Source organism: Lepisosteus platostomus, chromosome 5, assembly GCF_059453375.1.
Source record: "Lepisosteus platostomus isolate fLepPlt1 chromosome 5, fLepPlt1.hap1, whole genome shotgun sequence".
Lineage (NCBI taxonomy): Eukaryota > Metazoa > Chordata > Actinopteri > Semionotiformes > Lepisosteidae > Lepisosteus > Lepisosteus platostomus.
In genome coordinates, this window is record NC_142615.1 from 41,047,753 (window position 1) to 41,190,184 (window position 142,432).

General features: G+C 45.5%; 6 protein-coding genes, 1 long non-coding RNA gene and 2 pseudogenes across 15 annotated transcripts in view; 4 read left to right on the forward strand and 5 right to left on the reverse strand.

Annotated features, from left to right (window-relative positions):
• Positions 1-756, reverse strand: part of LOC148666581 (C-type mannose receptor 2-like) — an 11,686-nt gene extending 10,930 nt beyond the window's left edge. The window contains exon 1 of the mRNA XM_088632557.1: positions 720-756. Coding sequence (XP_088488683.1) covers positions 720-756 — 37 coding nt within the window. The remainder of the gene's footprint in view (positions 1-719) is intronic.
• Positions 757-4,402: 3,646 nt separating this feature from the next.
• On the reverse strand, positions 4,403-6,763 carry LOC148666582 (globoside alpha-1,3-N-acetylgalactosaminyltransferase 1-like; annotated as a pseudogene).
• A 28,791-nt stretch (positions 6,764-35,554) lies between these two features.
• On the forward strand, positions 35,555-47,985 carry LOC148666583 (uncharacterized). Its single transcript, XM_088632594.1, has 3 exons — positions 35,555-43,573; positions 45,125-45,409; positions 47,025-47,985. The coding sequence occupies exons 1-3, from the start codon at positions 43,435-43,437 to the stop codon at positions 47,297-47,299; spliced, it is 699 nt and encodes a 232-aa protein (XP_088488720.1). The 5' UTR covers positions 35,555-43,434; the 3' UTR covers positions 47,300-47,985.
• Positions 47,986-53,064: 5,079 nt separating this feature from the next.
• Positions 53,065-68,044, forward strand: LOC148666584 (E3 ubiquitin/ISG15 ligase TRIM25-like). 2 transcript variants are annotated; one of them, XM_088632601.1, is made up of 4 exons: positions 53,065-53,712; positions 56,827-56,933; positions 57,273-57,432; positions 66,674-68,044. In XM_088632601.1, the coding sequence occupies exons 1-2, from the start codon at positions 53,122-53,124 to the stop codon at positions 56,908-56,910; spliced, it is 675 nt and encodes a 224-aa protein (XP_088488727.1). In that variant the 5' UTR covers positions 53,065-53,121; the 3' UTR covers positions 56,911-56,933; positions 57,273-57,432; positions 66,674-68,044. The 2 variants fall into 2 exon arrangements, with proteins under 2 accessions (XP_088488727.1, XP_088488726.1); XM_088632600.1 differs by having other exon boundaries at positions 56,827-57,432.
• A 1,370-nt stretch (positions 68,045-69,414) lies between these two features.
• On the forward strand, positions 69,415-101,366 carry LOC148666585 (E3 ubiquitin/ISG15 ligase TRIM25-like). Of its 8 annotated transcripts, none has more exons than XR_015936932.1 (8): positions 85,530-86,079; positions 86,893-91,845; positions 92,751-92,839; positions 93,396-93,590; positions 96,118-96,214; positions 96,695-96,855; positions 97,768-98,093; positions 99,557-101,366. XR_015936932.1 is itself a non-coding variant. In XM_088632520.1 (7 exons), exons 1-7 carry the CDS (start codon positions 69,469-69,471, stop codon positions 79,781-79,783), a joined length of 1,221 nt encoding a protein of 406 aa, XP_088488646.1. In that variant the 5' UTR covers positions 69,415-69,468; the 3' UTR covers positions 79,784-81,215. The 8 variants fall into 8 exon arrangements, 4 of the variants coding, with proteins under 4 accessions (XP_088488646.1, XP_088488648.1, XP_088488647.1 ...); XR_015936933.1 differs by lacking the exon at positions 85,530-86,079 and having other exon boundaries at positions 87,436-88,094; positions 91,341-91,845; XR_015936931.1 differs by lacking the exons at positions 85,530-86,079; positions 86,893-91,845; positions 92,751-92,839; ... (3 more) ...; positions 97,768-98,093; positions 99,557-101,366 and adding exons at positions 69,415-70,059; positions 73,205-73,300; positions 73,446-73,679; ... (2 more) ...; positions 74,861-79,546; positions 79,737-81,215.
• Positions 71,755-73,088, reverse strand: LOC148666586 (uncharacterized; annotated as a pseudogene).
• A 3,280-nt stretch (positions 101,367-104,646) lies between the features above and the next one.
• LOC148666587 (uncharacterized) lies at positions 104,647-110,458 on the forward strand. The gene is made up of 3 exons (XR_015937070.1): positions 104,647-105,508; positions 106,949-107,004; positions 107,802-110,458. It is a non-coding gene; the product is annotated as an uncharacterized LOC148666587 (long non-coding RNA).
• Positions 110,459-110,885: 427 nt separating this feature from the next.
• LOC148666588 (uncharacterized) lies at positions 110,886-114,624 on the reverse strand. Its single transcript, XM_088632484.1, has 2 exons — positions 114,139-114,624; positions 110,886-113,479 (listed from the first exon to the last, which is right to left on the reverse strand). Exon 2 carries the CDS (start codon positions 113,228-113,230, stop codon positions 111,704-111,706), a length of 1,527 nt encoding a protein of 508 aa, XP_088488610.1. The 5' UTR covers positions 113,231-113,479; positions 114,139-114,624; the 3' UTR covers positions 110,886-111,703.
• Positions 114,625-116,704: 2,080 nt separating this feature from the next.
• Positions 116,705-119,075, reverse strand: LOC148666589 (uncharacterized). Its single transcript, XM_088632621.1, has 2 exons — positions 118,494-119,075; positions 116,705-117,894 (listed from the first exon to the last, which is right to left on the reverse strand). Exons 1-2 carry the CDS (start codon positions 118,939-118,941, stop codon positions 117,779-117,781), a joined length of 564 nt encoding a protein of 187 aa, XP_088488747.1. The 5' UTR covers positions 118,942-119,075; the 3' UTR covers positions 116,705-117,778.
• Between the last annotated feature and the right edge of the window lie 23,357 nt (positions 119,076-142,432).

A 142,432-nucleotide genomic window follows, 5' to 3' on the forward strand; every position in this document is an offset into this window, starting at 1 on the left:
GCACATCTGATGTTGTTTTGCACATTACCTGTTACCTTTTGTTGTTTTGCACACAGCCTGTTGTTGTTTTTGCACACTGCCTGTTGTCTTTGTCTTTCTTTTATTATACAATTGATTTGTTGTTTTTTTGTACTACGTATCGTCTGAGAGCTCGCTAAATAGCATTTCGTTATACCATATACTTGTATATGAGTGTTGTAACAGAAAGAATAAGGTTCTTGATCCCGAGATGAAGTAAAACAGATGAGTTTATTGCATGCAAGGAACAATAAAGCCGAAGTCTTGTTTCCCGCAAGAAACAACAAAACCGAAGTATTGTTCGCCGTTCTGTTACAAACTTTTGGGTTATATAGTGTTTTCTTCTCCGTTTCTGACGTCACTCGGTCTGATGGTAAAGAGGGGGGTTCATGGTATTTGGCCAGTTTACGATGTTCTGGACAAATGGTCAGTTTAACATTACACCCAGGGGGGTTCCTAGCTTGCATCTGTAACCCTTATCAGTCAACCCCCTTTCCTGCCATAAACCCCAGCTTGTGACTTAGAAGTCTAAACCCCCTACAGAAAAGATTAATTTCAAACCCCCGTCTTCACATCTTTCTTCATGAGTATAGTGACAATGAACTTGAACTTGAACTTGAATACTGTGCAGTAAAGCAACATCATCTTTCCAAACAGAGGTTCGGGATTAGTCCACACAAATGAAAAAAGGACTCACTAACCTGAGACGATCAAGGTGAGGCATATCTTCTTAGCCATCACTGTGGGTCAGCGAATCTGCAATCAGATAAACACTTAAGAGCTCCTTTCAGATTTCTTCGATTTTCATTTAGATGTAGTTTCCAATTAGGTTCCAGCCTTTAGTGGCCCAGATGCGAACTTGGCTTTGCCGGACAAACACAACACATACATAATAAAGACATAATACATGATCAAATTACCAAGACCTGGGATGGAGTGGCGTCCTGTCCAGAGTGTAGCCCGCCTAGTGCCCTTTGCTTGCCAGAATAGGTCCTGTGGCCCTGAATTGGTAAGATCAGATCACTTTTATTAGCCATATTCAATTTCTTGCATTAGGAATTTGTCTTTTCACAGACCCCAGCTTGCTCTCCATGAGACACACAGGCAGGGAGAGAGAAGCTGGGGGTCAGAGCGCAGGGTCAGCCATTTATACGACACCCATGGAGCAGCTGGGGTTCAGGGTCTTGCTCAGGGGCCCAACAGAGTAGGATTCCTCTGCCAGCCGCGGGATTTGAACCGGCAAACCCTTCCAGCCACAGGCACAGAGCCTTAGCCACAGAGACACCGATTTGTTTTTAACTGGATAAGCAGTTACTTAAAGCAAGGTGATGTCATGAAAATAAAGGAGAAGCTGATCGTTTTTCATCTTTCTCATCAGGTTCTCCCTGGGTCAACATCGTTTGACCGGTACAGTTTCACTTAAGGCAGAGCCTGGCTTTGGAGTCGCCACTTACTCCACTAAAGCAACCGACCACTCCCTCTTCAAAACAGGTCGCATCGCGGGCTTACAGTGAAATAAACGCTCTTTTTGGGTCCTGTCGGTTCACTAGGTACTTAAAAAAAAACCTACCCGCTTAAAAGTTCCCAGACTCTCAAACGACCAAAGCTTACATTTCTCGCAGGTTTGGACATTGACAATCTTTAAAATGTCCTGAAATTTCCCTATAATCCTCAAAATCTTCCTCCACACCTCGAAACAGTAACATCGGGATTTCCTTATAAGTCACTCATTACACAGCGTTTCTGAAACTTTGCACTTTTTCTGAAACTTTGCTCCTCAATATTTTTTTCCTCTCTAATTTAGTCACCACTCACTCTTCTTCTCCCCTCTGGATGCAGGGAGTGTCTCCGACCTCCCAGGACGCTGTGTAGACGCGGACTGTTACCAGGCCTGTACAGCCCTTGGATCACCTAGCTGCGGTCCCCATGGAAACCATTTGGGCTTAGCTAGGCCCTATCTAATTGATTCTCTGCAGGGACAATATTCAAATCGGACTCCTCCCCCCACCCCGTGCCAGGTGCCTAGGCAAATCAGTCTCTCTGCTTTACTTTGGGCTCATTTAAATTTTAATCCCTGGCAAATCAGGTTTGGATTTATATCTATTGGGGTGGGGGGGATAAATTTGTTTTCTTACGGCCAAGGTCCAGCAAAACCAATACGACAAAGACAAAACACTGTCAACAAAGAAGGTGGCGCAACAAAGTTTCAGCAGATTATTTCAGAAAATTAGTTTACACTGTTCAGAAGTCAGAGGGTGGCACAGTTCTGGTATAGTGGTTAGCATCCTTTGACTGACTGGCACCCTGTCCATCAAACGTACACTGACAGGCTGAAATAAGTCTTTAGTCTGATGGAACTGAGTCTCCGTAGTCTGAAGGGAATGTCCCACACTGACAGGTCTGAAGGAGCTGAGTATCTTTAGTCTGAAGGGTAGTGTTCTACACTGACAGAATCTCTTGAGTCTTGAACATAGATCAAAGTCAACCCATCTGATTTCTTCGAAATGAACCATGAAACTTCAACCACAAGTGGAAACTACCCTAAATTGAGAAGAAGAGGCACCAACATTATATGCACTATTCTAAATGAGATCCTCCTACTCCTACTGTGCGATAAAATCTTAACACAACATAGTTTCATCTCTGCTGGCAGCTTTTCCCATATATATTCTAATCTATTTACTTCAGTACCACTTCCCATGTGTCTGCAAGTGTCTTGTTTAGCCAGCAAATACTCGTCTTTTTCAAAAACAGCTTCAACCTCAGTGGGTCCCCTTTTGTAATGGCATTTAGTACCAGCATGCAAAAACTCTTAACAACCTAGGTTGAAGGTGCAGGATCGTGGCCATAAACCCTGCTATTTACTTTGCAAATCACGGCAGTGAAGTGGCGTTTCATGTCCTGCTTGTCCCGTGATCACCACAGGGTTAGATCAGCTTGTCCTGAATGTAAAAGACTAAGCCCACCCAAGAAAAGTGCGATTTCTTAAAAATAAGTTATTGGCGATAAAAAAATCTTGGGTTCCCGTGAAATTGTTCCTTTCTTGATCACGTACATCACGTTGTCATTATGCGACGCGTTACTTCTGGTGCGATAGCACAATCCCCGGTTGCCATCTTATAGTACAGATCGGCACTGGAATCAGTCTTCAAGAGAGCTGCAAACGCCTTACACTCACAGGGTGTGGGACTGAGCTTTTTTTTGAGCACCGAAAACTCTGAAAACTACGAGGGAAGCACGGACAAAGTTAACACGGTTGGGGGATGTAGCCAGATTTGGGGGGGGGGGGGCAAATCAGCTGCCCCCGCCACAGTTTTAGGCGTTACCCCCAAACCCCCTATTGTCTTACTGTACATGTACCAACACAAGCACAAGAAAATGTAGAAACGTTTCAACAATTGTGATGTGTCTTCATGTGGGTCCGGCAGTCCCAATTTCTCATACCAGTGATTAAGCCCCAGTAACAAAATAAATCCATGGACAATTTAGAAAAATTGGAAAAAGTCTGAATTAAGCACAAAATCATAAGCTTTGTGAAGTGCCGTAAAGCACCGTGTTGTTGCAAATCCCTTGTCTCTCCACAGGCGAGGGCAAGAGTTCCCACAAAAAGCACGTTGTGATGTAGCCCTTCCTGCTCACGAGATCACTGTGATGACTGATGTAATGCGATGGACGAGTGAACAAGTGCAGGTGGTGCAGCAGACATTTCACTCCAGAAATGTTCCAACACGGCCTGCAGGCAGAGTTAACAAATCAGCTCCACGTATCGGCACAACAGCCTGGAGGTTGACAGCAATATTTCTGTTAGATCAAAAGACACGTATCCGCAAGCCTGCTTGTTTACAGTGTAATAAAGGCCGCTTCACCTCAGCCGAAGTCTTGTTTCCTCACTGAATCTATTTTGTGATGCAAATTGGAGCTTTTACAAGTTACTGTGTACGTTTTACTTTTATTGTGGTTTGAAATGCGCTCATCAATGGCGATTCTCTCTAACCTGTAAAAATAGCCGTGCAGCTCCCCTTTGTTTTAAGAGTGCACGTGCAGCAAAGGGGTCGGAAAACGAAGGGATGGAATGAGATTAAAATGTGTGTGTGCTCCTGTAAAGTTGAACCGGTTGCTGTTGACAGTTGGTAGGGGGGATGTCAGAGGTTGGTTAAGCCACTGTGGTATGCTCCCGTAAACAGATTCAAACCCAAGACGCAAAGCCGCCTCTGGACGAATCGCTTGGACGTGGACGGTTGTCTAAACCCGTCCGAACCGCTAACGTGACAAATCGTCTCCGGGAAAACGCCTCATAACCTGTGAAAGGATGAGCCCATCATGCCTCACTTTCGGTCAGTACTGCTGGCTCAAATGCACATCCGGGAGGATCCACCGCAGCTGTCTAGTTATCCCGGACTTCGGCGAGGTTCTTCCGGACAGTGGAGAAGCGGATGACCCTGACCTCGTTCACACGCTGCTTCTGGTCGTCCCAGATGTACTCGGAAGAAAGCAGCTTGGTGGGCTTGTTGCATATCAGGTACTTGTTCAGGTGGCTCTCCTCTTGCCAGGCCGCCTCAATGTTGTTCCTCTTGTCCACCAGCAGGTTCTCCTGGCAGGTCTTGACCAGCCAGTACACGTCGTCGATGAGCCCCCCGAACACGGCCACCTGGAAGTAGAAGTCGCCTCGGTTGAAGGGGACGTAGGCAGTGGGGGCCGGCCGGCGCTCATAGGGGAACTGGTCCCGGTGACTGTAATAGAACCAGGCGCCCCCACGTGGTTCTGGAAGTGCATGTCCATGTAAATATAATGGGCTCCCCCCGGATCTGCTCCTCGATGGTCTTCCGGATGATCTCCATCCTCCTCAGGGAGATCTCCTGCCAGCGGTCGAACTTGGGCACCTGGATGGCGGTGAGGTTCCTCCCGGGGGCCAGGGACACCTTCGGCACCTCGCCCGGCTGGTCAGTGAAGACGTAGTAGTGCACCCGGAACCCCACCAGGTAGTGCTTCTCCGCCGACTTGAGGAACCCCTTCAGGAAGCGCATGTACCTGGGAAAAGAGGGAGGATGGTTCGGGAACAGAGGGGACGTGGTGGTTAGTCTTTGCTTCCTCACGGTGATGGGGCCCTGGGGTGCTATTTCGCATGATCTCACCCTGGGTTAGAGTGGGTTTCCTCTGGGTGCTCCGGCTTCCTCCAACAGTCCAAAGACGTGGTGGTGGGTAAATTGGTGTCTGGGGAAAATTGGCCCTGCTATGAGTGTGTGTGTGAGCGTCTGTCTATGCGTTTGCCATGAGATGGACTGGCGTCCCATCCAGGTTGTAACCTGCCATATTCCCACTGCTTGCCTGGAAACCCCACTCTTTTTTCTCTACCCCTCGGAAGAGATATTTTCCCTTTCCAGGGCCTTTTCAATAGCGGATCCTAAATTTCAGCCCTGCTAGAGATTTTTCCTGCCGACTCCTTTTTCCAGGCATTTTTGAGAGCTTGCCTATATGAAGTGAAATATATTCAAAAATCAACATCAAGAGTTTAGCCCCCCCCCCCCCAAAGCCAGTTAAATGTGCCAGCCTGAATTTGTGTTTTACTAAAATGGTTTACCCCTCAGCCAGTGGTTAAGGAATCCAGAAGTGAATTGCATCGACCTCTCTTGCCCTTGAGTGAACTTGTCTTGCACATAAAAAGCTCATGAACACGTAACATTTTCGACAATAATAATGCGGTACAACAACAATGCAATACCATAATACAAAACATTCAATGGCACCGCTCAATCAGAACTTCAGTACCATTAATAATAATAATAATAATAATAATAATAATAATAATAATTGCTTACACTTAAATAGCACTTTTCTGGACACTCCCTAACTCTTCACAGGTAATGGGGAATCCCAGTACCACCACCAATGTGCAGCCCCCACCTGGATGATGCAACGGCAGCCATAGTGCGCCAGAAAGCTCACCACACACCAGCTCTCAGTAGGGAGGAGAGCAGAGTGATGAAGCCAATTCACTGATGTGGATTATTAGGAAGCCATGATTGGTAAAGGCCAATGGGAAATTTGGCCAGGACACCGGGGTTACACTGCTACTCTTTTCGAGAAACGCCCTGGGATTGTTAATGACCACAGAGTCAGGACCTCAATTTTACGTCTCATCAGAAGGATGGTGCCTTTTTACTGTATAGTGTCCCCCGTCACTATACTGGGGCATGAGGACCCACATGGACAGCAGTGTGAGCGCCCCCTGCTGACCCCACTAACACCTCTCCCAGCAGCAGCCTCAGCTTTCCCAGGAGTCTCTTCTCCAGGCTCACACCTGCTGAGCTCCAGTGGGGTTGCCAGTTGTGAGCTGCAGAGCGATATGGCTGCTAGCATTAGATTTGAATCAAACAATTAGCTTGTGAAGAGTCTAAAAATGACAGTAGTAATAAGAGGCCAGCCTCTTTTTGTTTTAGTGTTCAACAATAGAACGCTTTTAGTTAGAAAGAAAGTAAATGTTCTCTTAGTCTTGATACAGGGGATCTGGAACAGTGCCTCCTCCCAGAGTGTAGGAGAGCACATTCTAAAAGAAGTCACGGATACAGAAGACATATTTCTGTTAAGTACTCTTTGTGATCAACACGTCTTACTTGCCGACCGCGAAGACAGTGGTTGCTATTGTGAGATTGAGGGGCTTGTTGATGCTGTCGATGATCAAGGGGTCAAAGGTCCCATCCCAGACGATAGGAGCCAGCCAGGGGGTGACGGTCAGCATGTCTCTCATCCTGGGACACGAGCGAGAGGCGATCAGAGATCTGGAGACCCCAGTTCCAGCTTATTGAAAACCCGGAGGTGACGGTGTTATGACACAGATGGGATGGAGACCTCCTGGGAAAAACTAAGGTTGCTGCTGGAAGAAGTGTTAGTGGGGCCAGCAGGGGGTGCTCACCCTGCAGTCCATGTGGGTTCTAATGCCCCAGTAAAGTGATGGGGACACTATACTGAAAACAGGCGCCGTCCTTCGGATGAGACGTAAAACCGAGGTCCTGACTCTGTGGTCATTAACAATCCCAGGGCGTTTCTCGAGAAGAGTAGCGGTGTAACCCCGGTGTCCTGGCCAAATATTCCATTGGCCCTTACCAATCATGGCCTCCTAATAATCCCTCTCTATGAATTGGCTACATTACTCTGCTCTCCTCCCCACTGAGAGCTGCTGTGTGCTGAGCAGACTGGAGAATCATCCAGGTGATGGTGATGGTGGTTGGTGATGGGATTCCCCATTACCTGTAAAGCGCTTTGAGTGGAGTGTCCAGAAAAGCACTACAGTGCCTTGCGAAAGTATTCGGCCCCCTTGAACCTTTCAACCTTTTGCCACATTTCAGGCTTCAAACATAAAGATATAATTTTTTTATTTTATGTGAAGAATCACCAACAAGTGGGACACATTTGTGAAGTGGAACGAAATCTATTGGATTTTTGAAACTTTTTTAACTAATAAAAAAATGAAAAGTGGGGCGTGCAAAATTATTCGGCCCCCTTTCGTTAATACTTTGTAGAGCCACCTTTTGCTGCGATTACAGCTGCAAGTCGCTTGGGGTATGTCTCTATCAGTTTTGCACATCGAGAGACTGAAATTCTTGCCCATTCTTCCTTGCAAAACAGCTCGAGCTCAGTGAGGTTGGATGGAGAGCGTTTGTGAACAGCAGTTTTCAGCTCTTTCCACAGATTCTCGATTGGATTCAGGTCTGGACTTTGACTTGGCCATTCAAACACCTGGATACGCTTATTTGTGAACCATTCCTTTGTAGATTTTGCTGTATGTTTGGGATCATTGTCTTGTTGGAAGATAAATCTCCGTCCCAGTCTCAGGTCTTTTGCAGACTCCAACAGGTTTTCATCCAGAATGGTCCTGTATTTGGCTGCATCCATCTTCCCCTCAATTGTAACCATCTTCCCTGTCCCTGCTGAAGAAAAGCAGGCCCAAACCATGATGCTGCCACCACCATGTTTGACAGTGGGGATGGTGTGTTGAGGGTGATGAGCTGTGTTGCTTTTACGCCAAACATATCGTTTTGCATTGTGGCCAAAAAGTTCGATTTTGATTTCATCTGACCAGAGCACCTTCTTCCACATGTTTGGGGTGTCTCCCAGGTGGCTTGTGGCAAACTTTAGACGAGACTTTTTATGGATATCTTTGAGAAATGGCTTTCTTCTTGCCACTCTTCCATAAAGGCCAGATTTGTGCAGTGTAAGACTGATTGTTGTCCTATGGACAGACTCTCCCACCTCAGCTGTAGTTCTCTGCAGTTCATCCAGAGTGATCATGGGCCTCTTGGCTGCATCTCTGATCAGTCTTCTCCTTGTCTGAGCTGAAAATTTAGAGGGACGGCCAGGTCTTGGTAAATTTGCAGTGGTCTGATACTCCTTCCATTTCAAGATGATCGCTTGCACGGTGCTCCTTGGGATGTTTGAAGCTTGGGAAATCTTTTTGTATCCAAATCCGGCTTTAAACTTCTCCACAACAGTATTACAGACCTGCCTGGTGTGTTCCTTGGTCTTCATGATGCTCTCTGCACTTTCAACAGAACCTTGAGACTATCACAGAGCAGGTGCATTTATACAGAGACTTGATTACACACAGGTGGATTCTATTTATCACCATCAGTCATTTAGGACAACATTGGATCATTCAGAGATCCTCGCTGAACTTCTGGAGTGAGTTTGCTGCACTGAAAGTAAAGGGGCCGAATAATTTTGCACGCCCCACTTTTCATTTTTTTATTAGTTAAAAAAGTTTCAAAAATCCAATAGATTTCGTTCCACTTCACAATTGTGTCCCACTTGTTGGTGATTCTTCACATAAAATAAAAAATTTATATCTTTATGTTTGAAGCCTGAAATGTGGCAAAAGGTTGAAAAGTTCAAGGGGGCCGAATACTTTCGCAAGGCACTGTATATAAGTGTAAGCAATTATTATTATTACTGACCAACAGATGGAGCTGGGCATTGTTAAATCTGTGTGAGCTGGGATTGCATTCATCACACATTTAAGTCGTGCTGTTGTAGTGACAGGCAGGGCATGTTACTTCTCCTTGATCCAGCACAAAACGCTTGTCCAGTCTTGCTCCGTGACACTGTTAGGACATCAGGGAGGTAAATCTGTCTCGCTAACAACACCTCTCATCCGCTTCATGGGACAGTTATTAGGGAGCAGAGCACTGCTCCAGCTACAGCGTTCAGGGGAACGTTTCTGCAGGTCTTTCCTCCCGGCGGCTGTCAGGGTGTATAACGCTGCCCTAGGCTAGGACTGTTAGCCCTTCATCTGCTCATCTATGGACAGCATGTTACACTCATGCACTTTGTGACACTGCATCAATATACATAATTTATACATTTTATACATAATGTTTTCTGGACATTTTGCACATCTTTTATTGCTTTACAGTGTCTATAAACATATTTTGCACACACCAATTTTGTCAACTTTATTTATTTTATTTTGAATTCTACGTACTTATTTAATTATTCTAATGCTGTGGTTATTCTGGTTTTAGCTTAGTCTGATCCTTGCTTTTCTTGGGCTGGGCTGCTGTAACGCCTCAATTTTCTCTTTGGGGGTCAATAATGTCGTGTCTTACTTTGAAAGATCTCCAGCAACAGCAATCGACAGTCATACGGTTGTCAGATATACAGTCCACACAATTATTGGGACATCGATGTCCAAAACATTTCCTCTTTACAAACAGGAAATGTGTATTTGTCGTCTTTAGTGTGAGTGATATAGTAAGTAAACTGCTATATGTATTTTATTTTGGGGATAATTCCATTCGTGCAATAAGATGTCTGGACTACATTCCCCAGAATCCTCCGGGGGATGAAGGAGCTGCTGCTTTTTTTTTAACCTGGTTTTAGTCCCCTTGCCAATTGTCTTCCCAAAACTGGTCAGATGACTAAGGGCAGCACTTCCTTAACCTACAGATTACTGGGAAATGTGGTCCAAACTGGGCTGTGCTCTTACAGTACATCTAGTAGACATTTGGGTCCAGGCCAGTGATTATAAGTACTGGAGCTCTGGCATATCCCCCTTAACTGGTAGCATGGAGAGCCCACACAGACTACATTCCACCCTGGTGATTAAAGATTGGCAAGCTACACAGTAACTAAGGCCCATGATATCAATAACTGATTCACTTAAGACATTACGTGCCCATTAACCAAAGACCACTATGGAACGCTATTCAAATCAGGGGATGGAATGCAACTGATGGAAAGAATACGATACAAAACTTTAGAGCAGACATCACTTGAAATTCATTATTGACTGGAAGCCAGTGCGGGGATGCGAGGACTTGGGTTATTCTGAAGTAAGGTATAAGACAGCTCCAGAGATAACAAACAGAATCATTGTCGTAGAGAGGTACTTCAAGATATGTTCACCTACTTCCCAACTGGATTAAAAAGGGATAAATCTTAAGACAAGCGTTTTACGTAAGACATTGTCAAAATCTGTACTCTTATAGCATTAAGGGAGAGACTATACAACCATTTTGTCCCCAACCGGACCAACGCATAAACTACAGTTAACAGTTCACTTTTCATTTCCATAAGCAAACTATTTTTAAATGTTTCTCCAGGTACTGAAAATGCAAATGTTCTCCAATATCTTCGAAATACAACCATAAAGTTTGTTTTCACAACAGCACAACTTGTTTGCAAGAAACAAATCAATTGCATAATATTGACAACAGCACTTCAGACAGAAACTGCACCATGGGTGTGTTATAAATCAAAATCAAAACATAACACCAATGTTATTTTCAACATCCCTTGGAAAAAAAAGCACATTTCCAGAGTAAAAACTAACTTTACATGCTAAAGAAGCACACAATAAAAGTTTTTTTCAACTGGCTAAGGAGAAGGCTGATATAACAAGTAGAAATATTTATTTCACATATTTGGAAGGCAGAGAAAATCCTTTTAATGAAGACCAGTCTTCATTAAAAAAAAATCACACACAGAATTCTTTAGATTTGTTCAATAATCTCGGTTATTTTTTCATCTAAGGCAGCAAACACACAAGAGAAGACCTGGAAAGATAAAATTATATCCTAGGTGTGCCACAACTTGCAAAACTGACTTTTGAAAAATGTTTTTCCCCCCGTTTTTGTTTTGGATATTTTTATCCGGTGTTTCTGGCTAGATGTCCAAGGGGGTCCCTTCAATTCAAGACCCTTGCCAGGCCTGTTCTGTGTATCCTTTCCAAGTCAAAGTTTGCTGGGCCTGAAATCCCATTTCTGAGGTTTTAAACAGTTCAAACTGAACTTGCTAATGCATTTTCATGTGTGTGTTTTCATTTGGTGCTTCCAAGTCAAATCATTCTAACAAGTTAGTTCACAAGATAACGTGGGGTTGAGCTGATTTATTAAGGATTCTTTTATGATTTAAAGATGACTTGACTTTTACCACAAACTCACTGGAAATGTTTCTCAAATGGATGAAAGACAATACCTACCCCTATGGACTGACATTAATCCCTGGAATGTTGTTCCAGTATTTCCTACTGTATTTGGGAGGGGCACTAAGAAAAATAGAACGGAGAAGAGCTGTTATTATCGAGAAGCCCTTAATAAAAGGAGTTTAAAAGGCTTTCTTTTTAAATTCTCCCAGGCTTTGAAGTACAACCATGTGTGGAGCAGATCAGGTGCTGGGAAGTAAGTTTTTTTATGCAAAAGTATTCAACATAATTCCAAAGATTTGTATCTAAACCTGGGCAGCATGCTGGCACTGCTTCGGAGGGCTGAGGCTTTGAGTTCAGTTCCTGAAGCACTGTTTGCGTGGAGTTTGCATGTTCTCCCTACATTTCGCAGGCTTTCCTCCCACTGCCCAAAGACATAGCAGTAGGCCAACTGGCTTCTGGGAGAAGAGGTCCTGGTGCGAGTGTGTGTGCGCATGTTTGCGTGTGTGTGTGTTAATGTGTGCTCTGCAATAGACTGGCGGCCTTCTAAGGTGGATCCTACCTTGTGCCTGTTGCTTGCTGGGATAGGCTCTGGCTCTTCCATGACTCTCGAATGACCTAGACATATATGTCATGAATCTTAAAAGGTCTTGATAGGAGCATCGCTGAAGTATACTTACCATGCAATACGACTCAGAATCGCTGGAGGTTTAGTGCCTAAATATCTGTGGATGAAACAATATCAGATATTCATTACAAATGTGGGGATGAACCCTTTAACATCTTGTTTTCTAAACCTTATAACTCCTGTTCCTGTATCTCCTGCTATATCACGTGGAGGAAGACCTCATACTGTACGCAGCAGCACGTGGTCTCACACACTCTTGAAGATAATCCAAATCATGCAAAGTGCCTTTCTGTTCAAGTTCCCATTCAACGCTCTGAGGATTTGCCTGTACAAACAGGCTCTTAACTGAACGTGGCAATGTCAGTGCACATCCTTGGATCATGAAGTCATACTGTACTGTACACAGCAGTGTGTTTGGGAAAGATGGGGGTGTCGCAAACTCGCCTTCGAGTTCCCCCGAAGAGTGATGTGATGCAGCCCTTCCTGCTCACTAGTCCCTGTGATGATTAAGGCAATGTGAGGTACGGAGGAATAAGTCCAGGTTGTGCAGCAGACATTACACCACAGAAATGTTCCAACGTGATCTGCATGCAAAGTTAACAAATACGCAGTATTTGTGGGCAAAACCGACTGGAAGTCGAGAGGAGTATTTGTACTGGATCAAAAAGAGACAGATCCACAAGCCTGCTTGTTTACAGTGTCACAGGGCCGCTTCACCTCACCGGACATTTTGTTGCCTCGTTCTGAATCACAGAACATGGCGCTGGGCAGACCTGGAAATGTGATCTATTTTATTATGTGAATTGGAGCTTTTCCAAGTTACTGTGCACATGTTTTTTTTTCAATTTGAAATGCACTCATCCCTCATCCACGCTGAATATTTCTAACCCCAAACTATAAAAACAGCGTTGCCCGCTCCTCTTCAAAGGGATAACTGGGGCCAGGTGGGTCAATAAAACAACCTTTATAAAGCCATCGGGGCTGACTTAGCTCAGCCCTGCTGGATATAAAACTCACTTCAGCTCTCATCATCACCATGACCTTCCCAGCACTATTGACTCTACCCTACAAACACAGACACACTCAGAGGATAACACACATATCTTCACAATGAGCAGCTAACTTCTTCCCAGAACTACATAACACAGGGAAAAAAAGCCAACGTCCCCCGAGAAGGAGCTGAACAACCATTGCCAATTTCCATCCAATGTCACGCCACACAGAATCCCATCATGCTTCACCCTTGTTCAGGCCATTCTGATCATTTGAATTTCTTTATGTACCCAATCACTAGGACTTTGTCTCATGAGGTCTACAGGTCTTTCCTTCCCTATTCTTCAGTCTGTTGCTTGAGTGTGATGCATTTTGGCTTAATCCCATCTCACGTGACCACGTGCAAGAATCTGAATAATTCAGTGTACAGTATGCAAAACAAAACGTTTGAACGCTTTTAGTCTTGATTTTGATTCATCACCCATTTGTTTAGTGAGGCAGCTCATGCAGAATGGATTACTAAAGAATGCCTTTAGGGATTTTTATGCTTACTGTGGCACTACATAATCATTATTAATTGTTCTATTATCCTTATCTTATCACTTTCAGACACATTTTGTGTTAATGTGTCTGAAAGAATGAGGATTGGAAGGCAAAGCACTTCAAGCAACATTCCAGGGAAGCACTTCAGTCAGCCAACTCATAAGAGGCAACTCTAATCTCATTTTTCAAAATTCATTGAGAGAGAAAACACAGACAACTTCTTTAAAATGAAAAGTGAAACACTGAGCAGGGGACAAAAGTGCAAATTGCAATGAAGAGCACTTGGGGACCGAGAACACGAGGCACTTCTTTACACAAAGGGTGGTGGAGGTGTGGAACAAGCTGCCCAGCCGCGTGGTTGAAGCCGATACCCTGGCTTCTCTCCAGACACAGCTGGGTGAGCTCCCTCCAGTCAGGACAGGAGGAATATTTTGCTCAATGAAACGCCACTCAGGATGACCAAGAGGTGGATGGATTGTCTATGCCTTAGGTAAGAAAGAACAACCAGCACACCAATAGTCCCACCCACAGCACTCTCACTGACACTGGAACACACCATCCACATACCATAAACCACCGGGCGTTATCTTTTGAGTAACTCAAGGTTACAAACACCCCCTCAGGGGGGTGGGGATCTGAGCACAAATGGAGAGCTGAAATACAGGAGAAAACAGCCACGCAAAGGCAACATTCTGGCAACACTGTAACTAACACTGTAAATAACTAAGTTATTTGTCTTAGCCTATTATTTGTTATTTGTCAATGCATTGCAAAACTGTAACTTTTGGGTTGCGCAAGCAGGTAAAAAAATATATGATTCAGTGGTGCAGTTGCTAGCATTGCAACCTTAAATCACTGGGGGCTCTGGGTTCACTTTGGGACCTGGGGTGCTGTCTGTGTGGCGTTTGCATGTTCTACCCGTGTCTGCATGGATTACCATGGGCAGCTCCAGCTTCCTCCCCGAGTTCCTGGACTTGCTGGTAGGTCAATTGGAGTAATGTGTGAGTCAATATCGGTGTGTGTGTGTGTGTATGTGTGTGTGTGTGTGTGTGTGTGTGTGTGTGTGTGTGTGTGTGTGTGTGTGTGTGTGTGTGTGTGTGTGTGTGTGTGTGTGTGTGTGTGTTGTAATAGACTGGTGTCCTGTCCAGGGTGAACCCTGCTGGTACAGACTGCAGCTCCCCAACGACCGAGAATTGAAAGAAGCAGCTAGAAAAATGCATGGATGTACTGTCTGTAAGCCCATAAAGACAAAGTGAAAGGTAAAGTGGTGATCTGTTAATACCGCCAAAGCATGAGTATTCTTTGAAATTCTTTTGATAAAATAGACAGTTTTCTCAATCTGGCTGCATCAACCGCAGCCAAGCTGTAAAGCAAACTCTGGGCTGTACGTACCCGAATGTCACTATTACCCCCAGTACAAATCCTGCCAGGGCACACAAATACTTGGAGGTGGTGGTGGCCATTTCTCCTGCACAAAGAAACAGAAAAATGACTAAAGACTATGACTAAAGGAGGGCTGAGACATCGGGTGTGATGTCACTGTGGCTCGGGTGTGATGTCAAGCCAGTGATGGACTGGCGTCACAGCAACCGGGTCTTTACCTGGCACGGCGCTTTACCTGCGGCCAACGGTGGGGGAAAAAAAAGGGGGAGACACACATCCATGGTCCAGGAGCTTTTTGAAGCCACTCCTTTCCGATCATTTGTGACAGAACGAGAAAGGCTCAGGTTTCCACTCAAGGGGTCAACATGGGGCGAGGTCACATCTGGCTCGCACGAAGTAGAATTTCTACCTGAACGCCGATTTGCTGTGGCCTTGTACTGCGGGCCTCCAACAGAGTGAGCTGTATCTTCCAAAGGATTCAGGCCCCCTGTACACCGGCAGCACCGTGAAATGTGATGTCAAGCCAGTGACCTTGCGGTGGACTAGCGTCACAGCAACTGGGTCACCAATGATGTCATTGGCACGGTGCTTTACCTGCGGCAAACGGTGGGGGAAAAAAAAGAGGAAGACACACATCCATGGTCCAGGAGCTTTTTGAAGCCACTGCTTTCCGATCATTTGTGACAGAACGAGAAAGGCTCAGGTTTCGACCCAAGGGGTCAATGTGGGGCGAGGTCACATCTGGCGAAGCAGGATTTCTACCTGAACGCAGATTTGCGGTCCCACACATTTTATTGACATTCATTTTGACTGATGATGCCGGTCTTCTTCCTTCATTATCTACTGTTGAATTCCACTGCCCCTCAAGTGTCGGACTGTGCTGTTACCCCCTGTTCTGCTGCCCCTCTTCACCCTACAGTATATAAGGGGGGGCACCCCAAACTTCCTTGCTCTCTTATGCCCTCTGGCCAGCTACAAGAGACTTGATTCAATTCACGAAGCCTTATTGACATGACCAATGAATAAGTCGGTGTTGCCAAAACATATACAATTAACATAAGATCTACAGACAAGAGACTCTCTCTCTGCCTGCAGTCTCTCTCCGTCCTTATGGCCAGCACCTATATCACCCTGCAGCTCCCCCAGCTGGCAGCCCCCCCCAGCCGGCAGCCCCCTCCACTGGAGCTCAGCAGGTGAGAGCCTGGCCAGTCCCTGGAGGGGAGAGTCCTGGGAAAACACTGAGGCTGCTGCTGGGAGAGGGGTTAGTGGGATGAGACGTAAAACTGAGGTCCTGACTCTCTGTGGTCATTAACAATCCCAGGGTGTTTCTGGAAAATAGTAGGGGTGTAACTCCGATGTCCTGACCAAATTCCCAACCCTGTCCTATACCCATCATGGCCTCCTAACAACCCCCCTCTCTGAACTGGCTTCATCCCTCTGCTCTCCTCCCCACTGAGAGCTGCTGTGTGCTGAGCGGGCTGGAGCATCATCCAGGTGGGCTGCACACTGGTGGGGCTGGAGGGGATCCCCATGACCTGTGAAGAGCTTTGAGTGGAGCGTCCAGAAAAACGCTGTAGAAGTGTCAACAATGATTAATTCTCTCTCCCTCTTGAATAGCACACTGTTGTAACTCAAAGGGCAATAAACCTCCAGCCTTCAGAGCCTGTATGACGTATCTGTGACGCCATCCTCCTCATGGCTTTGAGGCTAAATCGCCACAGTGCCCTTGTCTGCATCCTTAAAGAAATCCCAGAAACCCCAGCACTGCTTGGGTGCTTAAATCTCCCTCAAGTCCGTTTAATGGGGGGGGAGGGCTCCGTCTCGGCTGACCTCTGACCCCAGAAAACCAGTGCGTTTGGGTGCTTTGCGTTCGGATTTCGTTATCCCCGCAGGAAGGACGTTCCAAAAGGAGTTCTGGCTTGTGCCATTTGTGGGGAAGACTCAAACGGAACAAGTTACCGTCAAAGTCCAGAGCAGTATTTCTACTGGATTAAAAGAGACGGATCCACAGGCCCTGTATGTTTACAGGGTCACAGGGCCGCTCCGCCTCACCGGGAGTTTTGTGGCCCTCGAATCGCAGAACCTGGTCTTTACCCATCCTGGCCTCCTTATTACCCCCCCTCTCTGAACTGGCTTCATCCCTCTGCTCTCCTCCCCACTGAGAGCTGCTGTGTGCTGAGCGGACTGGAGCATCATCCAGGTAGGGGCTGCACACTGGTGACGGTAGTGGGATCCCCATGACCTGTGAAGAGCTCTGAGTGGAGTGTCCAGAAAAGAGTTTTGTTGCTTTGTTCTGAATCGCAGAACACGCCGCTGCGCAGACCTGGAGATTCAGTCTGCTTTGGGATGTAAATGGGAGGTTTTCCAAGTTACTGTGTACATTTTGCTTTTATTGTGGTTGTCGATGCTGATTCACTCTAAGCCAGAAGCTAGCATTGTAGTCCCCCTTTAAACCAAAGACAGCTTTATCATGTATTAACAAACCTCCTGATAAAGGGGAAATCAACAGATCCCAGCGATAACTCTTACGCTTTTGCTTAGGTAGTAACATGTAGTGCGCGCAATGTGTACAAGATGAAAGGGGCAAAAACTGTGTATGTTGCATCGAAGATGAGACTAGATGGGTCTTGTATCGGCCGAGAGAGAACCCAGAGCCTGCACATCCATCGTGACTTCCACAGGACATCCGACCCAACCCTGAAGTTGAGAAGAGCTGGAGAACGAATGATGAATCTTCAGGACAGCCCCCGGGTCTGGCTTTTGACACCCAAATCTTTCTAATGAACAATCCAGTGGGAGTGCTGGTTGCAGTGTGCATATTGATTTCACTCTGTGTTCAGGACCTTGCTCACAAAGCCGAGAACAATGCTCTTTCCGAGAAACGCCCTGGGATTGTTAATGAGCACAGAGAGTCAGGACCTCGGTTTTACGACTCATTTGAAGGACAGCGCCTGTTTACAGTATAGTGTCCCCCGTCACTATACTGGGGCATCAGGACCCACACAGACCGCAGGGTGAGCGCACCCTGCTGGCCCCACTAACACCAGTCTATCACAAACAGACTCACACCAGAGCCCAGTTTTCCCAGAAGTCAATTAACCGCACCAGCCTGGCTCTGGACTGTGGGAGGAAACCGGACCACCTGAAGGAAACTCAGGCCAACAAAGGGAGAACATGCAAACTCCACACAGACAGCCCTCTGAGTCAGGACCTCGGTTTTACATCTCATCTGAAGGACGGCACCTGTTTTCGGTATAGTGTCCCCTGTCACTATACTGGGGCATCAGGACCCACACACACCCCCGGGTGAGCGCCCCCTGCTGGCCCCAATAACAGCTCTTCCAGCAGCAGCCTCAGCTTTCCCAGGAGTCTCCCCTCCAGGTACTGACCAGGCTCCCACCTGCTGAGCTCCAGTGGCTGCTGGCCATACAACGCCCTGAAAGTCTGTGGAATTGAACCCAGGCTCTCATCGACCACAAACCAGCGCGCTACACTACAAGCTACGGCGCCTGGTGGGCTTGAAACACCCATCTTTTAACTAACAGGGGAAAGCACTAACCAAGTGCGCCACAGAGGCCCAGACCAATACACCCCCAACGGGATCAGGAACAGAGGCAGGAAGAGGAAACAAAAGGCTGGAGAGGCAAATCGTTACACCTGAATAAGGCAACAGGCCGAAACCAGAAATGATTGCTTTGGGGAGTGGAGAGGCAGAGTATCTGTGAGGGTTTTGGGGTGGATGTGCTTAATTTTCTGGACTTAGCTGGGATTTTCGTTGGGCAAGATGACAAGCCAAAAGGAATTCAGGGTTACAAGCACAGCGGGTCATCTGTCTTGCTCTTGGTCGGATGAGGGGGATAGCGACAGAAAGCACTCCCGCTTCTGACTGGGGAGAAATATCAAGGTTAGCTGTGAAAAGAGATCTTTGCAAGACACGTATGCAAAATCCACTAACAGCGGATAACAAACCTTGACGTTCTAAATGCATGAAGCAGGCACTTGATAAAAACTGCCTAATGCGGGCAGTATTTCTAAGGTGGGGGGAAAAATGCTGTCTTAATCACATCTTTCACATACAGTATCAGGAGACAAGAGAGGATCGAGTGCGAGTCACAGATTTCTGGCTACAGATATTGTCTGGCGGGCCTTTTACTTCTTAACGATCAACTTCACCGCGCTTCAAGGGATATCAAACATCTTGGAGGTGTTTTAAACCTTGCTCCTGATCTGCTGCTTTATAAAACTAGCTCCTTCATTTTCATTATTGAATCTTTGCTTTGAAATTCACTACTACAATTTATTCTGAAATCATGAGAACCCCTAGTATTGCACACAGACGGGAGGCCACTTTCATGGTGTGGCTTGTGAAGATAATTTTGTGCACATAACTGAGGTATGCCAATACAAAGAGTTAGAATCATGTGCTTCTTTCATATGCTCTATTTATTTTTGGGGTTTTTACTTTGAATGCGTGGAGTGGGTTGTGGACACTACCTAAATATGAATTGCCGGTTCAAAGGCTTGTGGCTACAAGTAATGAAATGCGAAGAGCACTGCACACATCTTGTAAAATCCACTGAGCGTTGAATGTGCTCATGAGGCCCGAAGGAAATAGATTCTAAAAAGCGTCAAATACCTTTGCAGGGCTCTGTATATCAGACTGATCACAAGGAAAAACAGGAAGAATGATGTAGTTAATAATGGCAATAAAGTAACAAAACAGTAAAAACTAGCAACAACGAAGCAAAAGGAAATTTTGCCCTGAATGTTACTGGTTTCTTTAAACAGAACCACAACACTATCCCATAAGTCCTCTGCCTCCTGCTAGCACTTCTAGCACTTTTGCTGGGGTTTTTTTTTTGCAGTCTTGAGAAAAGCTGAAAAATGCACCCCTTTCTAGACCGATAGCACTGATCCAACAACGTAAAAATGAATCCTAAAAGGCTGTCCAGGAAGGATCCACACAAACCGCCAAGAGAGCCACACAACTCACCTGATGATGGGACTGGAGGGGACAGAATTGTGGAAGAGCGTCTCCAAGCCCCTAAACATTAGCAGCTTTGGTCCCCTTATGAGCAAACGGACCAGGAACAGGAACAGGAATAGAGACCACAGCCCAGGAGCTGAAAAACGAAATCACAAGGGGGTTAATGGTTAACCCGCTAGGCAGGGGCTACGCCTCGTGTTGTGGCAACAAGTCAGGTTGCTCTGAAGATTCGTCATCTCAAGTGGAAACCAGGGCAACAGTGGGTAGCGCTGCTGCCTCGAAGCGCCAAGCCCCCCCCCCCAAGTTCAACCGGTTGTCTGTATGGAGTTTGTGTGTCCTCCCCATGCCTGGCTGTCCTACACCGACAGGCTGGAGGAACTGAGTCTCTTTAGTCTGAAGGCAGTGTTTCACACTGACAGGCTGAAGGAACTGAGTCACTTTAGTCTGAAGGGAGTGTCCGATAATGACAGGCTGGAGGAACAGAGTCTCTTTAATCTTATGGGACTGAGTCCCTTTAGTCTGAAGGGAGTGTCCCACACCGACAGGCTGAAGGAACTGAGTCCCTTTAGTCTGAAGGCAGTGTTTCACACTGCCAGGCTGAAGGAACTGAGTCTCTTTAGTCTAAAGGCAGTGTTTCACACTGCCAGGGTGAGGGAACGAAGTCTCTTTAGTCTGAAGAGAGTGTCCCACACTGACAGGCTGGAGGAACTGTGTCTCTTTACTCTGAAGGCAGTGTTTCACATTGACAGGCTGAAGGAACTGAGTCTCTTTAGTCTGAAGGGAGTGTCCCATAATGACAGGCTGGAGGAACTGAGTCTCTTTAGTCTGAAGAGAGTGTCCCACACTGCCAGGATGGAGTGATAACAGGCTTCCCTGTCTGTCGGGGCAGTGAACAGTTTCTCAGACAGGTGCTGGTTACAGGATCTCTGAAATCGGCTCCGACCTACCATGCTGCCACGGCGACGGTGCGCCACCCAGTGAAAGTGGCGGCCTGTCCCTGGACTGGGGGCAGAAACTGGAGCGCCTGGAGGAAACCAGGGAGAGAACATGCAAACTCCACACAGAGAGCTCCCCACACCCCAGGTCCAGCACTGTGAAGCAGCAACGCCCGACGATGCGGAAGGGCTTTTCCAAATGAGCGTGCAACTCACACTGGTGCCCAGGAAGGCCTGCTACCGGAACGCAACCTCATTTTCTTAATGTAGTTTATTCGAAGCAGTTCACAGGAGCTGGAGGTGAGGACTGAGCGGGGGTCCAGCGTGCGAGAGTGATGTTGTGTGTGTGTGTGTGTGTGTGTGTGTGTGTGTCTGGATCGTTGGGAGCGCCGTCGGGTTTGTGTATTTGCTAAAACAAGAGGACGTGTCTGTGTGTGTGTTCGACTCTGTGAGGGTGCAGTTCTAACTGTCTCTCTGCAACGCATGAGGGGCTTAATCTGCCTCTGAGAAGCTGGCTTTTCAGAAGAAAATTCAATGAAAAGGCACAGCCTGGCCCTCTTCTCTCTCTCCCGATGTATAATGCGTGTTACACACTGAAGGGAGAAGCTGGTGTCTTCAGCTGGAACCCAAATGCATCTTTGATTTATGGTGTATTCAACGCAGACGGAGCCCTGTGATACTGTATCGTAGGAATCAGAGATGAAGGATAAGCCGTTTAAAGAAATCAGCTCAGGAGTTGCCGAGTGTGAGAGAGGTGGGGGTGCATATCACATTTGTGAACGGGTAAGGCTTGTGTGTTTTTATCCTGACTTATCTTTATCAAGCTCGTTTGCGTGCGTGTGTGTGTGTTTGTGTGTGTGGAACTCTGTTCAGGCCTACGTTTGTAACCGTGTGGGTCTTCTGTGTAGGTGGGGGGGCTGAGCCTGTCTCTGAGAAGCTGGGTCTTCAGAACAAAAATGAATTAAAATGCAAGGCCTCGCCCTCTTCTCTCACTCTTGATGCAGAACGCTTGTTTCACACTGAGGGATGAAGCTGGTGTCTTCAGCTGTAACCCTAGCTATTTATACAAACGGCTCTTTTATGAAAAGCAGCTCTAGGCCTAGACAAGAGGAACAGATAAAACAAATCTTGGATTTATGGCTTATTCAAAGCAGACTGAGTGCTGCTATACTGTATGTAGGAGCCAGAGATGAAGAATGAGCTATTTATGGAAATCAGGAGTGTGAGAGAGGGAGTGTGTGTTTTTCCTCCCAACAGAGAAGGCTTGTGGTTCTTTCTGCTTTTCTGCACAGGCTGCCACCATGATTGCGTGTTGGGTTCTTGGTTTGAACGCTCGAATTGTCCGGCTGGAGTTTTTTGTTCCTATTGGAGGCCATATTTCTGCACAAGGTGCTCGCGGCTGTCTCTGTGCGGGTGTGTGTTTGTAATGACGTGTGCGCGCCTCTCTGTTTCAGTATAAAAAATGCTTTAAGACATTCAGCCTTTTTATGTTCCTTATATTCTTTCCTTGTTGACAGTAATAACTAAGGTGGCTGCTAGAAGAGGTGTTAGTGGGGCCAGCAGGGGGCGCTCACCCTGCAGTCTGTGTGGGTCCTGATGCCCCAGTATAGTGATGGGGACTACACTGTAAACAGGTGCCGTTCTTCAGATGAGACGTAAAACCAAGGTCCTGACTCTCTGTGGTCATTAAAAATCCCAGGGCTTTTCTCGAAAAGAGTAGGGGTGTGACCCCGGCGTCCTTGCCAAATTTCCCATTGGCCCTTACCAATCATGGCCTCCTAATAATCTCCATCTCTGAACTGGCTTCATCACTCTGCTCTCCTCCCCACTGAGAGCTGATGTGTGGTGAGCGTTCTGGCACACTATGGCTGCCGTCGCATCATCCAGGTGGGGCTGCACATTGGTTTTGGTGGAGGGGAGTCCCCATGTCCTGTAAAGTGCTTTGAGTGGAGTATCCAGAAAAGCGCTATATAAGTGTAAGCAATTATTATTAATTATAATGTAATAAGTCCATTATTTCTCAATTCACCACTCCATTGCAAGGCATACACAACACAAACACCAGGAACAATTATCCCAGAAGCCAGTTAACCTACCAGCATGTCTTTGGACTGTGGAAGGAAACCCAATTGAGCACAGGAGAACATGCACACTCCCCCCAGACAGCTCCCAAGAGTTGAACCCGGAAACCCCAGCAATACTAACCATCCCCAAGCTACTCCACAATCTGCATCCAGTCATGGCAAAAGACTCTTTCCTGTTACAATATTACCCTCAGTGGGTCTATATAACCCTGAGGAAAACCTTAGGACAACAGCTGGTTGGCCTCACAAGTTTCAGGAAGAGAGGGGACGTCATCAAGGAGCTCAGAAATAAGATCGGGAGGGACTGGAACTGTGGGATGGTAGAAACTTCAGTAAGGAAGTCAGAGTCGGTGTGCTCTTCAAGGACAAACTCAGACAGGAGAAATTGAGATCACTTCCCATTTCACTTATTAATAACAGGCTGCCCGCAGGCTCGGTGATTCTCAGCATGCACATCGGCACCACTGTGCAGCCCCAGAAGCGCTTGAACTTCAGTTCAGGATCATGCAAGACTGCAATCAACGTAAGCATCCTTCACATCCTTCACAAACTAAGAAAGCCAAAAGCATCAGGGAGTGTGTGTCTCACACTTCTCCCATCTGGGAGACACCTCTGTGCCCCTCAGGTGTAAAACCAACAGACTCAGGAAATCTTTCATCCCCACTGCAGTCACTCTCTTAAACCAAGCAGAGTAACTACCCAGTCTCCTGTTTCTTATCTCCTGTAACACCACTGTATTCTCTTCCCTATTGATGATGTGTATTTGTCATTGTTTGTGTTTGACTGTTTCCCCCAGGTGACACTAAAGCTTGAAATTGATGTTGTGAGCATTGCTCAGGACAGTCGTATTGGTCTCCAGGGACAACAACTGACTGTAGTCTAGCAAGGGTGGATGAAAACAACTTTGCATTTTTTAGAGATCACAGCAATGGATTCATGAATACCACATCAGCCAAAGTAATTAACAAGAGTTCGTTTTGGCGCCTTGAGAGTCACTGGAGTCAGTGGGGAGATAGGGCGAGATCAGATGTCATATTTGAATGTATATCTCCAGTTATTTGAATGGACTGCCCTGGTCACAGGCGGCACAGAGAGTTTCCATACTGAAAGAGGGGGGTAATTTGAGGTACGTGGGCTTTAAGTTCATTCGCCAGTTCTAAATGCGGCCTGCACCAGCCTTTCTGAGCACAAACTCTCTGCTCTCTTCTGTTAACTTGAAGGTTGCAACAGATCTTGCAGATGAGGGCTGTGTTAAAGGAGCTTGGATCACACCCAGAAATTGTCTCATTGATGAATTAAGGTGGCAAAACGAACTTGTCTTCTGGATGTCGGCTTTGCTGATGACACAGCTGTGTAATGTGGTGTCAGCTAAGATACACAGCGGCATGCACGCACTCAGACCAGGGCAATATAATACACGCTATACATAACGTAACAGTGTAATAATATAGTGTGTGATCTCCTGTACCAACCTGAGGAACAGACAGTGAGCCCGTCTCTCAGTAATAATAATAATACAGTGTGTGATCTCCTGTCCCAGCCTGAGGAACAGACAGTGAGTCTGTCTCTCAGTAATAACAATAATACAGTGTGTGATCTCCTGTCCCAGCCTGAGGAACAGACAGTGAGTCTGTCTCTCAGTAATAATAATAATACAGTGTGTGTTCTCCTGTCCCAGCCTGAGGAACAGACAGTGAGCCTGTCTCTCAATAATAATAATAATCCAGTGTATTATCTCCTGTCCCAGCCTGAGGAACTGACAGTGAGCCTGTCTCTCAATAATAATAATAATAATAATAATAATAATAATAATAATAATCCAGTGTGTGATCTCCTGTCCCAGCCTGAGGAACAGACAGTGAGCCTGTCTCTCAATAATAACAATAATACAGTGTGTGATCTCCTGTCCCAGCACAAGGAACAGCATGCCTGTCTCATAACAACAATAATTCTGCATTATGTGTAGATAGGTAGGTAACACCCCTACTCTTTTGAGAAACGCCGTGTGAGTGTTAATGACCACAGAGAGTCAGGACCTCGGTTTTACGTCTCATCCAAAGGACGGCGCCTGTTTACAGTATAGTGTCCCCGTCACTGTACTGGGGCATTACGACCCACACAGATCGCAGGGTGAGCACCCGCTACTGGCCCCACTAACACCAAAGAAACACTTGCGTTGGCTGGGAATATAGTAGGCTGATATAGGAATAAAATACTGTAATGTTAGTATAATTTTCATTTATTTATCATCACTATACATATTGGTATAAAGTCAATGTAGTCTTCAGGTGATATTGCATACTTCCTTAATATTTTATTGTTTGAGATTAGCTTGCCTGGCTGAGGAACTGAGAGCACCGACTGAAGATCAGCACTGTCCCAACCCACCTCCTTCATGAGGAATGAACCAGGGAGACAGCTACAAGGGTGAAGTTGAGGTGGAGGAAGAGGTGCTAGGTTTTCAGCCAGGGAGCTATTATGTTAAACACTGTTAAGCATTAAGACAGTCACACAACCCCTACTGCAATTTCCCTCACGGGATCAATAAAGTATCTATTTAGATTGTCATCTTAGCATCACGCCTTTTGTGTCAACATCTTTATTACACTTTTAGAACCAAGTTATGAGATGAACTTAGGACCTCCGATTTACTTTCAGTTTCCACCATGTTGTAGTTGTTAGCAAGGGTCAGACAGCTGTCAGGTGCTGCTTAGTGTGATGAGGCAGAACTCTAGTCCATATGAACATGTTAAGATGAAAATACAAGCAAAAATATTTCCGAATTAATAATGAAAATAATTTAATAATAAATATATAAATAATGCCATTTGTTTTAGAAAATAGAAACTGCACATAAAATTAATATTTTATTTCTTAGTGCTAAAATGAGATGAACAGCTGAAATTGTTAGGACTCATGTGCAAGTATGAAACTAAAATGTCAAATTTCAAGAGTCTCAGTCAAATGTCCAGATCGAGTTTGTAGTTGTGTTTGTCCTGAGTATTCACGACACTATAGAGCGACTGGGCCCGGTTGCCGCTGATGTCGCGTTCCTCGCCCGCCGAGGATACCCAGCTTTCCCCCGGGAGGCGCAGCGGGAGATGGCTCTCCAGGCTTTTCTCAAGGCCCTCTCACCCGAGGAGCTGCGGCACCACGTGCAGCTGGCCGCGCCAACATCGCTGAAGCAGGCCTTGGCCCTTGCTACACGGGCTGAGGCCGTATTCGGGGTGGCTGGAAGCGCCAGCAGACGCAGTGCGCCCTGCCGGCTGACCGAGACGGCGACGGAGGGATCCAGCGAGGGAGAAGAGGAGGCAGCCCGGGCAGCGACCCCCGCGGAACAGCCCCGCACGCTGATTTGCAACCGCTGCGGGAAGAGGGGACACCGAGCCCGGTTCTGCCGGGCACCTGAACCTCGCACTCCTCGATCGGCGTCGGGAAACGGGAACGGGGCGGCTCAGCGTGGGGAAGGCCCCCCTCGAACACCTCAACCCCCGCTCCGGAAAGCGCTGTTAAGACCGGCGCCCCTTACGCCACCGTGGGGCGAGTCGGCTGTAGCCGGGGCCTGTACCTCCACTGCAAAATCGAGGACCAACCCTGCCTGGCCCTACTCGACACCGGTTCATCGGTAACCCTACTCCGGCCGGGCTTCCTCCCCGACACCGAGGGCACCAACCCCCCAGGATGGGAGGCCTCCAGCCTGCGGCTAAGGACCGTGACGGGACAGCTCGCTGTCTAGGTGCCTTCCGTCTAGGTGCAGCAACGGTGCGCCACCCCTGCTACCTCGCACCCATCCAGGAGGACTGCATTCTGGGGCTGGACGTACTGCAGCGATTGGGGGCCAGTTTGGACTTGCCGGGGAGCGAGCGTGCCGGATCCTGCTCCCGAGTCAGCCGGGGGGCCAGACAAGGCGGCGGCGGCGGGGGCTGAGCGTTGCGCGGAAGCGAGGCGCGCGGTTGAGGATCTTTACCAGTGGAGCTGCGAGGGCCTCGATCAGGACCAGCGGCAGCGGCTCCAGGAGCCACTCGCCCAGAACGAGGATCTCTTTGCGGCGAGAGATGAGGACTGCACCCGCACTGCCCTGGTCCAACACGAGATCAACACCGGTGACGCTCGGCCCATCCGCATCCCACCGGGACGCATGATTCACGCCAAGCGGACCGCCGCCGAGGAAAAGATCTGGGAGATGGCCGCAGCGGGGGTGATTGAGCCCTCCGCGAGCCCGTGGTCGGCGCCAGCTGTACTGGTCAAAAAAAAAGACGGCTCGTGGAGGTTCTGCGTCAACTACCGCAAGCTGAACGAGGTCACCCGGAAAGATTCCTACCCCCTGCCGAGGATAGATGACGCCCTAGACTACATCACCGGGTCGACCTGGTTCAGCTCCCTGGACCTCCGCTGCGGCTACTGGCAGGTACTCACCCACAGGAGCAGGAGTGCGGCCTACGCGAGAGGAGCTCGCCCCGGACCCAAAGTCTGTCAAGGCCCTCTGCGCCCTGTGGGAGGCCTTGGAGGTAAAGGACGGGGTGCTGCGCCGGGGGTGGCGGGTACCCTCCAGTGGCGAGGTACGGTGGCAGCTGGTGGTGCCTCGGTCGCTCCGCGGGGCGGTGCTCCGAGCGGTGCACGGCCAGCCGGGCGTGGGGCACTTCGGCGGTAAAAAAACCCTGCAGCGTCTCCGAGGCCATTTTTATTGGGGTCTTTGTCACCGGGACGTGGAGCGGTACTGCCAAACGTGTGCGGTGTGCGTGGCGCAGAAGGGTCCCCCCGAGCGCTCCCGGGCCCCCCTCCAACAACACCAGGTGGGGGCTCCTATGGAGCAGGTGGGGGTGGACGTTTTGGGCCCGTTTCCGCGCACCGAGGCCGGGAACCGCTACGTCTTGGTGGCCATGGATTATTTTACGAAGTGGCCGGAGGCCTACGCCCTCCCGGACCAGAGTGCCCCCACGGTGGCCGATGCACTGCTGGAGGGGATGTTTGCCAGGCTGGGGGTGCCGGAGGAGTTACACAGTGACCAGGGGCATAACTTCGAGTCCCAGGTCTTCGCCAGAGTGTGCCAGCGCCTGGGGATCACTAAGACGCGGACCACACCGCTGCATCCCCAGAGCGACGGGTTGGTGGAGCGGTTTAATCGGACGCTCGCCACCCAGCTGGCCACCCTGGTGTCCCGGCACCAACGGGACTGGGACCGCCACCTCCCCCTTGCGCTCTGGGTGTACAGGACCGCGGTCCAGGACTCCACCGGGTGCACCCTGGCCTCGCTCATGCTGGGCCGGGAAATGCGAACACCGGTGGACCTGGTCTTCGGCCCGCCGCCCGGAGACGGGTCGGCACCGCCGGCTGGACCGGACTACGAGTGGGACCTGCGGCAGCGGATGCAGCGGGTGCACAGCTTTGCACGGACCCACCTGACACAGGCGGGGGTCCTGCAGAAGCGGTACTACGACCTGCGCTGCAGGGGACCTGCCTTCCAGCCCGGGGACTCGGTTTGGGTGTACAACCCGCGCCGCCGCAAAGGCCTCAGCCCTAAGCTGGCGCCGTCGTGGGAGGGGCCCGCTGAGGTACTCGGGGTGGTGGGCGAGGTCTGCTACCGTGTCCGGTTGCGAACACGGGGGAGAGTGGTGGTCCTGCACCGAGACCGCCTGGCCCCCTACCGGGCCCGGGAGGAGGAGCCGTGTGGGGAGGCTCTAGAGGAGCAGCCGGGGCTGGAGCCGGCCGATAGTGGGTTCCACAGCAGTTAGCTGAGTACGAGTACAGCCTGAGGGGGGTGTTCGACGTCGGCGAGACGCCAGACGCTTCAGGTGGGGGCAGTGTAACGCCCTCGCCTGGTGGTGAGGAGGAGTGCCGCTGGGCATGCTGGGAGTGGTAGCCGGGGAGAGTCTGAGGGTCAGCACGATGACCAGCGGCTGACCCTACCTGTGTAAATAATGTCCTAGTAATTCTAGTGCCCTGTGTAGTCCTGTAAAAGTGTAGTGTGTTGTTAGATAATTACCACCCTAAATAGGTGTACGTGTTCCTTCAGTCTCCTCATGTGTGTGTAGATCCTGTGTTTGGTTTTGTGTGGCTGAAAACGAATAAAGCTAATGCTTGTTTGTTAATTGCGTCTCCACTCGTCCTTGTTTTGGAAAGAACCTGCAAACGCTACAATACAAACCGCAAAGGCACAGATGCACACAAATACATACAAGCCATTTTCCCCCTATCATGGAAAAAAAAACGGATTTCCAAAGCAAAATGAATTCACAAATGCTAGGGAAATCAAGAGATTTAAAAATGGCTGCCGACCGTCCCATTCTCTTTTCAAACCGACCTTACCCAACCAGCTGATCTCGTGGGTGGAAACAGCTGTCATTCAGCGAATTCCGACCAATCAGAGACTCGGGGCGGGTCTAAGCTGTTGCTTTTTTATTTTTTCAAATTTTCTTTCTTTAGGAAGCTTATTAACGCCACCGAGAAGAAAAAAACATTGTTTTTTTTTTTAAAAAGGAGAGAAAACGCAATGGTTAATTTGTGACTATACTTCTATATTAATACCTTGTATTAGCTCTGCAATAATATTGGCCCACACAAAGTCACATCGACTTTACCAACAGATACACTTTGCACAACCGAAAAAGGCTCCACGGCCGAAACGTTGCGTTTCCTTTCTTCTCCTTTCAGCACAGAATAAACCTATTACTTGTAACTATTATTATTAGTTCAGGTGGGGGAGCTGCGTCAGCATGCGTAGGCTGCAAAGGAACAAGTAATAGGTTTATTCCCTGCTGAAAAGAGAAGAAAGAAAACACAACGTTTCGCCCGTGGAGACTACTAGTAGTAGTACCCACATCTCCCGACTAGGAGGGCGCAGTGAATATCATCTCCCTTTGCTGACGCTCCTCTTGGCCAGACTCGTTGGTTGTTTTGAATCTGCTGATAAAAAAAAACGGGAGTTGCTGCAGATGTCGTTTCATTTAAGGGTTTTTTTAATCGGTAAGTTGTGTCGTGGAATTTTATCGAAGAAGAGCCAGGAGAAGTATTCTCATTCGCCCATTAAGGTCTTTATTCATATTGCAATATGGGAAAAAGCCATCACCCGTATGTGCAGAGAAGTAAAGGCTGATTCAAAAGCAAGCAGGGAGAGCCCTTGTTTTATATCTTTTTTAAGCTGATGCAACACTTCAAGGACAGGCAAAGCAGTAATTTTCCATTCCTTATATGTTTTTGCTTTGAACAAAGAAGAGCAGTTAATAAAATAGTTTCTCATACTCCATTCTTCAAGCAGCAGAGATAAACATTATTAAAACATCCCGTGCCCTTGACGAGTTGGGTACTATCACACTTTGTTCTAAGTATCCAGCTGCTTCTGCAGCACAGCTCTGTCCGTAAACAACATTTTTAGGATAAAACACCTTTTCTCAGTAACTTTCCATTACAGGTGATAAATGATGTAGCCGTTTGGATGCGTGTTTCTCTTTAGATCCTCTATTCTCTTGCTTGTGCACGTTTGCCCTCGCTCTGTAAAGGACGTGGTTCTTGAACTGTTTTTAGAGCGGAGACCAACTTTCCCCTCTTCGACTTGCTTATATCGTTTTCAACGTGTTCAAACACGTTCAATCCCCCCCTTTTTTTTAGGCAAACAGAGGGTCTGGTCTGTTCGCGGTCATTTCTGGGATAATGCGACGGAAAGGTAGACATGTTACGAGCTTTGAATGTGGTCGAGCTGTGCATTTAACGGGGCTCGGTGTGTTACAGTGTCATTAAAATAAATCACGTCACGCCCCTCTGCAGTATGGGCGCAGTGCATTCTCAGCTTCACCTGGTATCTGCGTGAAAAAAAATGTTGCATAGATCCCCGATCGCAGTGTTTCTGCAGAGCTGAAGGACAAGAGGCGGATTCACCGGGGTAAAGTTAGCTTGAAGTTCTAAAACGATTTTGGCACGCCTGTAGCGCTTTCACGAAATCTCTTAGAGTAACAAAAACAATTGCTTTGTGTATAAAATACATTGTGAATGCTTTCTCAGCCTTTACGTTTTCGTTTTTATGACATTTTTTTGACCAAGCACGAATATTCTTTTGTCCATATCTCCGCAATGGAAGCACAGAACGCCTTCAAACCAAATGCATTTTAAAGACCACGACTTGTGGATATTTCCACAGCCTTTACATCAAACTATCAGTGAGCTAATTATCTTTTTTTAAACCTCCGGTTTTTCATCGATGCGTAATGACGCACGAACTGGAACCCGGGGGACCGCTCTGTGCACACGTTCACAACGCGAGAAATACTGTTCAATACGGCTTCGTGCGAAAAACCCGTATATGACCATAGGAAGCAGAACAGCGCAGTCTCCAATTACCCAGACTGTAAGCACGGGAATAAAGCTTTGTCTGAATTCTGAAACCCTTCCTTTACGTCCTGTTTTCATTCAGGTAAGGGTCAACTATATTGACAATACTACTGACAGCAGGAAGATTAAAATATTCTTTACTCAGCAGCTTATTAAAAACAGCTCCCATGATGTTCAAACCGACTTTTTACACACAACACTGACACAGCTTTGTGTTCTGAATCTCTTTTTCTCGTGCTTTTATTTAATGTGGCACAATGCACTGGGATGGGGGTATTCTGTTCACAAACCAATAGCATTTAAACCACAGCACCCACAATGCTGCAGGTTAGTGTTTTGCACACTAAGGAGGTCCTCTGACTTTTCCCAGCTTTGTTTTGGGTTGTGGAACCTTTCTTTATTTTTTTATGATTTTTTGAAGATAACACTACAGGTAATATAGTGCCATAGGTGGGTCGACTTCATGGCTCAATAGCATTTCAAATACAACAGCCACACTGCTGAAACCAAGTGTTTTACACACCAGACAGGCCCCCAAACCTCATACAACCTTGCTGTGGCTGTGGCCCCTTTCTTTATTTTTTTTTATGATTTTCTGAAGATAACACTACAGGTAACACACTGGGATAGGTGGGTCTTCTTCATGGCTCATTAGCATTTCAAATACAGCAGCCACACTGCTGTACCCAAGTGTTTTACACACCAGACAGGCCCCCGAACCTCATCCAACCTTGCTGTGGCTGTGGCCCCTTTCTTTATTTTTTTATGATTTTCTGAAGATAACACTACAGGTAATACACTGGGACAGGTGGGTCGTCTTCATGGCTCAATAGCATTTCAAATACAACAGCCACACTGCTGAAACCAAGTGTTTTACACACCAGACAGCCCCCGTAACCTTACACAACCTTGCTGTGGCTGTGGCCCCTTTCTTTATTTTTTTTATGATTTTTTCAATGTACCACCATTAGACAGGCGGTACATGGGGATAGGGGGGTGCTATTTACAAGTCAATAGCTCTTCAAGCACAACGGCCACAGTGCTGCAACCAGGTGTTTTACATACCAGACAGCTCCCCTAACCTTATACAACCTTGCTTTGAGTTGTGGAACATTTCTTTATTTTTTAATGATTTTTTGACTGTAATCAAGTGTTGTGCTCACTAGGCAGGCCTCCTGACCTTTCACAGTCATGCTTTGTTGTGTGAAACATGAATTCTCTTTTTAGGATTTTTTGAACATGGCAACTTCCACCGAGATGTGTGGGGGGTGTGGGGGTGCTCTTCAATAGCTTTTTCATCTATACACACAAACAGATGTAACCAAGACACTCAGAACCTGAGTTCTGAGGGAAAATGGTTTTCAAACTTCAAGCTAACTTTACCCCGGTGCGGATTCACGAGCGGAGTGATGACATCATTATCGGAGAATTCGAGTATCGTGTTTGTGCTCAGGGTGCACACTGGACACTGTGGGGGTCTCATTTTTCTTTGAAATCCAGCACGGAAATGACTGAACGACTCGCTTGATTAACTAACCAAAAAAAAGGTCGCCTACTAAATTATTACAGCTCATCTGTATTCAAAACAGGCCTCCATGTCGACCGCTGTAATGAACAGCATACGGACATACCCTTTGGAGCCAAGCCAAATAATGATGAAACAGCACAGCTGCAGCGATGTCTGGGCAAAACGGTAAGAGATACCAGATCGCCTTTCATGTCTGTTGTGCTGTGTCCAGTTTGTACCGTGGAGAGTCATAGTTCATATTGTAGCACAAGATGGTGTGAGAGAAATCTAGCCCTGACACCAGCTTCCTATGCAAGCAAATAACTAATGCCCTAAAGTTGTGTGCCCATTTTTTCTCCAGCACGGCTCTGATGCAGTAAGCAGGCCCAGCTCTGAACTGAAGGACTATGAATTCACAATCGTTTTCACAGCTTTGTAATGGTTTTAGTAGTGTTCAATCCAAGGGTTTGAGAGTCCTGCTTGTTAATTCTTAAATGCTTCTTTAAACTATAGACTTCTGCTCCGGCAATCTTAACGCTACAGAAATAAAGCTCTGATTTCTCTTCGAACGACTCTGTATTTTGAATCTGCTCCTACAAGAGAAAGCCGACTTATTCCCTAATTGATCAGAAGATCATCGGCTGTGGTCTCACAGAGATTAATCAGCTCTATGAGGACCATTCTGGTCATCACAGAGGACAGTCACCACCCCGGGCATGAGCTCTTCACCCCACTGCCCTCAGGCAAGAGACACAAGAGCATACTGACACTGACCACCAAATTCCTCAATAGCTTCTATCCACAAGCAGTGCGATTGGCAAACAGATTTAGCCATGGCCCTTGGACCACACCTACACCATCTACCTCATTATGATTTCTTATTTATTGCACATCTCCAGTCACTGTTTACATGTCTGCATTGTTTACTTGTACATTGTCTACTGTTTGTTTGTATATTGTCTTGATGCACTGTCTGCACTTTGTGTTCTTACACTTGTTTTAAAAATCGAGAGACTTTCTGTCAGTAAGAATTCCATTGTACCAGTACATGTAACGATCACATATGGCAATAAAGTTCAAGTTCCAGTTCCGGTTACTTGTCAGATATCCCATTATCTGATTGCTGATTACTCAAGACCAGGAAGAAGTTGGCAAGTGTGTGTTACAAGCTGTTAGCAGATGGGGGCACTGTTGGGTGATACATGTGAGTGGTGCGGTTCCACTGTGAAGAATTCCCATCTGGGACACAAAAGAGATCTGAGTTGGGGAGACTGCTCGTCCCCTTGGGAACCAGGACTCCAGTATCTGTCACCAGTTTGTGTCGGCACAGGGATGATTTGATCTTTCCGTGCAGATAAACGCCCGCGTGCATGATGATGAAGAGGGTGGTGATGATGACGATGGTGACCTGTGCAGAACTCTGGCTCTCTGCACTGCAGGTCCCCAGCCCGGATGAAGGAGGAGGAAGAGGAAGGTGGGGACCCGACCGAACCCAGGGCTTGTGTCCTCCACAGATACGATTACTGCTGCTGGTGCTGATCACAATCATGCGTTTCCTTATTAACATAAGACACAGAGGAGGCCTCTCAGCCCTCTAGCTGGTTTGGTAATTAGTAGGTGACTGAACCTTCACCCAGCTGTGTCTGGAGAGAAGCCAGGGTATCAGCTTCAACAACATGGCTGGGCAGCTTGTTCCCTCCTCCCACCCCTCTCTGTGTACAGTAGAGCCTCCTGTCCTGACTGGAAGAGCTCGTCCAGCTGTGTCTGGAGAGAAGCCAGGGTATCGGCTTAAACAACAGGGCTGGGCAGCTTGTTCCCTCCTCCCACCCCTCTCTGCGTACAGTAGAGCCTCCTGTCCTGACTGGAGGAGCTCATCCAGCTGTGTGGTAGTAGCTAACTGTTGTTTCTGTTTCTGGTTGATATTTTGTGATGACAGTGTGACAGTGTCCAGGGGTTTCAGTGGATTGAAGAGCTGGAAAGGAGAAAAGAGAGCAGAAAGGTGCTGTCAAAGTGGTTTCTAATCTGGGTGTTTTGTCATTTTTGTTATCAAATAATATTATTTAATATTTTGTTCAGTTCAGAGGCAGAGAGGAATGGTAACACATGACAGTAACTCCTGGCCACTACCTGGAGGGGAGACTCCTGGGAAAAGCTGAGGCTGCTGCTGGGAGAGCGGTTAGTGGGGCCAGCAGGGGGCGCTCACCCTGAGTTCTGTGTGGGTCCTGATGCCCCAGTAAAGTGACGGGGGACAATGGACTGTAAAAAGGATGAGACGTATTGTAAAACCGAGGTCCTGACTCTCTGTGGTTATTAAAAATCCCAGGGCGTTCCTGGAAAAGAGTACCAATCATGGCCTCCTAATAACCCCCATCTCTGAACTGGCTTCATCACTCTGCTCTCCTCCCCACTGAGAGCAGGTTTGTTCTGAGCAGACTGGAGCATCATCCAGGTGGGGCTGCACACTGGTGGGGGTGGAGGGGATCCGCATGACCTATAAAGCTCTTTGAATGGAATGTCCACTTTTAAATTTAAGGAATTATTGTTATTGTTATTACAGGTCAACCACATGGATTCTGTTGCCGATTCTATCATCAGGTGAGGCAGCTTTTGGGGAGCCCTGGACTAACCGGACCAGAGGTCACAGACCCCTGGACTGACTGGACTGGGATCCCAGACTACATCTCGAACTGGATTGAGGTTCTTCAGGGCCAGGGTTTGAGACCCCTTATTTAGATGAGCCTCATCCCGTTTCTGTTGGTTGATGGGACAGTGCAAGTGTCCGTGAGCCCACCAGCTCCAGATTGGATGTACTGTTGGATATATGGGTGCAGTGGTTAGTGGTGTCCCGGTTTTCTCTGACAAGCCCAGATGCATGCTGGTGGGTGGAATTGGCTTCTGGGTGTGAATGTGTGTCCCAGCAGTGTGTGTCTGCCCCAGCGTGTGCCTGGCGTCTCGTGTGGTCTGTACCCTGTTGCATGCTGGGATGGGCTCTGCTATCCCCCGCAACTCTGAATTGGAAATAGTGATCAGAAGACGGAGGGATTGAATTTATTCCAAAATTCCCTCACACGTCCTTGCTTTTTTTTCCCCCGTCGCCCAGTCTCCTTGGAACACGGCAAAATTCGTGGATTCGGTCACTCTGCTCTGCGATGGAGAACCCTACATCCTTGGGATCCCTGAAGACGCACTCCACGTTTTCTGAGAAACCCTGGATTACCTTGTCTACGTGTTCGTGGGTGGTGAAGTGGAAATCTAATAAGTAAATTGATTCTTAAAAATGTAGAGAGCTTTGAAAAAATATATTGGTGCTTTTAGATAATATATTTCAAGGATGTAACTGCTGTGCTACAGTACGTGCAGAATTTTAGAAAACAGTTCGTCAACAAAGTACACTGTTTAGGTTAGTTTAGAAGACAATGTACCAAAACAATATATGCTGTCTGGGTCATTAGAATTAGCTGAAAGTAACTGATAAGCTTTGGATAACAAATCTAGTTTTTCTTCTCTCGCTCTATGATGTAATCTGTTTTCTCTTAGAGAAAGGGGAAGTTTTAGAAGGGACCAAGTCCTGAACTTTTTTACAGCGCAACGTCTTATAAAAACCCTGTACTGCTAGTAACAAATTGAGTCTCTGGTTGCACTTTGCGAAGTGGCAGCAGGGCTCCCAATATTGCAATATTGAAATAAAGACCTTACTCAGGTGAGAACTCTCTCTTGTGGCTTCCTTGATAGTTATATTTCCATGACAATTTGGGGGCTCGTCCGGGATCACAAACCTGAGCGCGAACGGCTGCTGAAACTCCATCCGGACCCGGACAATTTTAGCAAATTGGACGAACCTCGGAGGATAAACTGTTTATCCTTCCAGAGATGCGTCTGGAGAATTGGCAGCTGTCTGACTTCAGTAAGTGATCCTTTAAAATTAATAGTTTGAGAAGCGAGCCACAGGGGTGTTCTCACGCGGGTTTGATGAGTCCAGGACTCATATAAAGAACTTATCTTAACACAGACGTGTGGTTTTTGCTCTGCGGAGTAGTTAATGTGATAAGGTTCTAAGTAAGGCACCGATCGGTAAAAATGGGAAATTAAAATTCAGAGACGAAAATGGGACCGAGCAGTCCAGCAAAAGTACATGTACAACAAATTCAGAGAAACAATTATAGCCTGGGTTAGAGTAAAAAAAAAAAAAAAAATTATGTTCATGAACTGTAAAGCTAGGGTAATAGGTGTAAGGGAACTTGCACATAATTTATATATGATAATTAGGGGCCCATAACTATGAAGGATCTTTATAAGTGAATCAGAATGAACAGAGGAAAGTTGAATTAGAAAAAAGAAGTTTCCTGAAGAAGGGGAAACTTAGAAGAGAAAGAGAAGAAAGGAAAGAAATTGAATTGGAAAACTTATGTAATGGAAAGAGGAATCACAGAAATAATGGGAAGCTTCAAAAAAAGACTAGTCTTGAAAGTAAAGAACAGCAAGCTGCTAAAGTCATGGCCATACGTACTAGAAAGAAAAAGTCTCCACCGAAATTAGAAAGCGGTCAGGAGCCAAAGCCTTTTCACTTGTTCGTGAAATGCCAATGTGCACTTTTCCAGGTCCAGAAGGAACTCCGGCATATGTACATTGACATTGGTCTCCTATTGAATTATTTGCATTAGTTAAGTCTTTTCCTAAATTGCCTGATGATCGTAAAGAATTTAGAAGAAAGGCAAGCACCTTGTTCTTGATTGTCTTAAGCCTAATTACAGTGACATAACCTTGTTGCTAGATCATATTGTTCCTTAAGGTTTACAATGTCCTCTAAAATGGAGGAGGCAGATTGGCGGATACGTGACCCAAATGATGAAGAAGTATCCATCTAAATTAAACCACACGGACATGGAGAGGAAAAGTTAGGCGGCCGCTTCTAAAAAGAGGTAAGGACTCCTCTTTTCTAAAAAGTCCCTTGTCCTCTCCATGTTGCTGTGGTGGGTTCAGGGTTTTAATGAAGCTGAAGCAAGTACAACAGAAAAATGAGTTAATGGTGTATGTGTTTTTAGATGCCTGTTTTGTGAAGGTGGGGTAGAAAAAGAGGGATTGCTGAAGGAATAGCATCTCGCCCTGCCCGTGCGAAAAAATCGAGGTGTTGCATCCTGGTACACGACTGCAGTACGGCTGAAGGTAGTAACTAGAACTGTACTCGCAGAAGAGCCGAAAATGGTAACTCGATTCAACTGTGTGTTTAAAGCCAGGATTTGGAACCTGGTCCGTGTTCCCGTATTGTGATATTTCGTCAGTTTGTCTCGACTGGGGGATTCCATGGGGCGCGTGGGAGACGTGAAAAAGGTTTGGTGTGAAGGGAAAAAAAAAAGTTTGATTAATCCAAAGTGAAATTTAAAAGAAATATTGACTGTCAGACGGAATTTAGGCTGAACAGGAATGTAGAAAAGTGTATGAACATTTGGATAAAAATAAACAATAGAGGAATATTTGAGAATTCAACAGAATATCATAGATGAGACGCAAAAATCCCTGATGGAAAAGCTAAAAGCAATGGCTGAACGAAACGAAGTTGTATATGTAGAAAAAGAAAAAGCAAAAGAAGAAATAGAACGCCTTAAGAGAGAATCTGGGAGAAGGGTGGGAATTAGTGTGGAGATTTTTGAAAGAGCATTACCCACCGAAAACTGATTAGAGAAAAGTAACAGCATGTCAGCAGAAGGAAGTGAGGATGTTTTCAGATTTTACAGAAAGGTTTATAGCTTTATGGATAGTATACTCGGGGTTAGCCGATGAAAAGGAAGTGAATGAAGATACTTCCACTGTAATAAAACAAATTTACTTGAGTGTGTTAAAACCTGATGTTGCCAAGAATGTACAACTATGCTTTCCTGATATTACGGACAGCGGAGACAGATTTGATTTAATAACTTGCGAAGCATGCATGCAGAAGTGCGAGCGCTGCAAATGGGAGGTAAAAAGACTCCCAAGGAGGAGAAAAGGGAGCCGCCAGTTTGTCGAAATTATTGTGCGACTTTAATGTTATACCGAGATATAAAACCTCAAAGACAAAACTACTAATAAGCTGGTGTGCAGTTACTAAAAAAAATGTGTTTTTTGGAGAAATTGGAAGAAAGAGGCTTGATTTCACAATTAAAGAACATGTCAGAAGCTGAAACGAGAGCCGTGTGTGAACTAACAGTTTTAATCTAGTAAACCCCTCTGTAGCCTTCCTAAATTTATCTCAGGATTTAAATAAAAGTGAAATAATCTTACAGTGTGCAGTAACTGGGGGACACAGGAGCACAGCTGTCCTGTTTTTAGACTAAAACAGCATAAAGATGTGATATAACGTTTTCTAACGGGTAACAGGAGGCTACAGGAGAAGGAGTGCAAGGGTTGTGTTTAAAGCAAATATAAGCTGTCACAGTCTGCTTGGGTAAAGATGTACAGTTTCAACTACTGATGTGGGTGGGGGACACCCCAGACCTATTTTAGGCCAGACTGCAGCATTTTATAAGGAATTACTGCATGAAATAGCATTTATGTAAACCTAACTCAATAGAGTTATGTGATATTGTGATTGTTTTACCTAATGAGGGAATCCATAAGGCCGGGCTACTCCAAGTATTGGATCTTGAGAGGAAAAAAAAGGAGTATAAAACCAACTACATGATAAAGCCAGGGTGAATGCCTTCTCAGAACGAGCTTGTCTAGTGACGTATTGGTTTAAGGGGGGTAGTGCAGTCTAAAGACAAAATTGCCTTGTCCCCTGCAGCAGAAACCGTTTTTGATGTTTTGAAACAAGCTTTCTTGCAGGTACTGGCCCTGGACTGGATTCCCTCAGATGGATCATCTGTATGTAATCTGTATGTAAGTGAAAGAAATGGGTTGTGAGCCGTTGTGCTGGTGCAGGAGCATGGAGTTAGGCATCGTCTGGTGGGTTTATTATTATTCAGGACCCCTCGATGCGGTGGCCAAGGGGCCGTGTTTATGTGTTGTGCAGGCTACCTGCCTGGCTGTATAAACTGTGAATAATCTGGTGTAGAACTAGCAGACTATGAAAAGATTTAATTGAAACTTGTAAATATGCTGAATGGAAAATTGTAGCAATTTATATAGACTGGATATATACATTTGGTGTATGCCACAGTTTTGGATGGCAGTGAAGGAATAGGGATTTCCCCAACATGGCAGGGACTCCAGTTAAAAATGCTGGGTTTGTCTCTGAACTGTTAGAAGCTTTGCAGCTGCTGACTGAAGTAGCTGTGGTAAAGTGTAAATCACATAATAAAGAAATGTTTCCAGTAACTCGAGGGAACAACTTTGCAGATGCAGCTGTCAGGTGAGCAATACTGGTAGAACAGGAGTCTGAGACCCCTGTGAGACCTCTGTTGGTGAAAAGGGGACAGCTACAGGATATTCAGGCTGAGGCCTCTAAAGCAGAGAAAAGGACATGGTTAGAAAAGAGTGTGGTGCTGCCAGCACACTGGACGCCCTGCATGCCTCACAGCCTAATGCCCTTTGTAGCTCGACAAATGGACTCTGTCGGACACCTGGGTGTGAGTCAAATGGCGTGCTGGTTACCCAAACCTGGGTGGGGACCGTGTTTGAAGCAGTAGCCACTTATGCGGTATCTCAATGTGATGCTTATCAAAGGAACTCAACTACAGTTCAGGTGCAGGTGCTACAGCTCAAAAGGCCTGCTCCTGAGAAACGTTTCATGCAGTAGCAAATGTTTACAATTTACAATTGTAAAGGGAAACCTTGGCTCTTATAATCTGTTTTCCCAGTGGGTTGCTGTCACTGCCTCTGTGACTACCAAACACTTGATGACAGAGATACAGTAAGCCCTCGGTGGGCACTGCCCTACCGCTTGTATTATGATCAAGGGACAGGCTGTGGCTGGATTATTCGGGGTGAGATGGACTGAGATCACCCTCAGTCTGCTGGAACAGTGGAATGAAGGAACAGAACTCTAAAAGATCGACTAGACACCAGACTGAAGGAATGCCATGGAATGCGGGCTGGATCAAACAGAACTGTGTAATAGAGCCTGTTTGATATCATCACAAGCCAATCAACGAATCCCTTCCTGGAGGGATGAATTTGGCTAATGGATTGTTGAATTTGCTAATTCTCTATTGTAGTATTGTAGGTTGTTAATTGAAGTGGTGCATGGGGCTGGTGAATAGGTGCTGGACGCTTGGAGACCTCCAGTAGAGGGAAGACACGACCTGATACCTGGCGAGTGGGTGTGGTGAGGAAGATATACCCTGCCAGATGTTGCAACCCTGCTGGGAAGGACCATATCAAGTGCAACTGACTACCGACTCTGCCATCTGAGTGACAGGACGAGATCGCTGGATCTACGCATTGCGCCGACACCGAACCACTGCACCAGAGACTGAGTGAACATTAATTATTATATTGTCACTGTTTCTGTGTTTGTTGACCTTCCTGAGGGGGGGCGACAGTGTACCTGTTAAGTGTAAGGAGCTTTACTTTGATAAAATGGGGATATGGAATCAATACTTTATCAGTCAGCCACAAATAATAATCAGAGCTCATGTTGGGATTGTATTGCTATAAAAGATGCTCATGGGAGTAATCCCCTTTGATAGAGGTGATTATTTAGGTTTATTGGCATGGGTAAATAGCCCTGCTTTTAGTCTGAGTGTAACTCAGATGTATTAGAATGGAAATAACTGTATGCTCCTCGCTATAATCACAGTTTAGGCCATTCTCTATTAGGGTGATAGACAGCTGTTTAGGTGAGCAAAGACTAAACAGTACTTGTATTCTAGACAATTATTAGCAAATGAATGACTTAGCAAAGCACATCTATGATGAAGAAAAATATATATCATAATTATAATCCAGATAATTGGGGCATTGGTGCATGGCTACAGTCTGTGCTAGGAACCTGGAGAGGGTCTCTGGTTCAATACACATTTGTGTGTCTGGTATTATTCGTTATGATCATACTGTTAATATCCTGCTTGAAAAACATGTGGACTAAAGCTGCTGCTTCTGTGCTAATTGTACGCCCTGAAGGGATCATGAAGGTCAAAAAATGATTTCATGGGAAAGGTTCTCTTATCTAGTGGCAGAACCTGATGGGTAGAACAATATAGTTTTAAGGGGGCATACCCTTGGGAGTGATTCCCCTAGATGCTAATTATTATTATGGTTTGTTTGTTCATAATAAGATGTTTTGCAGGAACGGACCAAAGAGAAATTTTACAACTTCAGCTAGAATTGTTCTGCAAAACGGCACAGCTGAGGCAGTGGAACAATGTGTAGATTTTTCTAAGAGTTATTACCCAGCTGTTGACCAATCTTGTAAAAAACCCCTAAGAAAAATGCTGCCTGGGATTTACCTGTGCTGTAAGAACTAATGCGTGAATAAGGAGACTGGATTCTGGTGAAAGACAGGAAAAAGAAATGGTGTTCGCTCAGGTGGAGGGGGCCGTGCCAGGTGCCCTGAATTCATGCTTCCCACTGTAAAAAGGTCACAAATGAACTGAGCAAAGAGCAGGAGTGATGTCTCCACAAGGACAGATGGGGATCACATGCTTGGGACTGATGTGCACAGCCTTTTTCCTTTTTATGTGGAAGCCTGTCACCACCCAGAAAGAGGAAGAATCTAAACGCGAAGCCTCTTTGTATACAAACTGGCTGAATGAAACTGATAATGAGGGGGATATGAGTAATTTGTGGTATAAATTTATAAATCATACTGTAAAGTTAAAGAAATGTAATGCATCTTGTTATGTATGTGCTTTAATGCCTCATTCTACAGCCGCACCCATTTCTCTCCTGGTTAGAATCACTGTTTGGGCCAGGAGGAATGTTTTCTTTAAGTTACTAACACCGATTATAGTAGCTGTGATACTTGTCTTTCTGTTTTTGTGTTGCTGTACAAAATATATTATTCCAATGCTTTGAAATATGGTAATGAATATGTTTGCACATCAGTATGTTCTGATAGGAACGCAAGAATCCGAAGTATGGGAGCCTCCTGGGAGTCCATATGAAGAATCTAACTTTTAATCATTTTCAAGAATAAAAAGGAGGGAATTGAAGTGGAAATCTAATAAGTAAATTGATTCTTAAAAATGTAGAGAGCTTTGAAAAAATATATTGGTGCTTTTAGATAATATATTTCAAGGATGTAACTGCTGTGCTACAGTATGTGCAGAATTTTAGAAAACAGTTCGTCAACAAAGTACACTGTTTAGGTTAGTTTAGAAGACAATGTACCAAAACAATATATGCTGTCTGGGTCATTAGAATTAGCTGAAAGTAACTGATAAGCTTTGAATAACAAATCTAGTTTTTCTTCTCTCGCTCTATGATGTAATCTGTTTTCTCTTAGAGAAAGGGGAAGTTTTAGAAGGGACCAAGTCCTGAACTTTTTTACAGCGCAACGTCTTATAAAAACCCTGTACTGCTAGTAACAAATTGAGTCTCTGGTTGCACTTTGCGAAGTGGCAGCAGGGCTCCCAATATTGCAATATTGAAATAAAGACCTTACTCAGGTGAGAACTCTCTCTTGTGGCTTCCTTGATAGTTATATTTCCATGACAGTGGGAAGGGCTATCCTGACAACAGGTTCCAGAACAAAACCGAGATGTCCCGGGAGAAGATCAGCCAGGGGGATTTCTCTCTGACCGTCCACCACACCACCTTCTCTGATGGCCAGATCTACATGTGTTACCTCATAGCCGATAAGGAGCACTTACTTCAGAGGGTGGACCTGGCTGTTCTAGGTATGTATGGGTCTCCTTTTGTCGTCCATAAGTAAATCATTTTGGAAATATCAGTGTTGTTTGGGCAAAAATTCTTCTGGTCCCAAAGAAGATTATAATCACCGATTATAATACTTTATTCCAGAGTCCTCTCCTCACAACAGCCACTGTCCTGTCTGAGCAGACAAAGACCGAAATTGTTTGTATCCCAGCATGTCCCTGGTTTGATCAGCTGATCACCAGAAACTCCATCCGGGATATGAACAGAGCAGTTTCTTCTTGTCTGCTACAATCTTCACTTACAGTATGATGCAATATTTTCTCTAGGATCGATATCTTGTTTGAAAGTTTTATTGAGGATTAGAACAAGTGCTGGGCGATAATTCGATAAAGATAATTATCGTGATATAATTTTAACAAAACTTCGATAAATGTTGATATATATGTTTATGCTTTTTGCATGACATGCGCATGCACACAAAATACTGCGCGAGTGTGCGTGCGTGTTGCAGACCGGGCAGCTAACGTGGTGTTGTTTACCCACACGGTGGTGGCTGACAGGATTGTAGTTAGAGTGGAGAAATGAGTGACACTGAAGCAAATGTAGTGCTGCCAACGACCAGCTCGAAGAACGATGACATTGTCAACAGAACAGGTCATTCAACTTCGGTCATTTGGAGATATTTCGGCTTTTTACGATCAGACATAAAACAGAGCACTTTAAACATTGCAGTCTGAGCCATCTTCTATGTGTGTTTGATCACACTGCAGTATTTAATTTTTCTATTAAGATATTTATTTTGTAAATTTTACTCATGCATATTTTGACGTAAAAAAGACCTGAATACTCTCTACCTCAGATTTGTTTAATGTTTCTGCTGTTTGGCATGTGTTTGTTGTGTTCTTAAAATAAAAAGTTGTTTAATTTACCAATTAACTGTCTGGTTTCTTCAACTTTCACTCAGGAGAAAAAAATTGCTTTTAAACTTGAAAGAAATAATGATTTGTTTTTTATTATGATAATTATCGATATCGACTGATATGACAATTTTTATCGTGATAATGTTTTTGGCCATATCGCCCAGCCCTAATTAGAACGGTCACCACAAGCATCACGTAGCAGCAATTATTGTTGACCAACAGTGCAGAACAAGACTGAGGCAACGTTTTTTGTGTGAAGTCTGATTTTCTAAAACGGAGAATGTATTGTCAGCTGGAATGAATGTATGTTTATCCTCCTTTTTAAACTTCCTGTCTTGTCCACTGCTGGGGTTTTTGCTTATAGGTATCAATTCTAGTAACTTTAATTTGTTGTGGAAACTACGTGGAAGTACATGTAACTAGTGGTGGGGGTGTGGAACAAGCTGCCCAGCCCTGTTGTTGAGGCAGATACCCTGGCTTCTCTCCAGACACAGCTGGATGAGCTCCTCCAGTCAGGACAGGAGGCTCTTCTGTACACAGAGGGGGGTGGGGGTGGGGAACAAGCTGCCCAGCCCTGTTGTTGAAGCCGATACCCTGGCTTCTCTCAAGACACAGCTGGGTGAATCATCCTCTGTCCTGATTGTCTTTCAGCTCACAGAGTCACTGTCACCCTGCAGCCTGGAGCCTCTCTGTCTGTCCCTCTGTTCACTGGAGAGCCAGTGGAGGTGCTGTTTGATCCTGCAGGAGGTGGAAACTGGACCTCAGTGTGTTCTGTCCAGAACAGCACAGCCAGCTGTGTCCCCCAGTATAGAGACAGAGTGTCAGTGCAGAACAGCTCTCTTACACTGTGCTCCCTCACTCCAGCTGATCAGGGCAGCTACACAGTGAGGGACCTTCAAGGAAACACTATCAGCACTGTGACAGTCAATGTGGGAGGTGAGTAAAATCTGGTATCCGAGAGTTTTTTCCAGAATGCAGCTGGGAAGCATGTGGAGTTTAGCTTGTGCCTGGCCTGAACCCTCTCCAAAGGCCGAACGATGTGCATCTGCAGCTCTGTCGGATAGTGCATTTGAAACAGAACTGTGCCCTCAATATGAACAGTGTGGGTGCAAAGCACTGTGGGAGCTGTAGTCCCTGCCAAATGGGGAAACACCCCTCAGGACTGTCATCTTATACATGTTCTAGAAGCGGTAGGAATCACTCTCGTTTCACACTGACATCAAAATTCTCCAGGCAAGGCACCAAAAGCCGGAAACGTAGGTGCTTCATGGGTTATTTGTTTCTAGAAATGAAAAAAAACTGTGAAGATCAGAATTTGACATTCAAAATTCTTCTTCTTGTAGGCAGTGCTATTGACGTAGATTATGAATTGTTATGCCCCAGTGTCAAACATTTGAATTCTTAACACTGGTCAGTGGATCGAGGTGTGATCAAAAGGAGTTGGTGTCCCTATATCTATGTACTGTTTTTTTTGTGAGCTATAGGTACATATATATACCCTTGTCTGGGCTGTATGTTGGGAATGAATCTCAACCTAATTATATATTACCTGTGGTCTTCATTCGAAACAGAAAAGCACCCAGCATCCAGCTACACAAAAGTACAGCTAATTATATTATTTCTTATGGATACTGGTTCCTCTTTTTCTGTGAGGTGCATTATTCTGAACCTGAATTTATATCAGGACCCTCTGTCCTGTACGTGGTAGCTACAAGAGAAACACACTCAACAATGTTTACACTGTTTTTATGGGAGAAAATTCCCCTCTATAAGTCATTTCTCCTCCCCTCAGTTTAGAGTTGCTGTCTGAGCCCTGCAAGAGATGTTTTTCCTTCTCCCTCTGGTTAGACACCCTGCCCGTCTCCCTGTTTTGAAGCCACAGTGTGTGATTTGTGGGAGTGTGGTTTGTCTGCTCCTCTGCTCTGAGGTGGAGAATCAAACAGACTGGATATTTCTAATCTTTCAAGCCAGCAGCCACATCACCCTGCAGCTCCCACTGGAGCTCAGCAAGTGTGAGTCTGGTCAGTACCTGGAGGGGAGACCTCCTGGGGAAAAAGGTTGCTTCTGGAGGAGGTGTTAGTGGGGCCAGTAGGGGGCGCTCACCCTGCGGTCTGTGTGGGTCCTGATGCCCCAGTATAGTGACGGGAGACACTGGACTGTAAACGGGCGCCATCCTTCGGATGAGATGTCAAACCGAGGTCCTGACTCTCTGTGGTCATTAACAATCCCAGGGTGACTCTCGAGAAGAGTAGGGGTGTTACCCTGATGTCCTGGCCAAATTTCCCCCCTGGTCTTTACCCATCATGGATTCCTAATAACCCCCATCTCTGAACTGGCTTCATCCCTCTGCTCTCCTCCCCACTGAGAGCTGGTGTGTGCTGAGCGGACTGGAGCATCATCCAGGTGGGGCTGCACACTGGTGGACGTAGTGGGATCCCCATGACCTGTAAAGAGCTCCGAGTGGAGTGTCCAGGAAAGTGAATTATAATAAAAGAATTATTCATTTTTATCTTTCTCTTCTCCTCTGGTCTCACATGACCATCTCCTCCAGGGCGAGCTCATGTCCTCTCCTACCTCATCCCTGTCCTGACTGTCCTGTCTGCCCTGGGTGTCCTGGCTGGTCTGTACTATAAAAAGAAGGAGAGAGAATCAGGCGGGAGACAGGACTCTGCCGTCAGAGATGGCGACGATGGAGAGACGGGAGAGGAGGCACAGCCAGAGAGGGGAGACTCGGCGATGGCACTGACTCCCTCCCTTTCACACCCGGTATCTCCGAAGAGGGCCGGACTGGACGCTTGTCCTGTCCCCCGAGGGACAGAGTTTTGAAAAAGGGCAGCATTTTCCTTGTTAGAACTGGTGGTTTTGTAATAAATAAGGTCTTTAAAAGCACCGCGCTCATTCAGAGCCTTGAAACAAGGGGATTTCTTCTTCCTGCTGTGATGGAGGCTGCTGAGGAAAGATTTGGACAGATCTCATAGCTGGAGTCAGTATTTAGCTGTTGACATGATATTTGTATGTCGTGATATATGATCAGTTTATTGACCATATACAGTTTCTTGCATGAGGAATGTGTCTTTTTACAGACCCCAGCTTGCTCTCCGTGAGAAACACAGACAGGGGGAGAGAAGCTGGGGGTCAGAGCACAGGGTCTGCAATTTATACGGCACCCCTGGAGGAGGGCAGGGTCTTGCTCAGGGGCGCAACGGAGGAGGATTCCTCTGCTGGCTGCGAGATTTGAACTGGCAACCTTCCAGCCTCAGGCGCAGATCCTTAGCCCCAGTGCCATAATCCTGATATATCCTGGATGTACAAATATATATCCTGATCATGTTGATGCTGCTGATGAACTTTTGGGCTTTTCAGTGCAACTTCAAGAACACTACACTTCTGAAGAGGTGCTGAGGTCTGTGAACGTGATCTCTCAGACCGTTCTCCAGACATCTTTAGAGCTCTGTGAACTTTTACCTCTTGTAACGTTTGCCAGTTTACCAGCGAGGAGCGTAGCTTCTCAAGACTAAACTTTTTTTAAAAAAATGAACAACACTGTAATTGGAACCAATGACATTGACAGTATTTTTTAAATATTTTGTCAATACAAGTTGATGTACATTGAAGGGTTTTACTTCTTTCTATGTTCTATGAGGCTCCAATGGCATTGTAGCGTTATGACTGATTTTGTTTTTTTGATAATAAAAATTAACATTCCAGTTAACATTCTTAATGCATTTTGGGTATTAAATCAGCCTGAGATATCCAGATGTGCTGCTGTGCCCAAATCTATCCTGAAAATTGTCTCTGTATTTCAATTGAAGCTTTTTTGGAAAATTTGGTTGGACTCAGAAATCAGACCCCAGACACTGTCTCTGCACGTATCCAAGCCCGTCACACACAGGTTCACCAGCGACTGCAGTCCCGATGACAATCCTTCATTCGAAAGCAGTTCAGATTGTGTCTGAGGGCTCCAAAATGTGCCGATCGGAGTTTCACCACCCCCACCCCCCCAGGAGAGGGCACTGACAGAAGAAAATCCACAAAGTGACTCGCTAAGGTCATGTCTGTGGCACAGTTCTTAGTGGAGAGTGGCACAGGGGTGCACAATTCAATTCTGGACCTGGGGGGACTGTCTGTGTGGAGTTTGCATGTCCCCCCCCCCCCACCCCATTTGCATGGGCTTCCTCTGGTTTCATCAGGGTCAGGGTGGGACACTCCCTTCAGACTGAAGAGACTCAGTTCCTCCAACCTATCTGTGTGGGACACTCCCTTCAGACTGAAGAGACTCAGTTCCTCCAGCCAGGCAGTACTGTATAATTCTTTCCCCTAAGAATGAAGAACAACTTTTTCAGAACGTGGGCACAGTACTCCGGTCTGATCGAGGTGCTCTGACTTGGTCGGTGGGAGAGGCAGTAGGTGCAGCAGGAGCAGATCACAGCCAGCGTCACAGCTGTGCAGCCATGGAGGACCCAGCACAGTGGGAAGGCCCCGGGTTTGACAGCCAAACCTGTAACAGAGCGGCAAGACTGGGTGAGGGGGGTGAGTCGGCCTTTACTGATGTATCCCTGTGAGAGACAGCACTTTGGACAGATTGATAGACTGACTAGTGCAAACTGACAGATTGACTAGAGTGACTGACTGGCACAATGACTAACTGGCACACTGATTGATTGACTCACTGGTCCACAGACTGACTGGTGCACTGATTGATTAACTGGCACACTGACACACTGATTGATTAACAGACACACTGACTAGCCAGGTTCAGCCTCATTGAGCCCCCCAGATCTCCCACCTGGGAAGACGAGCAGGGTTCCGTTTCTGAAGGCGATTTCCCCTTCGAATCTGTCGGAGCAGAAGTACAGTGCCAGGTCGTCCTGGGTGACGTTCTCGATCTGCAGGCAGACGGAGCGCAGCGGCGAGTCGAGCAGGGCGGAGAGGCTGCAGCGCCTCCAGCAGACCAGCACGACCTGGGGGCAGCGGGCGCGCTGCGCCAACCACAGGGTCTCCAGGCAGTAGGGGATGTCCCAGCGCAGGGTGACGGCGTTGCCTGGGCGGACTGCGCGCAGCTCCTGGGGGGGGGGAGACGGGGAAACCGATCGTGAAGGAACAACTCGTGAGTAAATTATGTGTCTGGAGAGAAGCCAGGGTATCAGCTTCAGCAACAGGGCTGGGCAGCTTGTTCCCATCCCCCACCACACTCTGCGTAAAAAAGAGCCTCCTGTCCCGACTGCAGGAGCTCATCCAGCTGTGTCTGGCTTTGAAAATATTTGCAAGCTTCTCTTCTTCCACTCAGAGGTATGAGATTTTGCTTCTTAAGCAGGGAAAAACATGACCTCCTACTGAACTGAAAACAACGAGCTCAGATTGAACCCCTATCGTGCGGGTCCAGTGAGATCTGATTTCAGTTATTTAATTGAGGACCTCGGGTGGAATAAAAAACAGCGGGCGTGGGTGTGTGTGTAGGGGGGTCCCCAGAACTCGAGTTGGGGGGACCCCTGCTCTATTTTACCTACACCACCTCGCTGCCCGTTCATGTGACGGGTTGGGCGAGTGTTGAGAGAAACTTCGATAACGAAGCCGAAAACTGTGACGGCCGCCGAGGGCGGTTGAGGTCTGTGTTAATAAAAAACGCCCTGTCCCCTTATCTTAGGATGGATACTCAGGAATGTACTGTAGGTCATAGTCTGAAACAATGAGCGGCACAGTTAGTTTCTCTGGTGGCTCCGCCTTTGGCCTCGGCTTCGCCTTCCGCTTTGGGCGAAAGGGCTTGTTAGTTTGAGGGTCGTCGTTCTTGTTTGCGTCATTTGGTTTCAAGGCCCTGTTCCTGTCCGGCTCTGCGTCTTGTGCTTCAATCACGCAATTAACCGAAGTGAACGTGTGTGTCTTCGCCTGAGCTCCGCCAAGTCACAGTATTGTTTTTATTGTGTTTGGGTTTCATTCGGACACCCACTGGCTTTTCGTGTAAAATAGGTCTGGCGGCGTTTTAGGAGGCTTTTCCAGTGGAAAGTCTGTTTCTTTTTTCTTTTTTCTTCTGCAGGGGAACGATGGGTCTGGCCTGTGAGGTGTTAATAATAATAATAGCTTACGTTTATATAGCACTTTTCTAGACACTCCACTCGAAGTGCTTTACAGGTCATGGGGACTCCCCTCCACCACCACCAGTGTGCAGCCCCACCTGGATGATGCAACGGCAGCCATAGTGCGCCAGAATGCCCTGGTAAGGGCCAATGGGAAATTTTGCCAGGACACTGGGGTTACACCCCTACTCTTTTCGAGAAATGCCCTGGGATTTTTAACGACCAAAGAGAGTCAGGACCTCGGTTTTATTTCTCATCTGCAGGACAGCGCCAGTTTATAGTATAGTGTCCCTGTCGCTATACTGGGGCATTAGGACCCACGTGGACCATAGGATGAGCATCCCCTGCTGGCCCCACTAACACCTCTTCCAGCAGTATCCTTAGTTTTTCCCAGGAGTCTGCCATCCAGGTACTGGCCACACCTGCTGAGCTTCAGTGGGTTTCCATTTTTAAGTCTGGCGAAATTTCAGTGCCACATAGCCTTATCTAACGCTCCTGTTAATCCTCAGGCAGTTTCTTTGCCCAGACAGCTAAGTGCTACAGTGTGCTCTTAACCCTTTCCTTCAAAATCATTTAATCCATTTATATTACTGGTAGTATTACTGTAGTCCACTTTCTTTGGAAATCAATCTGAGACATTCACTCATGAATACTTTGGAAACATTTTGATCTATCCATTTCAGGTATGTTTCTGAGTGGTGTGTTGGTACAGTGGGATTGGTTCATGTCTCTCAGACCCTGAAGATCTGTGTTTATTCCCACACAGGGCACAAGTTTTCTTAACAAATGACTCTTTTTAAAAAAAAGTAAATAGTAAATATTTTGTATACTGTATTGACTTTTTATTATTTTTTAAATATCACAGCATGTTCAATGTTAAATGATATTATTAAAAACATGAATAAGCAAATGTGAATAGTGTTAACAGTGGGAGCTAAAACCAGTTCAACTGGTTTAATTCAATTCAAAATACATTATTAACCCCAGTGGGGCAATTTAACACAAGTCTTTACACGCCAATCTCCTGAAGTAAGATACACAGATATACTGAAACGTTAGCGCACACGGCAATGAACGACAGTGAGATTGTATGTAAGTTATATATATAACTGTAATACAGCATGATACTGTATGGTTTTAAAGCCACTACAGTACAGTATATGTGAAATATTTTTCATAATCATAATTTGAAGTTAATTGCTGATTTCTCATTGCTGAAATTTGAATTAAGACAAAATATAGACAATGTTAAAATTACAGCCAAAAGGATTGCTCTGACCAGGATCTTTTTATGAAGTATATAAACTTTATATAGTTAGAACAAGCACATCAACACTTTTCCAAAATAAGCACCGCAAGTTACAGAGTAAATTTGATGCATAAAATATTTATGAAGACGGTGGAATACTGTGTATAATTTTTATTTTTCTATATTGAGCTACTGCTACCATCTACTGTATGTACAGGAGGTATGTATTACGTATGAGACTGTATGGCTTTTAAAGCTACTACAGTGCAGTATGTGTGAAATACATTATTATAAAAATGTAAAGTTAAATTGTTTCCTGATCACTTGTTGCTGAAATTTGCATTACATTAGGTATATATTGTGTTATACTTTCTTATGTTCATCCACCAAAATTTCCCTTAAGTTGTACAATTCCATATTAATATTCCATATGAAGTGGATTTAAACATGCACAGTGGAGATACAGATTCAATGAAGCAGTCGTTTCACTAACATCTAATGCTCCACAAGTGCCACTTATTGATCATATTTAGCCAGCAAACTGCATACCGCAACGCACCGCACAACCTTTACTGTATTAGGAAGAAATACTGCGAGCTGCTGCACACAGAGATCAGGGGCTCGCTGTTACGCTGGGTGGATGGAGATCACAGTCACACCCACATGACACTGCCCTGTCCATCTGCTCCTGTAGCATCTCTCAGGGGAGAGATGGGCTCGTGATTCTCTGCAGCGGCTCACAGAGGGGGTCACTGCGCAGGATGCCGTGGACATACCATGCTGGCCCACACGCTGCAGGGCAGAGCCAGGCAGCAGGCTGGGCTCACTGGCCTGGAGAGAGAGACACAACAGGCTGGACTGCTCGCAGTAAGAGTTCACACCTGGACAGTGAAATCCTCTGCACCATGTGGAGCTGTGACTGTGACACCCCTTTGTCAAAACACAGCTGGAGATGATCCTGGAGCTAAATAACTCCCAACGATTAAACAGCTGGATGGGCCAACTGGCTTCCTCTTGTTTGTCACCATTATGCTCCAAGTTTATAAAAAAAAATCTCTGTCAGCCCAAAATAACACTGTAAGTCACCTCTTCTACAACACCAAACCTTCCCCAAACAATAACCACCAAAGAAATGAAATTGCAGCTGGTTTATAACTGAAGCTCTAAACCACACCCTCTAACAACCCTAATCACACCCCCTAACAACCACAACCCTGCAGCTCAGATCAAGGAAGTGGCTCAGGGATTAGTTTCGTTTCACTAAAAACAGACTCACTGCAGCTCCGTCTCTACTGCTCCTCTCTGTGCAGTTTTTACTTGTCAGAATAATGGCAGAAGGCAGTATTTCAGTTTCTCAGGACCAGTTCAGCTGCTCAGTGTGTCTTTATTTGCTGAAGGATCCAGTGACTCTGCTCTGTGGACACAGTTACTGTATGGGCTGTATTAAGAACCACTGGGATCAGGAAGATCAGACTGGGATTTACAGCTGCCCCCAGTGCAGACAGACCTTCACCGCAAGGCCAGCTCTTGGCAGAAACACCATCCTGGCTGAAGTGGTAGAGAAATTGAAGGAGACAGGGTGCAGTCGTCCTTCTCCTGCTCACAGTCCTGCTGGCCCTGGAGACGTGCTGTGTGATGTCTGCACTGGGAGAAAGAGGGGAGCTGTGAAATCCTGTCTGGTGTGTCTGGCCTCTTACTGTCAGACTCACCTTCAGCCTCACTATGAAGCTGTTCCATTGAAGAGACACAAGCTAGCTGATGCCACAGGACAACTGCAGGAGAAGATCTGCTCCACTCATGACAAACTGCTGGAGGTCTACTGCCGTACTGATGAGAAGTGTGTTTGTTATCTCTGTGCAATGGATGAACACAGAGGCCACGATACTGTCTCAGCTGCAGCAGGAAGGACTGAGAAACAGGTGAGGACTTTGAGTTTGTATTGAGTGTCTATACAAGATGTTAAAGTCTGTATCTGTATCTGTAATGCTGTATCTCTCCACTGCTGAGTCCTTCTCATGTACTCAGCTGTGATCCACACAGGCTATGTCTCTGAAGTGTCTCCTGTTCTTCTGTCTGTTGTTCATTATCTCCTCCTCCTCCTCACCTTCACTGTTTCTCTCTTTACTGTCCTCATGTAGCACCGATGAACCTGTACGACTACACAGCACACTGAACACCTCTAGAACAGACTGCACCCTCATTAATGCACAGCACACTGAACACCTCTAGAACAGACTGCACCCTCATTAACGCACAGCACACTCAACATCTCTAGAGCAGACTGCACCCTCATTAATGCACAACACATTCAACACCTCTAGAACAGACTGCACCGTCATTAATGCACAGCACACTCAACACCTCTAGAACAGACTGCACCCTTCATTAATGAAGTCCTACTTTAATTTCACCACAATAGTATTATTAATGTATTAATAAAAAATATATATTTTGATATGGAATCTTTACAATGGCTTCTCAAAGCACTTTACAGAACAGAGAGATGCACAGTGAGAGGAGATAGTAGAAGGGGGTTTGATAAAACAGTAGAAAAGCAAAGGGGCAGAAACAGACCCAGTTAAATTAAAGCTCTTAATGAATAGAAGATTGTGAATCTAAATTTAAAAGAGCCCAGGGAAGGTGACTCTATGATATCCACAGGGATAGAATTCCAGAGCTTTGGGGCGCAGCAGGAGAAGCCCTGTCACCCAGAATGCTGACTTTGGAGACAGACAGGAGACCATAATTAGAAGAGTGAAGGTTGTGAGGTGGGGAGTAGGATGTAGTAGCTCTGGCAGGTACGGAGTTGTCAAACCATGCAGAGGCTTTTAGGGGAGCATGAGGATTTTAAAGTCAACATGAAACCTGGTAGGAAGCCAGTGTAGGGACTCCAGGACAGGATTAATGTGGTCACTTGCACTAGACCTGGTGAGGACTCTGGCTGCCAAATTCTGGACATACTGTAGTTTGTTCAGTGTGGGCTTAGAAGCTCCACTGAGTTGAGCGTTACAGTAGTCAAAGCGTTACAACTATAGAGTGGTACAGTATTATCAAAACAATTAGGAACTCCTGGCCTCACAAGTGCATGTCATTGGTGCTTCCCTACCATCCTAACACCCCTTCCATCCTCAGGACCATTAACGACAAATTCCCCATCCTACAGGATGATCCCTCCACTGGTACCCTTTTTCTGACCGCCCCATCATCTCATCTCATATCACCAACCACCTAATCTGCATCACCTTCTTGTTCACAGCTCCCTTGACTGCCCTCAGCAACCATCCACACTTCCACAGGCACTTTCCCTTGCAACAGAGCTTGCTGTATCACCTGCAAGTACATATCTAACACCACACTCATTCAAGGCCCCTCAGGACAATTCCAGATCACTCAGATGACGTCTTGTACCTCCAGTAATCTTATTTGGTGCCTCTCTTGCAGAAAATGCCCAGCCAGGTTGACTCGGAGAACGCATCAGAGAACATGTTAGGGCATTGAGGATCAAAGATTTCTCCAAGCCCATAGTTTCTTATTTCACCTCTAATGGCCATGATCACACTAATCTCTGTATCCACAAAGAAGGGTTTCTTAACTCCTATTACAGAAAGACATTCAAAACCCAAATTATCCTGAAACTAGGATCACACCTTCCGAGATAAGGTTACTGCATTTCTGGGCCAATAAACTTGTCTTCTTGCAGTTTAAATGAAGGAAATTGTGAGTCATACATGTGTTTATGTCCGAGAAGCAATTGGAGCAGAGACATGTCAGTGTCAGTTAAGTATGGACGTACTGTACTGTAGATTTGAGTATCATTAGAACTCATACATGATGAAGGGTAGGGGGCCCAGTGTCAACCCCTGAGGAAGACCAGACTTAATGAGTCCAATTTCCGAGCTACAATCGCCAAGAGACAAAGTGAAAGTAATCAGTGAGGTAAGACTGGAACCATTTAAGAACAGTGTCAGAAACTCCAAACACAGTCTCAAGACAAGAAAGTGTGATGTCATGGCTGACGGTGTCGAAAGCAGCACTGAGTTCAGTAAGAATGAGGATAGAAAGAGAATGAGAATCAGAAGCCATTAGAAGATCGTTAGTGACTTTGAGCAGGCCAGTTTCTGTGCTGTAAAGTTGTCTGAAACCAGATTGGTGGGGTTAAAATAGGTTATTTAACTGAAATGTAACAGCTCGTTCTAAAAGATTTGCAAGAAAGGTTAACTTGGATATAGGGTGAAAGTTGTTCAGTCTGTCCAGAGCCATGATTCTTTTTCTCACATAGGGGTAACAGCAGCAGTTGTGAAGGCCACTGGTTCCACATCAGTACTCAAGGATTCATTTATTATATTGAGGACTATGGGGCAGAAAGCAGTGAAACAGGATTGAAATAAAGTGCTGGGAAGGGGATCCAATAGGCAGGTGGTGGATTTCATACACAAAAACCAATTAACTGTGGTATAATACCTTCACCTGCTTTATTGAATACAAGACTCACACTGGGCTATGCTGGAGTCAGATCTGACACAGAACATGTTTCTATGAAGCAGACAGGATGTGAGATGTGGTCGGACACATGGTCTGCCTGGTCCAGAACTTAAGCCAGTGGTCAAGCACGTCAGCCACAAACTAGTAGCAACCGGACTCATCAGCACTGCTGAAGTCCTCTGTTTTGTGGTGCAGAGAGAAGTCCAGACACTATATTTAGATGTCAGAATGAAAACTGAAGTCTCTAGATTGTGTTTCAGGTATAATTTCTGTGTTTTTAGATTTCACTTCACATACAGATGTGCAGACCCAGGTGTGAGGTGTAAAACTCGAGCAGGAGGTGGAGACTCGTGCTCTGCTGAGCTGCACATGCTGCCAGTGTAGATTAGACACAAAACAGGAGCATGTCAGACAGGACCAGGAAACACGTCTCATGTGGATAAGACATCAGGGGTACAGAGTGTGAATTTTCCATGGTGACTCTAAGGGGTGTCTCTGTGATGTGATTCTCTTACAGCAGAAATGTCCTGAGTGTCTCTGTTTCTCCACAGAAGCAGCTCGGGGTGACAGACACAACAGACAGACACAAACCCAGCACAGAATCCAGGAGAGAGAGAAGGAGCTGCAGGAGCTGAGACAGGCTGTAGAGTCACTCAGAGTGGGTATTCACCAGAGCAGTGGACACACTGACACATTTCCAAAGTTGGACACTGGACAGTACCCTTAGAAAACACAACATACAGCATAATGTAGTTTGAGTGTTTTCATTTGTAATAATCTACTGTGTGTCTCCTCCCTCAGAGCTCAACCAGCTCTCACATACAGAGGATCACATCCATTTCCTCCAGGTAACATCACTGCTCTGTGACTCTGCAGTACGGAAGGGTGTCTCTCACACAAAGCTCTCAAATGGAGCTGCTCCTGGTATCCCCCCTGGAATGTGTGTTTGAGCCCCTTGTGTTTGACTGGATACTCATCTTTCTCTTCCCTGCTGCAGAATTTCCAGTCTGTCTGTGTCCCTCCTGGAGCTGGAGACTCACCCAGCATCCCTGTCAGTCCACACTTCTCTCCTGAGGCAGTGAGGAGAGCTGTCTCTGCACTGAAAGAGCGACTGGAGGACATCTGCAAAAAGGAATCAATAAAGATTTCCACGACAGGTTAGTGGAGAAACACACTGATATCTTTCTGAATAGCTTACATATTTCCTGTTTTTCTCTTATATTGTTACTGGATTTTCTGTGCAGTGAATGTATTTATCAAAACAGTTTATCAGTCAATAATTTAATTTCTAGGTCAAATATCTCAAATATCTGGAAGCTTTCACAAGGGCTACAGTCCCAATATAGTAGTTAAAATAGTGGCTACAAACCCAGTACAGTAGATCAGTTCTGTTACACTAGGAGATACAGTCCCAGTCTAGTAGAACATGTTATTCCCGTTACTCTGTTACTGCAGCCCTGATGAGACATTTCTCTGTGTGTCTCCCCTGTGACTGAAGCCTGCATTCTGCAGACTCCAGAGCCCAGGTCCAGAGCAGATCTTTTCTACTGTGAGTCTACAACAGCTCCCCCCTGAAATATACCTGGAGCTCAAACACACAGCAGAAACAGTGATACATAAACTGATACACACTCTGACACACACACTGATTCACACTCTGATACTTGCTGATACATGTCTGAATTCATAAAGTCAAGCTTGCAGACAGTCACTCTGTGTGCATCACAGTCACACTGTGTAAGAAACACACAGATGGACAGAGACAGAAAATCCAGTGGGGTCATTTTTTTAAGAAAATGCACTTTATTACAATGTCTACTGCACAATTCTTACAAAGAATACAATTCTAACAACAACACTTCAACAGAATGTAAAATGTCTTAAACAGAGTGATTGTCCATTATCAGTATTTCTATTTTGCAAGTGGTCAGTGAGGCTGGTTCACACAATAAGAGCCCCTCTAAGCCTCCTGGGTGTTACCACTGGCTGCAGTCCTGGCTCTGAAACTGCGATTGTACATTTCTCAACAGAAGCACTAAGGAACAGTTTTTCTGGGTTTTCTTCAGCCCCTTTATGGGGCCCTCAGACCTGTCCAGAGCTCTTTTGCTGTGATGATACCCCACCAGGCTACATCGCTATGTCGTGCTTCATTCTGCCTTTGAGGCTCATGAGGATCCTCTCCTCCACCTCTCCTGCCTTTCTCTCTGTGTGGTGCTGGACGAGCGTGTCACTATGGATGGTAGCTCATAACCATTCCCCCTCCCAGGAGTTGCACAGTGTTGTCCATTCTGTCCCACACTGCTCTGGTGAAGGTCGAGCTCTTGAACAAGTGCTCCTGCATTTCCTCTATGAAACACGTGTCCCAGGGGCGTTGCGGTTTCCTGGTGAGCGAGTACCTGTGAAGGACCTCTCTGGTCACCAGCTCTGGTGCACAGTCATCCAGCTGAGGGCCTTCAGCATGTTGTCTAGTCCTTTGGGTTGAGTCCTTACATTCGTGTCCTGTGGGATCGTCAGCCTCTCCCTGGTGACCAGTTCCTTCCTTCCCTTCCTTGTACAGGGCCCTTTATTGATACAGAGCTCTGATTGTCTTGAGGCCTTATACATCCTGCTCCACTTGACGGTGTGGGTGTAGGTATCCGGTTGCTTCTCTGTTTTGGGCCCAGTGTTGGACCACTGAATCAGGTGCTTCACTGGGAGGGAGAACCACAGCCTGACCAATTACTGGTACTTGTGACCGATTGGGTCCAGCCCCTAGTGACAGAGGTTGCAGAAGAAGGTGCAGTGGAGATTCAGGGGGAAATTCGGCACATCTCTCCCCCCTTCCTCAACGGCTGGCACATCTGGTTCCTTGTGATGTACTTGTACCTGTTCTGCCATCCCTAGCAGCCCTCGTCTGAGTCTGGCTAACAGAGGGCACACTACGACCAGGTCAGCTAAAGCCAGCAGGGTGTCTGCCTTCAACACCCTCACTTTCCCCATGAGAGTCAGTGAGCGAGTCTTCCACAGGCACAGTTACACGTTCACCTTGACGGTCCTCTCTGTCCAGTTTATGTACTTGTTGTCCCTGCTCTGGAATGAAACCACCAGTATCATTAGGGGATCCATGCAAAGCTTGACATTCTCTAGCGCCATTTCTCTGTCCCTCCAGGGTTCAAAAAGCTTGCCCTTGCTCTTTCTGTTTATCAGCCTCAAGTCTGAGGCCCTGCAGTACTGTTCCCTAAACTGCAGCCCACTCTGCAACCCCCTGTCTGAAATCAGGAACAGCGTCATGTGTACTGGGAGATCTTGAGGACCCCTGTGCCTCTGCCAATGGTTCCATAATGAGAACATAGAGAAGAGGTGAAACATGAAACTTTTATCGTAATCCGGATTCCTGGGGGATGAAATTCCAAAGATGTCTGTTCACGTTGACCCCTTTGGCCAACTTCAGAGTACAGTATCTATCCAGCAGATGAAGCTTTCTCAGAATCTGAAGTGTTCCAGCGCTGTGAACAGATTGCTGTGGTTTACTCTGTTAAAGGTTTTCTCCTGGTCCAGGCTCATCACGGGCACGTTTCGGTTATTGTCACAGGGGAGCTGGAGGTTCCAGCTGACAGATCACCCTTCCACACTTGATGATGTGGGGCAGGGAGGTCCTCAGTCTGCTGGGCACTGGCTTGTTCAGGATCTTGATGTCCACACAGAGCTATGTTACCAGCTTCCAGTTTTTGAGTTGCAGAGCAGGAAGATGAAACCTTCTCTCATCGTATTTCTGAGTTTTCCCTGGCGAAAGAGTTCTTGCTCCACCTCCACCAGGTCTGCCACTGGGGTGTCCCAGAAGCAGGTGTAGAATTTCTTGGGAAGTTGCTTTGCTATTCTCCATCTGTCAGAATGTGGCAGAATCTGTGACACTTGATTTGTTAATAACTGTGGAATATCAGGAGCAGAGCCAGTTTAACAATAACAAGCCAGCCACACTGTACAATACTGGGGGGGGGGGGGGGGGGGGAATAATGGTAAAATGACAGTACTTTTCCCCTGCAGCTTCACAGACACACAGCCTCTTGTGAGAGGCAGCAGTGTGACTCTGGTACAGGGGCTCCTCTGGGGTCTGTAGGCCTCTTTCTTGTCTGAGAACTGGCTGCTTCTCTTCACATGTCAACCAGGCTGATGAGTCAGCAGGTAGGAACAGTCAGGACTTGTTCTGTCTGGACAAACAAAACAATAGAAAAACTCAACATCATTTTTCCATTCATATTAGGAGAGAAGGCATCTATGTTGTGAGAGGGAAGGACTTACGGTGATTTTCAACTCAGAATCACTGTGGTAGAATATATTCTGGTGTTTTCATGAGCACAATAGCTAGCTGATGACACAGACATATGTAAAGTATTGTGGTTGTTTAGCCACAATAAACAGAGATCTTTGTTTGTCTACCCGCCTGTGTCCGGTTTTAATCAACTGCACTGTGTTGTAATTACAGGTAGTCCAGCTTCAGCTGTTTTTCTCTCTCTCTCGAATGTTTCGTTGATGAAGTGTACATTGGTAGTATCTTTGACTCCATCCAACATTAATTTTGTTAACAGATTCATAGGTGTTCAAGCAACATAATTATAAATGTTAATGCAATGTAAACTCGCTATATGGAATATCCACAACATTTCTAATGTGTAATTATGTAATTTGAGGTTCATGGACCGGTGTCACCACACCTGTCTGGTTACCAAGAGGGCTGGGGCAGATGCCTATAGCTTCTCAGTCCAGGGTTATTATCTTGGAAAGGGGGGCTCTTCCTAGGACAGGGGGCATATCTGTGTGTCCTGAATGAGCTCTCGAGTCTAGTCAGAAAGAGACTGGGGATTATTTCTTTTACTTGACCATCAGGTGTCTTATTAGTCCTGGTAAGAGAGGGGTGTTGGGGTGTTTATCTATCAATAAGGAGTCTGTTTACTGGGCTGGGGAATAAATCTGAGAGCTGTGAGCTGTACTGAGACAGGTTGCAGTGATGTGGGCTCAATAAGAGACTCAGTGGTGTGATTGACTCAGAATAGATCAGACATTTCAACATCAGTTCATTATTCTCTACTGTGAGCAATGATTGGAGTTTTTACCTCAGATATTGGGGTGACTTCACAGGGCAAAGGGAGTAAAGTTAGCTCCTGTGTTTCCATGTCAGACAGGTCTTTATCTTCTTACACAGTGTGACTGTGTATCTAAGAATGTGTGTGAAAAAAACGCTACTATAATCGTTGGGGATATTTTGTTTGAATTGAGGAACTATTCCTAGATCAAGGGTAAGAAATTCTTAGTAGTTCAGGTACTGTAGGTAGTAGCGTCAGCATGCATAGGCTGCAAAGGAACAAGTTAAGGTTTATTCCTGCTGAAAAGAGAAGAAAACAGACACAACATTTCAGCTGTGGAACCTTCTTCTGGTTGTTCTTGGAGTCCTGCCAAAACAAGAATGTTTCATGTTATTGTTAGTCGCTCGTTAAATCTCTAATCAAAAAAGTCTAAAAAGCTTTTAGATTACAGTATGCTGATATTTTAGACAGTAAAATGCAGGAGAGGTGTAATTTGAAGGGTGAAGAAACAGTATTTCTGTGTCTGTTTGTGCAGATGAATGTAGAGACAGGTGTATCTGTGTGTAGCTGCGGACAGCACTGGTAAACAGTCAACGCTCCATGCGCGAAGTCGGACGCACCAGTGTGAGGCTAGTGTCACAGTGAGCTGAATCATTTCCTGCCTCATATATGATGACGCCACCTACTGTAGCAATACAAACGGGGTGCTAGGGCCCCTCTACATAACCACAAGTTTATCTCCCGGAATCACCAATGCACACACAGACCAGCGACAAGCATTTGTATTGTATAAGTGCCCTTTTTGTTTTCTAAGTACATTCACATACACCATCACCCAATGACACAGTGAAAACAGCATCTGCTGCAGCAAAAGGTCCTTCCAAGGGCTGTACTGAATTCCTGAGTGTCAGCTGTCCTTTTCCGTAAAGTGCTGAAGAGAGGCTGCTAGAATTTTTCTCCTATCTGTAAAAGTCTTTGATGGCTCAGAGGAGAGCAGACACTTAGAAGAGAGGGATACTACTCAGTCCAACTTCCCCAGTCACCATTTGGGTATGACTAGAAATCCTCCCATGGGCTGTGCTACATTTCCCTTGGTTTGTATCAGCTAGCTGGGATGGTTTCTTTGTTCCCATCCTAAAGAGATTTAAAAGTTTGTGTACACTACCTATGTTCCAATGACAGTGTCTTCCATAGTCATCAGTTCCTAGACCAATAGTTCCTTGCCCCCGTGGTCTCGCACTCTGCAGCCTCCCTTGTGCTGTCTGTGTCGTCTTCAGGGTCTTGTGGGAGTCAGGAGCCCATTCTGTTCCGGCTCAGATGTTTTTATTCCTCCCCTTAGCCAATCCACCTCAGGGGGTTCTCCGCTGTCCCTGTCGGAAACGGGTTGCCCAGTATTATACCAGGAGGAAGCTTGTGTTGTTTGAGGGGTGTGGGAGCGCCGACCTTAGATGTTATGGGCTCTTATCACTTCTTTGTTCACTCTCCTGGTCTCCCTGTTCCTCCCTTGGTCTGGTTAAAACTGTTTCAGCGACTCCTCACACCCCCAATCATCAGTTCTAATTGCTTCCTGAATGAGTTGTTCCTGACTGTTCCCTGCTTTGGGTGAGAGGCAACATTGACACCATCCTGGCAATCTCCATTACCCAATCAATCCCAGCCTGTAACTGCCTCAACGGCCCACATTCTGCGACTTTAGCAGGGACCAAAAATAATACAAGATGAGTGAAAAAACAGTGCCTTTATAGGACCAATCCCAGCTGTGGCTCATCAGCTAAAAGCCAAGACTGCTGGGACTACAAAGGCGAGGCATCAAACTGGGCTCTGGCTCCACACTGGGCATACCCCTGCATAATGCCACATAAGTCTTCCTTTTAGTTCACTAAAACAGACCTTTTGGAACATTTTAGTTAAAAAGTACAGATGTTTGGCTTGCTGTTTACTGGGACCAACAGTAACAGTGACAGGAAGCCAACAGGAGGTATAAGTCATTGTAAATGTATTCTGTTCAGTGTTGAAAGAGTGAGCAAACACCCTGTACAGGACATGTTTCTGCAGTTTCACATCAAGAGTAACAGATGTTTGGAAAGCTGTGTCAATTCTACTTGTCACAGAAATGGTAAGAACGACACACATTTAACCCAGGAACGCTCACTGACAGAGTGTTGAACTTCATGTGTACAAAAGACAGAGCATGTGCTCCTTTAGATTATTTTTTTCCAGAAATGTGTCTGGAGTGTCTCTGTGGCCTGTTTTCCTCAGCGCAGCTCAGACATGTCAGAGTCAGGTGCTCATGGTTAGATTAAGAGGGGTATTTACTGGGGCTGCAGGGCTCCTCTTACTGGCCAGGGGTAATAACTCTGGGGTCTTTCTCTTCAGCCCAGCTGGTGTTCTCACATGGTCCTGGTCATTAAGAAACCCAGTGGTGTGTTTCACTAAGAATGACACTGGAGTGTCAATATTATTTCATTAGTCCCACCAGAGTGAGTGTGTATTGGGGTGTTTGCCTATGAAATTGGGGACCTCATTTCAAACATGAGTGATCTAGAGCAGTGGTTCTCAAACTTTTTGGACCAAGTACCACCCCTAATCCAACCAAAGCATCCAAGTACCACCTACAAGTCATCATCTCATAGGAACCCCAGAAATTATCAATGACCAACATGAGCGCATGTGCACACACACTCACACATACATATAATAAATATTATAATAATAAACTTTGATATATTAAAATGTGGCTTCTCAAAGTGTTTTACAGAAAAAAAAACAACATAAAAATAAAAAAGCACCATTTCAGTGAAAGGGGTGAGCCTGTTTAGTCGAGCAAAGCAGATGTGAATTAATTTTTCGAGCCTTGATACAATTCACAACAGTCTAACAGATTTTAAATCGTCAGGCATTTTCTTGACGGCAAAGGTCTCGCGGTGGATGTTGCAATGAAACCATTAATTTCTGGAGCAACCTCTCTAATTCGTGTAACTACACCGCTGTGTCGGCTTGTCATTGCTCTAGCACCGTCTGTACAAACTCCGACACATTTTATCCAGTCGACGCCATTCTCTTCGATAAATTCATTCAGAAGCTGAAATACGTGCTCTCCTGTAGTTCCTGTTGGTAGCGGTTTACAGAACAGAAAGTCCTCACGGGACGTACCCTTAAACTCGTATCTAACGTAAACGAGCAAATTGGCCAAATCGACTACAGACTCATCTAATTGCAGTGAAAAACATCTGCTCATCTTAACGCGCGCTGTCAGCGTACTTTTGATATAATATTTCATTTCAATAATTCTATGAATGACTGTGTCTTTCGGGGGGGGCAGCAGGTCGAGCTGTTCAGCAGCTTTTTCTCCACACATAATAGTGTGGGGCTTACCTGCTTTAGCCATCCGCAAGCACGCACGTTTCCGTTTTTATTTCAGTGTTTATTTTAAGTATTTATTTCATGCGCATGGGAGAGAAACACAGAGACGCTCGGTGTATTTTTCTCAAATTAACTTAGAACAGTTCTTAAATATTTTTCTGTTATTTTTCACGCTTTCCTGTGCTCACAAGATTACCAGCGTTCGTAGCACGCATTTCTATGCATTTCTGTGTTTACAACGTTGGCATTGTTCCAAAATCACGCACATTCTCCTTTTTCCCTATTTGCTGGAGATACAGTAGCTTTTTTAAATACAATTGGTCACTTGCGTCCGTAGCACGCATTCCTATAGAGTGGTATAGAATTACAGAGTATCTCTTGTGTCTACTGAAGTATTAGCGTGCACTGTATTGTAGTACGTAGGCTGCGTATTCGACACTTACAAAAATACAAAATATGAAAACCCGTCCCGATTTTTCAGCGCACACAACACAGTTCCAGGGTCATTTGGCGTACCACCTGGCGGCACGCCACGTACCACTGCCGGTACGCGTACCACAGTTTGAGAACCACTGATCTAGAGGTTGTGTCTGTTTCCAGACTGATAGACTCTCCTGTGGAATAAGTCAGTGTTTGACACTGTGTCCTGTTCTATACAGAATAAGTGTGAAATATCTGTCATGTTGGCTTCAGAGCTGCAGTGTCCAGTCTTGTTCAGAACTCTCTCTCACTAAACCAAAGGCACTCTGTGTCCAGAAATGAGTAAGGTGTTTTTATAATTAATGTAGGTAGGTGCCACCCTTTCTAGACTGCAGGAGTAAAGAAAAATTTAGCAGTGTGAGGAATCTCTTTGATTTTCACTAAATTGGCAGGCAGACAAAGGGAGAGTATTTCTTTAGTATTTACTTAAGAATTACTTTACTTAAGAATTTACTTAAGAATTTACTTAAGTATTAAGAATTAAGAGTTAATACTGCTCGTATTGTCTCCTATCAGAGAGGCGGACAGCTGAGCGCGAGCAGTCTGAAGTCAGTATGAGCGCCTCTGTTTCTCTTGTCTTTCTGTTTGGGTTTCTTGATGTGTTATTTCTGGTTTTAATTGAATATTTTGAATATTTCTTGGCATTTTCAAAGTACGTGTGATGGCTTTCTTATATTTTAGCAAGGTTTTGCTTTTGCCATTACATTTTTCTGTAAAATTCACCATTATACACTCTTTGAATACAGCACTTTTTTATTCTGCGTCTTCAGGAAAATGGTCTTAGAGAAGATGAACGAGCTGTTGAACTGGGATTTGAAATTAACCGTTTTAAAAGACAGGTTGTCCAGTTTCTTACAGTATACAGGTCGTTGTGGTGGGTTTTGAAGTATTTGAAAACGAGTGGTCCGGCTGTAGTTTCTCTTGTGTTGCTGTGCAGGCTGGGAACTGTAATCGGAGGATGTTCTGAGGGTCACCTTGCTGGTATGAATAGTCACTATAACACTTTATGTAACTGGAGTTAATCATTTACTCCTATTTTCTCCGTTGTCTGCAAGTGTGTCTGCAATCAAAAACATTGTCTTGATTATTCCTGCACAAACCCCACGAGCGCTAGAATATTAAGAGGATTTTGGAGATCATTTGGATGTCTGATACTTAGTGAAACAATAACAGAATATGTTCTTTCTCTGGCAGGGGAGAGAAGTAATTAGTAATGTAGCACCTTCATCAGGCGCTTATGTCAGCCTCAGCACTGTATGATGGGATAGATGGTGTTGCTAGGGAGAGCAGCTTTTAAGCATACTATGCATTTCTGATCAATAAAAGAACAATTCCACTACCACACGTCTGCATGATTATTGCCATCGCTACAGTAATTTACTTGTTTTTCTCTCTTGGTGTGTTTAGGGGACAAAGACATTTCACAGTATAATTGAGTTGAACTGGAATGTAATCGGCAGGAGCCTTTTGTGATGTTTGCTGTTTTATTCCCCAGCTGCTGTGACTCTGGACCCTGATACAACTCACTATGGGCTCAGCCTGTCTGAGGATGGGAAGAGAGTGAGAAAGGGAGAGGAGGAACAGGATCTCTCTGACAGTGATGACAGTAATGTCAGCGTTTTCAGCGTTGTCAGCATTGTCAGTGATGACAGCGATGTCAGCGATGACAGTGACATCAGTGATGACAGCGATGACAGCGATGAGAGTGATGATGGTGATGAGGATGTGGAGGAACAGAAGCTCTCTGACAGTCCTCACAGATTTGATTCCTGGCCCTGTGTCCTGAGTAGGAAAGTCCTTCACTTCAGGGAGACACTACTGGGAGGTGGAGGTGAATGACAGCTGGAGAATAGGAGTGACCAGAGAGAGTGCAGAGAGGAAAGATTGGTTTAGATTCTCTCCCCAGCAGGGTTACTGGTGTCTGGACTTTGACTCTACAGGTTTCTCTGCTCTCACTGACACTGAGACTCGTCTCCCCCTCAGTCTGCAGCCCAGGAAGCTGGGGGTGTGTGTGGATATTGAGGAGAGGAAGGTCTCCTTTTACACAGTGGAGTCCAGAGCTCATCTCTACACTTTCACTGACATGGTCTTCACTCAGGGGGAGAAGATCTATCCTGTCTTCGGTACCTGGGATTCAGATAAAGACCTTGAGCTGCTGCCTGCTGTCAGTGTGGAGATTAAGCTTGTCAGTGACTCATGAACACAGGCTGACTCTCTCCCAGCTCTCTGTCCCACTGGTAATATTATTAATATTAAAAGTTTAATTTGTGTTGTAGAGACCTGGTGATTATCAGGACTTGAACCACATTCATCAGAACAGCAACCACTTGTCTTAACTACTGCACTAAACTGCCATCCGGGGACAGTACCCTACATTACAGTTTATTGATCCATTACCACTATAATGAGATTTAAATATGGATGTCAAAATATCCACAAGTGATATTTGTAACTGTCCAATTTTCTCTAGTTATAGGATTCCATATTAATATTAATTCCATATTAATATTCCCTATAATGTGGTATTAAATCAGTATTACACCTTTTTTTATAACAATGGCAGCAAGTGTTCTTATTACAAATTCTTTGAAAAGGATAAAACATTATAGTTTTTTAATGAAGTATATATACTTCATATACATAGAACAAGTGAATTAAACCACCGTACATTACGAGTTAAAGACTTTGATGCATAAAATATTTATGAAGATGGTGGAATACTGTGTACTTTTTTATATATTTAACTACCACTACCATCTACTGCATGTACATGAGGTATGTATTACATATGAGACTGTATGGCTTTAAAACCACTACAGTGCGGTATGTGTGAAATATATTTTTAATAAAAAAAATTAAAGTTAAATTGTCTCCTGATTACTTGTTGCTGAAGTTTGAATTACATGAGGTATATATCATGTTCCACTTCTGATTTTTTGTTTTACTAGCAAAATTTCCCTTTACATGTTTTATATTCAAAATTTAAAGTTAAATTATTTCTTGATTCCTTGTTGCTGAAATCTGAATTACATTAGGTATAAATTATGGTATACTTCTGATTTTACCAGAATACTACCACAATTTCCCTTTAGTTGTACAATTGCATGTTAATATTCCATGTAAAGTGGATTTAAACACGCACAGTAGAGATACAGATTCAATGAAGCAGGCGTTTCACTAACATCTAATGCACAACAAGAGCCACTTATTGATAATCTTTGGCCAGCAAACTGCATACCGCAATGCACCGCACAACCTTTACTGTATTAGGAAGAAATACTGCGCGTTTTGAGTGCCTGCATCTGGAGTTAGGGGTCTTTTGTTTGAGAACGATTTGAAAGTCTGGTTTCTGACGATGGCTTGTCTTGGACTCTTGAAAAGGACAAAGTGAGTAATCCTGGAGTTTGGTGTTTGTATTAAGGATCCCATTTGATTGCATTTTTCTTCCTAAAACAGGTAGCTTGTTTGTGTCTTTGGATTCCTTTGTTATAAAAGACTTGAGGACAAAATCCTGGCTTTTCTCAGGGAGTAGAGCCTTGAGATCCCAGTTGGTTGTGACCAGACGACCTCTGAAAATGTCACACTGAACACCAGTGAATCACAGCTGCAGGAGATTCAGGAAGAACTTACTGTATCCAGACTGATTAACTTCTCAGAGGTGTTGACAAGAAAGTGGGTTTCTGTCACAGGAGTACTACTTTACACAAACAGTGGTGGGAGTGTGAAACAGGTTCCACAACATTTTAGAGTAACATGAGATGAGATAGTTAGATTAATTAGTTTCTAATAATAATCAGACACACAGGGTGTTGTCAATCTCACACAGAGATCAGGGGTTTGTTAAAACAGCTGGATGGGCCAGCTGGCCTCCTCTTGTTTGTCACCATCATGGTCTGATCTTCTCATGCTGTGTGAGTGAGTTAGTATTTTATTGTTTTAATTATTGGGAACACAAACCACTGGACTGACTTCACATTAATATCTGTACATGAGCAGCTACTGACATTAAAACATTAAAAAGTGCAATATGACACGATAAGTCACATCCCTACAACACCACACCTTCTTTCAAACAACAACCACCAAAGAAATCACAGCTGTTTCTAAACCACTCCCCCTAATAATCTTAATCACACCCCTAACAACGACACCCCCTAGCACTCATAGCCCCGCAGCTCTGTGCAGATCCAGGAAGTGAAACTCAGAGATCAGTTTCGTTTCACTTGAAACAAACTCACTGCAGCTCTGTCTGTACTGCTCCTCTCTGTGCAGTTTTTACTTGTCAGAAAAATGGCAGAAGGCAGTATTTCAGTTTCTCAGGACCAGTTCAGCTGCTCAGTGTGTCTGGATTTGCTGAAGGATCCAGTGACTCTGCTCTGTGGACACAGTTACTGTATGGGCTGTATTAAGAACGACTGGGTTCAGGAAGATCAGACTGGGATCTACAGGTGCCCCCAGTGCAGACAGACCTTCACTCCAAGACCTGATCTTCACAGAAACACCATCCTGGCTGAAGTGGTGGAGAAACTGAAGGAGACAGGGTGCAGTCGTCCTCCACCTGCTCACAGTCCTGCTGGCCCTGGAGACGTGCTATGTGATGTCTGCACTGGGAGAAAGAGGGGAGCTGTAAAATCCTGTTTGGTGTGTCTGGCCTCTTACTGTCAGACTCACCTCCAGCCTCACTATGAAGCTGTTCCATTGAAGAGACACAAGCTGACTGATGCCACAGGACAACTGCAGGAGAAGATCTGCTCCACTCATCACAAACTGTGTGAGGTCTATTGCCGTACTGATGAGAAGTGTGTTTGTTATCTCTGTGCAATGGATGACCACAGAGGCCATGATACTGCCTCAGCTGCAGCAGGAAGGACTGAGAAACAGGTGAGGACTTTGAGTCTGCATTTAGTGTCTAGTACAAGATGTAAAATGGATATTTAGGATATTTGGGGCTCTAACTGATCTCTGGACTGTATTTACTGTATCTGCAATGCTGTATCTCTCCACTGCTGAGTCCAGCTTATGTACTCAGCTGTGATCCACACAGGTTGTGTCTCCTGTTCTTCTGTCTGTTGTTCATTATCTCCTCCTCCTCAACTTCACCGTTTCTCTCTTTACTGTCCTCATGTAGCACAGATGAACCTGTACAACTACACAGCACACTGAACACCTCTAGAACACACTGCACCCTCATTAATGCACAGCACACTCAACACCTCTAGAACACACTGCACCCTCATTAATGCACAGCACACTCAACACCTCGAGAACAGACTACACCCTCATTAATGCATAGCACACTCAACACCTCTTGAACAGACTGCACCCTCGCTAATGAAGTCCTTCTTTAATTTCACCATAATAGGATTATTAATATAAAAAACTTTATTTTTATATGGTACCTTTAAAATGGCTTCTCAAAGCACTGTACAGAAAAATGCATACTAAGAAGAGATGGTAGAACGGGGTTTGGAAAATAGCAGAAAAGCAAAGGGGTAGAAACAGACCCAGTTAAATTAAAGCTCTTAATGAATAGTAGATTGTGAGTCTGGATTTGAAAGAGCTCAGGGAAGGTGACTCTATGATATCCATAGGGATAGAATTCCAGAGCTCTGGGCTGCAGCAGGAGAAGCCCTGTCACCCAGAGTGCTGGCCTGGGGGACAGACAGGAGACCAGAATTAGAAGAGTGAAGGTTGTGAGGTGGGGAGTAGGATGATAGTAACTCTGGCAGGTACTGAGGTGTCAAGCCATGTAGAGACTTTTAGGGGAGCATGAGGACTTTGAAGTCGACACGAAACCTGATAGGAAGCCAGTGCAGGGACTCCAGGACAGGAGTAATGGGATCACTTGCACTAGACCTGGTGAAGACTCTGGCTGCCAAATTCTGGACATGCTGAAATTTGTTCAGTCTGGGTTTAGATACCCTACCGAGCGGAGGATTACAGTAGTCAAAGTTACAGAGCGTTAAAGTAGCATTAACTCGATTAGGAACTCCTGGCCTCACAACTGCATGTCATTGGTGCTTCCTTACCACCCTAACACCCCTTCAGCCCATGTAAAAGACAGCTTTCTATTGGTGATGTTCACACCCAAAAATGGGTGTCCAATATTATTGTTTATTAAGTAATTATAAATATTTATTAAGTTACAACTTCATTCCTAGTCATTATCACAAGTTCTGCACTTCTTTTTGGAACTTATGGTATATAGACCTAATTTACCTGAAGTTATGCTACTCATTTTTGAGTAAAATAAGCACAATTTATGTGTTTTTTTGACTACAGTAAAGACCTGAGGAAAACATGTTGAGTGATTATCAAAGACTAGATTATGTCAAGGTTTAGCCAAGATACTAGTTTTGAAACCATTTCAAATTTTGCAAGGTGCCACATATTTACTTCTGTTATGTTTCCAGTCACAACTGACCATATGATGTTATCTACAAAGAAAAGACAGAGTCACAAATTGTGTTCAAATGACACTTTATTTTGCAAACATCAAAAATTCAGCCAGCCTTTTAGATAAAATGAACAGTGACATTTGTGTGTGTTTGTGTGTTCACGCACATGAATGCAGCGGGTGGTAATGATGCCGTGTGCCTATATTTGTGGTGTATGATGCTGGTTTTTACACCCCTTGGGGCACAGAGCTGGCACCTCTTCCTTTTGTCTGTTCTTTTGTTGGGGGCAGCTGCTGGAGAGGTAGAGCTGCCCAGATCTTTATGCCACATTTGCCTGGTTTACTCGACATGTATTGTTGGGAAGGACAGCTGTAACAAGTCCACGTGACGAAGTAGTAGGATCCTATGCAGACGAGAGAGAGAGTAGAGGCATAAACAACACAGGTGTCCAATCTGAATCGACAGGCGAGTTCGTGGTCAAGAGCAAAGGTAAGTTCAAAAAGCCGAAAGTAGTCGTACAAGAGGTTTCCAAAAAAGGAGCGAGGTAGGAGCTCTCTAGGAGAGAAGTCAATAGTGAGCAGCAAGTAGCCAGTTTAGAGGGTTTAAATAGAGCTGAGTGCAGAACGGTACAGCGGTTGGTGATGGTTTAACACGTGCGGTGGCGGTGCTTGTTATAATTAGTCAGCTGCTGGAACTGGTTTGTGGTTTGTGGGTTGATCTCTGATGACTGGCAGTCCTGACAACAGCGACCTCGGAGGGGGACCAGGCGCTCATCCACAGTGACTTCCAGGCTAGGACTGTAAATGAGTGGCAGGAGCTCAACCCACTTGTCCCAGACATCTCCAGTGCAGCGAGTTCGTCTCGTTGACGTCGAGCAGGTCTTGTGTACCGCTTGTCAAAGCGAATGGCTCTTGAGAGAATATGAAAGGATTGACATAGTAGTCCGAAAAATGGCCCGACCAGACTCGGCATGCTATAAGCTGGTGGTGGCCTCATTCCTTGATCTGTATATGCCAGAGAGAATCAACAGACCCACGTATGGTTGAGAGTCTACCAGACCACCTCCCTCCAGCTATCGCTATGCACACGTCTCCCCTCCAGGTTTGTCATATCTAGGACTGTCCTTACAATAGCCTTTGGCAGAAACAATTCAAAGCTGGACTTTATATCTTCAACATGGGACACGGTATACCTTTTGGCCCTGGGACATCCTGAAACTAGCAGCTACTGGGCTCATCAGCACTGCTGAAATCCTGTTTTGAGGTGCAGAGAGCAGTCAGGACATGCTGACATTGAGCTGTTAGAAAGAAAACTGAATGCTCTAGATTGTGTTTCAGATATAATTTCTGTGTTTTTATATTTCACTTCACATACAGATGTGCAGACCCAGGTGTGAGGTGTAAAACTCGAGCAGGAGGTGAAGACTTGTGCTCTGCTGCGCTGCACACGCTGCCGGTGTAGATTAGACATGAAAAAGGTGCATGTCAGATAGGACCAAGAAACACATCTCATGTGGATAAAACATCAGGGATACAGAGTGTGAATTTTCCAGGGTGACTCTAAGGGGTGTCTCTGTGATGTGATTCTTTTACAGCAGAAATGTCCTGAGTGTCTCTGTTTCTCCACAGAAGCAGCTGGGGGCAACACAGACACGAACCCAGCAGAGAATCCAGGAGAGAGAGAAGGAGCTGCAGGAGCTGAGACAGGCTGTAGAGTCACTCAGAGTAGGTATTGACCAGAGCAGTGGACACACTGGCACACATTTCCACAGCTGGATATTGGACAGTACCCTTAGAAAACACAGAGTACAGAATAATGTAGTTTGAGTGTTTTCCTGTGTAATAATCCACTGTGTGACTCCTCCCTCAGAGCTCTGCACACACAGCAGTACAGGACACTGACAGGATCTTTACTGAGCTGATCCGCTCCATTGAGAGAACACGCTCTGAGGTTACAGAGTTGATCAGAGGTCAAGAGAGGGCTGCCATGAGTCAGGCTGAAGGACTTCTAGAGCGACTGGAGAAGGAGATCACTGAGCTGAAGAGGAGAGACGCTGAGCTGAACCAGCTCTCACACACAGAGGATCACATCCATTTCCTCCAGGTAACATCACTGCTCTGTGACTCTGCAGTACGGAAGGGTGTCTCTCACACAGAGCTGCTCCTGGCTTCTCCCCTGGAATGTGTGTTGTGTTTGACTGGATACTCATCTTTCTCTTCCCTGCTGCAGAATTTCCAGTCTGTCTGTGTCCCTCGTGGAGCTGGAGACTCACCCAGTATCCCTGTCAGTCCACACTTCTCTCCTGAGGCAGTGAGGAGAGCTGTCTCTGCACTGAAAGAGCGACTGGAGGACATCTGCAAGAAGGAATCAATAAAGATTTCCACGACAGGTTAGTGGAGAACCACACTGATGTCTTTCTGAATATCTTATATATTTCCTGTTTTTCTCTTATATTGTAACTGGATTTTCTGTGCAGTGACTGAATTTATCAGTGCAGCTTATCTGTCAATGATTCAAATTCTCAGTAAAATATCTTAAACGTTTTAGTCTCACAAATCTTTATGACAGTAACTGTATTGTTATATTGTGCTGTATATAGTTTGACAGGAATGTTTTAATATGAGCTACAGTCCCAGTATAGTAGAACAGTCCTGTTACAATAGGGGCTGCAGTCTCAGTACGGTACAACAGACCTCTTACAATAACAGCTATAGTTCCAGCACAGTATATCAGTCCTGTTACAATAGGAGCTACAATCCCAGTACAGTAGATCAGTCCTGTTAAAATAGAATCTACAGCCCAAGTGAAGCAGAACAACTGTTATTCCTGTTACTCTGTTACTGCAGCCCTGATGAGACATTTCTCTGTGTGTCTCCCCAGTGACTGAAGTCTACAGTCTGCTGACTCCAGAGCCTGGGTCAAGAGCAAAGCTTTTACACTGTGAGTAGGCTGGGCAAACGATTTTTATTTTTTTTTAAAAAAAGAAATAAAAAATGAGATATAATGATGTGTTCCTGCTTAACTTAGACATTGCACGACTTTAAAACCTATAAAAACGGGTTTCGAGAGTTAAAAAACACTTTTTATGCGCGAAAAATGGGTGATTTTTCTTCCTCGTGATCAGCTCAGAATCTTTGTGTACGCTGTAAGGTTTTTACTTCTTAATTAAATGTTTAAAATACACGAATTTCATAAAGACAACACACGTTTCGAAGAGAAAAAATCCCATTATTTTCTCTTCCTGGTGTGTGAAACTGATCAGCAGGTCTTTTTTTCCCAATCAGAGGCTCTGAAAACAGCGTACCGCCCACTGCGCTCCGTCAGAGAGGGGCGCGGCACCGAGAGAGGGAGGAGGCGCGGAGCTCCGCAGTACAGAACGAACGTTCTGCTGCCTGGAGCGCTTATGGCACCAATCGCGTCTGCATTTATAACTTAGTTTTTAAAATAATCAAGCAATATGAACCATCTCTTTTTACTTTTAAGTCCCTTAATTATCATTAAGCACAGCTTTCTCACCACTTAGACTACTTTTTGATACCATCCTTAGACAAAGCAGAAACTTGTTGTTCTGTCTAATGACATTACAAGTGGAAAGATTACAGATTTTAATCGTCTTTAATTTTGTTACACATTTTAGAAACGTTTCATCCATACAAACACCACAAAACTATTCTCGATTGTATTTCTGAATGGTATGTTACACTTAGTTCACTGTTTTAAATACATCTAATTAAGAAAGTTAGGTGTTGGCATAAACTATTAGCAATCAATAATATTAAATTTAGCACTGTAATAAGTTATTGCACTTTCCCCCACATCTTGTAAAAATATATTTTCATTGTTCAAATATACATTAAATCTGACTATCATATAATAAGTTAAATACGAAACTAAAGAAAAAATAGGGTTAAATATAATTCAAAATATTTTGCTAACAATGTTAACTGTTTATGAATAATAAAATGTATTAACTAAGGAGTAGGATGGCACAGTTGTTAGTATGCTTTTTGTTTTGTTTATTTTTCATAAATACCACAGTAGTGCCTGATGTCTCAGTGGCTTTCAAAATTAAATTATGCATGCAAACCTGTGAACTAGAAAGATAACTAAGATATCCATCCATTTATAATGGTGGCGAAGTGGTTAGCATTGCTATCTTGCAGCACTGGGGTCCTAGGTTCAATTCCTGCCATCCTGTGTGTGTGGGGTTTGCATGTTCTCTCTGGGTTACATGGTTTTTCTCCATATGTGTGATATGACTCCCTCTCGCACTCCAAAGCATACTGGTAAGTTAATTGGTTTATGGGAAAACTGGCCCTGATGTGTGTGTGTTTGTGTCTGTCTGTCCTGTGATGGACTGGCGCTATGTTCAGGGTGTATTCTGCCTTGTGTCCGTTGCTTACTGGGATAGGCTCCAAATCCTCTGTACTGGATAAAGAGATTAGAAATGGATGGAAGTAAAGGCACTGAATTTCTAGAATTAATAAATGCACTGAATTTCTAGAATTAATAAATGCACATCCTGTTCACTGGGGAAATTAAATCCACACTGAGCAATCTTCAATATGTTCAGAATATGACAGCGAGAATCCTATCAGGGATGCATTACACCTGTTTTCAAGTCCTTGCACTGGTTACCTATCAGGTTTCGAGTCAACTTCAAAATCCTCATCCTCATTCAGTACCTACAGTATATGGCTTATTATCTGTCTACTCCCCACCTTTGTCCGTCTGACTCTGGTCTTCTAGCTGTCCTCAAGAACATCTACATTCTGTGGGTGACAGGGTCTTCTCTAGCTGCACCCCAGAGCTCTCAATTTGTATTCCCAGTGATATCAGTCACGTACCCTTTACTTTGTAATCTGTGGTCCTTTTATCTGTTTTTACATCTACTGTATTGCTTTGAGATGCCACTTTTAAAGGTGGTATATAAAATAAAGTTTTTTATTATTGTTATAGAGAAACATGATCAGATTTTCCCTGGTTCAGAAAAAAAGATCTAAAGTATACTAGTTTGTCACTCTTCTCATTCCCTTTGCTAAACGACTTTTTATACTAATCTGATCAATCTAACTGCCTGTTTTCTGTGCTTTCTCTATCCTGCTAGATTTGCAATTATTCTGAAAATTTTCTTCTTGAAATAACTCATTTCTAAATACCTTTTTTCACTGTTAACATCTTGCAGCAACTCTGCGACAAAACATACACTTAGCTCAACCTGACAGTTCATCCTGCTACCAACATTGAATAAAAAAAATCTTAAGATTTCTATATTTATGTCTTTATTTAGTGGTTTCATTAGTGACAAAGGCTAAACTTTCTTGGAAAAATGTATTTTATGTGTTGTGGAAAAAAACTGACTTGCTTTAACAAAATATGTTTACAAATCCTTTCACCTGGCAATCTACCTGAATGCCCAACTATCTGAGAAGCCCTCCATGAAACCATGGTTGCTATTAATTCATTTAGGGCTCACTGACAGATTTGCTGTTTTTTATGCATGCTAATTTTCTGATTCCTCACTCAGTTTCATGTTTATAGATAAAACTATTGATCGCGAAGGGAAATTGATGTACATGTTCATGTACATGATGAACATGTTTGCATACACATACATACACCTTTTTGTGATTTTTTTGTATATCTAAGCAAGTGTTCCTGCATCCCTCGTCTGCACTATAGTCATGGCTTTTTTTCTGTTTGCTTATTTCAAAGCAACATCTCCTCCATTTCTAAAACTTTTTGCTCATGTGCATTTTTGTAGCACTTTAACGTCCTGAATTTTCATTTGCCTTTAATTTGTAGAATGAATTTGAGTTTTAGCCTTAAAAAGCTTAAGTTTTCACTATCTTTTGTTTCTTGTCCTACAACTGTTATTATTGATCACCGAATTATTGTACTTGACATGACTTCATTCACCCTTTCCTGAACGTCTGTGACAGGCAGAGAGAGTGCTGTTTCTGGTGCGATCTTTTGCAGCTGACATTTCAGTTTTAAACGAACAAGAAATTAGATTGTTCATAAATCACTTATTCTATATAAACACAGCGTAATTGCCCTCCGAAAATCCTCTTTTTCTTGTTCGTTTTAGAGACCTTGATCGAAACTGATTTTAGATGTCAGAAAGGATTTATTTTCTCTGTATTTCCTACATTGCTTTGTCGAGATTTTAACTTTATATTTAGGCTCAGATTTCAACTATAAATCATACAGTAATTAATAGCAGTAAATACTGATGTTTTGCTCCCTCTTACCACAAACATATATATGTTTTATAGCTGGGATGAACTTTATTTCGTACGCGTAGCTACTACGGCTCGGACACGGAACAGTTAAAGATGGCGGCAAATCACAGACCCAGAGGGGGGGGGGGGGCGTCATCTCGCCTCCATAACTAAAATGCCAAATAGGAGTGGCTTAAGCGACATACACAGTTGTGTAACTGACAGTTTGAGGTAGCCTATCGTGTAAATTTCGCTTTGTTGCTGATAGGTTAAGCTTTCGAAACTCTGCCCCAAAGTCATGTGACTGATTTTTCGCCCTGTTTCGTTGGTTAAACGCAATGATCACAAGGACCACCATGGTAACTGGGATGTGTAGTTTTTAATTCAGTTTGAATTATAACTGTACATACTGTCTTCATATTTGGCCAGGGCTTTAAAGAGAAGGCGCGCCAAAAAATTTTGGTGCCATCGTCTCCGCTTTAATTGTACCCCCGTGCTGGAAGAATTTGACCTCGGAACGTTTGCCCAGCCTACTGTGAGTATGTTTTCACAACAGCTCCCCCCTGAAGTGGTCAGTGAGGCTGGTTCAAACATTAAGAGCCCCTCCAAGCCTCCTGGGTGTTTCCACTGGATGCAGTCCTGGCTCTGAAACTGCAATTGTCCATTTCTGAAGAGGAGCACTAAGGAACAGGTTTTTCTGGGTTTTCTTCAGCCCCTGTACAGAGCCCTCTGTCCTGTCCAGTGCACTTTTGTCGTGTAGAAACCCCACCTGGCTACCTCTTTAAATAGCTTCATCCTACATGGCTATGTCATGCTTCATGAGCTGGAGGTTCCAGCTGACAGATCTCTGTTCCACCCCACACGTCTGGTCGCTGTTGATGATGTGGGGCAGGGTGGTCCTCAGTCTGCTGGCCAGTAGCTTGGACAGGATCCAAGTAGCTTGGGCGGAGCAGTGGCTCTGTGGCTCAGGATCTGCGCCTGTGACTGGAATGGTTGCCGGTTCAAATCCCACGGCCGGCAGAGGAATCCTACTCCGTTGGGCCCCTGAGCAAGGCCCTTAACCCTAACTGCTCCAGGGGCGCCGTACAATGGCTGACCCTGTGCTCTGACCCCAAGCTTCTCTCCCTGTCTGTGTGACTGTGTCTCCATGGAGGAAAAGCTGGGGTATGCGGAAAGACGAATTACTAATGCAAGAAATTGTATAGGGCTAATAAAGAAACATCAACATCATAACATCATAGGATTATTGACACATCTCACTGTCCAGCTGATGTCCAGAGATCAGGCAGGGTGACCAGTGAGCAGAACATCTATGTATCTCAGTCAGTGATACTGGTCACGTGGGTACAGGTCGCTCAGACAGTGTTACTGGTCACTGTGGGTACAGGTCACTCAGTCAGTGTTACTGGTCACTGTGGGTACAGGCCACTCAGACAGTGTCATTGGTCACTGTGAGTACATGTCATTTAGTCAGTGATACTGGTCACTGTGGGTACAGGTCACTCAGTCAGGGTTACTGGTCACTGTGGATATAGGTCACTCAGTCAGTGTTACTGGTCACTGTGGGTACAGGTCACTTAGTCAATGATACTTTTCACTGTGGGTACAGGTCACTCAGTCAGTGATACTGGTCCATGTGGGTACAGGTCACTCAGTCAGTGATACTGGTCTCTGTAGGTATTAATACAGTAAAAATCTGCTCTCTATCTGCAGATCCTGTGAAGCGAGCCCCTATCCCTAAATCACGTACGTACACTCTGTGAAAATCTGCTGACTGACAACACTGATTGTACTGACATTTTATTACCAGAGTGTGAGTGTGATTCACAGTGTCTGTATCTCTGTGTTCCAGTGTGTGACTGTGATTCACAGTGTCTGTATGTCCATGTTCCAGTGTGTGACTGTGATTCACAGTGTCTGTATCTCTGTGTTTCAGAATGGCAGTGGTTGTGTAGTGCTGCAGGTAAGTCTGTCTCTTCTTGATGACAGAGATGCTGTTTTAAGCTCTAGTGTCTGTGGTTATTGAGTTTTTGATTCCAGAAGGTCTCTTTAGTGTGAGGAAGTCATTCCTGGTTTGTATACAGAAGGAGATGTATTTCAATTTCATGTTTCTGTATCCTACATCCTACATATAATCTCAGTGGGCTGTGAAGATCAATCAAAGTTTCATGGTGGGAATTTCTATTTCCATCCTGTCTTTCAGTCTATTGGCCAGTATGAGTCTCTCCTGGAGGGACTGACAGTGTAGGAAACTAATTTTTCCTGAAGGCCATGTGCTCTGGTCTCTGCTTACTCCTGAATGAGGGTCTACAGACTAAATGTGGCAGAATCAGTGATCCTGGATTTGGGAATAACTGTGGAATACCAGGAGGAATGAATCAGGTGCAGAGCCAGTCTCATAATAACAAGCCATTCAAATCCTGAGGAGAAGGACTGTTAAAAGATGGTATAATGACAGTACTCGTCCCCTGCAGCTTCACAAACACACAGCCTCTTGCGAGAGGCAGCAGTGTGACTCTGGTACAGGGGCTCCTCTGGGGCCTGTAGGCCTCTTTCTTGTCTGCGAAATGGCTACTTCACATGCTGACCGGGCTGATGGGTCAGAGTCAGGGCTTGTTCTATCTGGACAATTAGAGTGAAAGGAAAACTCAATCACATTTATCCGTTTATATTGGGAGAGAGTGCATCTTCTTAATTTGTTGTGAGAAGGAGGGTCTTACATTGATTTTCAGCTCAGAATCATTGTGATAAAATATTCTGGTGTTTCTGCTCCAGTGTCTCATTATAGGAGGTGACAGGTACTGATTAAGATGAAGATGGTAAACTTGGTGTAAAGGGTTAATATGAGTTCAGCACACCAGGGTGTCTCTGTTTGTGATTATATTATCTGAAAGACATGGAGTACCTGAGAGGAACTCTCCTGTTCTGACTTCCTGAGTTTGGCTGAAGGAGGAAGAGCTAATCTGAAGAGTGAAAGTCTCTTTGGGAAGAATGTCTGAACAGTGGACTGTGCAGGCTTCTCTGAAAGGGGACCAGTAGAAAATCTGGGAGCCCAGAGGGGTTCCCTCTGCCAGAATTAATTACAGGACACCCAGATGTGCACATTTTAACATGATGTGTTTACTGAGAGCTGTAATTTGAAGTTAATGGTTTGGTGTCACCACACCTGTCTGGTTACAAAGGGGTCTGGGGCAGATGCCTCTCAGTCAGGGGGTAATTATCTGGGAATGAAGGGCTCTTCCCAGGACAGAAGGCATATCGGTGTATCCTGACAGAGCTCTCAGGTCCAGTTAGAAAGAGACTTAGTGGACTGTTTCTCTTCCAGAGTCTGAGATTCTTCACCATCAGATGACTTAGTAGTCATAGAAAGAGATGTTGGGGTGTTTATCTGTCAGTAAGGAGTCTGTTTCCTGGGCTGGAGAATACATCTGAGAGCTCTGAGCTCTACTGAGACAGGCTACAATGATGTGGGTTCAGTAAGAGACTCAGTGGTGTGATTGACTCAGAATAGATCAGTAATTTCAACATCCGTTCATTAATCAATATTGTCAGTGAAGACTGGGGTTTTTACCTCAGATTTGGGTTTGTCTTCACAGGGCAGGAGGAGTAAATTTAGCTCCTGTGTTTCCATGTCAGACAGGACTTTATCTTCTAAGAGTGACACAGTGACTGTGTGTCTAAGAATGTATGTGTGAAAAAACGCTACTATAATAGTTGGGGATATTTAATTTGAATTGAGGGACTATTCCTAGGGCAGTGGTTCTCAAACTTTTTGTTTTTGTTTGAATTGAGGAACTATTTATAGGCCAAGGGTAATAAATTCACATTTAGTAGTTCACGTAAGGAGATGTGTCAGCATGCGTAGGCTGCAAAGGAATAAGTAAAGGTTTATTCCTGCTGAAAAGAGAAGAAACACAGCATTTCAGCTGTGGATACTTTTTTGGGTGTCTTTTAGTTGTTCTTCGTTTCCTATCAAAATAAGAATGTCTAAGGTTATTGTTGGTCACCCATTAAATCTTCAAGCAGAAAAACCTCAAAAGCTTTTAGACCGCAGTATGTAGACATCAAATACACTTGAATTGGGAATTACACAATAAAATGCAGGAGAGGTGTAATTTGAAGGATGAAAAAACAGTATTTCTGCGTATTTTGTGCAGATGAATGTAAAGAGATAGGGGAATGACAGACAAAAAGAATGTCACGGATGTCGGAAAGGACGAACCGTGGAATGACAGGAGAGTGAAAAGACCCTATGCGTAGCAGCGAGACGGAGGTTAGCCCGGGCTCAGCTGTTCAGGGAATGCAGTAAAGAAAAACCTATGTCCTCAGGTAGCGGACGTGGGGGGACCTGGTGCTATGCGGCCCTCAGGACATCCGAACGTCAATGCTGAGCCAAGGCAGAATGAAAGACCCAGAAATATATAGCCCCAGAGAAAGAGAAACACCAGAAGGACAGCAGAGAACCGGAAATGAGAGACAGGACAGAGAGCGCCCTCTGGCTGCAGAGGGTGTGGCAAAGAAAAAGAATTCCAGGACAACACACAACCCGTTATACAGTTTGTCTATTGGTGGCTTGCTGTTTACTGGGACCAACAGTAACAGTGACAGGAAGACAATAGGAGGGATAAGTCATCGTAAATGTATTCTGTTCAGTGTTTAAAGAGTGAGCAAACACCCTGTACAGGACATGTTTCTGCAGTTTCACATCAAGAGTAACAGATGTTTGGAAAGCTGTGTCAATTCTACTTGTTACAGAAATGGTAAGAACGACACACATTTAACCCAGGAACACTCACTGACACAATGCTGTACTTCATGTGTACAAAAGACAGAACACATGCTCCTTTAGATTATTTTTTTTTCCAGAAAGAGGAGTGTGACCATATTCTTCTGTTGTTAGAGTCAATGCTACTTTACACAGGACAGTATCATTGCATATATAATACCAGATATTAAAATAGCAGGCAGTATTGTTCACAAATTACTGTAACTACTGCATTCAAACGCAATAGTATCTCGTATAAACACACCAAATTTCTCATTTAAACCCACTATTATTACAATACTACCCAATATATAATGTCAGATATTAAAATAGTAGACAATATTGTTCACAAATTAACTGCTGCATTCAAACACAATACTATCTCATCTAACCACAATAAATACCTTATCTCTGTGGCGCTAATAAGGTTCTGTAAATTTCAGTTACTCATGCCAGCACTGTGAAAGAAAGTGGCAGTTCAGTATTAAGCTGAGAATTGCCCTCCTCTCAGAACAGGGGGGTAATTAATTCTGATCTCTCTTTACTGACAGTGTTTCAATGACATGAAGTCAGTCAGTGTCTCTGTGGCCTGTTTTCCTCAGAGCAGCTCAGACACGTGTTCTCAGCTGGTGTTCTCACATGGTCCTGGTCATTAAGAGACCCAGTGGTGTGTTTCACTAAGAATGACACTGGAGTGTCAATATTATTTCATTAGTCCCACCAGAGTGAGTGTGTATTGGGGTGTTCGCCTATGATATTGGAGACCTCATTTCAAACAGGAGTGATCCAGAGCAGTGGTTCTCAACCTTTTTGGACCAAGTACCACCCCTGATTAAACCAAAGCATCCAAGTACCACCTACAAGTCATCATCTCATAGGAACCCCAGAAAATCTCAATGACCAACATGAGCGCATGTGCACACACACTCACATACACTTATAATAAATATTATCATAAATTTTATTTGATATTGCGCCTTTAAAGGTGGCTTCTCAAAGCTCTTTGCAAAATGACAACAGGAACAACAACAATTAAAAATAAAGAATAAAGAAGAAAAAAGCACCATTTTATTGAGAGGGGTGAGACTGTTTAGTCGAGCAAAGCAGATGTGAAGTCATTTTTCGAGCCTTGATACAATTCACAACAGAGTCTAACAGATTTTAAATCCACAGGCATTTTCTTGACGGCCAAGGCTGCAGTGCGTCCACTTCATATCTAGAACAACCTCTCTAACTACACCGCTGTGTCGGCTTGTCATCGCTCTAGCACCGTCTGTACAAACTCCGATGCATTTCATCCAACTGACGCCATTCTCTTCGATAAATTCATTTAGAAGCTGAAATATTGCAGTGAAAAGCATCTGCTCATCTTTTGATATCATCCGCCATATCAATAATTCTACGAGTGATTGTCTTTCGCAGGGGGCAGAAGGTCAAGCTGTTTAGCAGCTTTTTCTCCACAGACAATACGTGTCAGCTCTTTTCCCAGCGGTAAATAAGGTTCTTCAAAAATAGTTTGGGGCTTACCTGCTTTAGCAATCTGCAAGCTTGCATTTTTCCCTGTTTCAGGGATCGATCTCAGAAGTTAAAAGAAGTTCTTATTTCATGCGCATGGGAGCGAAACACAGAGACGCTCTGTGTATTTTTCTCAAATTAACCTAGAACAGTTCTTAAATATTTTTTGTTATCTATCACACTCTCTTGTGCTAACAAGTTTGGCATTGTTCCAAAATCACATACATTCTCCTACCTCCCTATTTGCTGGAGATAACTTTTTTAAAATACAATTGGTCACTTATGTTCATAGCATGCACTCCTATACAATGGTTTAGAATAGCTCTTGTGTCCAATCAAGTATTAGCGCGTGCTGTATCGTAGTACATAGGCGCCGTATTTGACACAAACTAATTTTATTAAAATAGAAAATGTGAAAACCCGTCCCAATTTTTCAGTGCACAAAACAAAGTTCCAGGGTCATATGGTGTAACACCTAGCGACGCTCCGCGTACCACTTGTGGTACGTGTACCATATTTTGAGAACCACTGATCTAGAGGGTGTCTGTGTTTCCAGACTGATAGACTCTCCTGTGGAAAAAGTCAGTGTTTGACACTTTGTCCTTTTCTACACAGAATGAGTGTGAAATATCAGCAGAAGACGTTGTCATATCGGCTTCAGGGCTGTAGTTTCCACTCTTGTCCTGAGCATCACTTGCACGTGTAATACTTAGTGAAACAATTACAAAATATGTCATTTCACATGAAGGGAAGAGAAGTAATTATTAATTTACTTGTTTTTCTCTCTATGTGTGTTTGGGGGACAAAGACATTTCACAGTATAATTGAGTTGAACTGGAATGTAATCGGCAGGAGCCTTTTGTGATGTTTGCTGTTTTATTCCCGAGCTGCTGTGACTCTGGACCCTGATACAGCTCACTGTGAGCTCAGCCTGTCTGAGGATAAGAAGAGAGTGAGACGGGGACAGAGGAAGAGTCTCTCTCACAATCCTCACAGATTTGATTACTGGCGCTGTGTCATGAGCAGGGAGGCCTTCACCTCAGGGAGACACTACTGGGAGGTGGAGGTGAATCGATACTGGATAATAGGAGTGACCAGAGAGTCTGTACGGAGTAAAGGAGATTTCAGATTCTCCCCTGAGAAGGGTTACTGGATGTTGAGATACTGGAGTTTGCACTCTAAGCCTTTTGATTTATCTGCTCTCACTGACCCTCGGACCCACCTCCCCCTCAGTCTGCGGCCCAGGAAGCTGGGGGTGTGTGTGGATTTTGAGGAAAGGAAAGTCTCCTTTTACACAGTGGAGTCCAGAGCTCATCTCTACACTTTCACTGACATGGTCTTCACTCAGGGGGAGAAGATCTATCCTGTCTTCGGTACCTGGGATTCAGATAAAGACCTTGAGCTGCTGCCTGTTGTCAGTGTGGAGATTAAACCCGTTACTGACTCATGAATACAGGCTGATACTCTCCCAGCTGTCTTTAGCACTGTTCATACTGGCAGACGGGTTTAGTGACGGGTAGTGAGATGATGTCATAAATCTAATAGTAATTTTAGAAATGACGATGTTGTGTCGTGTTTAAACTTTTTTAAAAAGTTTGAAACAGGGAAAAATAACATGTACGGGAAAGGGAGATATACCACGCAACCAGCCTGCTGTACTCCTGACTTAAACATACAATATCTCTAGAAACCCTACTGTTTTTACATTTATTTTAAAATAAGCTTTTAAAAATGCAATCTGTGTTAACTTCTGCTGCGCGTGTAATGGGTTGTAATGGACGCTGTTGTTTCGTATAGTTTTCACTGGGATGTTATTTTGTTCAATCTTTTTATCTGTTATCTACCCGTAGAGTCTACAGTTTTAATCAATAATTTACTACTTTTGTCTGTGAAACACAGTGAGAGGGAGCTCCTGTTGCCTTTCCTCATTCACACTAAAAGCCACTGATGAGCAAACAATGAGTGGAGTGACTGATTATTTAATCATTTCCCTCTTCAGGTAAAAAGTGTATAAAACACGATTGTTATTTGCAGAAAACAGTTATAAATTATTTGTTATTATGACAGAAGTATTTTCCGGTCATATTTGAGTGTATATATCGAGTTATTAGAACAAAGTTAGTAGCGCGAATCCTCGTGGTTAGGATAAAGGCCATGTATTTGGTATGTTAAATGTGAATGTTTTAGTGATTAGAAATTAAGTTCATGTTCGGTAATAGCCTTAATTTCACTGTTCCTGGTTTTCTATATTTATTTGTGTTTTTTTTATTTTAATAACCACAGTGCTATCGCATTTATATTGCTAGTGAACATTACGTCTTTAAAGAAATACTGACGTGGTCTCGCAAAATCGTCGATTTCATTGTGTTTTAGTGTTTCTTATTTTTTTTACTAAACTGTATAATATACTAAGGAGAAGACTGAATAAGACATAATTTCAAATATTTTCTTAATATATAATTAGAAAAATATTAAGAAGCATTTTTGTAACTTTCAGCTTATTTTCTTTGTTATTATTACTATTATTACTGTAAACTGTTTATCCTATATAGATTCACGCTGAAAGCCACTGATGAGGAAACAATGAGTTGAGTGACAGATTATTTAATCATTTCCCTCTTCAGGGGCACTACAGGTAGCTGTGGAGGGCACTGGTAAACAGTCAACGCTCCATGCGTGAAGTCGTATAAATTATAGACCTATTTACACATCGTATGTGCCGAGATCTATGTATATGAACAAGTACAGGTTTATTCCATGCTGAAAAGAGAAGAAAAAAAAGTGTATACGATGAAATGCTGTTTCTCTTCAGTCTGAAGGGGGTGTCCCACACTGACAGACTGGAGGAACTGAGTCTCTTTAGACTGAAGGGAGTGTCCCACACTGACAGACTGGAGGAACTGAGTCTCTTTAGACTGAAGGGAGTGTCCCACACTGACAGACTGGAGGAACTGAGTCTCTTTAGACTGAAGGGAGTGTCTCACACTGACAGACATGAGGAACTGAGTCTCTTCAGTCTGAAGGGAGTGTCCCACACTGACAGGCTGGAGGAACTGAGTCTCTTTAGACTGAAGGGAGTGTCCCACACTGACAGACTGGAGGAACTGAGTCTCTTTAGACTGAAGGGAGTGTCCCACACCGACGGCCTGGAAGAACTGAGTCTCTTTAGACTGAAGGGAGTGTCTCACACTGACAGACTGGAGGAACTGAGTCTCTTCAGTCTGAAGGGAGTGTCCCGCACTGACAGGCTGGAGGAACTGAGTCTCTTCAGTCTGGAGGGAGTGTCCCACACTGACAGGCTGGAGGAACCGAGTCTCTTTAGACTGAAGGGAGTGTCTCACACTGACAGACTGGAGGAACTGAGTCTCTTTAGACTGAAGGGAGTGTCTCACACTGACAGACTGGAGGAACTGAGTCTCTTTAGTCTGAAGGGAGTGTCCCACACTGACAGGCTGGCGTGCACAAATTGCCTCGATCTGGCGTGCACAAAGCTTGATCAGCTGCCCTTTCCCACAGGAGGTATGGGAATGTCCAGTGATAACGGGCTTCCCTGTCCGTCGGGGCAGTGAACAGTTTCTCAGACACAGCTATTTTATATAATCGCCCCAGAACGGAGGAGAGATGTTAGGCCTCTTGCAAAGAAAAAAAATACATCTTTCATTTATGGTGTATTCAACGGAGACGGAGCCCTGCAAAACTGTATGTAGGAACCAGAGATGAAGGATAAGCTGTTTAAGGAAATCAGCTCAGGCGTGCCGAGTGTGAGAGAGGTGGGGGTACACGGTTGTGAACGGGTAAGGCTTGTGTGTTTCTTTCGGTCTTGTGTTTTTATCCTGATATATTTTTAAAATCTTATCTTTATCAAGCTCGTTTGCATGGGTCAAACTCTGTTCAGGCGTATGTTTGTAACCGTGTGCGTCTTCTGTGTAGGTGGGGGGCTGAGCCTCATTCAAATCAGACTGAGCGCTGCTATACTGTATGTAGGAGCCAGAGATGAAGAATGAGCTATTTAAGGTAATCAGGAGTGTGTGAGAGAGAGAGTGTGTTTTTCCTCCCAACAGAGAAGACTTGTGGTTCTTTCTGCTTTTCTGCACAGGCTGCCTGTTCCTATTTGAACTCATGTTTGTGCACAAGGCGCTTGCGGACGTCTCCGTGTGTGTGTGTTTGTAATGACGTGTGTGCGCGGCTCTGTATCAGTATAAAAAACGCATTTAAGACATTCAACCTTTTCATGTTCATATATTCTTTTATTCTTGACAATAATAACTAAGGTTGCTGCTGGAAAAGGTGTTAGTGGGGCAAGCAGGGGGCACTCTCACCCTGCGGTCCATGTGGGTCCTAATGCCCCAGTATAGTGATGGGGACACTATACTGTAAACAGGCGCCGTGCTTCGGATGAGATGTAAAACGGAGTTCCTGACTCTCTGTGGTCATTAAAAATCCCAGGGTGTTTCTCGAAAAGAGTAGGGGTGTTACCCCAGTGTCCTGGCCAAGTTTCCCATTGACCCTTACGAATCATGGCCTCCTAATAAGCCCCATCTATGAATTGGCTTCATTACTCTTCTCTCCTCCCCACTGATAGCTGATGTGTGGTGAGCGTTCTGGCGCACTATGGCTGCCGTCGCATCGTCCAGGTGGATGCTGCACATTGGTGGTGGTGGAGGGGAGTCCCCATGTCCTACAAAGTGCTTTGAGTGGAGTGTCCAGAAAAGCGCTATATAAGTGTAAGCAATTATTATTAATTATAATGTAATAAGTCTGTTATTTCTCACCACTCCATTGCAAGGCATACACAACACAAACACCAGGAACAATTATCTCAGAAGCCAGTTAACCTCCCAGCATGTCTTTGGACTGTGGAAGGAAACCCAATTGAGAACAGGAGAACATGCACACTCCACACAGATAGCTCCCAAGAGTTGAACCCAGAAACCCCAGCAATACTATAACCATCACCAAGCTACCCCACAAATTGCATCCAGTCATGGCAAAAGACTCTTACCTGTTACAATATTACCATCAGGGGGGTCTACGAGCCTGGGGAACACCTCAGGATGACAGCTGGCTGGCCTCACAAGTTTCAGGAAGAGAGAGGGCGTCTTCAAGGAGCTCAGAAATAAGATCTGAAGGGACTTATTAATAACGTATTAATAACAGGCTGCTTTAAGAGCCCCTGGAGTCAGTGGGGAGAAAGGACGAGATCAGAGGTCATATTTGAATGCTTATCTCCAGTTATTTGAATGGACTGCCCTGGTCACAGGTGACACGGAGGGCCGTTTCCGGAGGGGGGGGTTAATTTGAGGTACAGTACATGGGCTTCAAGTTCATTCACTGGTTCTAAGTGGGGCCTTTCTGAGCGCAAGCTCCCTGCTCTCTTCTGTTAACAGCCCTTGAAGGTCGCTACAGGTCTTGCAGATGTGGGCTGTGTTAAAGGAGCCTGGATCACACCCAGAATTTGTCTCATTGATGAATTCAGGTGGCAAAACGAACTTGTCTTCTGGATGTGGGCTTTGTTGATGACACAGCTGTGTAATGTGGTGTCAGCTAAGATACACAAGGCATTCACGCACTCAGACCAGGGCAATATAATATACACTATACATAACATAACGGTGTAATAATATAGTGTGTGATCTCCTGTCCCAGCCCAAGGAACAGCATGCCTGTCTCATAACAACAATAATACTGCATTATGTATTGATTCTGCTTTTTAAACTCCAACCCTAGCACTGTCTCATTTAACCAGCCTGTTCATTATAGCAATCGTCGGGTTATGTAGCCCAATGCAAAATCATAAGAATAATTAAAATCATTTGTCCAGAATGCCTTTTGGAAACTCCTCCTAGGAAATAATCCATGAGTGCCCAGTTGTGCTGTGGTTAGCACTTCTACACAGCACTGGGGCCGGGGGTTCAATTCTGAACTTGCGGTGCTGTCTGTGTGGAGTTTGCATGTTGGTAGGTTCATTAGCTTCTGAGAAACCTGGCCCTAGTGTAAGTGTGTATCTGTGTCTGTGCACATTCTGTCCAGGGTGTGTGAGTGTGTGTGTCTGTGTGTGTCCTGTGAGGCCTGGAGTCCTGTCCAGGATGTGTGTGTGTCCTGTCCAGGGTGTGTGATAGTGCATGTGTGTCCTGTGATGGACTGGTGTCCTGGTGTGATCAGTCCTGATCCCGGCCAACACCTGGCGTCTCCTTCAGCTGGTCCAGGGTCCCGCCTTGAGCCTGGCCTGGCTGGGACTGTACCCCGAAGGCGGTGGCTGGCGGTGGTCATCGGGCGAGGGGGAGGGGAGCTACGGCTTTCGGAAACGGAATGATGCCCCGTACGAGCAGCAGAAAAACTTAGTCTGCTACAAGAGTGAATATTCCCGCTTCGGAATGGGAGTGTTGATGCGTAGCGAAAGGGCTTTGTAGCTTAACCAGAAGTAATAATAATAATTGCTTACACTTCTATAGTGCTTTTCTGGACACTCCACTCAAAGCGCTTTACAGGTAATGGGGAATCAAACTACCACCACCAATGTGCAGCCCCCACCTGGATGAGGCGACTTGTGGCTTTCAGTGGGGAGGACAACAGAGTGATGAAGCCAGTTCATAGAGGGGGATTATTATTGGTAAAGGCCACTGGGAAGTTACATCCCTACTCTTTTCGAGAAACGCCGTGGGATTTTTAATGACCACAGAGAGTCAGGACCTCGGTTTTATGTCTCATCCGATGGACAGTGCCTTTTTACAGTTCAGTGTCCCCATCACCATACTGGGGCATTAGGACCCACACAGACCACAGGTGAGTGCCCCCTGCTTGTCCCACTAACACCTCTTCCAGCAGGCCAGGCGTGTTCTGTAATGGCAGTGTAGTGTGCCGCGACATCACAACCCACAATCCTTTGCGTCGCCCTTCCTCACTGTCTGCAGGTCTTAAGGTGAACGCATTGCACATGCTTCATCTTAATGTATCCATGCAAACCTGTAACCCTGAGTGGGAACCGAGGTGCTGGCGCAGCGTTAAGAGTTAAGAGGCCAACTTTAGTAGCTGTGAAAACAGACTTCCACCATCAAGCTTAAAATCCATTTCCAAGAGGAGTAAGGTACTTGTCTATTGCTATTTACTGTTTTGAAGGGTTATGAGTACATTATACAGTGGCTGGTGCACACTCCTGCCTGGAGATGAAAAAGTATTCACCCCCCCTGGACTTTTTCACATTTTAAGATGTTAAAACATGAAATCATAATGCATTTATTTGGGATTATTTTGTTTTGCCAGTGGTTGACACAAAACACTGCATAATGGCAAATGGAGGTTAAGCTTGGCAGATCCTCCTACATTAATTACGAACACAAAGCAGAGCAAGCCCTCCCCTGTGAGCTTTTAAGAAAAAGCAGGCCAGCTCACGAAACGAAATGTTTCTCACGGGTGGGAGGGTGTTTCCAGTGACCGGCAGCGGTGGCGGCGCCGCGCTCCAGTACACCCTGATCCGGGAACAGAAGAACTGGACCGAAGCACATAAGTACTGCCGGGACTGATACACTGACCTGGCCGTCATAAGGAACCCAAGTGACAACGCCGTAGTCAACAAGCAGGCGCGGAACACATGGGTGTGGATTGGTTTGTTCCTCGATCCCTGGAAGTGGTCCGATGGGGAGATCCTCACTTTCCACCACTAGGGTGAGGCGCAGCCCCTGAAAGAAGACTGCAGGAGTATGATGAATGACGGGAACGTGGGGAGACAACAACTGCAGCAAGGAGTATTCCTTCTTCTGTTCCAAGAGTAAGCGGACCACCATCTGTGTTTGGTTGGGGTTTTTAGTGGGCTCGTTTAGACTGTTTTTGCAGCATGCCCTGGTCATGCCCAATCTGACAGAAAAGAGGAAAGGAAGCAGCAAGGGGTGGGAGGGGAGATGATAGATGATGCGGGCGAGACGGAAAAAAAAATGGGATTGCGCTCTGCTGCTGCAAATTCATTCCATGACAAATAGTGTTACCAGTCAGAAACTCGGGAGGTGTCCTAAACTTGCATTTCCATTCTCCTACATATCAATATTTCCTGGCTGACCACAGCTCTGAGCTCGTTTTCCCTAGCTCCCCTCCTTTCATTCCAACGTCACCCTCGCAGCGGACTCCCTGGCTCATTCCTTGTAATTACAATGGGAGAGCTGTGACAGTGCTGCTCTCCTGCCAGCTCTGTCACTTCTCGAGCGTTTAGTTAACGTCAATGTAGGAAGTACCCTATCTTTGTATTCAGGTTGGCTTGTTTTTGTCCATTATTAGAATTTGACCCGACTATTGAACTTGGAAGTTGGATCACAGCTTCAGTTCTGGTCATTAAAACAGCAAAGAAAATAAATAAGTTTGATTTCAAAGAAGTAAGCAATAGTTAGAAACATTGCAAGGGGAAACATGATATCGTAGGTTATAACGTCAGCGGAACAAGTCCGAGAGTCTGGGCTCACTAGTCTGGCTGTGGCCTCATACTGTCAGGAAGTAGAAAAGAAGACTTCATTAAGGAAACGATAGTGGCACAGTGGTTAGCATTGCAGTGATAGAGCCCTGAGTTTGATTCCAGACTAGGGGTGCTGTCTGCCATGAGCAGATGTGAACATGCAAACTCCATGCAGATACTGTGCCACCTACCTGTCTGTTATGTCTTCACATTCCTTTTGCTTGTCTCTGTAGAGAAGAGGGTGGTGATGAAGGTGAGAATCTCTCTGGATAAAAGCCTGAACCTGAATGACCCTGAAATGACAGAACATCTCTTAGGCCAGGTAGGGAAAAACAGGGTTTTTTGCAAACGCTTGTGTACGTTTGCCCTGGAAAGGACGCGGTTCCTGAACTGTTTTTTAGGCGGAGACAAACTTTCCCCTCTTAGACTTGCATATATCATTTTCAACGTGTTCAGACATGTTCAATCCCCTTTTTTAGGCAAACAGAGGGTCTATTATCGGTCATTTCTGGGATAATGTGACGGGAATGTAGACATGTTACGAGCTTTGCATGTGGTCGAGCTGTGCGTTTAACGGGGCTCGGTGTGTTACAGTGTCATTAAAATAAATCACGTCACGCCCCTCTGCAGTATGGACGCAGTGTATTCTCAGCTTCACCTCGTATCTGGGTTAAAGAAAATATTGCATAGATCCCGGATCGCAGTGTTTCTGCAGAGCTGAAGGACAAGGGGCAGGTTCCTCGTTTTACGCACCGTGAATCCTTAATCGAATTTACAAGCGAAGTGATGGCATCATTATCGGAGAATTCGAGTATTGTGTTTGTGCTCAAGGTGGACACCGGACACTACAGGGGTCTTGTTTATTCTTTTAAATCCAGCACGGAAATGACTGAACGACTCGCTTGATGAACTAATCAAAATAAAGAGGTCGCCTACTAAATGACTACAGCTCATCTGTATTCAAAACAAGCCTCCATGTCGACCACTGTAATGAACAGCATACGGACATACCCTTTGGAGCCAAGCCAAATAATGATGAAACAGCACAGCTGCAGCGATGTCTGGGCAAAACAGTAAGAGATACCAGATCGCCTTTCATGTCTGTTGGGCTGTGTCCAGTTTTGTACTGTGGAGAGTAATAGTTCCTATTGTAACACTAGATGGTGTGAGAGAAATCTAGCCCTGACACCAGCTTCCTTTGCAAGCAAATAACTAACACCCTAAAGTTGGGGGTTATTGTGCAGTGTGTGTCCCATTCGTTCTCCAGCTCAGCTCTGATGCAGTAAGCAGGCCCAGCTCTGAACTAGGTGAGGGACTATGAATTCACAATCGTTTTCACAGCTTTATAATGGTTTTACTAGTGTACAATCCAAGGGTTTGCGAGTCCTGCTTGTTAATTCTTAAATGCTTCTTTAAATTGCAGACTTCTGCTCCGGCAGCAATCTTAATGCTGCAGAAATCAAGCTCTGATTTCTCTTCAACAACTCTGCATTTTGAATCTGCTCCTACAAGAGTAAGCCGTCTTATTCCCTAATTGATCAGAAGATCATCGGCTGTGGTCTCACAGAGATTAAACATCTCTATGAGGACCGCTGCTGTGGTAGAATTCTGGCCATCACAGAGGACAGTCACCACCCTGGGCATGAGCTCTTCACCCCACTGCCCTCAGGCAAGAGATACAGGAGGATACAGACACTTACCACCAGCTTCTAAAATAGCTTCTACCCACAAGCAGTGCGATTGATTAACACATTTAGCCATGCCCCTCGGACCACACCTACACCATCTAACTCATTATCATTTCTTATTTATTGCTAATTGAACATTGTCTGCTGTCTGCTTGTATATTGTCTTGATGCACTGTCTGCACTTTGTGTGTTTGCACTTGTTTTAACCGAGAGACTTTCTGTCAGTAAGAATTCCATTGTACCAGTACATGTATCAGTCACATATGGCGATAAACTTCAAGTTCAAGTTCCAGCTACTTGTCAGATATCCCATTATCTGATTGCTGATTACTCAAGACTAGGAAGAATTTGGCAAGTGTGCATTACGAGATGTTAGCAGAAGGGGGCGCTGTTGGGTTTGTAGTGTGCTCTCTGAAGGCACCAGTTCTGTAGGGTTTGGGCATTTACGGAGACAATTATTAATTGTAGCCGTAAATCACAAAATGACAAAATGATTCTTTTAATGGCTTTAGAATCCAACCATGCGATATAACTCAAACAATGCACACACACAGGTACTAATACACGAGGATACATTTATTAATACATAGAATATGCATGTAAACCTAACAGATCTTATCGAGAAGGTTATCAGAATACAAAAGGTATATATTCAATCAGTTTTGAAGAGTTACATATATCAAGAGGACATACGTTCAGTATATCATTTATTTAGACCGTTTCGTAAATGAACTTGCTTATAACTTCTACATTAGATACTCAAAACAAGTACATAACTCTTAGGAATTAAATTGATATCAACTGGTTGGGATAACAATTGAATTCTCGAGCTGTAATGCATTGAAGTTGAATACTCATCCAATCTCTGGGGATTCAGATCTCCTGCGGGCTCTGGCTCCGTGCCAGGCTGTGCTGTGCTGCTTGCGACGGTGCGCTGCAGATGCTCACTGACCGGCTAGTTAGTGTTGGCTTTAACTAGCAGAGTTTGTGCACAGGAGAAAAGATGACTGTGGGTCCCAGCAGGTCAGGAAAAGGACCGGTTCGTTCCTGATGAAGCGCTAGTTCTGAATAGTGATTCAGCTGTCCACAATTCCGACCTGTTCATGAGGCTTGCTGCTGATGCTAACCTCGGGTGGATCCTCTGGTTACTCTCTGGCAACCTCCGCTCTAGACTCTTAGAACAAAGCAAAGTTCTGGCACTCGGACACACTGGCCGTTCCGTGGTTGTCCAGGTTGAGCCTCAGGATGGTCAGGAGGCGCGCTGCAAGAATGTCCTGCCCTTGGGAGCCTTCTGCTCCTTGGCCGTCCTGCCCTGGAATTCTCCTTTGAATTCCCTTTAGAAAAGTCCACAGAATTCTCACCACAGGCTCTCTGTGTTGCCTGTTTTTACCTGGAGGAACTTCAGCTCATTCATTGGCTGAAAGTTCCATGGGCATCAGAGTCCCACGTGGGTTACTCGGCCCTACCAGTCCCTGATTGGTTGATCAAGGTGAGATATGAGTCATTTACTCCTGACACCTAGGAATGCAGTCCAGATGTCCATCTGGCACTCCCTAGACAGATAGGCACCAATGGATGACCATTGATCATGATAGCCAGGCTTAGCTAAGTGCATCCCCCTTTGGGAGCTGTCCCTTATCAAAATAAAACATCTTTAAATCAGCCTGCATGAATAGTTTCTCTGTGGCTGCACCACAGAGATGAACAGAGAGATGGGACCTCATTTGGGAAAGCACCGCAACACTTAATTCTGTCTTATTAACAAGCATTGCCGCTACAGGTTATACATGTGAGTGGTGCGGCCCCACTGTGAAGAATTCCCATCTGGGACACCATTCCTTTTCAAACCAGGACTCCAGTGTCTGTCACCAGTTTTTGTCAGCACAGGGGGTGATTTGATGTTTCCTTGTAGATAAACGCCCGCGTGCACGATGATGAAGAGGGTGGTGGTGGTGATGACGATTCTCTGCGCTGCCAGTCCCCAGCCCGGGTGATGGATGCGGAGGAAGGTGAGTGGACCAGACCAAACTGGGACTGAGCCCAGGGCTCCCCAGATACAATTACAGCTGCTGGTACTGATCACAATCATATGTTTCCTTATTAACATAAGACACAGAGGAGGTCTCTCAGCCCTCTAGCTGGTTTGGTAATTAGTGGGTGACTGACCCTTCACCCAGGTGTGTCTGGAGAGAAGCCAGGGTATCGGCTTCAACAACACGGCTGGGCAGCTTGTTCCCCTCTCCCACCCCTCTCTGTGTACAGCAGAGCCTCCTGTCCTGACTGGAGGAGCTCATCCAGCTGTGTGGTAGTGGCTAACTGTTGTAAAATATCTGTTTCTGGGTGATATTTTGTGATGACAGTGTGACAGTGTCCAGGGGTTTCAGTGGAAGTGATTGAAGTGCTTGGCAGGAGAAAAGAGAGCAGAAAGGTGCTGTCAAAGTGGTTTCTAATCATTTTTGTTAAATAATAATATTTTTTTGTATTAACAGATATTTTACTTCTGGAGCGCACATTTAGTTCAGCTCAGAGGCAGAGAAGTGTTATAAGACAATGGTAGCACATGAATATTCCATCCACAGCCGACAGTAACTCCAAACTGAGGATCAGAGTATTCCAGATGATTCCTGAGCTACACCGACAGTCTTTGCCAGTACGTGTAAAACCTTGCTTTACTTTATTACAGCAGAGACAGCAGCTATATCACCCTGCAGCTCCCAGCTGGTAGCCCCACTGGAGCTCAGCAGGTGTGAGCCTAGCCAGGACCTAGATGGGAGACTCCTGGGAAAACTGAGGTTGCTGGTGGAAGAGGTGTTAGTGGGACCAGCAGGGGGCGCTCACCCTGCAGTCTGTGTGGGTCCTAATGCCCCAGTATAGTGACGGGGACACTGGACTATAAAAAGGTGACATCTTTCGGATGAGATATACTGTAAAACTGAGGTCCTGAGTCACTGTGCTCATTAAAAATCCCAGGGTGTTTCTGGAAAAGAGTAGGGGTGTTACCCCAGTGTCCTGGCCAAACTTCCCACTGGCCTTTACCAGTCATGGCCTCCTAATAATCCCCATCTATGAACTGGCTTAATTACTCTTCTATGCACTCTGGTGGGGGTGGAGGGGGTCCACATGACCTGTAAAGCTCTAACTTTACTACTTCTCTAACTGGATTGAGGTTCTTCAGGACCAGGTTTGGAGACCCCTTATTTAGATGAGCATCACCCTCTTTCCTGTTGTTTGATGGGACAGTGCAAGTGTCTGTGAGCCCACCCGCTCTAAATTGGATGTACCATTGGATATATTGGGTGCTGTGGTTAGTGGTGTCCCAGTTTCCTCTGACAAGCACAGATGCATGCTAGTGGGTGGAATTGGCTTCTGGGTGTGTGTGTCCCAGAGTGTGCCTGGCGTCTCATGGGGTTTGTACCTTGTCTTGCACCTGTTGCATGCTGGGATGGGCTCTGGCATCCCCCGCAACTCTTAATTGGAAATAGTGATCAGAAAACGGAGGAATGGGATTTAATTTATTCCGAAATTCCCTCACACGTTCTTGCTTTTTTTTCCCATCGCCCAGTCTCCTCGGAACATGTCCCGGTGATGGCGAAATTCGGGGATTCGGTCACTCTACCCTGTGACGGAGAACCCTACAGCCTTGGGATGCTCGAACGCAAACTCCGCGTTTTCTGGGAAACCCTGGATTACCGCGTTTACGAGTTCATGGGCGGGAAGGGCTATCCTGACAACGGGTTCCAGAACAGAGCCGAGATGTCCCAATAGAAGATCAGCAGCGGGGATTTATCTCTGACCGTCCACCACACCATCTTCTCTGATGGCCAGATCTACACATGTAGATAGCCAATAAGGTGCACTTACTTCAGAGGGTGGACCTGGCTGTTCTAGGTAATTTTTTAGAAAGACGGGGGTCACAAATATAGAAAGCACTGAGCGGGGATAATCAATAATTAAACTGACCATCAGAACTCCCAAGTTGTGTTGCCAGGAATGTAGCTGAATGGTCTGTATAGTTAGGGGCACCCAAGATCTTTATTCTTTGGCACAGTTTCGGCAAGGGAGCAATAAATCGGAGGCCAACTGGGTTGATCACACATTACTGAAGAATGACAATGACAAAAACAACTAATCAACACAATAGACGACATGCACGTGGCCCTAATTCAAAAACAAGGCATCTCGGAGGCCAATGTCCTGACCAGCCAGTGAAACCTACACTACTGCCCAGTGTTGCTGCTTGATTCTCCCTTCCTATAATTCTGGATAAAGCGCATGAGAATCTGGCTCCGTATATAACTCATCTGGCTCCCAGAAGCCAGGGTAGAACGTTTTTGACCTGCAGATTCCTGATAGAGGAAATCGAGAGTTTCCTAAAATAACAGAATGGGAAAGTTCCCTTGAACATCAGGTCAAATGCTGAGCTGGAATCTGGTCTGTAAGGCTGATCTAAGGTGGAACTAATGAACGGATCTCATAACTGCGTGCACAGGGTTCGGAATGCAAGTACAGCTCCCGGCTGTCATCTGTGAGTAAAACGTTTTCCGGAAACATTGGTTGGGTAAAAATTCCTCTCGCCCTGCAGAAGAAGAGCCGAGCTCTTTGATTTATTTCACAGACCTCTGGTGATGAGCTCAGTCCTCAGGAAGTGAGCCACCGTCCTGTCCGAGGAGACATAGAGAAGTTCTCCACCTGAAATTCTTTGTATCCCAACATGTTCTATGTTTGATGAATCCATCACAAGTTGCTCTGTACAGGATATTAGCAGAGGAGATTCTTCCTGTGTGTTTAAATATCGACTCTGCACAGAACAGCATATTAGTGTGTCAGCGTTACCTGTGCAGAGGAATTGCAGCTGAGATATTTTCTCATACACCGACACCTAGTGGTGATGTGAGGCACTGTGGGAGGATCAGTGAGGAAAGGGGGAACATTTTTCCAACATCCTAAAACTGATCGGAAGCTCTGATGGCAGTAAATTTGCTTTTTCACCAAAATAATTCATCTTTTTTTCCAGTTGTCCATTTAACCAAGAACGGTAAGGTTGCTTGCTTAATGATTTTATTGGGGATATGTTTGTTTAAGGGCATTCTAAGATGTCAAAGATGAATTTAAAGGTTTAAAAAGTTAGTATCTCCTTAAGATGAGGACAGACTGGATGAAACAAAAACAACATTTGAAGTGAATTGCAAATGTATTGAGTTGTGATGCAACCATAACTTGAACCTAACATGACTGGGGCATGTACTTGTGAAATTGCATTTTGAAATACAAAATGAAGCTGATCTCAGTCCAAACTCAAGGTATTGTTGTAAAACTAAATATTCAACATGTTTCTACCTGTCCCTTTTCAGCTCACTCAGAAGTCCACAGCCTGCAGCCTGGTGCCTCTCTGTCTCTCCCCCTCCACACTGCTAGTCCAGCAGAGGTGCTGTTTGATCCTGCAGGATCTGTCCAGTCTCCCAGAGTCTTACTGAGCAGCACAGGGCTCCCTGGCCCCGGGTACGAACAGAGAGTGTCAGTGCAGAACAGCTCTCTGACACTGCGCTCCCTCATTCCAGCTGATCAGGGGAGCTACACAGTGAGGGACCTTTAGGGAAACACCATCAGCACTGTGATCGTCACTGTGGGAGGTGAGCAGGGTCCAGCGCAGCGCAGCCAGCTGTGTCCCCCAGTACAGAGACAGAGTGTTAGTGGAGAATCAGGAGTTGAGACTGCAGGACCTGAGGAAATCTGATCAGGGGATCTACACAATGTTGCTCTCACACATCCAGAAGGCTGTCAGCACTGTGTCTCTCACTTGGAGGGTAAGACTGGACTGAGGTGCAGGAGAACTCCTCAAATCTTGTAACCCTTAACTTCTTGTTCTCAGTCTGAGGTTTTTAACTCCAGGACATTCTCGAGTGTAGAAGAGTTTGTACTGTTCTTGCAGAGAGATCAGAGGTGTGTCTGCTGGTCAGTATCTCACTGGTGTCACTGGTGTTGGTGTTGCTGGAGTCCTCATGGCGATCCTGGGAGTGTGGATCAGGATGAGGAGATCAAGGACGACGATCAGGAATGACAGGACCTATAAGCCGACGAGGAGAGATGATGCCCAGACCCCTGAAAGCAGCTCAGCGATCAGTTCTCTAGCAGATCAACATGTGGAAACTGGGAGGCAGAATGGATTCAGTCCTTAGGTCCCTGGTGTCCAGGTGACTGTGGAGACAGAAGACAGACACTCTGGTCCTGTTGATTCCAATGGACACAGTCTGCAGGGGTGATGGGGAGAGACAGTGCAGTATGTTGGGGGTCAGACCAGGACTCAGTAGTCTGGGGGTCACTGGGGAGCTGAGGGAAGGTACAGATACAGGGATTGGGGACTCTGTCCACATCAGGGTCTCCAGTGGGTTCAGCAGTCATGGTCAGAGGAGAGAGAGTCTCATTGCTGTGGAGCTGTTAGCTGTTAGTGACTCTCTCCTATAGTGTTCTCACTGGCTGACATCAGCCTACAAAGACCTTATTTTTTCTACCAAATATCTTATATAAGCTGCTTTATTTGCACTGTCAGGCTTATTTTTGCACTTTAAACTTTATCCTGTTGTGATGGAATCCAAAAAGAATTAAATTTTAGATGATTTATTATCCTGAAAGAGAAGTAGTGATTGTATTGTGGTCTTCATGACTAGGAAGTTGTAGATGAAGTGAATCAAGCTCTAATCTGTGAAGTTTTGGAAGGACTGGATCTTCAGGACAGGATGAAGTCTTCTTGTGCCAAGCGTTTTTTTTTATCACATTTTGATTTTACTACTGGGTACACTGTAGATCTGGGTTGTGATAGTGATCATATTAACATATTATGTTGTGTTTTAGTACAAGTGTAGCCTTTTAACTTAAAACAATAAGGCTGTGTTGGGAACTGACAATAGCAGTCTTCCAAGTCTTTCAAGACTTGGCCTAGAGGCCCTAGAAAGCTAGGGCTGGCCCTGCAAGTAATTACATTTTTCAAAAGGGAGAGCAGTTTGTGATCACATCTCGGGGATATTAAAAACACCGGTCTTCATCAGACTAGCAGGTCTGTCAAAGATTTGTTACACCTTGATTACGGAGATATATTGCATTCTGTCATATATGTGTCTCCTTTTTGTGTTTTTGGTGTTTAAATAAAAGCTTATTAAAACAAAATTTCAATTTAAATGGCTCCTCTGTAAACGAGTGTCCGTATTGCATCTGGAAGTGGGTTTTTTTAGCAATGAGAAGTAACTGGGAAAACTAGTGCTATCGGTCTTCTCAATTTGTTCATCTGGCATGCACCTGCGGGGCCTTTGTTATAAGCTGCACATGGAGGACTAATAAATGTTTTAGATCACTTGAACTCCATGAAAGTAAAAAAGAAGCTTGATTTCGTTTAGAGAACTGAGTCTGACCCGGGCGAGGGATTTCCGCGTGTCCTGCAGTTCGTAAGCTGCCCTTGCTCACTGGCGTTAGATCCGCGTAAAGGAATGGAATTAGCGTGTGAAACTGAAGTCGCTCAGGATAAGAAACGTCAAGGTGGGGTCTCCTCTGGGCTGGACAGGGCGGTAGGGCGGGTGGACCATGGGTGAGATATAGTGTGCTTAGCAGGTTAGGAGCGTAAATAAAATACATTCACCTGCTGTCTCATGCTTGCAGAAGTATCAGGTATTGTACGCGCACAACTGTTTCCTTATCAGAGCGTTAAATGTCTCCTTGCTGCGCCTCTAAATGGCAGCGATTCAACAGGGTGCCGCCTGGTGGGATTTTTTTGAAAATGCAGCCATTTTGACTTGAAAGTGTGAGCATGGGATGAAGCTCATACAAATTAAACTCGGCTTCTGGATCATGTTATTTTGGGCCTGTTGCTTCAGGGGTGAATGTGAAATTGCCACTGAGTAGGGAAATGATTTAAAAAAACGCCATCATATTTCATAATGGGGTGAAATAAAGGGTGAGTTTATGGGAAGGTGGCGTGCCTTTTCAATTTGACTAGCCTTTTTGTTTCGCTGATTATTGCTAAAGACCCTACAAGAGACGCCAGGACAAGACTAACCGTGGTCTGCAATCTGTAATGTCTCCAGTCGCGTCGGGAACATATAATCGGCTCTTTATGGGAGAAAGACGGAAAACCTCCAGGACCGTCGCTTCTACAACAGATCCGGGTTTTCCCGTTTACCTCGTTAGCGAGGATAGGACACTAGATCTCTCTACAGCAGGGATCTGTCCGCGCGGTGCGGTGGGGTTTAAAAATAGATGCTGTGCTTTTCAGAAGCATCTCATCCGAGTGGCCCCGTCATTATCAATAACCAAAAAAACAAAATCAGAATTAGTTCCCGGCAGTCTGTTTGGGCTGCTATCCTTTTTTTCACAGCGTGTGCTTCTGTTATTTTAATAATATCCCCCCAAAAACTTGTAAATGAAGATGCATTTTCAATTCATAGTAATAATTCCTCACACTTCTATAGGTCTCTGCTGTAAGTGGTGCTGGAGCACAGAACCGATAGGTGGCACTCTTCCCTATACAATGGGATTTCCAGAGAGGCAACGCTAATTTACCATTCTGTTATGTTTCTGTAACCAATAGTGGTCCGAGTGACCAATTATATTCAGATTTGCACCAGGGCGTTTGTAAAGAAAAGTAAGCTGCCTATTTTTTTAATAATGACGGTGATAGTAACCTGCCTCCGAGTTAATACTACAATGAGCTAATTAAAAGTCATCAGTCAGCCCTGGAGATGACAAGCAGGTGTGTGTGTGTGGGGGGGGGGGGTATTGGGGACCCCTGTGTTAATACATCATTCTCAGTTCCTGGTGTGTCTTCCGGGTTTTGTCCCAGTTGAGCTCTCAGTCACATAGCTGGTCTAATTATTTAATTAACTGTATAATTATAATGTAAAATAGGCTTAAAGGCCCTTTTTTCAGTAGCTGTGCCCCTCCGGAAAGTGACTGTAGGGGTATCGAAGTCTGTCTGATTACCCAATGGTGAAGTCATTCCAATCACAGGAAACGCATACACCAGGGCCAGTTGCCCAGAAGCCATTTACCCCCATCTGCATGTCTTTCGACTGTGGGAGGAAAGCAGAGCACCCAGAAGAAACCGACACAAACTCAAGGAGAACATGCAAACTCCGCACAGACAGCACACCCAGTCCAGAATTGGCCAGAGACCGGACGTGAAGTCCCGCTGGAGTCCAGCGCCTCGTCAGTCTGGATCAACAGCGGCTGAGATGAACGGGCTACACGGTTCAGTTCATCTGCTCTTCTTCATCTGTGAGTACACCTTCGTGTGTCGAATACACGCATTTCAGTCTCACCTTAGCAGAGGGGCCCCGCTAAACGTTTCCTTGCCTGACTAAGTGTAACTTTACAAAGCGGAGTTGACTCCCGTTTCCGCCGTCAACTAGAGAGGCCGGTATCGGGACTCGAAAGCTTTAAAATCTCGACATTTCTTCTCGTGGCGCTCATGTCCCGGCTACTGACCCAGGGAACAGGTATTTCTCAACCAAAATACTGAAATAATATCTTAAACTGACACTGAGGTGACTGCACAATAACCAGCTCTTAAAACGCGCAAAACCGATAAAAGTCAAAACAGTCTAGTCCCGGGTTTGCGGCGGTTACGAACATCAAAGACGGTTTGGGATTTTTTTTTCTTTTAAGAAGAGAGACGGCACAGTGATCGTCATGTATACTCGCTGTCCTCTGCCATTTTTTCAGATTCTAATAATCAAAGAGAGTTAACGGGCGAAACGACCACTTTTTAAAGCAGTGCTCTTGATTTGTAATGATACCTCTGTCGCACTTTAGCGAAGAGGCCATATTAGGTGATAGAAGATCTTGGTCGATATCAATCTGTATGTAGTCGCGGTGAAAATGATTGGCAGTGACTCAGCTGAAACAATAATTGATTAATTGACTCACTTGTTTATTGAACTCGTATCCACCAGCGATGAGGGCTACTAAACAGTCAAGGTAAATCACTTAATTTAGAGTTGTTTTGCTGAAGTTCTGTACACGTAACGTGATAGTTTGTGCAATCCTACTTAAGAGGCGCTTTCTCTGCAGAGGGATAGATTCCTTTCTGCGTCTCTCCAGGTACCGCTGTGCGGGAGGCAGCCGGTACCGGCGCCGCGGTGAGACGCGGTGGTCACGGTGGTCCTGCCCTGCCCTGCGACCTGCAGCTCGGCTACGAGGTGATGTGGTTCGTCCAGCGTGACGAGACGTGTTTCTGGGGCTCCTAGCCAGTAAGAGCCAGGCGGAGACGGTCAACTTCAACTACGCGTCCGACTCCTGCTTCTCTCCAGCGCTGAACTCGGTTCCACCGGCTCCATCGACCTGAGGATCCGGAACATGTCGCGAACAGACCTGGGGCTCTTCTACTGCATGGGGAAAGCGCAGGGCCGGGTTGCTGTCGGATCCGGAACCAGGCTCGTCTGTGCGGGTCAGTATGGAGCCTCTTTCTAGATGCTGTCGGGTGTCAGATAGCGAAATAATAAGAGATAGTGGGTGTCAACCGGCGGAGCTCTTTCTCTCCAGCTACAGGAAAGAACATTTCTCGAACACCTGCGGATTCTCTCTTTAATGACACACAATGACCTGCGCAGTTTCAGGGAGCTGAAAGCGTCCAAAACACGCCATGGTGTTTCTAATTAGCACCCGATTGGTAATCTACCTAATGAACAGGACCAATCCGAGAAGAGTGTCAATAACAATGACATAAAAATATTTCGTACAATATCCCAAAGCGCTGAACAATATGATGCACAATTAAAATAGAAAAGTTCACACTCAGGCTCATTTCTCAGACTGCTCTGTCTCAAGCTGGATGGGTATTGATTTAATGAATTAAAACAAATTCTCCTTTCGAGCACGTTAAAACTGTGAAACTCCCCCTGCTTATTTGTGGAGATCAAGAGCCCCCTTTCTCCCGTGTTTCCATCCAAACCTGAACACTAGTGGGAGCGAGTCTGTGTTTTCCTCTACTCCGTGTCCGTACTGTACTGCTCATTGTAACAGCATCTGGAAAGATCTCTGGTGACAGAAGATCCAACGATCGATTGTTTCCTTTCTTAAAGACGGCAACTGTGATGTGAGGAAGCCCGTTTTGTTATCCTATTTCGGAGCAAGCCATTCTCCAAGTCTCCTTCCTGCACTCGTGTTTTCACCAGGTGGACGGTGTGATGATGATGACCATCGGCAGGCTCGGTCTCCCTTTGAGCTGGAGAAGTCGTGCTTCATCATTCTGTTGCTGGTGCCTCCTCTCTCTGTCCTGATAACGTCTGGCTGCGTCTTCGGCCTCTTCCGCCGGACAGGTCAGTTCACAAGCCCAGGAGGTAGTGTCCCCTACTGTCAGAGGACTGCAGAGAGCTCTCTTCTGTAAGGGTTAAAAATGTGTCTCTCGGACTGCAGGGAGCTCTCTTCTGTAAGGGTTAAAGATGTGTCTCTCGGACTGCAGGGAGCTCTCTTCTGTATGGGGTTAAAGATGTGTCTCTTGGACTGCAATGAGCTCTCTTCTGTACGGGGTTAAAGATGTGTCTCTTGGACTGCAATGAGCTCTCTTCTGTACGGGTTAAAGACGTGTCTCTCGGACTGCAGGGAGCTCTCTTCTGTACAGGGTTAAAGACGTGTCTCTCGGACTGCAGTGAGCTCTCTTCTGTACGGGTTAAAAAGGTGTCTCTCGGACTGCAGGGAGCTTTCTTCTGTATGGGTTAAAGACGTGTCTCTTGGACTGCAATGAGCTCTCTTCTGTATGGCTTAAAGACTTGTCTCTCGGACTGCAGTGAGCTCTCTTCTGTACGGGGTTAAAGACATATCTCTCGGACTGCAATGAGCTCTCTTCTGTACAGGGTTAAAGACGTGTCTCTCGGACTGCAGTGAGCTCTCTTCTGTACGGGTTAAAGACGTGTCTCTCGGACTGCAGGGAGCTCTCTTCTGTATGAGTTAAAGACGTGTCTCTCGGACTACAGTGAGCTCTCTTCTGTATGGGTTAAAGATGTGTCTTTCGGACTGCAATGAGCTCTCTTCTGTACAGGTTAAAGACGTGTCTCTCGGACTGCAGGGATCTCTCTTCTGTACGGGTTAAAGACGTGTCTTTCGGACCGCACTGAGCTCTCTTCTGTACAGGTTAAAGACTTGTCTTTCCGACTTCTACGAGCTCTCTTCTGTACGGGGTTAAGGACGTGTCTCTCGGACTGCAGTAGCTCTCTTCTGTACGGGTTAAAGATATATCTCTTGGACTGCAGGGAGCTCTCTTCTCTACGGGGTTAAAGAAGTGTCTCTCGGACTGCAGTGCACTCTCTTCTTTACGGTGTTAAAGACGTATCTCTTGGACTGCAGAGAGCTCTCTTCTGTACGGTTTAAAGACATGTCTCTCGGTCTGCGGTGAGCTCTCTTCTGTACAGGGTTAAAGACGTTTCTCTCGGACTGTAGCGAGCTCTCCTCTGTACGGGGTTAAAGACGAACTTGCGTGGTTATTATCTATACTTACCTGCTGCAGACCTTAGTTATAGATTGCATGTTACCCTGGACAAGTGTTTGCTAAGCACATTGTTTACATAAACTGATATATCTTTACTGCTCAATCAGTGATTTTCTCCAGTGATACTTGATACTTGAATGTCTGTGTGAAACCCACATCAGAGGTCAGTACAGTGAAAGTCCTGCACAGTAATTACCTCCTCCCGTCTTTTATAGGAGTACCATCACAGTCAGAATACAGTCTGATCAGATCTGTTTCTGCTCCTTCTGACCAGGTGCAGAAATGTACATCAGCCCTGAAAAGAGAATGAGATGCAGGAGGAATGTACAGGTATTTGGCATCATTCCCCAGTGACTAACCATGCAGATAATACTCGTTACCTGTCCTCTAATCAGGACAGGAGTCGCTTCTTTACACAAAGGGTGGTGGGGGTGTGGAACAAGCTACCCAGCCATGTTTTTGAAGCCAATAACCTGACTTCTTCTTTTTTAAAATTTTGATTTGATAATGAAATAATTTACAAATACAAAATACAACAATTTACAGCTTTCATCTTTCATTTTTGATTATATTGTTTTTATATAATGAACTATTTACATTATGCCAACATAGGAGGGAGGTTACAACTAGAAATACAATCAGCAAAAACACAACAAATAACCCACATTCTAGACAAAATGGTTTCATCCTCATTTACAGAACAGAATCAGGTCTCAGCTGGGCCACAAACCCAATCCAGTCTTGCCAGCATTTGCTAATCCTTTCTGCTTGTAACCTGAATGAAATGGTGATCTTTTCCATTATATACATCTTTCACAACATTGATCCACTGTTCCGGTGTTGGAGGTCTTTAATAGACCATATTCCCATGATCGTTTTCTTGCTAGGAACTAAAAGAATTAGGAGGCACTTGTTTCTACAAAGAGTGGTGGGGGTGTGGAACAAGCTGCCCAGCCATATGGCTTCCCTCAACACACAGCTGGATGAAATCCATGAGTCTTGACTACCAAACAGACTGAGAGGGCTCTTGTAACTGTCCTTGTTTTCTTGTGATTTAAGAAAAATGTATCCAGACTGTTGCTCTGAAGTACAGCTGGACCCTAAGTTAATCTTCGTTCTGTTTTCAGGAAGTGGACCACTTTGATAAATTAGACTTCATCACTGTCCGGTACGCATCAGGACAAGACAGTCACAGTAAAGTGTGTCTGTGTGTCTGTGTGTGCTCTGTAACTCTTGGACCAGTCTGTCCTCTCTTGACTCAAGACGTGGGTCTGGTTGTTACTCCCATGATCCTCATCCTGGCACCTGCACCGTGTTTTCAGAACACCTCCTGGAAAGACTCTGGAATTCTGCCTTCTGGGAAAGAGACCGGAGACACACTGGATCCCAGACAGGCCAGAGAGACAATGAGCATCAACAAGGTCACGTCGTGTGATCGGGGACGTACTGGACTGTGTCTGTGCGACGTGTTTAATCTAGACTCCTAGCTCTACAGCTCATGTCACACAGCTGGCAAGAGCTGCAGGACTTTACAACTGCAGATGACCTGGTTGGTGAAAGTATATTACTGCAAAAGGTAAAAATACCAAAGAAAAATGGAGTTAAACTCTTTGAATCAGACCTTATTTGGAAGTATTTCTGCAGATAGCTTTTTTATATTTTGGTTAAATATCACTGAGTGCACACATGGTACTGATGAAATATGCTTAACAGATCTAACTAAGATTTTGCACAAGAGCAGGTAAGCTGGACAAATTTAGGAACTGTGCTGACCGCTGTACTCACGCACTGCACATGCAATCACTATCACATAGTTTCTTATTTTAATTTAATAATTCTAAAAAAAAATATTTGCCAAGAGTTGCTTTTGTAGTATGTTTATACACATATAACTATTAAACAGAACATGTTTTTTTTTTAAACTTGTAGACTTTGCAGTGTGTGGCCGTGAAGCAGTGAGGGGAGGCCGTGTGAGAAAGACGCCATCTTGGCTCCAAGCACTGTCCCTGTAGTGTGGCCTTGAGCCAAGATGGCCCCCAGCTAAGTTAAGGTGGAGACTCAGCTGGTGTGAATGAGTAATTAGCACTCGGGGAGAGGGAGTACAAGTCCATGTGAGGGAACACAGCTGTCTACACTACAGTTGTGTAGTGATGGATTGCAGGCTGTTTAGGCTAAAGCAGGTGCTGCTTTACACAAAGTGTAGTGGGAGTGTGGAACAAGCTGCCCAGCCTTGTTGCTAAAACCGATAACCGGACTTCTGTCAAGACACAGCTGGATGTCAACAGAACTGGAGGACTTTCATTCCTGTCATCAAACCAAACCATGATGTAAAGGTTTATTCCTGTGCTGAAAAGAGAAGAAAAACACAACGTTCCTGCTGTGGAGACTTTGCATCTGAAGAATGCTCCACAGCTGAAACGTTGTGTTTTTCTTCTCTTTTTTTTGAGCACAGGAATAAACTTTTCCTTGCTCCTTTGCAGCCTACGCATGCAGACACAGCTCCCCACCTGAACTACATGATGTAAAGTATTTAATGATTCTAATGAATAGTCACCTGCAGACTCACTTACTGAAAGAGCAGTTTCTAATGGGTGAAAACGGACTGAGCCCCTGGCCTCTGTCTGAGCTGCTCATCTGGTCCCTCTGAAGAAGGAGGAAGTGCTTGTGGCTGAGAGAGAACAGACCTCCAGACTCATTGTCCTGCAGTAGCCCAGGGGCGTGAACTATGAGCACAGAGAGGAGCTGTGCGGTTTGGCTGCTCTCGGAGGTGTCTGTGCTCAGGGAGGGCTCACACTGACCGCAGAGAAACTGTAGGCGGTCGAGCTCAGAGCAGAGCGAAGCACAAACCAGGACAACAGGCTCACTACACTCTGGCTGCCTACACAGAGGAAGACAGAGCCTCATCTGTGTCTGTCAGTGACACCGGCTTCAGTTACAAATAAACCAGTTAACTCCTTCTCAACGGGCTAAATTATCTGACGGCGGGATTTATTTACTTTTTAAAATGTTTTTCCTAAAAGTGTATTTAGATATGACCCTAAGAGTGTTTTTGGTAAAAGGAACAGCAATAAAAAGTAAGCTACGTCTATTATGTGTACATGTACCTATTTAACATCATCAAGTTCTTCTGAACCCATTTTAAACTCAATAACTTTGACCTTGGAGGCTATCAGTTAGCAAATGTTGATGATTCGGAAACCACTTCCTGTTATTATTGAAAATAAATACACAACAAAGTTTTCTGGATCTAAGAGATAAACAACAAACCGGACTCGGAGGCAGGACAGCTGTAATACAGTAGCAGATCTGCCGATAGTCTTCAGCTCCTGCCCTTCAACATCCATCCTGGAAGAGTATGTCAACGCACCGCAACCGTCTGCTGCAGTTTTATCAAGAGCCCAGCCTGAAGTACATGTTTTATAGGACCAAAACTAAGGTTCACTAGAAGTTACGATCAACGGGACTGAAAGCGATTAAAAAATCACAAGTCGATTCTACCTTTAAGTCTCTCTTTATTGCCTTGGGGGGAGGTGGATTGGAGAAATCTTCCCATTACGAAGCAAATGTAACCCACTTCCACACTTCCTATTCCAGGGCCGTGGGCAGAAACTCGCCAATCGGACACAGACTCGCTTTGCGCTTTCCCCTGGAATGGCGGCGTACTGGTTGGCCCCTCACGGAGTTTCATGGTTTATGACCATCAATCAAAATCCAACGGGTAGGTTTTTAAGATGCGGTAGGTCCTCTTACTGGGGCGCAGAGCGCCTCTCTGCTGCAGGAATGGCGGAGCGATGTCGCACAGAGCGACACACCTCACATTCTCCCGGGAACAAGCTGCACGACCAGTCGTGGTCTCTTTGGGAATACTACAGCCTATAATAACTCGTTTGTTTTTTACCACGATGGGCTCCAATTCGCGTTTCGCTGGGCGGTATCCGTATGACCTCTCCTTCATACATTTAAAACAGACAGAACGCGAAGATCTCCTCATTATATAATGTAAAATCCCCAAAGGCGTTGACCGAGGTCCGTCTCCTCCAGTCGTATGTTACCGCGCTGTTTCTGTTCAAACACACAGCTCTGCTAGATGAAGCGGAGCTCATTTCAGACATTTCAGACGCGTGACCTTGCTCTTGCAATTGGTGGGGAAATACGTGATTTAATAGCGACATCTCGCAGCTTATCCCTAAAGAAACAGTAAAAAAGACAGGTTCAGTGCTCGAGGTATGAATTGTATTTTGAAAACAAGTGTATTTAAAGTCAATCTTAAGGTACACAGCCTTGATGTATGGAAGCCCGTTTCCGCCAGGGAGTAAAAAAAACGCGCTTTGGTATCTCAGAATTGCGACTTAGTAATTCAGTATTGCGACTTTATAACTCACATTTGCAACTTCGAAATAGCCCATATTTCATTGTCTGTCCTTTTTTTATTGTATCACCCAGGTCTTGCCAGCTGAGCTAAAGAAGACTTTTTTTAAGTAAAAAAGGACGCACAGTTGAAATATGTAAAAAGTATAAGTTTCAGTTTATAACTGTGAATTCCTCTGGATGTAAAGTGTCTATTTCTCTATCGTATTTTATCTTTTTTTGTATAAATAAAAACTTTTTAAAAAACCCACCATCCACTATTCCTATGGGTACTATGGAAGCCTCCCTGGCGGAAATGGGATTCCATAAAAATAATGTAATTAATTTGATTTATATCAGGGCACTGTACAAGACAAGTCTTCAGGCCTATAGATCCTATGATCCTGTACAATTCATGAATATAGTGTAACAGAACGGCCGACAGACAGGTTGTACAATCTGGTCTAGACAGCACCACCCTCCCCTGCGTATTTTTTCTTATAAAATATACTTTATTCCCAAAAAAAACATTTAAAAAAGAAACATCTCACACATATTAATACTCCACGTAATAAAAACAACGGCGGAACGGCGGTGATTGTCTGTTATCAATCATTGCAAGTGTGGGCGGATTTGCGCTATTATGAGAGTCCCTCCAAACCCTACCACTTGCTGTTGTCCATTAACCCCTGTACAGGGCCCAAAGTCCTTCACCCTCCTCCTGAGGTCCGCCAGGATCCTCTCCTCCAGCTCCCTCGCTCCCCACTTGATGTTGTGCCGGATAAGATTCTGCCCCCTCCTCGACGAAACACGTGTCCCGGGGGCAATGCGGGTTCCTGGTAAGTGAGTGTCTGTAGAGGACCTCTCTGGTAGCCAGTCTCTTGTGTACGGCCATCCAGTTGAGGTCCTTCAGTTGGTTGTCAAGTTCTTTAGGCTGCGTCCTTTCCCAGACTTGTCTGGGAACTTGCAGCCTTTCGTTGGTGACCAGATGCCCCCTCACCTCTTTGTACAGGGCTCTGTGGTTGGTGCAGAGCTCTGGCTGTCTCGTGGCCTCGTACCTCCTGCTCCACTTGACAGAGTGGATGTAGAACTCTAGTCGCATCTCTGCCTTGGGCCCAGTGTTTGACCACTGGACCAAGTGCCTCATTGGGACGGAGAGCCACAGCCTGACAAAGTACTGGTACTTGTGGCCGATGGGCTCCCGCAGCGCCCAACAGAGGTTGCAGAAAAAGATGCAGTCGAGTTTCAGGGGGAAATGTGGGACATCTCGACCCCCTTCCTTGACTGGCTGACACATCCGGTTTCTCGTGATGTACTCGTACTTGCCGCCCCAGACGAAGCCAAAGATCATCCCTTGCAGCGCTCGTCTGAGTCTGGCCGGCAGCGGGTACACCACCGCCAGGTAAACCAAAGCCGGCAGGACGTCTGCTTTCAACACCATCACTTTCCCTGTGTAGGACAGCGACCGCGTTTTCCACAGACCCAGCTTCGCGTTCACCCTGGCGATCCTCTCAGTCCAGTTGTTGGTCTCGTTGTCCTGGCTCTGAAAGGAAACCCCCAGTATTTTGAGGGGCTCCGTGCAGAGCTCGAGACCCTCTGGCGCCGTCATCCTGTGCTTCCAGGGCCCGAAGAACTTCAGTTTGCTCTTTCGGTGGTTGAGCTTCGACCCCGAGGCTCTGGAGTATTGCTCCATGACCTGCAGGGCCCTCCTCAACCCCCTATTTGACCTCAGGAACAGCGTTGTGTCATCAGCGTACTGGGAGATCTTCAGGGTTTCCCCAGCGCCTCTCGGTATCTCCAGGCCGTCGATGACAGGATCCCGTCTCACCGCCTCTGCTAAGGGCTCTGTGAAGAGAACATAGAGAAGGAGTGAAAAGCTGGAGGTTTGCTGACGGATTGCCCCTCCACCCCACCCGTCTGGTCGCTGTGGATGATGTGGGGGAGGGCGGTTCTCAGTCTGCCGGTCAGAAGCTTGGACTGGATCTTTACGTCCACGCAGAGCATCGTGATCGGCCTCCAGTTTTTGAGGTCGGCGGCGTCTCCTCCCTTGAAGAGCAGGGAGATGACGCCTCCTCATGGTGTCTCCGAGTTTCCCCCGGCGGAAGATTTCCTGCGCCACTTCCACCAGATCTGCCGCCAGGGGGTCCCAGAAGCAGGTGTAGAATTCCTTGGGCAGTCCGTCCGGCCCCGGCACCTTGCCATTCTCCATGGACAAGAGCACCGCCTTCAGCTCCTCGGCCGTGATCGGACCCCCCAAGTCCTCCCTCACCTCCTCCGGTACTCGTGCCTTCAGCCCCTCCAGAAAAGCATCGCCTGCCTCCACCTCCGTCTGCTTTTCTGAAAAGAGCTCTGTGTAGAAAGCGGTGGCCGCTTCTTCCTTGTCACTCTCATCCAGCACTTCCTCTCCATCTCCCCGTCTCAGGCTGTGGATCACCCTCTTTTTCTGGGCTCCTCGGACCTGATTGAAGAAATATTGCGTATAACAGGGATGCTGGCCGCTGGGGCTAAAGAAAGTGTTCTCTAGCTCAGCTGGCAAGACCTGGGTTCAAGCCATTGCAGTGAGGCATGAACTAGGGTGGGAGCAGCGAGGGGCACAAGCCCTAGAACCCGAATCCATTACAATAACAAAAGGACAGACAATGAAATAGGGGCTATTTTGAAGTTGCAAATGTGAGATATAAAGTCGTAATTACGAGATATAAAGTCGGAATTCTGAGTTTTTAAGTCGCAATTCTGAGATATCATAGCACGTTTGTTTTTATTCCTTGGTGAAAACGGGCTTCCACAGTTTCCCGTCTGCTCTGTGATGCTGCTATGGTATCACTGCCACCTGGCGCCACCTGGTCGAAAAGGAACACTACTAAATAGACTGATCGATAAATAATTCCTGACTCTTGCATAGCGCTGTTCTTGACACTTCACTCAAAGTGCTTTACAGGTAATGGGGATACCTAAAGACAGAAATGAATCTGATTTGTAAGTCAACACCCACGGGATCTGAAATGATTAAGTGTGTCTCCTGTTTTTAACCTTCCTTATGTTCAGACAATTAAGAGAAATACATTGACTTTAAGTCTCATAACGTGATTAAAAAATGAGGAAAACTGGCGCCAAAACCTGCTTCCGGCTCGTCCTCCGGATGCCGCTGCTGCGCCTGTTGCTAAGCGACGCTCCAAGTTTGAGCGCTCGAGCTCTTCTCAGTGCTGTTTTATTCCCAGGTGAGGAGCCGCTTCTTTCCTGGAAATCCAGGGAATGACTGCGAATCACCCGCCAGCTCCTTCCAGCGGGAATCTCCTGTGGGCTGGGAGGCTCTTCCCTGGTGTTTCTGCAGACGAGGGGAGTCTTGGTGAAAACGCTCCCTGTGCTGTGTGTGTTGTGGGCTGCCGGTGTCTCCAAGAGAAACGGGCTGTTTGTGTGTGAAGATGTTCTTTCCTCAGGAGGGGAAAAGTCTGTCTGGGGCTCAGCTGGAATAACCGAGCAGGAAGGAAAGTTCTGGAAGTGTGTCTCCTCTCCGCCTGCTCCAATCCCAGTGACGGCGACACGGGGACAGAACAGGAGTGATGAGCGAGTCTTCTTTCCTACACGGGGTATTAGTGGGGTTTTTTAGGAAACAGGACAGAGAGATAGAAAAGGACACCAATGGGAGAGAGTCCTGAAACTGACTGATGAATCTCTCAGTTCTTGTCTTGGTCCGGGATGTACCCAGTCCCAGTTTAAACTGGTTTACAATGTGGGACTTCTGCCCTGACAAGACCCTACATGTGTCTCCACAGGAGACAGGAGTCCTATAACGTGTTTTTAGACAGAAACCCGCCAGACCAGACACATTAGAAGCGACCTGGAGGAGAGGTCAGAGCGGGGAGAGTCTCTGGACGAGTATAAAAACTGGGAACTTCACTTTTTACAGCAACACTTTCTAATTAAAGTGTCCCGTTACTTCACTCTCAAGAAAACAATTTAAAATAACAGAAATGCAGTAGTCCCATTTTATTAGAAAAGAATTTGATCTCCTGACTGTTACTCTCACTAATATAATACTGTCTGTGTTGTTATCAGTTACAGTTACTCCGACGCCGGGACTCATTACAGCTCATGACATTAATTACAGTTAATTAACTCTTTATCCTGAGTGTCTTCAGTCGTGAACAGGGGTTCTTCCAGTTTCCATGTGCTGTATCCAGTATGGGGTCGCGTCTTTCACACTAATGAAATGTAAAGAATGAAAACTCATTGAAATGAATTTACTAGATAAACAGCGGAATTTATTCAAACGAGACTGTATTAATACGAGTGAAGTTTATATGTAAATATTTATTAATACCTCATATTGTATTTCGGTACCTCAGCAGATATATGAACCTGGTATTTTCACCCACGGCTGTTTAAATAAGTTCATGGAGGCAGGTAGTTCGCTCTAAGTGTAACCCTGTCTGAACGCTTCACCACAGCCGGTAATAGCTACTAGTTACGAACTACAATTCCCACAACCCCCCTGGGCAACTTCCTGCGGGCGTCTGCACCACAAGTCCCTCACAGCCTGGACATGGTGACGTCACGCAGGTCCCTTCCTGTGCTGGCTGCAGTCAGAGACGCGTGCCGAGAATAAACTCACACTGGATCCCTTTTTTAAAAGTTTTTCTAAGAAGTTAGTAACTATATGGGAGCGTTTCCAGAGGTTCTTATAGAACAGGAGAACTGCAGCTGGTATCGCGGATCTTCCTCTCAGACTCGTACATCTTTACACTCATTACAGGTGATGTTACACTGTCCCGTTTAAAAACTGTCTCACACTCTGTAACACACACACGACTGAACAGGACAGTTCCCCACACTGCACCTACACTTCACCGAACTCACAACACTGTTACACACGAGTGTGTTTTTCTCTTTTCACTCCGCGCTTCTGAAAGCTTCTTCAATTAACCCTTTTTATTCTTTATAAATACAAGTATGATTAGTGCTGAATACAGGGAGGTACAGTATTATTTAGACTTTATAGAAAGCTGGTAGTTTACTGTAATAACTCCAGTAAAATATCCACAATTTGGTAGAAATAAAAGATTATTTGAATAGAAATACATTCAAAATAATGTATAACCTGTGTGTGTAGTGTGTATAATGATTATGAGCCCAGTCTGGACTGGTCAGAGGAGCACAAGGACAGAAGACTGGGGTTAACAGCACTGAGCTGGTCTGTGTCACCTGAAAGTGCCCAGTGTAGAGTCTCACTGCCCCTGACTCTGGAGTCCAGCCTCTCTGATGAGTCTCTGTTAGGCTTTACAGACTGCTGTGGTTAAAAAAGAAGAGAGAAAACACAACGTTTTGGTGCTCACACCTGAAGAAGGCCGAAACGTTGTGTTTTCTCTCTTCTTTTTTTCAGCATGGAATAAACCTATTGTTCCTTTGCAGCCTACGCATGCTGACGCAGCTACCCACCTGAATCACCTGATAGTGCCCAGTGTAGAGTCTCACTTCCCCTGACTCTGGAGCCCAGCCTCTCTGATGAGTCTCTATCAGGCTTTACAAACTGCTGGGGTTAACAGCACTGAGCTGGTCTGTATCACCTGATAGTGCCCAGTGTAAAGTCTCACTGCCCCTGACTCTGGAGTCCAGCCTCTCTGATGAGTCTCTTAAGAATATTGGTCCATTAAACTGATGAGGTATAAAAACAGGAGAAAGATCCTTATACACAAATACTTTTTAATAAACAGTGAAACTCAATAATCTCAATAATGTCTTCCAATTACTGTATATATATATAAAATCTCAACATTTCAATGCAGCACATAAAGTAATACTATTGTACTGTCCCTTCTGTTGGTAATGTTCGTCTTAAAATGTTCGTTGATAAAGCTGGGATTCACTTGACTAAAGTCAATAGAAAAACCTTCATCTGTAAATGTTTTCAAGGCACTTGGCAACACAACAATCACGTCATTACACAATAATACTGGCAAAAGGAGCCTTCTTCAAGAGAAGTATTGAGCTAAGATACCGTCTCTGCCATGTTGGAGTCTCCACAGGAACAGGAAGTAGGATGAGGGAAGAGGGAGGGGTTTCAGATGGGAGGCTGCTGTGATTGGATACAAGCTGGGAGGGAGCAAAGCTGCTGTTATTGTTCTCTTTAAACAGAATTTATTTAATTTAGGTTAAATACATCAGAAACATAAATTCAGATGATTAGAGATTAAAGAATGTTTTAAGCAACACCTTCCCTCAATCATCTTCTGTGGCCTTTCTCTCATTGTGCTCCTTCTGCTTCTCATTCAAACTCCTGTATGTCTTGTATGTCTCTTCTGCTTCAGGGGACTGAAATAACAAACTACTGTACTGTATCTGTCTACAATTGAGTCTCTCTACTGTCTCTCTCAGCTCCTCAGACCTCCTGCAGATCCCGTGGTCCTGTCCTGCTGAAGTGAACTGTGTTGTTGACACACTGACCTGCTGGAGCGTTTCTGCCTCCTCTCTGGCCTTTTCCATAGCGCTGCCTGAGTTCCTCTATCTCCCTCCTGTGTGTCTCCTCTCTTTCTTCCCTCTCCCTCTTCTGCTCCTCTCCCAGTTCCTGCTTCTCTCTCTCCAGCCTCTCTCCCTCTCCCTCTCTCCTCAGCTCCTCCTCCAGTGCTCTCCTCCTCCCCTCATCCCTCTCCTCCCTCAGTCTCTCCTCCAGCTCTGCTATCCACTCCTCCAGCACTCTGATCTTCTCCTCTCGTGTCTGGATCTCCTCCTCCATCCTGCGGAGGTAGTTCTGCAGCTCCTTCTAGTGCTCTCCTCGTCCCTCTGTTTCCTCTCCTCTCTCTTCCTCACGATCTGCAGTTGTCTCTGTCTGATCTGGGACTCGACCTCCTGGTTCAACTGCAGGGTCTCCTTCACTCACTGCAACAGGAGGAGAGACAGGAGCATCAGGGAGGTTAAACATGAGAGGAGATTAATATTAATTGATGGCCCTCTGTTCATTCAGACTTCTGCTCCTGTTCTGAGCTCTTCTGTCAGTGATACACTGAGGAGTTTCAGCTCTATTGGCATTTTAGACTCTTGAGCTCAGATCAAACGTAGAAAAGTATCATTCACTCAACAGATAATAATTTGTTCAATTACAGTAAAGTGGACTAAGTCACCTCTTGTTAGAGTTTCTAATGATCTGCTGATGGGCTCTTTCATCCATTCCTGTCCTGCTGGACTTCAGAGCTGCCTTTGACACTCTTGGTCAGACAGTCTTGAGGAACAGATCAGAGAGGTTGTTGGTGTGACTGAACTTCGCTGTGATGGATTAAATCTAATCTCAATGATAGAAAACAGTTCAAGTACAGCACAGAAGACCAGTTTAAGTTGGTAGATATCAGTGTGTTAGTAATACAGTACAGAGTGGAGCACAGTATGATTTTAATTCCTTATAGGACACCAGATGGTTGAATCCCTGGGTTTGATGACAAGTAAGATAAGTGACTCGGTTATACAGCATCAATCACACTCACTGGCAGGAGGAATCCACTCCACACTGTTCCTCTTCTTGACAGGCAGTCTGGGCTCCTCTGTCTCTTTCTCCAGCTCCCCTTCCTTCATTGTTTTTCTCATCTTCTCCTTCAGCTCCTCTTCTCTCCTGCTCCACTCCTCCTCCAACCTCTGTCTGAGCTCCTCTTCTCTCTCTCGCTCCCTTCTTTCATACTTCTGTCTCAGCTCCTCTGTCTCTCTCTGTCTCTCCTCCTCCCTCTGTCTCAGCTCCTCTGTCTCTCTCTGTCTCTCCTCTACCCGCTGTCTCAGCTCCTCTATGTCTCTCTGTCTCTCCTCCAACCTCTGTCTCAGCTCCTCTGTCTCTCTCTGTCTCTCCTCCTTGCTCTGTTTCAAATAATCAAGTCTGATCCTCTCTTCCATTTCCTGATATGTCTCAGCAGTAAAGTGCCACCCACAGTTTCCTTCCATCATGTCCTCTATCTTCTCCAGCAGTTCTGTGACCTGAGTGCAGTCGCCCCTGTTCTTGTTGTTGAGAACATGATACCTGTTCCCACATTTCTCCACCAGCCACTGGAGCTCCTTCCCTCCTCTCTCAATGTGCTGCTCAATGGTTGTGTGTCTCAGTGTGTCCCCCCTGGTAAACAGCACTATTGTGTGTCTCCAGACTCTGTCAGTGAGGAGCTGCAGGTGTTCCTCCAATGTGTTCCTTTCTTCTTCTGTGAATGAGGAGTCTACAGGTATGGCCAGGACGAGAGCGTGGGGTCCTGGGAGGCACAGAGAGACACTGCGCACAACCTCCTTTTTGATAACTTCCTGTCTGACCTGCTGTGGATCCCAGCCTGGAGTGTCGACCACAGTGACCTGCCTCTTAGCTATTTCACCTTGACTTCTCACACAATGGTTCCTAGTCTGAAACTCCTCTCTGCCCAGGATGGTGTTTCCTGCTGAGCTCTTCCCAGACCATCGTTCCCCCAGCAGCACGATCCTGATCTCTGAGAGACGCTGTGGTGCCTCCCTTGTCAGAGAGAAAGATCACAGATTATTCTTCTTCAGAAACTGACCATTGATATTTCACAAATTCTTTTCATAGATCTCTTGTATACATTCAATTTCTGATAAGTTTAAATTAGTATTATTATTTGTATTACAGGTATTGTTTTACTTTTATCAGTTCTCTCTACAGAACATATTTCTTTTCTCATTAGATACTGGCATTTTATTAATTTCACTGTTGTTTCATGGGGTTTCATTCAATTTTGTAGAAAAACTAAATTGTTGAATATGAAAAGACCTCTTTGTCATACAGAACAGTCCTACTAGCACTAAGAGTCCACCTGTGATTCCTGTATTTATAGAACCTCTACACCTGCCAGTCTGAAGGGAGTGCACCACACTGACAGGCTGATGAAACTGAGTCTCTTTAGTCTGAAGGGAGTGTCCCACACTGACAGGCTGGAGGTACTGAGCCACATACATACAAAATATTCAAAATCCTCAGTGACGATTAGTGAACATTTAGATATTGATATTTCAGACATCCTCAGAATTAACATTGAAACACAAAGGACCACTAAGACTTAAAATCAAAAAGAGGGTTTGTGTTGTTGAAGCAGATACCCTGGCTTTTCTCCAGACACAGCAGGATGAGCTCCCCCAGTCAAGACATGAAGCTCTACTGTACACAGAGAGGGGTGGGTGTGGGGAACAAGCTGCCAAGCCATGTTGTTGAAGCCGATACCCTGGCTTCTCTCCAGACACAGCTGAATGAGCTCCTCCAGTCAGGACAGGAAAAACAGCTGCATGAGAACCTGGAATCACTACTAATTATGGACCAAATAAATTCCTCTGTTGTTCATCTGTACTTATTCCTCTCTGGTATTATCAACTGTACAACACAGCCTCTGAGCAACAAACAGGAAACGATCATATCTGAGCATGTCTGAGCATCATGAATACTAATGGTGTGAATCCAATACCATCAGCAAACAGACAGGTTTTACATCAATCATTTTTGCCTTAAATAAACACTTTATTGAAATATTTAGTAAGTTCCAAACAGCTTGGGTTTTACAGTACCGATCTCTGATCCCTGACAAGAGAAAGTGAAAGTAAATCAGCTCCTGTCTCTCTCCTAGTTCAGACCCTGTGTGTTTAACAGACAGAACAAACTCTCAGCAGACAGGAAGAAACTTCTCCAGATGCTACTGTGCAGAGAAGAGACCCTCAGTGACTCCCTTACTGACACTCTCACAGTTAGAACAAAAGAAAACTCACCAGGGCTGAGCGCTGAGCTCTCAGAAGCCATCTCTCTCTCTTTCCTTCTCTTCCTGCTGATGTGGGGTGGGGGTTTCCTGTCCTCGCTGTGACACAGCTCTGGTGTCACCTAGTGGATTTATAAAGTTAATTACCAACTGAACCGGTTCATCATTAAGACCAAAATAAATCACCAGAATATCCAGGTCAACTCTTACCAGCAGTCAGGACACTGGGGTCCACACCCCTACTCTCATACACAGGGGTGATATTTCTTATAGTGAGAGTGCTGCTGGAAGAGGTGTTAGTGGGGCCAGCATGGGACACTCACCCTGCGGTCTGTGTGGGTTCTAATGCCCCAGTTTAGTGACAGGGACACTAGACTGTAAAAAGGTGCCATAAAGAATTATTATTATCATCTTGTACTTCCTTTATTCTGAGGACAGACATGTCAATAAAGGGGTACTTTAATGCTATTCTTATATTCCAGGGTTAGAAAGCTTCAGCATTGATGGGTGCATTTCAAACACAATAAAAGTAAAATGGACACAGTAACATGAAAATCTCAGTGTTCATCACAACACAGTGAAATTTCCAGGTCTGCACAGCGCCATGTTCTGTGATTCAGAACGAGGCAACAAACCTTCCAGTGAGGTGAAGCAGCCCTGTGACACTGTAAACAAGCTGGCTTGTAAAAATATCTCTTTTGATCCGATGGAAATAGTGCTGTCGTCTTCCTGATGGTTTTACTGACAAACTCTACTTACTCTGCATGCAGAGTTGAAACATTTCTGCAGGGAAATGTCTGCTGAAAAACCTGTAATTATTCACTCGTACATCAGTAATTATGGAGACTAATGAGCAGGAAGGGCCGCATCACATCAGCATTCGAGGTAACTGGAATGGGAGTTTGTGACAACATGGTGAATGACAGTACATCCACAAAGTCCAAGTTATTGTGATTCATTTCAAAATATGTAGATTTTTTCTACATGATCAATGAATTTATTTTGTTACTGAGATTTCATGTCGGGCGATCTAGGCCTCAGAGAAGCAGTCAGGAGATGTGATGTAATGGCGCCCCCTCTTGACCACAGGGTGCCACAACAAGTGATGGTCAGAAAGCAGAAGGTTTTTTATTGCAAGAAGAAACAAAACAAGCAGAAAATAACATACAATACAAACAAGGACATATATAACATCACCAGGGCTAAATAAAACAGGAGCATTTCACAAAAAAAGATTACGTTTTCATTCAAGTTCCTACACATCTGGAGAAAATCTGGAGAAACAGCCTTATGCCTGTTTAAAATTCTGTGTCAGCAGGCTGCACAGGAACAAGTAAAGGTTTGGAAAGGACAAGACTAGAGACACAACGTTTCAGTTGTGAATCTTCAGTACAGTAGCAATACAGGTTCAGAACAGAGAAGTTCAGTTCAGTTTCTTGTCATCTGCACAAGTGCAATGAGATGCTTATTTGCATGTGTGCTCCTATACAAGACATCAAGGAAACACCAAAAACACAGAACAGCAGCAACAACAACAACAAGTTAAATAACATACAACTAGAGAATAAAACACATCAGTATGAGTGGTGTGGGTGGAGTTCAGTGATCTGACAGCTTGAGGGAAGAAGCTGTCTCTGAGTCTAGACATTTGTGCCTTTATGCTTTTATAACTCTCACCAGGGAGAAGGGAGGAGAACAGTGTGGAACCAGGATGACTGGTGTCCTTAACGATACTCCCAGCCTTCCTGAGACAGCGAGTAGTAAAAATGTCTGAAATAGAGGGAGCTGTACTCCAGTGATGGACTGGGCTGACCTGATCACCCCCTGTAACTCCTTCTAGTCAGACAACAAGCTGCTGCCAAACCACACTGTAATCCCACACCGGAGCCACTCTCAATAGCACACCTGTAACATGTGGTAAGGACAGCTGAAGACAGTCCAAATTTCGTCAGCTGTCTGAGGAAGTAAAGCACTGTTGTACCTTCTCAGTAGCTCCAGTTACATGCTGGGACCCTGTTGGCGATGAAGATACCCAGGAACTTAAACCTGCTAACCATCTCTACAGCCACCCCATTGATGTGAAGAAGGGTGTGGTCCCCACCCTGCTTTCTGAAATCAATGACCAGCTCTTTCGTTTCGCTGACATTGAGAGAGGTTATTGTCAGTGCACCACTCCCCCAGGTTCCTGACTCATCCCTGTAGGCTGTCTCCTTATTAGCAGTGATTCGGCCAGTGAATGTAGTGTCATCAGCATATTTGAAGATAGAATAGGAGCTGTGTCTGGCCACACAATCGTGGGTAAACAAGGAAAACAGCAGGAGGTAAGCACACAGCCCTGAGGGACACCTATATTGATAGTCAGTTTGGAAGAAAGCTGTCCATCTACCCTCACAGTCTTTGTTCTGCTGGTCAGGAAACCCATAATCCCCTTGCACAGAGAGGTGCCGATGCCCAGGTCATTAAGCTTCCTGACCAGTCTGGAAGGAGCTACTGTGTTAAAGGCAGAGCTGTAATCAATGAATAGAATTCCGACGTATGTGTCTTTGTCAGCCAAGTGAACCAGGGCAGTGTGAAGAGCCAGGAAAATAGCGTCGTCAGTGGACCTGTTGCACCATATGCAAACTGCAGGGGGTCTAAGCACTCAGGTACAAGTGTGTTAATGTGCCTCATGAGCAGCCTTTCAAATCACTTCATTATGGTGGATGTGAATGCTACTGGCCTGTAATCATTAAAACAGGAGTATTTTTCTTTGGCACTGGAATAATGGTAGTTTTCTTAAAACACATGGGAATAGAAGATTGTAAAAGTGAAAGATTAAAAATATCCATAAACACCGTGGCCAGCTGGTCCGCACAGGACTGCTAGCTTACAGCTTCTGCTTGTGAGCTGGCAGGAGAAGCACTAACAGATGATCTGACTGTCTGAAGAGTGGGTGGGGGATGGAGCGGTAGGCATCTTTGATAGAGGTGTATCAGTGATCGAGAGTATCTGCACCCCTTGCTGGGCAGGAGACATGCTGGTAAGATTTCAGAAGAACCTTCCACAGGTTGACCTGATTAAAGTCTCCCGCAACAACAGATACAGCATCAGGGTAATTGTTTCACAGCTGTTAATGTTGGCATATAATACACTGAGCCTGTCCTGCATCACATGTATCTGTACTGTATACTGTATATGAGCTGGGAGACCCCAGTAGTGTGTCTGTCCTGCAGAGGTCTCCACACCTCTCACAGCGTTGTCGTTTCTGTGAAAGGTTGTCGTTTCTCAGAACCATGAGTGTGTTTACTCTTCATAAGAACCTCTGTAGCTGCCATTTTGTTTGTTATTTTGTGCTCTTTTCCTAACAGCTGGTGGCTTTCTCATTTATAAGCACACACAACCGAACAGGAGACACAGTGAGAGAGACAAGATCACAGAGAATCTCTCAGTAAACACACACACAAGAAGACAGGAGACAATGTGAGAGAGAATAGATCACAGAGAATCCCTCAGTAATATGCATAAACAACAGGACAGGAGACACAGGGAGAGAAAGGAGATCACAGAGAGTCCCTCAGTAATATACATAAACAGGACAGGAGACACAGTGAGAGAGAGGAGATCACAGAGAATCCCTCAGTAATAAACACACACAACAGGACAGGAGACACAGTGAGAGAGAATAGATCACAGAGAATCCCTCAGTAATATGCATAAACAACAGGACAGGAGACACAGTGAGAGAGAATAGATCACAGAATCCCTCAGTAAAAAACACACACAACTGGATATGAGACACAGTGAGAGAGAGGAGATCACACAGAATCCCTCAGTAAAAAATGAAATCCCAGCTCACCAAAATAATCACGGACACGTCGTCGACAGACAATTTCCCCGCAAAGACAGAGGAGCATGAAGCAGCGACATTAAGCGACTCTAACTTGGCGGCACCTTTCAAAATAAAAATCCCCCAAAACTGCCGCAGGAAATGAAATCCTGGATCAGGTAAAGTCACATTTATAGCACAACAACACTTTGTACATCCTCAGAACTGGGTGGAATGTGATAAAGAGACCCACAGCTAACATGAAATTGCCGTTCTTTACTCATTTTTTGCTTTCTTGTAATCTTATTGGTGTTTTTATATCGCTTCCTCTTTGCACATTGACACAACGTTGTGCTGTGCTAGATAGGAAAAAGTCTAATTCTTGACCAAACAGAAATATGTGCCTCTCCAAAAGTGGCTCAGATCTATTCTACAGACCCTCAGCTAATGGAAAATCACCATGGTTTTGCCAGATAAGTGTCTTAGCCGATGTTGCTGGGGTTTATAGGAACACTTTCTGGTCCCTGAATGGGACCGTGCAGTGTTGGACAGGGAGTGGTCTCACTCCTGTCCCGACCAAACTCAAATCTGTACTACATCTGTCCTGTACTGTAACTATATCTCCACTGTACTACATCTGTACTGTACCTGTATCTATATCTGTATTGTAATATACTGTTCCTGTATCTCTCCTGTACAATATATGAACTGTATTATATCTATACTGTACTTTTTGTATATTGTGCTGTATATACAATAAATACAATATAGATCTAAGGAATATATCTATACTGTAGATACAGATACAGCTACAGTAGAGATACAGTACAGATACAGTACAGTAGACATATAGATATAGTACAGATATTGAGACAGTACAGATACAGTACTGGTACTGGGAGGTGTTTCAAATATACAATATATATCAATAATAATATATACAGGTACAATATAGATCTAGGGAATATATCTAATAGATAGAGATACAGTACAGATAGAGTACATATATATTACAGTAGACATATAGATATATACTATACTAGATAGATACTACTGTATTATATCTGTTCCCACTCTCAGTCCGGGAACAGGAAGTGGTCTTATAAACCCTTATAAACTTATAAACAGCAACATCAGCAAAGACACATATCTTTCAAAACCATGGTGATTTTCTATTAGCTGAGGGTCTGTAGAGTAGATCTGAGCCACTTTTGGAGAGGAACAAAGTTCTGTTTGGTCAGGAATTAGACTTTTTCCCATCCAGCACTGCACAGCGCTGTGTCAATTTGCACAGAGAAAGCGCTATAAAAACACCATAAAGATTACAAGAGAGCAAAAAATGAGTAAAGAACTGCAATTTTTAGCTGTGGGTCTCTTTATCACATTCCACCCAGTTCTGAGGATGTACCAAGTGTTGTTGTGCTATAAATGTGACTTCCAGGATTTTATTTCCTGAGGCAGGTTTTGGGGGATTTTTATTTTGAAAGGTGCCGCCAAGTTAGTGTCGCTTAATGTCGCTGCTTCATGCTCCTCTGTCTTTGCGGGGAAATTGTCTGCCAAGACGTGTCCGTGATTAGTCTGGTGAGCAGGGATTTCAGAAGTGATCTTTTCGTGAGAGTTTTTACTTTAAACAACCGCTTTCCAGAATCCTTTTCGTGAAATGCTTTGACAACTGCGATGATCTTCGTGTTCATAGTGCAGGCTGTGTTACACCGTGATCACACCGCGTGTCAATGCATGGGGGTGAATACTTATGCATTCAGTTATTTTCTGTTTTTGTTTTTCATTAATTTAGTAAAAAGTCTGGATTTTTTTTCGCTTTGACATTATAGAGGACTTTTTGTTGATGGGTGGCAAACATTCTCAGTTAAATCCATCATGGTTCCATGCTGTAACTTCATGAAATGTGAAAAAGTCCAAGGGGGCTGTAGACTTTCTATAGACACTATATTACTGAGGGATTCTCTGTGTCTCCTGTCCTGTTAGTTAGAGTGCTGATTACTGAGTGATTCACTGTGATCTCTGTGATCTCCTTTCTCACTGTGTCTCCTGTCCTCTTGTGTGTTTTTATTACTGAGGGATTCTCTGTAATCTCCTCTCTCTCTCACTGTGTTTCCTGTCCAGTTGTGTGTGTTTATTGCTGAGGGATTCTCTGTGATCTCCTCTCTCTCAATGTGTCTCCTGTCCTCTTGAGTGTGTTTATGACTGAGGGATTCTCTGTGATCTTCTGTCTCACACTGTGTCTCCTGTCCTCTTGTGTGTGTTTTTTACTGAGGGAATCTCTGATCTCCTCTCTCTCAATGTGTCTCCTGTCCTCTTGAGTGTGTTTATGACTGAGGGGTCTTCTGTGATCTCTTCTCTCTCACAGTGTCTCCTGTCCTGTTGTGTGTGTTTATAACTGAGGGATTCTCTGTGATCTCTTCTCTCCCACTGTGTCTCTTGTCCTGTTGTTTATGTATATTGCTGAGGGATTCTCTGTGATCTCCTCTCTCTCACTGTGTCTCCTGTCCAGCTGGGTGTGTTTATTACTGAGGGAATCTTTGTGATCTCCTCTCTCTTACTGTGTCTCCTGTCCTGTTGTGTGTGTTTATGACGGAGGGATATTCTCTGTGATCTCCTCTCTCTCACTGTGTCCCCTGTCCTCTTGTGTGTGTTTATTACTGAGGGATTCTCTGTGATCTCCTCTCTCTTACTGTGTCTCCTGTCCTGTTGTGTGTGTTTATGACGGAGGGATATTCTCTGTGATCTCATCTCTCTCAATGTGTCTCCTGTCCTCTTGTGTGTTTTTTTACTGAGGGGTCCTCTGTGATCTCCTCTCTCTCACTCTGTCTCCTGTCCTGTTTATGTATATTACTGAAGGACTCTCTGTGATCTCCTTTCTCTCCCTGTGTCTCCTGTCCTGTTGTTTATGTATATAACTGAGGGATTCTCTGTGATCTCCTCTCTCTCACATTGTCTCCTGTCTTCTTATGTGTGTGTTTACTGAGAGATTCTCTGTGATCTTGTCTCGCTCACTGTGTCTCCTGTTCGGTTGTGTGTGCTTATAACTGAGAAAGCTACCAGCTGTTAGAAAAAGAGCACAAAATGACAAACAAAATGGCAGCCACAGAGGTTCTTATGAAGAGTAAACACACTCATGGTTCTGAGAAATGACAACCTTTCTCAGAAACGAAAACGCTGTGAGAGGTGTGGAGACGTGCAGTAACACAGAAACACAGGTCTGCAGGTCACAGTACAGCAGAAATAGCCCACAGAAACCACAGAGAGACGTGCTGCACAATGTGCTTCCCTTACACTGAGAATGAAAGTGAAACAGGAGTGGTGTGTGACAACTTTTCTTTTCTTAAAATGTTAAGTGTTGCTTACAGATGTTTAACTGGTGTCCTGTGTACAGTGAGCAGGAGATGGTCTTGGGCAGTTTCATATTGAGCTCAATACACACAGTGACACAGAGCTGGGACTGTCCTGCAGGACAGACACATTGCTTGGGTCTCTCAGCTCTTATATACAGTACAGATACATGTGATAGAGGAGACAGTCAGTGCATATTCAGGCTGTATTGAGCTCAGTACACCAAGTAACACAGAGCTGGGACTGTCCTGCAGGACAGACACACTGGTCTCCCAGCTCTGATATACAGTACAGATACATGTCATACAAGAGACAGTCAGTGCAGATTCAGGCTGTATTGAGCTCAATACAGATAGTGACACAGAGCTAGGACTGTCCTGCAGGACAGGCTCAGTGTATTATATGCCAACATTAACAGCTGTGAAACATTTACCCTGATGCTGTATCTGTTGTTGCGGAAGACTTTAATCAGGTCAACCTGTGGAAGGTTCTTCTGAAATTTTACCAGCATGTCTCCTGCCCAGCAAGGGGTGCAGATACTCTCGATCACTGATACACCTTTATCAAAGATGCCTACCGCTCCATCCCCCACCCACTCTTCAGACAGTCGGATCATCTGTCTGTGCTTCTCTGACATTTACTTTTTTCGAGAAATGGGCACACAGACAACTGGTAACAGATAAAGGAGCTATATCACCCTGCAACTCCCAGCTGGCAGCCCACTGGAGCTCAGCAGTGGGGCCAGCAGGGGGCACTAACCCTGCGGTCCATTTGGGTCCTCATGTCCCAGTATAGTGATGGGGAAACTAGAGTGTAATAAGACTGTCCTTCAGATGACATGTAAAACTCAGGTCCTGACTCTCTGTGGTCAATACAAATCCCAGGGTGTTTCACGAGAAGAGTAGGGGTGTTACCCCAGTGTCCTGGCCAAATTTCCCCTTGGCCTTTACCCATCATGGCCTCCTGGTAACCCCCATCTCCGAACTGGCTTCATCTTTCTGCTCTCCTCCCCACTGAGAGCTGATATGTGGGGAGAGGACTGGGGCATCATTCACGGTGGGGCTGCACACTGGTGGCGGTAGTGGGATCCCCATGACAATTGAAATGGAAATCTAATAAGTAAATTGATTCTTAAAATGTAGAGAGCTTTAGGAAAATATATAACAAGGATGTAACTGCTGTGCTACGTGCAGATTTTTTGAAGACAGTGCGTCAACAAAGTACGCACTGTCTAGGTTCCTTTTAGAAGACAGTGTATCAAAACAGTATGTACTGTCTGGGTCATTAGATTAGCCGAATGTAACTGATAAGCTTTGGAAAAAATCTATTGGTGCTTCTTCTTTTGTTTTTATGATGTAATCTGTTTTGTCCTAAGGAAAGGAGAAGTATTAGAAGGGACAAAGTGCTGAACTTTCCCTTACATTGCAACATCTTATAAAATCCTGTACTGCTTGCAATGAATTGAGTCTCTGACGCACGCTGCAGAGTGACAGCAGGGCTCCCATATTGCAATATGAATAAAGACCTTACTGAGTGAATGAGAATACCTCTCCTGGCTTTTCTTTGATAAAATTCCACAACAATTTGGGGGCTCGTCCGGGATAGCCCTTGGCCGGGGACGGCGAGTTAAGCAGAGAGTGTAACGCTTACGGCCGACAGGTACTGTGTAACAGCCGGCTTACCAGAGCGGTGATGTCGCTGCCCTTCCCTGTGATAGCAGGACTACAGCTAGTGGGCTGTAGAGAGATCTCTCTTTAGCTCACTGGGCTGGGTCCCTGTTGAGTGATGCGGGAGTCCCGGGTTTGAGCCCCCGACGGTGGGGGGCCGACCTAATGCGGCAAGGGCGCCCACCTGAACCCCGTTGTGTTACATCAGCTTTCACTTCTCTGCACAGACGGGTGATGGCTTTTTCCCATATTGCAATATGAATAAAGACCTTACTGAGTGAATGAGAATACCTCTCCTGGCTCTTCTTTGATAAAATTTGAAAAGCGAGCCACGGGTGTTCTCTTCGATAAGTCAGGGACCCGGCGAGTCTGGGACATGTGAAACGAACATATCTTAACACAGACGTGTGGTTTTGCTCTGCGGAGTAGTTAATGTGATAGTGTTCTAGAAACAGTAAGGCATTGTCGGGGTTAGCCGATGAAAAGGAAGTGAATGAAGATACTTCCACTGTAATAAAACAAATTTACTTGAGTGTGTTAAAACCTGATGTTGCCAAGAATGTACAACTATGCTTTCCTGATATTACGGACAGCGGAGACAATGGGCAATGCGAGCTCTAAAGGCAAAGCTGGGCTGAGCGGTCCATCAAAGTACAAAAGACAAATTCAGAGAAAAAAGGAAAAAAAAGAAAAAGCAGGAGTAGGTGGGTTCCCACTAAGCCCGGGTTAGAGTCCCGGCAGAAGAAAAATATTTTTATGTTCATGAACTGGTAATAGGTGTAACGGAACTTGCACATAATTTATATATGATAATTAAGGGCCCATAACTATGAAGGATCTTTGTAAGTGGTCAGAATGGACAGGGGAAAGTGGAATTAGGAAAAGAAGTTTCCTGAAGATGAGATGACAGGGATAAAATAGAAATGTTAAGGGGAAACTTAGAAGAGAAGGAGAAGAAAGGAAAGAAAGTGAATTGGAAAACTTATGTAATGGAAAGAGGAATCACAGAAATGATGGGAAGCTTCAAAATAAGACTAGTCTTGAAATTAAAGAACAGCAAGCTGTGACTAAAGTCATGGCCATGCGTACTAGAAAGAAAAAGTCTCCACCGAAATTAGAAAGTGGTCTGGAGCCAAAGCCTTTTCACTTGTTCGTGAAATGCCAATGTGCACTTTTCCAGGTCCAGAAGGAACTCCAGCATATATACATTGACCTTGGTCTCCTAGTGAATTATTTGCATTAGTCAAGTCTTTTCCTAAATTGCCTGATGATCGTAAAGAATTTAGAAGAAATAAAGCCTTGTTCTTGATTGTCTTAAGCCTAATTACAGTGACATAACCTTGTTGCTAGATCATATTGTTCCTAAAGGTTTACAACGTCCTCTAAAAAGGAGGAGGCAGATTGGCGGATACATGACCCACATGATGAAGAAGTATCCATCTAAATTAAACCAAACGGACATGGAGAGGAAAAGTTAGGCGGCCGCTTCTAAAAAGAGGTAAGGACTCCTCTTTTCTAAAAAGCCCCTTGTCCTCTCCATGTTGCTGTGGTGGGTTCAGGGTTATTCTGAAGCTGAGGTGAGTAGAACAGAAAAATGAGTTTATGGTGTATGTGTTTGTAGATGCCTGTTTTGTGAAGGTGGGGTAGAAAAAGAGGGATTGCTGAAGGAATAGCGTCTCGCCCTGCCCATGCGGTAAAACCGGGTGTTGTATCCTGGTCAGGTGTTGCATCCTGATACGCGGAAAAATCCAGGTGTTGTATCCTGGTACACGACTGCAGTAAGGCTGAGGGTAGTAACGCAAAATGTACTCGCAGAAGAGCCGAGTCTGGTAACTCGATTCATGTGTGTTATTAAAGCCAGGATTTGGAACCTGGACATTGTTCCAGAATTGTGATAGTTCGTCAGTTTGTCTCAACTGGGGGATTCCGCGGGACGCATGGGAGACGAGAAAATGGTTTGGTGTAAAAAAAAAAGAAATTATATTAATGCAAAGTGAAACTTAAAAAAGAAATATGGACAGAATTTAGTCTGAACAAGAATGTAGAAAAGTGTATGAACATTGGGATAAAAATAAACAGATAAGGGTTTTATTTTAGAGGAATATTTGAGAATTCAACAGAATATCATAGATGAGATGCAAAAATCCCTGACGGAAAAGCTAAAAGCAATGGCCTAACGAAACGAAGTTATATATGCAGAAAAAGAAAAAGCAAAAGAAGAAATAGAACGCCTTAAGAGAGAATCTGGGAGAAGGGTGGGAATTAGTGTGGAGATTTTTGAAAGAGCATTACCCACCGAAAACTGATTGGAGAAAAGTAACAGCATGTAAGCAGAAGAAAGTGAGGATGTTTCAGATTTTACAGAAATGTTTATAGCTTTATGAATAGTATACTCGGGGTTAGCCGATGAAAAGGAAGTGAATGAAGATACTTACACAGTAATAAAACAAATTTTCTTGAGTGGGTTAAAACCTGATGTTGCCAAGAATGTACAACTATGCTTTCCTGATATCACAGAGAGCGGAGACAGATTTGATTAAATAACTCACGAAGCATGTATGCAGAAGTGCGAGCGCTGCAAATGGTAGGTAAAAAGACTCCCAAGGAGGAGAAAAAGGAGCCGCCAGTTTGTCGCAATTATTGTGCGACTTTAATATTATACCAAGATATAAGACCCCTTCAAAAAAAAAAGGGGAACTGGGATAAATCTCCTGATTGGGCATATCCAGATGGGGGAAAAGGGGGACAAAACCCCAAAGATAAAACTACTAATAAGGTGGTGTGCAATTAAAAAAACTGTGTTTTTTTGAGAAATTGTAAGAAAAGAGGCTTGATTTCACAATTAAAGAACATGTCAGAAGCTGTAACGTGAACTAATAGATTTAATCTAGTAAGCCCCTTTGTAGCCTTCCTAAGTTTATCTCAGGATTTAAATAAAAGTGAAATAATCTTACAGTGTGCAGTAACTGGGGGACACAGGAGCACAGCTGTCCTGTTTTTTGACTAAAACAGCATAAAGATGTGATATAAAGTTTTCTAACGGGTAACAGGAGGCTACAGGAGAAGGGGGGCAATGGTTGTGTTTAAAGCAAATATAAGCTGTCACAGTATGCTTGGGAAAAGATGTACAGTTTCAACTACTGATGTGGGTGGGGGACACCCCAGACCTATTGGGCTGGGATGCCCTGCAGCATTTATAAGGAATTCCTGTATGAAATAGCATTTATGTAAACTAACTCAATAGAGTTATGTGATATTGTGATTGTTTTACCTAATGAGGGAATCCATAAGGCCGGGCTACTCCAAGTATTAGATCTTCAGACGGGAAAAAAGGGGTATAAAACCAACTACATGATAAAGCCAGGGTAAATGCCTTCTCAGAATGAGCTTGTCTGGTGACGTACTGGCTTAAGGGAGGTAGTGCAGTCTAAAGACAAAATTGCCTTGACCCCAGCAGCAGAAACCATTTTTAATGTTTTGAAACAAGCTTTCTTGCAGGCACTGGCCCTGGACTGGATTCCCTCAGACGGATCACCTGTATGTAATCTGTCTGTAAGTGAAAGAAATGGGTTGTGAGCCGTTGTGCTGGTGCAGGATCATGGAGGTAGGCATCGTCTGGTGGGTTATTATTATTCAGGACCCCTCGATGCGGTGGCCAAGGGACCTTGTTTATGTGTTGTGAGGGCTACCTGCCTGGCTGTATAAACTGTGAATAATCTGGAGTAGAACCAGCAGACCTAATGAAAAGATTTAATTGAAACGTGTAAATATGCTAAATGGAAAATTGTAGCGATGTATATAGACTCTATATATACATTTGGTGTATGCCACAATTTTGGATGGCAGTGGAGGAATAGGGATTTCCTCAACACGGCAGGGACTCCAGTTAAGAATGCTGGGTTTGTCTCTGAACTGTTAGAAGCTTTGCAGCTACTGACTGAAGTAGCTGTGGTAAAGTGTAAGTCACATAATAAAGAAATGTTTCCAGTAACTCGAGGGAACAACTTTGCAGATGCAGCTGTCAGGTGAGCAGTACTTGTAGAATAGGAGTCTGAGACCCCTTTGAAACCTCTGTTGGTGAAAAGGGGACAGGATATTCAGGCTGAGGCCTCTAAAGCAGAGAAAAGGACATGGTTAGAAAAGAATGTGGGACTGCATGACGATTGGCTGTGGTGCTGCCAGCACACTGGACGCCCTGCATGCCCTCACAGCCTAATGCCCTTTGTAGCTCGACAAATGCACTCTGTTGGACACCTGGGTGTGAGTCAAATGGTGTGCCGGTTACCCGAAGCTGGGTGGGGACCGGGTTTGAAGCAGTAGCCACGTATGTGGCATCTCAATGTGACGCTTATCAAGGGAACTCAATTACAGTTCAGGTGCGGGTGCTACAGCTCAAAAGGCCTGCTCCTGAGGAACCTTTCATGCACTGGCAAATTGACAATTGTAAAGGGAAACCTTGGTTCTTATAATCTGTTTTCCCAGTGGGTTGCTGCCACTGCCTCTGTGACTACCAAATACTTGACGACAGAGATTTTTTTTTTCTTATAAAATATACTTTAATCAGAAAAAAAAACATCGCAAAAGTAAACATCTCACACATTAACTCTCCATGTAGTAAAAACAACGGCGGAATGGCGGTGATTGTCCGTTATCAATCATTGCAAGTGTGGGCGGATTTGCGCTATTATGAGAGTCCCTCCAAACCCTACCACTTGCTGTTGTCCATTAATCCCTGTACAGGGCCCAAAGTCCTTCACCCTCCTCCTGAGGTCCGCCAGGATCCTCTCCTCCAGCTCCCTCGCTCCCCACTTGATGTTGTGCTGGATAAGATTCTGCCCCACACCGCCTTGGCGAAGGGGTAGCTCCAGAACATGTGCTCCTGAGTCTCCTCGACGAAACACGTGTCCCGGGGGCAATGCGGGTTCCTGGTAAGCGAGTGTCTGTAGATGACCTCTCTGGTGGCCAGTCTCTTGTGTACGGCCATCCAGTTGAGGTCCTTCAGTTGATTGTCCAGTTCTTTAGGCTGCGTTCTTTCCCAAACTTGTCTGGGAACTTGCAGCCTTTCGTCGGCGACCAGATGCCCCCTCACCTCTTTGTACAGAGCTCTGTGGTTGGTGCAGAGCTCCGGCTGTCTCGTGGCCTCGTACCTCCTGCTCCACTTGACAGCGTGGGTGTAGAACTTCGGTCGCCTCTCTGCCTTGGGTCCAGTGTTTGACCACTGGACCAAGTGCCTCATCGGGACGGAGAGCCACAGCCTGACAAAGTACTGGTACTTGTGGCCGATGGGCTCCCGCAGCGCCCGACAGAGGTTGCAGAAAAAGATGCAGTCGAGTTTCAGGAGGAAATGTGGGACATCTCGACCCCCTTCGTTGACCGGCTGACACATCCGGTTTCTCGTGATGTACTCGTATTTGCCACCCCAGACGAAGCCGAAGATCATCCCTTGCAGCGCTCGTCTGAGTCTGGCCGGCAGCGGGTACACCACCGCCAGGTAAACCAAAGCCGGCAGGATGTCTGCTTTCAACACCATCACTTTCCCTGTGTAAGACAGCGACCGCGTTTTCCACAGACCCAGCTTCGCGTTCACCTTGGCGATCCTCTCGGTCCAGTTGTTGGTCTCATTGTCCTGGCTCTGGAAGGATACCCCAAGTATTTTGAGGGGCTCCGTGCATAGCTCGAGACCCTCGGGCGCCGTCGTCCTGTGCTTCCAGGGCCCGAAGAACTTCAGTTTGCTCTTTTGGCGGTTGAGCTTCGACCCCGAGGCTCTGGAGTATTGCTCCATGACCTGCAGGGCCCTCCTCAACCCCCTGTCCGACCTCAGGAACAGCGTCGTGTCGTCGGCGTACTGGGAGATCTTCAGGGTTTCCCCCGCGCCTCCCGGTATCTCCAGGCCGTCGATGACAGGGTCCCGTCTCACCGCCTCTGCTAAGGGCTCTGTGAAGATAACATAGAGAAGGGGTGAAAGGGGGCAGCCCTGTCGTACTCCGGATTCCTGGGGAATGAAATCCCCCAGGTTTCCATTCACGTTCACTCTGCTGCCCACGTCAGAGTACAGAATCTGAATCCAGCGACTGAAACTCTCTCCGAAACCGAAGCGTTCCAGCACCCTGAACAAATAGCTGTGGTTCACTCTGTCGAAGGCTTTCTCCTGGTCCAGGCTGACCACCATCATGGGCACGTTCCGGTCCTCGGCCCAGGCGATGGCGTCTCTGGTCAGCTGGAGGTTCCAGCTGACGGATTGCCCCTCCACCCCACCCGTCTGGTCGCTGTGGATGATGTGGGGGAGGGCGGTTCTCAGTCTGCCGGTCAGGAGCTTGGACAGGATCTTTACGTCCACGCAGAGCATCGTGATCGGCCTCCAGTTTTTGAGGTCTGCGGCGTCTTCTCCCTTGAAGAGCATGGAGATGACGCCCTCCCTCATGGTGTCTCCGAGTTTCCCCCGGTGGAAGATCTCCTGCGCCACTTCCACCAGATCTGCCGCCAGGGTGTCCCAGAAGCAGGTGTAGAATTCCTTGGGGAGTCCGTCTGGCCCCGGCACCTTGCCATTCTCCATGGACAAGAGCGCCGCCTTCAGCTCCTCGGCCGTGATCGGACCCTCCAAGTCCTCCCTCACCTCCTCCGGTAATCGTGCCTTCAGCCCCTCCAGAAAAGCATCGCCTGCCTCCACCTCCGTCTGCTTTTCTGAAAAGAGCTCCATGTAGAAAGCGGTGGCCGCTTCTACTTTGTCGCTCTCATCCAGCACTTCCTCTCCATCTCCCCGTCTCAGGCTGTGGATCACCCTCTTTTTCTGGCCTCCTCGGACCTGATTGAAGAAATAGGAGGAACAGGTTTCATTATTTTCATAATGCTCCTGTTGTGCCTTGACCAGGAAAGCCTTGGCTTTCTCGGTGTGCAGTTTGCGGAGCCTCTCCTTCAGGTCCCGTGCCCGGGCTGAATTGAAGGCTCCTCCCCCGTTAGCCGAGCTGTACTCCTCCTCGAGTTGTCTCTGGAGTCGTGCAGCTTCCATCCTCTCCCTGGCCGCTTTCCGTCTGCAGTACGTCTGCGCCAGGGTTCGGGTCCTGTCCTTCACCGACTCCCACCATTCCACCACGGAGCTGTAGCCGTCCCTCAGATCGACCCAGCTCGCGTAGTCTTTCCGGAACAGTGACCTGAAGTCATCTTCCTCCAGTATCTCCCGGTTCAGCTTCCAGTACCCACGACCGAATGCCGGCAGGCTGGTGTTAGCCACCACCGTCAAGCGTTCGTGGTCGGAATATCACGCCGGGGACACCGTCGCCGACTCCAGGGAGCAGGTCGTGTACAGGAAGATGTAGTCCAGGCGGCTGCACACTCCCCGGGAGTTTTTCCAAGTCGTTCCGGCGTCGTTAGGGCGGCACCGTCTGAAGCCGTCTACCAGGGAGAACTGCTTGAGTAGCGACTCCAGCTCTGCCGAGCTAGCGTCGCTCCCCTTCTCCCGATCGACGTTGAAGTCCCCGCCGAGCACCACCTGTCTGTTGGTGGTGCAGCAGCTGGCCAGGTCAGCAAACACTTCCTTCAGGATAGAGGGTTCTGTTGGAGCATAGACGTTAGTTGCTCTCAACTTCTGCCCCCTCCAGTCTATGTCTGCGACCAGGATCCGGCCCTGTACCACCGAGAAGGAGGAAACCAGCGTCATCTCTGGGTTTCCGAGGAGGATTCCCACTCCGGAAGAGTGGACCCCTCCTACGCTCCAGCATGATTCTCCCTTCGTCCATTCCCTGGTGAATGTCAGCTTGTCGCTTTCATCCTTCAGGTGGACCTCCTGTAAGAAACAGACTGAGAAAGACTTTGAGGCCAGATCATGAAAGACTCCCCGTCTTTTCACCGGGTCTCTCAGCCCTCTCAAGTTAGTTGCTAGGAAGGTAAGTTTCACAGTCACGATTAAACTAGTGAAAGTTAAACCTCTTCTCTGTGCTTACAGTTGAAACTTGGGAGTCTACATCTGGGCACTGTTTAGCCTAGATGTAACTCCTCTCGTTCGGGTCCTGGGGGGAATATGCTGGGCTCCCTCCAGGTCTCGCAGGGGACTGAAAGGTAAACATGCTGGACAGGTCCAGTCCTACCATCAGTCCCGGCTCCAGGGCGGCTTCGAAGTAATTCTCGTCTTCCTCGAGGATACTCTCCGCCACCGCTTCGGAAAGGCTCTTTTCTTCCCTTTTTCCAGGAGTTTCGGGGACCTCCAGTTGCTCCTGGGCTTCGGGGGAGGGGGGCTCCATTTCCTGGGCTGCCTCTTCCTGTTGTTCCTGGGCCTCGGGGGGGGGGGGGTTCCGACTTCCTGTGCTGCCTCTTCCTGTTGCCCCTGGACCTCGGGGGAGGGGGTTACCTCTTCCTGGGCTGCCTCCTCCTGTTGTCCGTAGGACTCGGGGGAGGGGGGTTCCGTTTCCTGGGTTGTTACTTCCTGTTGTCCTTGGGCCTCGGGGGGGAGGGTTTCCATTTCCTGGGCCATCTCCTCCGGTTGTTCCTGGGCCTCGAGGGAAGAAAGTTCCGTTTCCTCTAGGGCGAGGAAACGGTTCTCCCTTACCACTTTTTTTTTCTGTCCTTCCGAAGGTGGATCCGCCCTGCCTCTCTTCTCCCGCTTTCGCTTTCCCTTCTTGCTGGGAGTTATCCAGGGCCCTTCCTCCGGTCGGACATTTTGTCCATCTTCCTGGCGGCCATCTTGTGGCACCGGTGCGGCTGGGGGTGTGGCCTCGGCAGTTTCGGTTCTCTGCAGGGGAGGTGCGGGTTCTTAGTTCTCACCTCTCTCCCTTTGTCTTGAGACCGGTTTCTGCCGGCCGGCTTCCACCACCTGCGCAAACGAAGGTTTGCTTACCTTGCATTGGCGAAGGAGGTGTCCCTCGGCGCCGCATCCGTTGCACTTTTTGGCTGCCCTGCAGGTTTTTGCCAGGTGCCCCTCTTTGTTACAGTTGTGACATCTGACGATGTCACACGTGTTTGCCTTGTGGCCAGACTGTCTGCACTTCCTGCAGAAATCCGGCATTCTGGGGTAGTAAAGGTACCCCCTGTCGGCTCCGATGTTGAAGTGAGCCGGGGGGTGCTGGAAACCATCGACGCCCTCTGGGTCCTCTTTCTGGAGGACTCGGTACTGGCGTTTGCCGTACCAGACGCCGTCGTCCCTGATCTCTGTCGGTTTTCCCACCACAGTTACATACCTCCCTAGGAACGCTGTTACCAGTTCCGTCGGTACGTACGGGTTGTATGTGTGGACTGTTATGGTCCTCTGATTCGTCTTCCTCATAGGCTCCGGCCTGAAATCAGAGAAACCGGGGTGCTTACCTTTTTCTCTGATCAGTCTCGTTGCCTTTTCATACGAGGCGTCCGTGGCCATGTAGGCCTCCATGTATCTCTCTGCCTTGTTGTCCTGGAGGCAGTAGAGATCTCCGGCCACCAACTGCAGGATCCCTCGCAGGAAGGTCATGAAAAAGGATTTTGCAGTCGGCATCGTCTCTGTTTACTTGGTCCAGTGGAACTGGATCAGTGTCCTCTTGTCTGTCATCTGGAGAGGAGAAAAGGGGAAAAAAAGGAGCGAAAGAGAGAGCAAAGGAAGCTAAAGGAGCAGCGAGGGAGCCCTGGCCTTTGTCCTTGTGGGCAGAGCCCAGCTAGGTGCAGGCGCAGGAGGAGAGAGAGAGAGGAGAGCGGAAAGTGCTTCCGAGTCTCGAGGTGGAAGGCAAGCATCGCGGGCAGGCCACATGTACCTGCTCCCAGCCAAGAGGCCAAGGAGGCAGAGAGAGCGAGAGAGAGAGCGAGAGAGAGAGGGAGCGGATAGCGCTTCCGAGTCTCGAGGTGGAAAGCAAGCACTGCGGGCAGGCCACGTGTACCTACTCCCAGCCAAGAGGACAAGGAGGCGGAGCAAGAGAAAGGGGGAGGAGAGAGGAGAGGAGAGAGCAGAGAGAGAGAACGTTGCTGCCGGATCCCACCCAGCTCAGCTGCTGCTTGGCCTTAACCCCCTAGGCTCAACCTAGAGCGATACCAGCTCAAGCACTCTTCAGGATCTTCGATCGCTTTCTAGACCTTTGGAAAGACAAGAACTGCGGGCATGCCATACCTGTTTCCACACTTATCCAAACTTATCCAGCAGTGATTAATGAATAAGGGTATTAATCCATCCATCATGTCTTCTGTGTGTTAGTATTCCATGTAGATCTCTGTAGACCAGTAAATTCCTCCTAAACGATAGCTACATCCACGATGTCCCTCTTGGATCCATGACAGTGATGCAGTATTCAACTCAGATGCTATCCAGCCTGTGCACCATCTGGACATGTGAGGAGGAGAATAGGATAGTTTGATCAGAACAGATGTATCTACCTGGTGGGCCAATACAGAGACACACAATGGCATGTACAGAAGCACCAGCAGCCATGGTTGCAACAGGCTATAATGTAAGGTGTGAGTAGACTAGGCTGAAGTAATAGGTCTTTCAGTCTGGATTTGAATACTGAGATTGACTCTGCATTCCTGAATATGGGGTGTGAGACTATTCCATAAGCTAGGGGCCCTGTAATTAAGGACTTTACAGCCAAATGTTTTTTTATTAATCTGTGGAATATGAAGACCTGCATTCAGTGATCTAAGCAGGCAACTTGCATGGTCAACATTAATAAGTTCCATTAGATAGACAGGTGCCTGACCTCTGAGAGCCTTTTAAGTAAGTAGAAGGATTTTGAAGTCCGCCGTGTACCTGACAGGAAGCTAATGAAGAGAGCTAAGTATGGAGGTTATATGGTCGTACTCTCTGCTCCTAGTAACAATTCTAGCTGCTGCATTCTAAATTCACAGTAAGGTGTTGAAAGAGTGGTGGGTGCTCCCTGATAATAGGGCATTGCAGTTGTCTAACATGCTCTATACTAGAGCATGCATTGATTTCTTTGTATCTTAAGTGGAGAGAAACTGCCATAGTTTTGCAATATTTCTTAACTGAAGGAAGCATGTTTTAGATACTGTTTAAACATGAGAGTTAAATGAGAGCCTTGTGTCTAATATGACGTCTTGGTTACGTGCTGAGTCTCTGAGGCAAATTTTTAATCCTCTGAGTTAAGTGCTGAAGTTATAGTAGTCCTATCAGTATCATTTTTATCAGAGTTAAGTAACAAAACGTTTTCACACATTCAAGTCTTTACTTAATTAATGCAATTAAATAAAGTGATAATAGACGAGTTGTTGTTAGGTGTAAACGAAATGTATATTTGAGTGTCATCAGCATATGAATTAAAGTTAATATTATGTTTTCGGATTATCCTACCTAGCACCAACATGTAGAGAGAGAACAATATTGGTCCCAGCATTGATCCCTGTGGTACCCCAAATTGAACATGTAACAGTAATAGCGTCATCCTTTTGGAACTTTAATCTATTTGGGATAACCAATGTCTAAAATCACCATAATGCTGGAAAATAATAGACTCAACAGTGCAATCTTCCACTTTTGTGGTGCTATTTCAAGCTAACTTTGTACTTTTAAGTCTTAAAACAAAGGTTAGATTACAGCACTCACCCACTGTCAGGAACAGTTCTTTCCGGGCCCTGTACGGACGACACGATCCGAAAGGTGAAGAAACAATAGGGAAAAATATCATGCAGGAGTCGGTCAGGAGACAGGGGGGCGTGTCCATGCAGTGCTGGTGTCCGGGGGGAGTGAATCCAGGAAGAACAATCCAAGGGTAAATCCAGAGGGGGAATCCAAGACGGGAGGTTTAGTCCAAGACCAGGGGATCCATCCGAAGTTAAAACCAGAACCGGGTTGGGACCGGCGGGGCAGGGAATCAGGAACAGGAAACTAAAACCATAACGGAGCCAAATGCAGCAGGACCCCAGGCTCTCACGATGCGGAAATCAATGAGAAGCCTCGGGCAAACGTATGCATCTGGCTTTAAGGTGGAACTAAAGAGGGGCTGGAATAAGGAACAGGTGTGGGCAATGGGACAGAACGAGGAAGGGCTGGAGCGCCCTTAAGAGGAGGAGTAACAATCGTGACACACCACAGCTCATGACACATAGAGCTACTTTTGACATTTCTAAAGGAGGAAATGTGTTTTGTTCGGACTTTACTATGTTCCTCATCCTTTCACTAAACTCTTCCTCAAACTCTTATACAGTAGATTTTGTACATAGACACACAGTACCCTGGCTCCAAACCAGTATCATCTTTAGACCGTATGAAAATTTGAAAATGGGCTCCTTCTATGGGTGACCGGTGAAGTTTCAGAAAAAAAATGTACTCTGCTGTGTCACAATATATAGTGTCATAGTGTCCACATACTTGAACTGCACCAGTACAGTTGGCTCAACACCAGTATAAGTTTCACACCAATATACTTGGCTCCACACTAGAATGAGCAGCACACCAGTCAACATACTCTCAATGTCTGTTGCTCCGCTGCAAAATCATCTTCTATTACCCACTGAAATGCCACTTCGAATCTCCTCCTTGATACTGCAGACACCAAGATTGCTGGTCTTTCACCCAAAAGACCAGCAGATCCTTCAATCTGTAAGTGTAGGACACTCCCTTCAATCTAAAGAGACTCAGTTACTCCAGCCTGGCAGCTTTTTTTCCTTCAGCTCAGCTCAGTTTGCTTCAGCTCAGTTTGCTCTTCTCTACACTAATTCCAATATACAGTAATTTCTATAACATCTATAACATGGTGACCACTTTTGTACACAATATTTTAAATGAGGCATCACTAGTGCATTGTACAGTTTTAATACCACTTCCCATAATTTTAATTATTCAGTTTTCACTACAACTAAAGATTTTGTTTTCCTTTTTAACTGCTTACCCACAGCGTCCAGAAAATGTGAATGTTTCTGTCCTGGATTCAAAATTGACAAAAACAAACACGTAGTGGTCCAAGCTTAATTCA

What these genes read in the sequence shown, in the direction of transcription:
- LOC148666583 (XM_088632594.1), top strand. Translation starts at nt 43,435, where the DNA reads ATGTCCCGGGAGAAGATCAGCCAGGGGGATTTCTCTCTGACCGTCCAC. An exon ending in GGTGGACCTGGCTGTTCTAG is followed by an intron (nt 43,574 to 45,124) that starts GTATGTATGGGT and finishes ATTGTCTTTCAG; the next exon opens with CTCACAGAGTCACTGTCACC. An exon ending in TGTGACAGTCAATGTGGGAG is followed by an intron (nt 45,410 to 47,024) that starts GTGAGTAAAATC and finishes CATCTCCTCCAG; the next exon opens with GGCGAGCTCATGTCCTCTCC.
- LOC148666584 (XM_088632600.1), top strand. Translation starts at nt 53,122, where the DNA reads ATGGCAGAAGGCAGTATTTCAGTTTCTCAGGACCAGTTCAGCTGCTCA. An exon ending in CAGGAAGGACTGAGAAACAG is followed by an intron (nt 53,713 to 56,826) that starts GTGAGGACTTTG and finishes GTTTCTCCACAG; the next exon opens with AAGCAGCTCGGGGTGACAGA.
- LOC148666585 (XM_088632520.1), top strand. Translation starts at nt 69,469, where the DNA reads ATGGCAGAAGGCAGTATTTCAGTTTCTCAGGACCAGTTCAGCTGCTCA. An exon ending in CAGGAAGGACTGAGAAACAG is followed by an intron (nt 70,060 to 73,204) that starts GTGAGGACTTTG and finishes GTTTCTCCACAG; the next exon opens with AAGCAGCTGGGGGCAACACA. An exon ending in AATAAAGATTTCCACGACAG is followed by an intron (nt 73,966 to 74,456) that starts GTTAGTGGAGAA and finishes GTGTCTCCCCAG; the next exon opens with TGACTGAAGTCTACAGTCTG.
- LOC148666588 (XM_088632484.1), bottom strand. Translation starts at nt 113,230, where the DNA reads ATGGAGAATGGCAAGGTGCCGGGGCCGGACGGACTGCCCAAGGAATTC.
- LOC148666589 (XM_088632621.1), bottom strand. Translation starts at nt 118,941, where the DNA reads ATGATGGAAGGAAACTGTGGGTGGCACTTTACTGCTGAGACATATCAG. An exon ending in GGAGTGGATTCCTCCTGCCA is followed by an intron (nt 117,895 to 118,493) that starts GTGAGTGTGATT and finishes CTCCTGTTGCAG; the next exon opens with TGAGTGAAGGAGACCCTGCA.